We start from the raw sequence: 144,179 nt of genomic DNA on the forward strand, positions 1-144,179 counted from the left end.
CAAGAGCCATGCCTGTCTGTATCAGGAGAAATGCGCATATGTGCACACACAAACACAGTTCTTTAAAAAGTATGGTTTGAAAGAAGCATTTTGCATTAATCGTGCGTGATATTTGTGGTAACACTTCCCAGAACTGTAGTAATGAAAATAAGTATTTATGTAGCCTGCTTTTCTATTTCCATCACAAAGTTGATAACAATTAACTAGAATCTTGCTTTTGCTCTCTCTGGACTTCAGTTCAATAAAAATGACAAAGTGGATTTTTTAAAAAGTGCATTCTTTCCCCCTGAATATAATGAATTCAGCTGTATTGTTCAGAAACTGTCTATTAATCTTTTAATAGAATTCACATTGATTTAAAAAGTTCAGCCAAGCACTTAAACAGAGCACTTAACTCAATGGGTCTAGTAAATGAGACACAGGGAAAAACCCGCATGCCATGGAAGACAATGGGGAAAATTCCATTGATTATAGGCTGTGCTTTTAACTAAATCATAATAAATGTGCTCGAAACCAACTGTCTCCTGCTAGCAGACATCCACACCTCCCCAAGTTCATTACCCAAATGAATTGGGGGCAACAAGCGAGGTGCAAGAATCTCCTGCATGGATTTCAGTTTGATGGGATAATTAAGGAGAAGCTGTTCAACATACTCACACAGCAAGAGTTTCTCCGTTTCTTACCACCAAAGAGACAACTAAGTTCAGGTGAATAATAATGTCATTGCAGTCCTCTGTTTTGATTCCCCTTTGCAGGGTTGGGCCGCAGCCTCTATGCCCTGTTTGTTTAGGGCAACTGTTTGGCTGCTGTGTGAAATATGAGGCTGGACTAGTTGGGTGTATCGGTTAAGAGCAGGGGACTCTAATCTGGAGAACAGGGTTTGATTCCCCACTCCCTCTCTTGAAGCCAGCTGGGTGACCTTGGGTCAGTTGCAGTTTTCTTAGAGGTCTCTCAGCCCCACCCACCTCACAGGGTGATTGTTATGGGGATAATAATAACACACTTTGTAAACCACTCTGAGTGGGTGTTAAGTCATCCTGGAGAGCAGTATATAAATCGAATGTTGTCGTTATATTGTTATTGTTATTTTAAACAAATAAATAAATATAGGGAATGGGACGCCCCGCCCACATAGGGAGAGCTAATTTTAAAGCCTCCTCCCATCCTATAGAGACTTCCTCCAATGTGTTTATTTCAAAGAGTTTAGAGTCCATGCGTATTATGAACTGCACATGCGAACCACTCTCTGCACATGATTTGGAACTCCGTGAGTGTAGAGTTGTGCATTCATTGGCCTGTACTCTACTGCTCCGCTCAGCCGACTGAAGCTTTTCTCCAGCTTAAGGAACTTGCCTCAATGAAAGAGCCACTAAGAAAAGCTCCTTAGGCTGGAGGAAGTAAGGCTGCCATTTTCCTGCCAAGGGCAGGAAATTACCCACCCTGGCTTTTATTTCCTGCTGCTACTCTTACGGCCATAGGGAGAAAATCTTAAAAACATCACCACCTGGCAAAGGCACAACATCACTTTGACAAAAAGCACAGAAGTGGTGCTAGCCCACTCTGGGAATTGCCAGAAACTCTATGTTTTACCATAGAGTTTCCCGGAAATTCCTAAAGAGGTGTGATATCACTACTAAATGTTCCCTGGAACTGATGTCACATCATTGTCTGACAGATCCCCCCATGTCCCTACTGGAGATGGGCAAGAACCAGAAGATGAACTAAAGTTCATTATGAACTGAGCTGGTTCGTGTTTCACGAACTAGTGGTTCGTGGAAGCTCATTTTCCACAAACTTCCATGAACTGTTTTCCCGGTTCATGTTAAACCCCAATGACCCTTTCCGTGGCGCTGCAAAGCGGCACGGAAAGGGGCATTTAAACTCGTGGATCAGCTGCTTGTCAGGGATCTCCCCAACAAGCAGCTGATCATTTAAACTGCGGGGCTTGGCTGCCCAGCCAAGCCCCACCCGCTGTTTAAATGGAAATTTCCCCATTGCTCAGAGCTCAGAGTGGCGTTGAAGTGCCCATTTAAACAGTGGGGCTTGGCTGCCCAGCCAGGAGTTCCCGGCTGGCCATCCAAGCCCCATCCGCAGTTTAAATGGACATTTCCACACTGCTCTGAGCAATCGGGAACACAACCCATTTAAACAGCGCGTGGGACTTGACCGGCCGGCCAGGAACTCCTGGCCAGGCAGCCAAGTCCCACTTTTTAAATCATCAGCTGCTTGTTGGGGAGATCCCTGACAAGCAGCTGATCCATGGGTTTGAATGCCCCTTTCCGCGCTGCTGCAAAGTGGCATGGAAAGGGGCATTCAAACCCCACGAACCATGAACAACGAATCACATTTCATGAACCGGTTTGCGAACTGGGGCAAGTTCATGAAAGTTCTTGGTTCATGGTTCGTGAAACGCCATGAACCATGAACTGCATGGGGTGTTTTTCTGGTTTGTGCACACCTCTAGTCCCTACCCCTCTCAACACCAGGGCTCATGTCAGCACATGGGAAGGTAGGGCAACTGCCAGGACCCCTGGCTTCTAGTGGGGACCGCTGCTACTGATTTATGCGTGTATAAAGTAACACAACTTATACGGCATAGATTTTACAGACCATAATGTCAACTCATACATTTCAACAAGTTGCAGAGGTAGTTCAGTGTCTTGTCTAATGAGAAAACACTTATATATTTTTAAACAACCCAAAAATGTTTATTTTTGTGTATGTTTACAGCTATGTATATGATCACCCTATTCAATTTCGAGAAGAGAAAGGGGGCAGAATTGTGTGCAAAATGTCCTAGAATTGGTTAACAATTTAATTTTTACATATTCACTCAAAGATTACATTTCATTTCATCTGGCTGCTTTCCTAAAAACCACATTTGCTCTAATTTTCCTAGTAGCAAAAGTAAAAAGTGCCATCCTGTTGGAAACGAGGGGATTCACATCTGACAGCATAAATTCTAGTTTGTCAGAATCAGAAAAGGAATATAGGCTCTCTAATGTCTTAGAAATTTATTTCTGAGCTCCAAGTATAAAGGGAAAAACAAAACACAGTGAAGAAGATCTTCCACCAAACTTCCACATATACAAATACATTGTTCCTGAGGTATTATTAAATATCATCCAGTAAGTAGCTCCTTTGTCATGAAATTGAAATAGGGATATTTAGGGGTCATTTCGTAGAAAAAGAGCTGGAGGAACTCATTAGCATAACTTATTAGCATCACTCATTAGTATATGCTATGCCCCTTGACATCACCAGAAGTGTATTATTAGCATAACTGATTTGCATATGTCACACTTTCTGACATCACCTATTCTGGCTGTTTTGGACCCAATCCTGACCATCCAGGGCCCAAATTGGGCCCAAAATGGCAAAAAGGGGCTAAAAATGGCCAAAAAGGAGCCCAAAATGGTCAGGATCAGGCCTCTGCTGAGCGGGAGAGTGATCCACCACCCGTCAGAGGCCCGATCCAGGCTGTTTCAGCCCCAATCTAGGCTGAAAAGGGGCCAAATGGCTGAGAGTCAGGTGGGCGGGGCCACCTGACATGTGACCTCTTTGGGGAATCAGCTCTCAGGTATATATGAATCAGCTCTCAGGTATAAATTCAGTTTCTTCATAGACAACATGCATTTATAGGACAGATGCTTAGTTGGGAGAACTGGTGATATTTGCTTCATTGTACAACATTCCATTTTACAACATTCCATCTTTATTAAGAGAACCAACCAATTCTTCTTTTTTTTATTTTCTGTTTGATTCATAATGAAAGGAAACTGAAAACCTTTGGGTCACTCAATACAGCAGCGGAAAACTCTGTTTGACAGGTATGGTCCAAAAGGGACAAGGGAGGTCTATGTGCATTAGGTTTGGCAGTTTACAAATCAATTACTTCTGTTAGATAGCTTGATGTCCTGGACCGATTGGAAAACAGATTATATCAGATTACGGCACTTTTAATTAGCTGCTTGTGACAGACAGGGCTGGAAGAAAGAAGAGAAAATCAATTGGATTCTGCCAGACTTAGTCAGTAGGATTCACAGTGCCTCTATTGAATTATACGCATCTCTTCAAAGCTGTGCTTAGGCTGTCGGGCGACAGAAAGAGTGACGAGTTTTAGAAAAGTGACCCTTTCAGAACCTCTGAGTCATTCCCTGGCAATCTAATATGTTGGGTTAGTTTTGAAAACTAATCTCTAACTATGTTTGGTCACATTGAATTTTTAATGGAATAGCAACCTATACATCTATTATAAACAAGTAACAACAACAACATTCAATTTATATACTGCCCTTCAGGCCAATTTAATGCCACACTCAGAGCAGTTTACAAAGTATATTATTATTATCCTCACAACAATCACCCTGTGAGGTGGGTAGGATGGAGAGAGCTCTGAGAGAGCTGTGACTGACCAAAGGTCACCCAGCTGGCTTCAAGTGGAGGAGTGGGGATCAAACCTGGCTCTCCAGATTAGAGTCCTGCCGCTCTTAACCACGACACCAAACTGGCTCAAAGGATTCCAGTGTTTAAAGGGTGATGTCTTTGTAATATTTTATCAATACCTGCAAATATCTTATTTCAAGGGGTTCCAAATTCTGGATTAGATCCTACTAGGTTTTTGGCTACTGAAAATGGGGGCACAGGGTCTCTCTCCAGGTTATGCTGGGGAGTATAGGAATGGGGCTGTAGTAAGAACACGGATGGGGTGAGATTGAGTGAAAAAGCTGGCTGGATCCAACCTTCTGCTCAGGAGAACTGTGCAGCTTCCAAAGACATTTCCTCATAAGACTATTGTCTTGCACCCTCCAGGTGCCACCACACATACTGGTCTCCATGTTCAATCTAAATAATGCTTACTAGTTTTGTAACCCCAACAAATATGGCTGTCTGCACTGGTCAGCAGCCTATGCTAGTCCCAGGCTCAAATCTCTTCCATCTTATTTCCTGTTTCCTTTGCTGGCAGACTACATCTCCCAACAAGCAATGCTTATAACCCCATTGTTTACTAACATTCCTAGACATAAGACTGTTACAGTTTGCTAGTTTCCTAGAGAATCACAGGGAATTCAAATGTTTCAAATATGAATCTTTCAAGTGATTTGAAAGAACTGAAGTTTTTATGTTATATTGGATCCAATTTAGATGCAACTTTGATCGTATGCTGATGTTCATCCAGATAATATGGTGATTTTCACACTCCAAACCCATGAGACATGTATGGATCTACTAGGTTTATTTATAGCTGCTCAGCATATTATTAAGCATTCAGTTTTTAATGTGAGTAACTCTAGGGGGTGCCCTGACATGGATAGTCCAGGCAAGCCCAGTCTCATCAGATTTCAGAAATAGGATATCCAGATGTCTGGTTTTCACCTGGACAGTCAGGTATTGGGGGGACTGTCTGGGAAAATTGTTCCTTAAAAACTGGACACCTGGTCCCTCCCCTTTCCTCCTCCGCTGGCTGTGCACAGTGCCACCCAGGAGTGTCACCTGGAAGTGGGTGGTATTGGTGTGATGATGTCACTTCCTGCAGTGATGTCATTATGCTGCCCTGAGAATGCACACTCTCTGCAAATGTGAAAAGTAAGTTCCACTCTGCCTCTCCCCAGCGTCCAGTGTTAGTATTAGTCTGGACCACATCTGGCAACCCTACTTGGAAACTAAGCACGGTCAACCTTGTGTAATAATTGCATGGGAGACTTCTGAAGAAAACCAGGGTTGCGGAGGCAGGCAATGGCAAACCATCGCTTACCTTGAAAACCCCACCAGGGGTCATCATAAGTCAGCTATGACTTTATGGCACTTTCCACCACCACCACACTCTAGGGGGCAGCCAGCCTGACTCTGAATTCTTCCCACTTGGCTTTTGACAATCCTAGCTTGTGTAGAAACCTCTACCAAACGGTGCCAGACCTCTTCTTTTCTCACCACACACCATAGTGGGTTTGGCTGATGCTGTTTAGAATCACAGACGTCCCCTTTCCAACCCCCTGATAATTCAGCCAATGATTGACTGGTTTGGGAAAACTTTCCTTCATTTTAGGATGCCTCAGAGTGTTTGTCAATGGACCTGAATTATATGCTAGTAACTAGGACTATTTCTGCTAAGGACCAGGCTGATTTATTAAGACCTCTCCTATGACAGCAGCAAAGCTCCCTCTCCCAGCCAATCTGAAGGCACTCCCCCATTTGACTGTAAATAGAGTGATCCCCTCTTTGACCATAAATAGGGAAGCTATGGCTGCTTTCACCCATGTTTGATAAGGTACTCTCAATGCACTTTAGCAATGGTTTGCAACTGGATTTTCCTGTTTCATAAAGAGTTGCTATAGTGTATTGAAACGGCATTATCCAATAATGTATTAAAGCAGCCAAGATTTCCTGTTCTCCCTGTTTGTTGCCCCAAAACCCACTAAAGGTGGCAGAAGGTTTTTTTTTAAAAAGATGGTTTTTCACTGGCAGCACAACATTTCTGGAAAATACCTAGAAATGGTGTCATGTCACTGGTGTGACGTTGATGCAATGCTCTAGGGGTTGGACAAAACTCTATGTTTTTACCATAGAGGCAGGACTGAGTGTTTCAGAGTCTCTCTTGCATTTGGAAACTCGTATTGAAGCAATGCAAAAAAATGAAACCTACAATATTTTGTTTAACAGAACATGCAAATGCCCATATGATAAAACTGAAACCATTGAATATGATTATAGTGTCCCATATTTCATGAGTTGAGGGCTAGCTGAATCATCCCTCGACTTAAAAATATGGAACTACCTAATATGAGAGCTCAGGTGACGTGGTTACCATCAGATACAAATAATTCCGTTACTCCTTCTGTGGCAAAATATATAGGGGCAATAATTAAACACCAGAGACATGACATCAAGTAAGGTTCTTCCCATTTTAATTTCTGCTTAAGGCAATAGTCGTATGAGCAGTACCAGGTAGAATCGAATCGAATCGAATCGAATCGAATCGAATCGAATCGAAACGAAACGAAACGAAACGAAACGAAACGAAACGAAACGAAACGAAACGAAACGAAACGAAACGAATCGAATCGAATCGAATCGAATCGAATCGAATCGAATCGAATCGAATATTTGAAGTTGGTTAATAAATATGATATGAAGAGTCTCAGAGATGAATGGAATAAGGAGCTAGAATTCTCAATTTTGCCAAAGCAATGGGATAGGCCTTAAGCTTTAGACTTGTCACTTCTGTGGATCTTAAGCTGTGATTTACTCAGCAAAAAATTATGATTAGATATATTGGATGCCACAGTGCCCTGTTAGTAAAGGATTAAGTACAGTATCTGGTTGCTGGTGTTGTAACCTACATGTTGTGTCTCTTCAGCACATGCTTTGAATGTATCCAGTTATTTGGTCTTTTGGGGTGGAAGTCATTACTCATATTATCCTTGTATTAGAATTGTCACTGCTTTGTGAGGATGTTTATATTACTTCTAAACTATTTGCCTGTCTTCTGAAGCCTAACCAACAGTAAATGAAAACGGACCCTCCATGCCCTTACTGGAGCTAATAGACTTATATTACAGCACTGGAGAGACAAATGCCCATCTCCCATAATTCAATGGTCCGAGGACTTTACAAATTTATCAACATACGAATGCATGACATATAGATCACATTTGTGTATTAATATATTTTTAAATAGCTGGAGACTATCATTACCACCATTCTTGTTGAATAAAATGAATAACAACAAAAAATATGTGTGTATGTACGTGTGTGTTTGCCTGTGCATCCTTCCTTTGCCTACTTACAAGCTCTCCAAGTGCCTGCAGCCACAGCTGCCCACACGGCCTGCACACCCTTTCCTCGATGGTGCTCGGTAGTGGGTGCAGCTAGGACAGCCACTGCCATGGTCACCCGGAAAGCTGATGCAGCACTCACATGCCCTTTCCCAGCAGGGCTAGGCAGCTAGGAACAGAGGTGACAATCTACTCACAAGCAAGCCATGGAAGGGTGTGAGTGCAGATATCAAAGGAGATGCATGAATAGAGAGACGGTGGAAGAAGGTTCACCAGAAGCTACGGCTTTGGCAGCTGTTCTACCTCTCCATATACTAATGTCAGCCCTGCCTCCAGATGCATGCTTTTGTGGGTTGGACTTACACATACACACACACACAAAATCCATGATTGGACTCATATTTGACACACCATCCCAGCAATGTGAGATAGCATTATCTCTTCCAACCAAGAGCTCGTACATGATCCCCCCCTTACATACACCAGAGTTTATCCTCCAAACGTTCCTGTAGACCAGGCTAAATTATGGTGACTGTCCCAATTTTGCCCATGGAGCTTTGTGGCACAGCACAGACTTGAACTCAGGTCTCCCCAGTTTAACACTTGAACTTCTCCCATAAACTTATTTATCAAAAGGAAGTCGTTCCTTCACAGCTGCATAGAGGGGGGGGGGCAAAGCCATTTCCAGTTGTTCCCTCGTTGCTCCCCTATGGGTTTGTTTGCAGACAGCTGGGGATATTTCTTTTCTCCTGAGCTGATAGGATCCTAAAAGGAAAATGAATAGAGGAAGGAATCAGAATGTGTATATTAAATGAAAGTGCTGATTATCACGCTGGTACACATTTCAGGATTGCCACCATCTCTGTGTGTGAATTTATGTTTTGTCTGGTCTTGCTTTGACTTTCATTGATTAGGAGGGTATAGAAGCAGAACTTCTTTGTCACTTCACTGGAAGCTGTCTGGATGGCTACAAAGCGTTCCATAAATCAATCCAACTTGGGGGGAGCATTTGCCACAAAGTCAATGGCAGCGCATGAATGCACATACAGTGGTACAGGAAGAGGGAGATAAAAAAAGGCAATCGTCTTTCTTTCCCACTGTCTCTCAGCATTCCCCCCTCCCCTTGTGTTCCCCAAACATAGTAAAATGGAATCTCAGTTTGTCAAAAATGAAGCAGTTCAAAACTTTGCTGGATGACAAATCCTGTGCTTTTGTATGGGCCCTCGATGTTGTTTTGGGATGGAGTGTTATCCAGCTGATAAAACTGAGCAGAAACTGGAGTAATTGGCTTGTGACTATCTCAATGTATTATTATTATTTTTTATTATTATATTTCAATTTATAAACCACCCATCCTCAGGGGCTTTGCTTATGTACGTGTCGTAGCAAATTGTGTAGTGGTCCGATTGCTGAACTAGGATCTGGGAAACCCACAGTCAAATCTTCACTCTGCCATGGCTTGCTGGATGACCTTGGGCCCAGTCACACACTCAGCAAAGGATAATTGAGATGATGAAATAGAGGCTGGGAGAAGGATGGAAGTCATAATGGGTCCTCGCTGGGTAGAAAAGCAGGGCGTAAATGAAATACATGCATGCATGCATAGTGGTAGTGGAAAGTGCTGTCAGATTGTAGTTCACTTATGGAGGCCCCTGCTGGGGTTTACAAGGCAAGAGAATAAGAGCAGAACTACAAGTGACAAAAGGCACAGATTGGACACTTGTCAGCTTCCCTCAAGTTTTGATGGGAAATGTAGGCAGCTTGGTGGAATGTTGGACAAGTGACAGTTGAAAAGTCCATTGGACAGCAGTCGGAGAACCAAGCTGCAAGACTGGGACGCCTACATTTCCCATCAAAACTTGAGGGAAGCTGACAAGTGTCCAACCTGTGCTTTTTGTCACTTGTAGTTCCGCTCTAACAGAGGTGGTTTGCCATTGCCTCACTGCAACCCTGGTCTTCTTTGGAAGTCTCCCATCCAATTAGTACCAAGACCAATCTGATTTAGCTTCCAAGATCTGAAGAGATCGGGCTTGCCTGGGCTATTCAGATCAGGGCGCATACGTACATTCATATGTGAGTTGACCACACCGTTATTAAGTAAAATCTCTTGTCTCACTGATAAAGTTGGACTCGATTATTTCCTATCTGAGAAGAATGCCAAGATTACCCATCAAGTAGTCAGATATCGTTTGGTAATATTCAAGTCCCGGATATATACTATACTGTAACTAGATCCTAATTTTAAATTGTTTTATTTGCTTCATTGTATGCCTTGAATTTCTTCAGTGTACATGTGTTATATGTCAAATGATCATAAATAAATTGAATGAATGAATCATAGATAGATAGATAGATAGATAGATAGATAGATAGATAGATAGATAGATAGATAGATAGATAGATAGATAGATAGATAGATAGATAGATAGATAGATAGATAGATAGATAGATAGATAGATAGATAGATAGATAGATAGATAGATACCATGTGCAATATCAAAGCCAGTTTGGTGTAGTGGTTAAAAGCAGCAGGACTCTAATCTAAAGAGCTGGGTTTGATTCCCCACTCCTCCACTTGAAGCCAGCTGGGTGACCTTGGATCAGACACAGCTTCTAGGAGCTCTCTCAGCCCCACCCAACTCACAGGGTGCTTTGTTGTGGGGATAATAATGGCATACTCTGTAAACTACTCTGAGTGGGCATTAAGTTGTCCTGAAGGGAGATATATAAATTGAATGTTGCTGTTGTTGTTGTTGTAGTTGTTGTTGTTGTTGTCATGGTTGTTGTTATTATTATTAAAGTGAGGGGAAACATTCTTTCCCATGGGCTATACTAGAAGTCAGATTTAGCCCCTGCTGTCTAGCCATATTATGGTTCCCTTCCCCTCCCCTCTGTTCTTCCTGATCCTTTTGCATCCTACGGGCTATGTGTGGCTTGGGCCCCGTTGAATGATACACAGACACATCTCATTTGGTTGAAATGGCCAGAACTTTATTGATTACAGCCCTTTGGAGCAGCAGATCCCCATGCCTCAAAACCACCAAATCACTTAAAGTTGTGACTAGCACCCCGGCTGCCCCAAAACTGAAGGGTGGGTGTGTGGGAAGGCATCCTGCTCCTGCTATTGCTGATTGGGAATGGTGCTCAGTAGACATGGGCATGAACAGGGAAAAATGAACATGGTGTTCATTGTTCATTGCAATCCACGAACAATGAACAATGAACATTGACAAACATGACCTGTTCATGAACATGTTTGTTGTTCATTGTTTGTGGGGGCCAGCAGGCTCTCCTCCAGCCAACATGATCCCTACCACACCACTCTCAAAAACCCTACCTGAGCAGGCAGCAGGAAATGTATCAATAATACATAATAGCTTGGCCCCAGAGCCTGGCAGCAGCCCTGGAACCTGAAGGGGTAGATCCCTACCGCACCACTCCCAGAAACCCTACCTGAGCAGGCAGCAGGAAAGGTACCAATAATAAATAATAGCTTGGCCCAGAGCCTGACAGCAGCCCTGGAATGAAGGGGTAGATCCCTATCCCACCACACACAAAGAAAATTCAAGCCCCAATGCACTCTCTCTATCAAAATGCCAACAGCAACTGTCTCTCCACTGTTTGCAAAGTCAGAGCTGGGAGCCCCCCTCCCCCCTGGTCTTTGCTCCCTTGTAACAAATTTGGAGCTCCACGCTTGGAAGGAAGACCTGCCTATCAAGCTAAATTGGGCTTAGATTGGGGTTTCCAGGGCAACAGCAGGAGTTCAGGCAGAGTTCAGACAATCCCTGCCTGAGTTGCCAAGGGAATTGATTGCAGGTGCCTGATTGTCTGGCTTGATAGCAACGAACGAGGCTTGCAACGACCACCTGTTCATTTAGAATGGGGCCTCACGAACAGCTTGTTCACGAACAGCAGATTGGGATGTTCGTGGCTTTTTTTTTTGTTCGTATTGCCGTTCGTGCCCATCTCTAGTACTGACCACACGTCTTCCTATGGAAGAAGGTCTCCTGATGGTGGGCTCCTTCTCTTCCGTAGCTGACCTTTGCCTGCCCCCGCCTGGTCCTCGGATGCAACACAGCTCGCAGCTCTCAGCAGCTTCAACCATTCTTAGCAGGAGCATCTTTGTGCAAAGATACAAGTCAATTACAAGCTGAGCTCATCTAAAGATAAAATAACACTTGGAAAAAACGATGAGTAACTGATAAGAGCAAATGCAGTGACAACAACAACAAAGAAAACCAATTGCCACCTGCCTCTTCAGCATTGTGAAAGCAAGCTTCATGCACGCCAGCAGCTGCAGTTTCAGTTTTTTCATTTGCTGTTAAGATGGCCACATTTCTAACTAGTATGTATCGTCCCCGGTTTCTGCTCTGTTGACTTCTCTTTGCTTCATGAGTAACCATGGCAGGCAGGATATGGTCACAATCCACGGGAGACTTCCCTGTGCCAAAAAAGTGGCTCAAATCCTACATTCATTTTAGCAAAGCCACCAGTGTGCTTAGAAACCACAGACTTCCCCTTCCACATGAATGAATGTCTGCTGTAGATTCTCGTTTCTATTTAAAGGAGACAAAGGAATTTAGAGATAGAAAATGCATTTAGAAACAACACCAGGCAGGGTTGCACCCGTTAAGCCTGAGCACCCTCAACATCAGGGTTTTTGTTGTGAGCATACTCTTTTGATTAGAAAGCCCCAGTTTCTAACATAGGTTCTCCCTGCTCAGAAGGAAACGGCAACTGCCTTTCCCTTCAGCCACACTAATAAAATGCAATCATTTAAAAAGATGCCTCTTTTTGCACTGGTTTTGTATAAATATCATCAAAACAAGTATACAAAGAGGGTTGCCATATCTGTTGCTATGCTGAGAAGAAAAAGGGAACAACTACCATTTTAAATTAACTACTACAATTTAATTAACGTTCTCTTGTGAAATTCAGCTGTGTCTATATACTTATTTATGTAAATATACAAAATTGCCTTCTCACAATACACCTGCTAAGATTAACATAACCACTGGCAACCTTTGTGTCCCACTGCTGGTTTGAGCAGTGGTGGAAGAAAGAAAGTTTGCATCCTGTGTGTCAGAAGTGACATTGAATACCTCTACAAATTACTGGGAACTCTATCATTTTACAATAGCTTTACCATAGCTTGGGTAGCTTTAGGAATCACCAGAAACTCTACGGTTTTACCATAGAGCCCCGTGGCGCAGAGTGGTAAGCTGTAGTACTGCAGTTCAAGCTCTGCTCACGACCTGAGTTCGATCCTGGCAGAAGCCAGGTTCAGGTAGCCGGCTCAAGGTTGACTCAACCTTCCATCCTTCCAAGGTCAGTAAAACGAGTACCCAGTTTCCTGGGGGTAAAGTGTAGATGACTGGGGAAGGCAATGGCAAACCACCCCGAAAAAGTCTGCCAAGAAAACATCATGGTACAATGTCCTCCCATGGGTCAGTAATGACTCAGTGTTTGCACAGGGGACTACCTTTACCTTTACCTTACCTATCATTTTACAATAGCTTTACCATAGCTTGGGGAGCTTTAGGAATCACCAGAAACTCTATGGTTTTACCACAGAGTTTCCAACAATTCCTAAACCTAGCCAAAGCATATCCAGGTGTTCTTGGGAATTACTTCATGGCACTTGCTCCTCATCCCCCCCTCAACCCCTACTGGTTGGCAGTCATAAGATCAGAAATTAAAAGATCAGAAAAGAAAGGATTACTGGAGTCAATCGCCAAAAAAAAAAGTGCAGGAAATAGAAGGAAATCAAAAAGAGGTGAATAAATGGGCTGATTTGTAAATCTTTCCCTATAAGATTTTTGCTGTTCATCACATAACTGATTCAACAAGACTCACACACATGGCTGGGTTTCTGAATAGGCATATTCTGCCCAGTAACAAATGCATTGAGTAAAAGTAGTAGATACAACTGCAGATGCAGGATAACCAGTTACTCAGTGAAGCATAACAGCAAATTCACTTAGTCACATTCATATATATGACACTATATCTGTCCCCTGGCTGTATCGTGGGACCAGAGCCTTCAGAAAGGTTCGTTGGCTGAATTATTGCTTCCTTATAGTTTTTTTTAATGCTCCCATCAGGTCATGTAGCCCAGCCACCCATTCATTCGTTCGTTTGTTCGTTCATCCATTCGTTCATCCGTTCATCCGTTCATTCGTTAACCTTAAAGCAATTTCTTATTACTAACAAAAGATTGATCATTTCTCCGTTAGGGATGCCAACATGGAGGCTGGACTTGGAATTCCCCTGGAATTACAACTGATCTACACAGAACAGTTCCCCAGGAGGAAATGGCAGCTTTGCGGGGTGGGCTGTGTGGTATCACAGACCTGCTGAGAGCCACTCTTTCCCAGATGCCATCATCCCCAGGCACAGCTCCCAAATCTTCAGGAATTTCCCCTGCTTAAGTTGGTAACCCTATTATTAACGCAAGCCTGGGGGTAGGAATCCCGAAAACTGGGGAGAAAATATGGAGAAACTGGGTGGGTGGAAAGTGTAAGGATTCTTGAAGTACATCTGGAGTTTTGCCATCTTCTGGGCATGGAGTAAGGATAAGCAGGTGTTATTTATTAATTTAGATCTTTATTTAATATTTATACATTTATTTCATTTGTACCCCACTTTTTTCCTCAGTGAGGACCTCACTACAGCCCTGTGAGGTAGAGATTTTTTGTGACTGGCCCAAAGTTCCCCACTGAGTTTTTATGGTAGCACGAGGATTTGAACCTACGTCCTCCAGGTCTGACACTCTAACCACTACAGAATACTGGCTCTATACATAGGCTATGTATTCATATATATATTCAAGTGTTTAGTGGAATTGGCTGCTTTGGGATGTAGTTGGTTCCCCTTCATTGGTGGTCTTCAAAGAGCAGCTGGACAAATACCTGTTGGGGATGCTTTAGGCTGTTGTTTCATTGGGCCAGGGGTTGGACTAGGTGGACTGTAAGGCCCCTTCCAACTCTAGGATTCTATGTATTCAGACCTACATAGTGAAATATAGAAAGAGGTATCACGTCACAAACAGTAACTTGAAAGGCAGTCTTGGAGGAATCTGTGTTCTTCTCCCAAATGTATCGTATATCCAGAAACAGCAAATCTTTCAGAAGCAACGAAGCACAAAAGTTACCTTCAGTGTCAGATGCAAATGAAATTAATGTACTTTTAGAAGTTGTAGACCCTTTCCTCCTTGGCATCTAGTTCCCCAGCGACCTTTCTTTCCTTGATCATGTTAATTTGAGGTTTGGAAACACTGGAAATCTGTCCATTCTCCTCACTGTATCTGCTATTAGAAGGAAAGCCCAGTGAGAAATTGGACGAAATGGAAGAAAATATATAAAACTCAAGTAGAACAATACCCATCTTTAACATACGTAGTCATGGGACTATCATGGGACCTGCTGCTGTATAAGCCAAGCACATTAAAAGCAATGGGTTTCTTGCAAGCCTGGAGACTACATATATATTGCAATCCCAGGGGCTGGGTAAGCAGGAGGCAAAGGAGAACCAAATTCACCACCACACACAACACGGCCACAGCTTTATCGATGACAGCCATTGGAGCATTGGCATAGCATAGGGCATCAATGCAGGTATAGGATTACCTGTCTCTGGTCCAGGAACATCCCTTCCAGCCCGCCTGCTGGGAGCCCACCATGGGATGGAAGGTGATGGGATCCCACCTTGGCCTGAGCCACTTTGTGGCTTCTCTGCCACCTGGGAATGAAACTGGACAATGGCTTTCAAGCTGAGCACATTGCCAAATGGATCCATCCCAAAGGGACCTCTAAAATGGGCTGAGGCAGCATGACAGCATGATGATACTGTCTTCCCCCCAATTTGGGGTGGGGAGAGAGACTGAAAGAGAGACTGCTGAACTGCAACTGGTAACGAAGCTCGAGACAATGCATCCACCTGGATTGAATCAAGACCTAGGCTTCCTGTCTCATTACCAATGCTGATTTCTCCACACCCACTGCCCCTCTGCATACCCCAACCTATCCAATCACTGACCCTTGTCATTTACCTGCTATTGTCATTGTGCTTCTCTAATCACACCACTCTCCAAGACATAAGGACAGATGGACTCACATTCTAGCTGCATCTGAAGAAGTGAGCTGTGATTCACAAAAGCTCAGACCCTACCACAAATATTGTTAGTCTTATAGGTGCTACTGGACTCTTACTCTTTGCTACTGTCTCCCCAAAAGAGATATGTCCCAGTGGTCCAAACCACCCACCCAAAGTTGTGACAAAACATACAACCAGATAACTGGCAGACTGCTCCGTGCCTGTGTGCTACCACAAATAGAGGGAGGGAAATCCAGAGTGAAGTGCCTTGTGCTCCATGGTGGACCAGTGTATGAAGGCACTAGGAAGGTCTGATGGAAAACTTCTTCCATCCAGTCCTTCTGGATCGACCCACACCTTTGCGCACCAGGGCAGCCCATGATAGGTGTGTTCAACAGGAACCCATCTGGAAGCACCCACCATGCTGCCGGAAGCCAAAGAAATGGGTGGAGGACCCTGTTCCCAAGGGTCCCCATATGCTACTGCAGCACGAGGCTGACCAAGAGAGAGAAGAGGATATGCCCCCCATTCCTTCCTCCATCCTCCACCCCAGACTGCAGATGGGCACTTCGCTAATTCCAGGAGCCCTGCTTGGTCATGCATTGCTGTCTGCCAGGTGCTTTACACACCCATGTCCCTCCTCATTTTTGCAGTGCCAGAGAAGCAACAAAACCAGATTTCTTGAGCCTCTGGCATGTCACCATACATGACCAGAAAGCTGCGTTTGTCACATTGGGAAGTGACCGACAATATGCTGGAACTTGCTCACAGGACCGTCCTTGCAAAAGCTCTGCGAATAACTTTTTCCCAGAGCGCTTCTAAATGTTCGTGCTCAAAGGCTGCCTTCCAAATGCCGTTGTATAATACGTGCCGAACACCACATCAGAATGGCCCTTCATTGTATCTAGCTCCAGTCTTCTTCTGCAGTGCCCATCAAAACAGACATTGATGTTCATGTTTAGTTTAAGTGGGGGGAAAAAAACACAAGCGAGAAAGGAAGTGAGCGAAACCGTGAGCCAATTATAGGGATGGACACTAGAGAGGCAACACTCGATAGCTCAGGCTTTGGAAAAGTGTTGACCTTGAAACCGTCGATATGTGCTTTTCCGTGGTTATTAGCCAAACGCCTCTTCAATAGATTAATTAACTGTGCAAACAATTATTGGTGCTAAGACGTAAAGAGTGAACATCTTCTAAGTGGCTTGTTTTAATTCTTCTGCTACTTTCCAAACGGCTTAAGTGTGGGCATCTTGGCCCAATTTCCCAGTACGAGTCACCTTCCGGCCGGGGAAAAGGTGTCCAAGCCTCACAACGTTTGCGACTTGCTTGAGGAGGGAACTGGAGAAGTGTGCCGCACAATCTGATCCAGTGCTATAAATATCCTCCTCCATCGACTGGAGAGAAACATTAAAGAGATTAACCTTCGGTATTGTTTACTAAGTGAGCAGCTTGGTAGCCATTCCGGAAAAGAAACAGCCATTCCAGCAAAACAAAACGTTCGGTAATATATCCCACAATTTGAATGGCTCATGTGGCCCATTTGTACGGACTGCAGATACTCAGATTGAATAATCGCTCTGTTTAGAGTTTGAAGGACTTTTGTTTCCCTTTTATGTTTACTTATATGGTCCCTCAGGTAGGAAAGCAGAGGGGGTGTCTAATGGGATTCATCTAATGGAATAAATAAGTGAATTAAGTATACTTGAAATAATCACCAGAAAATCCGATGTGGATGTAAAAGAATACCAGTTTCCACATTTCTCGACCTTTCCCGAGCAATCTTGGTAAATTCTATTAATTTCCTTGTTCCTTCAAGCAGTTCAGGAGGTTGTGACGCAGTTGCCCTGTCCACCTATTTTACCATCACTTTCCCATGAGACAGGTTGAGCTGAGGGCCTGCCTGCACACGATACACCTTGTCCCAAACACCCTCCCCAAATGAAGAGGCACGCCCCCAACTCAGCCGCCCAGAGTCCATGTCAATGTTAGGAAGTACATTGTTGTGAGCGAGAAGTTGTTTAAGATTAGGAGGTTTGTCTGGGGGGAAGAAATGTTTGCCTCCCAAGACTTGTGAGCGAAGAGTATCATTGTCCGGCACAGATTGAAAGTAATTGACTTGCTTATCTTCCAGTACTATTGTCGGACATTAGGGGTCTCGGCGCTCAGTTGCCGGCCATCAGCCTTCTTGACAACCCCTCAGGCCTCATATAAGGAGGGCAGAGTTGGGTTATGTCACTTCAAACTTTTGTTGCCTCCCTGGATGGCTGCTTGGACCCCCCCTCTCTCTGGGCCAAGCTACAAGTGACGAATGACACTTGAACGGCAAGTGAACAGACTCACGTGTATTCCTCCCTGTTTACTTGTGCTCCACTTGATCACATAGTGCAAGTGAACAGGGAGGAATACACGTGAGGGCCAAGCTACAAGTGACAAATGACACTTGAACGGCAAGTGTATTTCTCCCTGTTCACTTGCCCTCCACTCAATCCACTTGCTGTTCAAGTGTCATTCATCACTTGTAGCTTGGCCCTCACATGTATTCCTCCCTGTTCACTTGCACTATGTGATCAAGTGGAGCACAAGTAAACAGGGAGGAATACATGTGAGTCTGTTCACTTGCTGTTCAAGTGTCATTCGTCACTTGTAGCTTGTCTCTCTCTCTCCACGCAACTCACCCAGCATTACAGCCCCTCTGGTGTCTTCCCCAGCCTTGAGAGCAGAGCCCTCCTTTTATAGTCACCCTCAGACTTCTAACCCTGCTCCCAAGAGACTGGCCAATTCCAGGGCCAGGGGGTGTATCCCTAGATACGGCAAGCCCTGCCCCTTCCGAGTGCCACCCCCTGTCCTCCACATCTTGCTCAGCTGAGGGAGACCTCACACGAGCTCCTTTCCACCCTGGTGTCTTTGCTCTCTGCTTGACAGCTGAGGAAAGGTGTGTGTGGCTGAGCTCGGCATCCTCGGTCCAGCAGAGCTACACAAAGTTGGCTGGGATGCAGTATGAGCTGCTGGCCCTTTGAGGGGAAGGTCCTCATAGCTCAGTGGCCGTTGCAAGGCCAGGAGGTGTGGTAGCCTCTGACCCAGCTGCCCTGGGCTCTGGTGGCTCAGCTCCACCACCCAGTATGCTCGTGCAAGGGGCCAACTCCCACCACTTAGGGCCAAGCTACAAGTGACAAATGACACTTGAATGGCAAGTGTATTCCTCCCTGTTCACTTGCCCTCCACTTGCGTGCCACTCAATCCACTTGCCGTTCAAGTGTCATTCATCACTTGTAGCTTGGCCCTCAGTCCTAGTTCCTTCTGTACTAGTGGTCTGGCCCGGGCATTGCTTTCTCTTTCTCCTGGATACCTTTGTTGGCAGCTGCCTCCCACTGTTGGCCTGTCCCTCACCTCAACCATCTTAATCCATGGTACTGGATGAGTGCGGTGTGACGGCAAGGCCGTGGATGTCCAAGAGCCCTAGTAGGGTGGCGAGGATGCTGAGTCTGGGGTGCACTGGTCCAGAACAGTTATATAACATTTTACCCCACTGACCTAAAACTGGCAATCCTCAAACAAAGAAGCTTCAAGGGCAGATTACAATGTGAGATTGCTAGACTTGAGTTAATTTACAAGTTCCGAACAATGGAATCTCCACGCTGAATAGAGAAATAGGATTCTTCTCTCCACTAAAGATGCTAATTGCTGCTTTGTTCAAGCTGCATTGTACCTTTACATCCTGACTCCTTTCTTTGCTCCACCCCTCCCACCGCTCAACCGAGATATAAAGGCTCAGGGATCTCCACTCCTTGTATTTGAAGAAGGGAACTTTGGTTCTCAAAAGCTTATACCCCGAAAATCTTGTTGGTTTTTAAGGTGCCGTACGACTCAAATTCTCCTACTATTTGCCCTGTTGCAGAAATTTAATGTGTACATTTACATTGGGCTATGGTAAGCTATCTCCTTTACTATTAGCGTAAATATGAGAGTAACATATTTCATATAACATATGAGAGAATATTTCCAACGATACTCAGTAGATATTTCATGTCTCTTTGAGTGTGTTATGTGCTGTCAAACCACTTCCAACTGGTGGCAGCCCCATGAATGAATGCCCTCTAAAACATCCTATCATTGACAGCCTTGCTCAGGTCTTGCAAACTGAAGGTCGTCCTTTACTGAGTCAACCCATCTCATGTTAGCTCTTCCTTTTTTCCTACTGCTTTCCACCTTTCCTAGCATTATTGCTTTTCCAGCCAGTTTTGTCTTCTCATGACCTAAGTATGATAGCCTCAGTTTTATCACGTTAGCTTCTACAGTGAATTCAGGCTTGATTTGAATCCATGTATTTGTATTTGTCATTTTGGCCATCCAAGGTATCTGTAAAACTCTCCTCCAGCACCACATTTCAAAAGAATAAACTTTCTTCTTGTCAGCTTTCTTCACCGTCCAACTTTCACATCCATACATAGTAATGGAGAATACCATCATTTGGATTATCTTGATCTTGGTTCCCAGAGAGACATCTTTAGCCTTAAGGATTTTTTTCTAGTTCCTTCATGGCTGCCCTTCCAAGTCTCAATCTTCCTCTCATTTCTTGGTTGCAGTCTCTCTTTTGGTTGATGACTGAGCCAAGGAATAAAACATCTTTTTACACTTTCAATTTCTACATTTTCAAACTTAAAATTGGGTCATCCCTTGGTAGTCATTTTGTCTTCTTGTTGTTCAGCTACGATCCTGCTTTGCTTTCTCCTTTAACCTTCATCACTAGTCATTTCTAGTCTTCACTATTTTCTGACAGTAATGTGATGTCTGCTTATCTCAATTTGTTTCACGTTCCTTCCACCAATTTTCACAGCACCTACATCTTAATCTAATCCAGCTTTCCTTATGATACGCTCTGCCCAGAGGTTGAACTGGTAGGGAGATAATATACATCCTTGTCTGACAGCTTTGCCAACTGGAAACCATTCTTTTTCATATTCTGTCTTATTCTGCGTTCTGTCCAAAGTACAGCTTGCACATCAAATATTTAGACTGATTAGCAAACATCAGGAAAAACTCAGAGTCGCTCTACACAAGACTTCTTACACGAAGATGCTCGAGTGTGAGGAGACACAATGTTCGCCGGGAAGTGTAGTTTAAAAAGACAGAGCCAAAGGCTCTGTCAGTTTCACTGTCTATACTAGGATCATTTTAAAAGACAGATCCGGCAGTGATCGCTCCCCAGAGACCAAGATGAAATTAACAAACTCTTTCTCTTTCACCTCCCGCTTTTCTCTCTCTCCCACCCCTTCCCTTCCTTTGCTGTGGCAGGGCGCAGGGCATCAGAAACCTCGATTTGCAACTTTGCATCTTGGCTGGACCTTCGGAGCAGCTCAAAAGAAAGGGGGGGTGCAGAGGGAGAAAGAAAGTGTGTGTGTGTGTGAGAGAGAGCCTTTCTCTGCGCAAAAGAGGGAGGGAGGGGAGAGGAGGGGAAGAAGGAGGAGGGGGAGAAAAGTGCTGCTCACCAGGGTGCCTGCGTAGATCCACTGTACTGGGGAGGTGGCAAAGAGGGGCATGCTTCTACCCATGGGCTTGCCACAGCCTCGCAGCTAGCAAAGCACTCCCTCTTGCTCTCGCTCTCTCTGTGTCTTTTGGACAGAGATGGCAGAGATGGCTTCTCAGAGGGTTTGTTAATTTCATCTTCAGTGTTCAGAAGGGAAGGTGAATTTGACAGAGCCTCTGGGACTGCAAAGATGAAATTAACAAACCTTCTGAGGAGCAATCTCTCCTGGCTCTCTCTTTTAAAACTACCCTTCTGTATTACTACTACTACTACTACTACTACTACTACTACTACTACTACTACTACTACTACTACTACTACTACTACATTTCTAACCCACCCTTCCTGCTCAGGGCGAGGTACAGCAGTTATAAAAATATAATACAAATATTAAAAACAATTCATAACATAACAGTTCATCATAAAATCAACAAACAGGTAATAACTGTCCCAAGATGGGGTTAATTCCAGATTCCTGCCCATCAGCATACAGGGAGAGGGAAGCGGAAAGATAATGTGCTGCAACCCATATGTGGGTCAGCAAATGAATGGGCACTACATAGCCCCGTGCTGTACCCATATGTTGCGCAGCTGGCCGGTGGACACTGTATAACCCCACACTTAGTGGGAGGCTGGTGGGAGGCTCAGTGAGGATCTCATACTGGCCTCAACCATATGCCTGGTGGAACATCTCTATCTTACAGGCCCGCCGAAATGATAGAAGATCCTGATGGGCCCAGGTGTCCTCAGACAGAGAGTTCCACCAGGTTGGGGCCAGGACCGAAAAGGCCAACTGAGCCTCCCTGGGGTCAGGAACCACCAGCAGATGTTTTCCAGCTGATCGGAGCATTCTCCGGGGCACATATGGGGAGAGGCGGTCCCTCAGGTATGCTGGTCCCAGTCCATAGAGAGGTGACACTGACAGAACCTTCAGGAAGGCAAAGATGAAATTAACAAACCCTCTTAGGAGTGATCTCTGCTGGCTCTATGTAGAGAGATAAAACGGCTCAGTCTTTTTGAACTACTCTTCCCGGCTAACATTGTGTCTCCCTTCACTTGAGCATCCTCTTGTAAGAAGTCTCTACATGAGACTCTAAAATTCTCCTAAAATCTTAATCTTAATCTTAAGTGTTTGTTGTAAACATTAGCCTCCAACTTTAACTATGCATATCAGCGTGCCTCCTTGGTGAATAATGAAGACAACGATCAAAGGTAGAAATTAAATCTATGAACAAAAATGTTGCTGCCTTCCTGTACACCATTCCCCTTCCCACAAAGACCTTCCTTAAGATCGCCATGCATATTCAATTATATTCATAGCCACTAATATATATAGAAACAGCAGCCAGAGCAATCAAATGCCGCAAGAGTAAGCAGAGCTCTGATCTCCTTATTCCTCCCTTTTAATCCAATTGTTTTACATAGAGCCACCATCAAAAGATTTATGCAGAAGATGCAACCAGCCTCAACATGCCACACAAGGGCAGGTGGAGACACAAGCTGCCAGAGTCGATCTCAGCAGTCTGAAGTATTTCTTTTTCCCTTTTGGCCCTCTGATAAAATGCTGATAATAAAAGATGGCCCTGGTGGGAGACGGCTCTTCTGCAGTCATCTTGTCACAGCGGAGCAATGCAGCTTGCAGGGCTTCTCGGGAGGACTTGGGAGGCTGAAGTTAGAAAGGTGCGTGACCTTTCAAATTATCACAGCAAGACAAGCAAAAGATGATAGAACGGGCAGCCACGTGAAGCTCTCGGCCCTTGGGCGGTAATGTGTGTGCAGAAAATGGTCTGCCGTGCTTTCAAAATGCCTTTCCATTTCTGAAGGTCAGAAAAGGAATACATTTGTGTCACTGTTTATCTGTATTAAAACAAAAGTGCTCACCGGAAGGAGGGAGGGAAAAAAAAGGCACTCAACTGGCATTTCAGAAGAGCCAGGTACGAATGCTTCAAAGCTAAAAGGAGCTTAGCAAGTTGTTAAATACCATGGGTCATCCATTGAGCATGGACGGAGCTGAGCAGAGATGTCCAGAGCAGAAGAAATGAAGTGCATTAAACCGAGCTTTATATGATTCAACAGAAACTGCAACTAATTAAATTGCTGAACTGGGCAGTGTATTTTTCCAAAAATGCTTCCCTTGAGGAATTTCTGGCATTCGACTCCAAAGTCATCCTTAGCAAAAAAAAAAAAAAATGTTTTCCTACCCTGCGCACATCTTTGTGTTGAGAGATGCTGACCTTTGGTACCATTCCCCCATGGTGGCACCACTGCCCTCCAGTTCCAACACCACTGGTGAAGCACTGTCAAGGACACTCAAACCTCCAGCTTCACTCAGAGAGCACCATAGACAAAAGCAACGAGTGGAACTGCAGGAGAGGCGGCAAAGTGCGCATTTCCTGGCCAGACGCCAGCTGCTTGTGGAGAGTGATGAAGAAGTAAGCACAGGATAGCTCCCACGCAGCTGGCTGCCAGCCCAGCCTGTCTATAAAACCCAGCCACAGAAGACCAGGAGGCGTGGAAGCAACATGTCGGAATCCTGTTCCTGTTGCAACCAGTCCGCTGAATCTGGACTTGCCCTTGCCTTACTATTGTGACCTTTGGACTGTGCCTTGACTCTGCCTTTGCCTAGCCCTTGGGACTTGCTGTTAACTGATCTTTGGACTGCCTGACTTTGCTATCTGGACTCTGGAATGGACTCTGACCTTGCTACTGGACCAGCCCATGACACCAGTATTAAGAATGCTTCTGAAATTCTCCTTGTCTGAATTTCTTCTTAGGGCTCGGTGCCCTGAACTACCTGGTCTGTTTTTTTCTCAAGTGAAATGAATTCATGCAAATTCTCCACTGGTTCCTTGTTTTATTTCCAAAGGGTGTACAGATTGGTGTGAACTCACATTCAGTCAGACCGCTGGACCAGTAAGGGCATTGTTGTCTATGCTGAATGGCAACAGTACTCCAGGGACTCCAGGAGAAGTCTTTCGCACCAGCTACTATGACACCATACCTCTTTCCATAGGGATTATCTCACAAACAGCTTTCAGCTGAATCAGACCCTCAGTCTGTCAAGGTTAGTATTTGTTAAAAAAATTAAGTTTTATTTGAAAGGGGAAAAAACCCAGTAAACAGAAAACAGTAAAGATAGTAAACAATGCATAAAATAGCATAAGCAAAATATAACAGTACACAAAGACAATAGAAACAGAATATATATCAGCATATTATACTACAAACTATTTCTCCTCTCCATCCCCTTATTTGTATACTCACAACATTTTATATTCAAAATTTTATAATCTTAATTTCATGGTTGATCTAATTTAGTAATAGCTATTCTTAATTTTTCTTAATTTTCAATTACATAGTCTAAAAAGTCCACTTTTTTTTGAAATTCTAAGATTGGTCTAACCTACATAAATTATATATAAAAGGATAACCGTGTTCCAGACAACTCACTTCCTACTCCGGTGTGCCTCTAGAGGATGCTGCAGTGTAAGGAAGCCCAGAAGAGGCAGCCCGTCCTTCCAGGAGCACGCTGTGGCGGGAAGGCCAGGCCATGATCAGATGTGGAGCAGGCGGCAAGGCCTACCCCTAGCTTGACTCAGCAGGGATCAGGAGCAGAGCAGGTGGCAATGCCCGCCTCTCAACTTCATCCAGCTGGGTTTAAAAGTGGAGCAGGTGGCAATGCTCACCCCCTGCTTTCACCAAGCTGGGATCAGGAGCAGAGCAGGTAGCAATGCCCACCCCCCACCCCGCCTTCACCCAGATGCAATCAGGAGCAGAGAAGGTGGCAATGCCCGCCCCCGACTTCATCCAGCTAGGATCAGCAGCCCTATGATGAGACAATTCAAATGGGAAGATATTCTGGAAGACAGGATCCCCAAGTTGGATGACACTCAGTTGGCTACTGGGGAAGGGCCAAGGACAAGTACAAATAGTGCTATTCTTAATGATGGAACCGGATTTAAGCTAAAAGGACATCCAGTTGATAGAAGCTAAAATGACAAACCTGAGTGTCAGTTCCTGGCAGGTAGATCCATCAGCCCCTCTCCAGTGAACACGCATTAATTCCAGTAGAAAAACTTTTATTAGGATCTGTACAGTTCAGGTCTGAACTCCATCACGGAGCTTGGTAGAAGTGACAAAGCAAAGCAGATAGGCATTGTTATACTTAATTTTCCTGCTCTAAAATAACTGTCAGTATTTTGGCACGCAACTCTACATGGGTCCTGTGAGAACACTTTATAGTTATGGCTAAACAGTGAGTACACAATAATAGGTTCCCTGCGTCTGAGCAAAGTAGCAGGCATCTGGAATCTCCAAGGTCATCTCTAGCTTGGAGATGAGTAGTTCTGCAAGATAACAGGAGAGGCCCCTCCTGGCTAGAGGGCCTGGAGAAATAGCAGTTATAATATGGAAAGAACATGGCTAAGGAGAGGATACATCAGGTTAGCATTAAACATTCAATATACTGTGGCATCAGTGACATAACAACCAAACAATCATGGCATGGCTGTACACAGACAAGACAGGCTGCTTCCACATGGAAAGTTTTCTCCACCTTTGCTTCCAACTTGGATTTTTTGGGGGGAGGGGGTCATTCATATTGCGAGTCATATTGTGAGCTGTGTGGAACGGGCGCTTTGCAACTCAGCATGACTTGCTTCAGCTGGGTGGCTGGGGAGGAAGCTCCCCTTCCCGTCAGGTGAAGCCAGCCCCGCAGGGGAGCTGTCAGTTCCTGGCAGGTAGATCCCTGAGCCCCTCTCCAGTGAACACACATTGATTCCAGTAGAAAAGCTTTATTAGGATCTTTACAGTTCATGTCTGAACTCCATCACGGAGATTGGTAGAAGTGATAAGGCAAAACAGATAAGCATTGTTATACTTGATTTTCCCGCTCCCAAATACCTGTCAGGATTTTCGGTGCGCAACTCTACACGAGTCCTGTGAGAAATCTTTTAGTTATGGTTAAACAATGAGTACACAATAACAGGTTCCCAGCATCTGAGCAAAGCAGCAGGCATCTGGAGTCTCCAAGATTTGGAAACGCATCGTTCTGTGAGATAACAGAAGAGGCCCCTCCTGGCAAGAGGGCCTGGAGAAATAACAGTTATAATATGGAAAGAACATGGCTAAGGTTAGCATCAAACATATTAAACATTCGATATACTGTGGCATCAGTGACATAACAACCAACCAATCATGGCATGGCTGTACACAGGCATGACACTGAGGCTATCATACTTTGGTCACATCATGAGAAGACAAGACTCTCTGGAAAAGTTAATAATGCTAGGAAAAGTGGGAGGCAGCAGGAAAAGAGGAAGACCTAAAATGAGATGGCTGGACTCAATAAAAGAAGCCATGTTCTCCAGTTTGCAGGATCTGAGCAAGTCTGTTAATGATAGGATGTTTTGGACAACTTTCATTCATAGGATCACCATAGGTCAGAGGCAACTTGACTGTATGTATCTAATACATGCACACACTCCTGGCACACATTTTGAAAGAGAAGGAAGGAAGGAAGGAAGGAAGGAAGGAAGGAAGGAAGGAAGGAAGGAAGGAAGGAAGGAAGGAAGGAAGGAAGGAAGGAAAAAGACCATGATTATGGTAATATAAACATGGGTCACTGTCAGGCATGGTGGTGAGTCAAGAGACCAATAATAATATAATATAATATAATATAATATAATATAATATAATATAATATAATATAATATAATATAATATAATATAATATAATATAATATAATATAATATATCAACAACAACATTCGATTTATATACCACCCTTCAGGATGACTTAACTCAGAGCGGTTTACAAAGTTTACAAAGTATGGCATTATTATCCCCACAACAAAACACCCTGCGAGGTGGATGGGGCTGAGAGAGCTCCAGAGAACAGTGACTCGCCCAAGGTCACCCAGCTGGCTTCAAGTGGAGGAGTGGGGAATCAAACCCGGCTCTCCAGATTAGAGTCCCGTGCTCTTAACCACTACACCAAACTGGATGGTGATGGAAAAATGCAAAGTGAAGTCAAAGGTCATGGATTGGCAGCAAGCTCTGTGTATCTTGGCAGGCATCCAAAAGCACAAGGTCAAAAAGATAGGAGTCACCAACTAGAATCAGCAGGACTAGCTGACTCTCCACACTGTGAACAACTTTTTAAAATCTTGCACTTCACCCAAGAAGACCAGGATGTTATATGTGATAGTTCCCCTTCCCATTTTATCCTCTCAACAACTGAGTGGTAGGTTCTGCTGAGATAATGTATGCTTCATGGCCAAGTGGGGTTTTGAACCTGGTCTCCTCAATCCTGGAGCAACACACACTTAACGGGTACTCAAGGGCCAGCCTGGAGACAGCAGCCCTTATACTTCCATAGCAGATCTTAGTGGTCCCTCCAAGAAGGATGTGCTTCCACTGATGGCCATTTTGAAGATGAAGAGGAGGCTGTGCTGCAGAGGAGAGTGGGCCAGCAACTCTGCCTGAAAGCAAGGTGCTTGAACGGTGCATAGAACAAGGCTCTGCAGTAGCTGGTATACAGGATCTGGGTTTGAGCCCACACAGTGCCAGATAATACCTGATTGTAAGTAATTGACACTTTCCTTGGATCACCAGGATTTAATTACGTCATGTCTGAGCCCCATCCATGCTAATGCTAATGCTAATACTGACCTGTTGTTCTGAACCAATGTTTCATGCTGTAACTCGATGTCATATTGCCAGTGCCATAACGGTTTCTTTCACAGGCTTATTTCAGGTGCTTATCTAATGGACTGTAGAAACTTTCGGTGTTCATGGCCTTGTAGACTGCTCACTCCCATGCATTGCTATGTCTCGACTTGATAGTACAAATATGCGCGCTAAAAGCCCTGTTTACTGTTGGGAGGGGGAAGGAGCAGCCCTGTCTGTTAAGAAGAGGAATCTTCCCACATGTTACTATTCCTGTCAATCTTGCTCTTACTGCTTAGATGCTTTCCTTGCTTCTGAGTAATCCTATGGACATATATATGGAAATGATTTGATTTCTGAATAAAATCATTTAACCAAGAGCCTGGACTTCTTGTTGCAATGGTACAGGGACCTGTCTGCCATATCCTGTCACCCATAGCCTGACAACGTACTTCTCACAATGGCAACATGGTTGCTGCAACAAAGGCCTTTCACAAAGGTGCTTTACTGAGTGGTGAGCCATTTATATGCCAAACTTTTCCTTTTCCGGGAAATTAGCCGAAGCCATTAAAATTGACATGAAGAAGAAATTCTGTGAAGGCTGCTATTTATTTATTTGCTACAAAACATCCAAGGAATTGTTGGAAATGAAACTGCTTAGATGGGATTGATGGGCAGGAAAAGAAAGTTGTTGTCTGAGGATGATTTGTGCAATGAGTTCAAGTGAAATTTGTTTGTGGCAGAATTCTATAAACTCCTTTTGAAGGAGACCACCACCATTCTGCCTTTCGCTTCTCCTCCCCAAGTAAACTGGCAGAGGCCATCCATAATCGAAATACAGTCTCATCATAGAACAAAAGAAACATTTAAAAGGGCTGGTATGGACTGAACTCAGCAATTTTATACTTTTCACTCCAAGTAGAGAACTTAAAGCTTGCAGCTAGCAGTGCTGTAATCCAAATAATCCTTCAGATTGATGGCTGAGGCAATTATTATTATTATTATTATTTTCAGATGTACACAAGCTCCATTTTAGTCAGAAACACCTCTTACCCAGGTGTCCATTTTATCCTTCCCAGATAAAATATCCTATTTCAGAACAACAAAGATCTTCTTTGGCTAGCCGAGATACAATATTTTGATTTTTAAAGCCAATTCCTTCCTTTCTGCTTTTTTTTCAAAAAGCACATTTCTTTTCACTGTGCAAAGTCTGTCATTGGCCCAGAAATAAACTCAGTCATTCAGATAAATCCCATTTCTTGGGATTGTATCAGTTCAGGCTCAAAGAAAAATTACAGTCATTCTCTATGTGTGAAGAACTCACGGATGGTCGTTGGATGGGGAAATAGTTGCATATGCTGGGCTCTGTACGAGACAACAGCTGGCGACTCCCATAGTAGCAGCAGCCATATTGACTATCAAGATCATGGGAATAGATGTGGCTCTTTTCATGTACAATGTGTCATGTTCTCAGATCCATAAACATAGATAAGAGGAATCAAGAGTATATGGAATGCAGAAGAGTCACTAAACAATCTGTTTCTAAGTGCAGCGATCAGAGAGAGGGGAGGGAATAGACAGCTTGGAATAGAGAGCTTGAGTAGCAGGCTGCTCCCTCCTCTCTGATTGGTCAGTTAGAACCTGGCTGAAGGGCTGACAGTTGGTTTCTGTCAGGATTGTTCAGAGAGAATTTGTGAGTGAGTCTGACAGGGAAGGTCAGACAGGTTCCCCTCTGGAGTGAGGAAAGAGGAATATTTGGCCTTAACTATAACATCACTGTCCTGAAGAAGAATTCTATTTCAGAATTCTTAGTATAAGTGTTGCCTTCACCTGGATAACCAAGGTCAAGGTGTTTTTCATTGTTTTTATGTATATGTGTTTTATTTTATTGTATGTGTATTTTATCTTGTTTTTTTAATAGTTTAAATTATGTGGTTTTGTTTGGTTTTAATGGTTTTTAAGATGTGTTTTCATTATATGTTATTAATCTATTAGCTGTCTTGGTGGCCTTGATGAGATAGAAAGGTGAGGTATACATTTTATAGACAGACAGACAGACAGGTCTCCAGATCTCTCTCAAGCTCCCACAGATGCATGTGGCTTTATGGCATGTCTACACTGTTTCCTTCATAAAATCAACAAGTGTCCCACATAAAGGAAAGTATATAAAAAATGGACGTCATCACTACCCAACCTAATCATTTCCTGTTTGGACACCTATGTGGCAGAGAAGGCATTGAAGTTGCTCTCTGGTGGAGGAATCACGTTCTGAGTCAATCTTCTGTGTAAATAAAGGGTGTTGCTGGTAATTATAGTGGAATAGACTAGTCTTGTATGAAGAAAATGGAAGTCCAGAAAATAAATGTCACACACTAAGAAAGGAGGAGGATGGTTGTTGTTTTAACTGAAGAGCTGCCCAATTATTTTCTTGAAATCTAATCAGCTCCAAGCAGGGTCCAAGTCTTCTTGGCAATCATTTGTCAGAATGTCTATCAGATATAAGCCAATTTGGGATTACTCTCCATGTCCCTTTAGCATCCTAGTGAACAGTTCTTCCGTCTGAGCTTTTGTTGTGATGGATGATCCTACCTGACAGCTGCCAGAAAGCATAGCTTGCCTTGTCTGATACCTTGAAGAACTGTACACAGGATGCAGAATGTCCGAGGGAAAGCGTACCAGAGAACACCATTGTGTTTGTTTCAGAGCAGCTGTGAAAATACCAGGAAAATTTTGCTTCCAGGATCACACTTTATCAACGGATGCACAGAGTTTTGCTATCCTGTGCAACCAAAAACAGAATGAACTGCCTAAATAAACCAAATTTTGCTGTCACTAAAGTAATTCTTCAGACTCATTATTAGCACAGTCAGATAATTAAGTGTCCTGTAGTGCAATCTAAAGCAAGTTTACCCATGTTCAACCTACTGAGCTAAATGGGACTTAATTCCTAGTAAACGTGCTTAGGATTGCAGCATTGTGTGAATACATGAATGCTTCTCTAGTTGTCTGGGCAACATTTAAATTACCAGAACCTGCCCAAAATACAATGCTCTGTGAAAGTTGCTGGCACACACATACAATATCAATATAATTTATGGTGGCATGCTGTGTTGGTCATGGTGATACTGTGGCAAGTACCCTCACTGTGGCAAGTACCCTCACTGGAGAAAGCTGCTGTAGCATAGTGGTTAAGTGGTTGGGTTGCAAGTTAGCCCTCTGCTGGTTCGAATCCTGCTACTGCTATGAGCTCAGTAGATGGCCTTGAGTAAACCATTCCTCTCAGCCCCAACTTCCCAGCTGCATTGTGGGGAAAAATAATAACACTGACTTTGTTCACCACTCTGAGCAGGGCACTAATTGGTCTATAAGAGTGGTATATAAGCACTGTACGGGGTCTGAGACTCAGCCCTCAGACTTACTGGGAGAAGGGGATGGGAGGCAGTTGGGGGACAGCCATTCAGCCACCCCAACGGACACCCAGGATCAGAACAGACCAACAACAGAAGGGGGAAGGAGGCATCCCCACCACAGGAAGACAAAGAAGCACCCAAGCCTCAGAGAGTCAGGCAAGGCAGGTGGAAGCCAGCTAGCCCCGCCCTCTGGTGGGAAGGCAAGGGGCTGGGCAGGGAGAGTGAGGACCCCCAGGAGGGGAGTAGACCCGAGGGAGGAGGCACAGGAAGCAAAGGCAGTCAGCCAGCAACCTTACCAGACAGGAAGAAGAGGCAGACAAAGCAGCACAGAGCCACGCCCCAGACCACAGGTCAGCTAGAAGGCAGTAGCCTGGTCCAGGAGAAGTCAGAAGCAAAACAATTCCAGGTAAAGCTGCCTGAGGCAATCTGCAGGAAAAGTTTGGCAGCCAGCCAAAGAGGCACAGGTGTACCTGCCCCAATCAACTAGCAGAGCAAGCCCAGGTGCAACTGCCTGAGTTGGCCAGGGCCGTGGATAGAGTGCAGGAGGGGGGCATGACTGACAGGTGGAGCAGGGAACAGTTGAAGGGATAAAAGGGAAGTCCACCCATAGGGCATGGTGGAGTTTGGAGAGAGTGAAAGAAAGAAGCTGGAAGAAGCAGGAGTGAGAGAGATGAAGAACAGGAGGAAGAGCAAGCCCAGAGGAGGCAAGGAGGGCAGAGGTTTTGAAAGAAGAGGAGACAGGGGAGGCAGCCAGGACTCTGTCAGGTTGAGTAGGCCTGCAAGGGGACTGGGAGGGAGCAAGGGTGATGTATACCCCCTGTCTATCTACAGAGCAAGAACCTGAACTGTCCCTGACGGCTTCCCAGAACCAAGGTCAGGTGTGCCGGCACCCAGCATAGTAGCACTCATGGCAGAAGCTGACAAGCACATTGTTATTATTACCCATGAGAATGTCTAGAAGCACTCGGTTGATAGGGTCCAGGGTTTTATGAGTTTCTTCAACATGACTCAGTTCCTGGTAGAGGGACTCACCAAATTTTCAGAAGCATCTCCATAAGAAGTGCCATTTTCTACATGAATTTGCCTGGCATTTCACATCACCATAAGAGTACTTTCTTCCCATACCCTTGCCTTCAGAAGTGAAACTGGAAAGAGAAGCTTTTTCTGTGATTGTACCACAGTTATGGAACTCTCTCTTGAGGGATGTTTAAGATATGCCATCTTGATTATCTTTGATTTTATATTGTTCTGTATTTTTAAGAAGCCTTGAATGTTCTTTTAGGGCAGAATGGAAATATATACATATCAACATAAATAAATAGTAGTAGTAGTTTATTTTTCACGGTCAATGACCAGCAATTAACAAAGACACCAATAGAAGGTACCACAGAAGGGAATAAAACATCAATAAAATCATTCGCAATACATGGGTAAAATCATTCATAATACAATAGTATAAGCTTTAAAATTCTCGGTGGTACAATAAAACCATTCACTTAGCCACTAAGGATTTCCTGATCCTTGAAGCAATCCAACCAAATCTGGCTACCTGATGCGTGATCTTAGGGTGTCTATCTGAAAAGAAATCCCTCAGAATGCATATCCTTTGGCTACGGGTAAGGGGCAAAGTTGAAAAGAGAGGAAGAGATTTGAGAAGATTACTATACACCTTGCAATCAAATATAATGTGTTCTAATGATTCTATCCCTTCCCCACAGCAGGGACAGATCCTTTCCTCATAAGGGATTTTTTTGAACTCCCCTTCGAGGACAGCTGAGGGAAAACATAAATAAATAAATGTGTACATGCCCTGACCTGGACAGCCCAGGTAAGGCTGATCTTGTCAGATCTCAGAAGCTAAGCAGGGTTGGCCTTGGTTAGTAATTGGATGGGAACCTGCCAACAAAGACCAGGGTTGCAGAGGCAGGCAATGGCAAATGACCTCTGTTAGTCTCATGCCATGAAAATCGCGCCAGTGTTTGCTCTATGTCAGCTATGACTCGAGGGTACTCTCCTCAAATGTGTACCTGAACTCTTAAAACACAAGAGCAATTGGATGCGTTACCTGGGCAGCTTCTATGACTACGTAGCATCCACATTGTTCCATGGTGGGATTGTTTCCTTAAATAAATTTGTTGTCCCCACAAACTTGGAAAAGATAAAGGCTAAAGAAATTCAGCAAAATGAAAAATGGAGAGGGATCTTGTCAGGCACTGGCCAGGAAATAAATCAAATCCAGGAAATAAACCAACTGCAGATACCCAACTGCTCATCTATATTCTGATCTCAAGGCAACCATGCTAATCCTAGCACCAAATAGGATGCTGAAGCAGTGCATTGGGACATGAAGAAAAAAAGTGAACTGCTGCTAAGTAGGGGTATTATGAGGAGCTCTTCATTCCCTTTGAAAGCACCCTCTTAGCCTCCAAAATGATCAAGTCCAATCATTACCTGCAGTGCTAACAACATTCAATTTATATACCGCCCTTCAGGACAACTTATTGCCCACGCCAAGCAGTTTACAAAGTATGTTATTATTACCCCCACAACAAGAATCACCATGAGGTGGGTGGGGCTGAGAGAGCTCTGAAAGATCTGTGACTGACTGAAGGTCACCCAGCTGGCTTCAAGTGGAGAAGTGGGGAATCAAACCCGGTTCTCCAGATTAGAGTCCCGTGCTCTTAACCACTGCACCAAACTGGCTCTCACAAGTGAAAGGGTACTCTGCTAATGATCTGTTGATTCTCTCCTGAAAGCTACCGTTTCAATAGCAATGACAGACATGTATTTGCAAACACTGGCTCAGCTTTCAAAGGTTATCTTCTCCCCGCTCTTGTACCCACATTTCCTGCCACCATCAATGAAAACAGGAGCAGTGTCTGCTTCGCACACACATACCCACAGAAAGGGCTTCCAGCACTTAAAACACGTCTCCAAAAAGCAAATTTCAAATTACCTCCTGAGACAATGTTGTGACAGCTTTGGCTTCCTGCCACTGGAGTGACTGGCATTTTAGAAATGCGTATAATCACCGTTTACAAGAATTTTGCAGACGGAATGTAGGGGATATGAAAATGTATCAATTAAAAGCTAATTTTGTAGCATTCCAGAAAAAAAAGTTAATGAGTTCAGGTAGAGCGGGGAGAAGATACTCCAGTGCCAGACAGACTGGATTCTTTCCATAGGCTTGTACCTCTATGACAGCTATAATTTTACACACGCACGTGCGTACGTTGGAGTGTTGAATGCTTAATTTGCAAGCAGGGAGGAAAAGAAAACAGCTGCAACCGATCTCTACAGTAAGTGTTAATATTGAGGGACAAGCTAAAAGAGAGGAGAGTCCTATGGGAAAGTCATAGTTCAATCCTATGCGGGGATGCTTAGGGTCGAACTAGAGCCAAGCTACAAGTGACGAATGACACTTGAACGGCAAGTGAGCAGACTCAGGGCCAAGCTACACATGACGAAAGACACTTGAACAGCAAGTGGATTGAGAGGAGGGCAAGTGAACAGGGAGAAATACACTTGCTGTTCAAGTGTCATTCGTCATGTGTAGCTTGGCCCTCACATGTATTCCTCCCTGTTCACTTGCGCACCACTTGATCACATAGTACAAGTGAACAGGGAGGAATGCACGTGAGGGCCAAGCTACAAGTGATGAATGACACTTGAACGGCAAGTGAACAGACTCACATGTATTCCTCCCTGTTCACTTGTGCACCACTTGCCCATGTAGAGCGCAAGTGAACAGGGAGGAATGCACGTGAGTCTGTTCACTTGCCATTCGAGTGTCATTTATCACTTGTCGCTTGGCCCCTAGATGTGCAGGTTTTTAACGAGTTGGGTCCAGGTTCCCCAGCTCGGGTTCCCTTCGGCCACATGGCAGCTTTGGGGAATGCCTGTTAAAAAATAAAAGAGAGCCCAAATGGCCTCAGAATGCCTCTCTCAGAGGAGGAACGGCTCCCCATTCTGCCCTCAAGCCATTTCCCCATGTCTGCTCCCTATGGAGAATTCTGTACATATAGTGCAGTAAAAACAGAGGGGGATACTCTCCCTGTGCTATCTGAAACCCAAAGAGTTGGCAAATCCTTTTTAGGCAACACTTGCTTGGTAATACTTATTAGTGTGTGTTTTATTCTGCTGGTCTCTGATCATGATAAAACTTTGAATGAGTTATTAAGACCAAGTAGATGCCACTTTTAGAGACCAACTGGGAAGGGAAGTAAGATTTAAGGCCATTTTGGCACCTGGTACAGAGAAGGGGGAAGAGGTACATTAGCACAATGTGTGATTAACTTGGCTGGAAGGAGGGGCAAATTTCCATCTGCAATTAAAGATAAGTGGATGATCCACCAACGAAGCTGGTTCAAGCCCTCACGACTTTACTGTGAACACCAGCTGAGTTCATGGCACGCAGATGTAGCCACCCAGGTTTCGTGCAACATGCCCCTCTGAAGGCGCACTTCAAGCCATAATAAAACCCAAATCACCTCCTAAGCCTTCTGCAGGATTACACAGTCAGCAGTTCCAGGGTCCCCTACTGGTGTATAATTAGCATCAGCAGAGGTTAATTACGGTCCCCCATAAAGATTCATTACAATCAGGCAGAGTGTAAAACCCATTTCAGCTGTTTAATTATTCCACAAAATATAATTACACAGTCCATGTAGTAGTCACTGTACAAAAGAGAACAAGCTTTGAAATCAGCATTCCAAAAGAAAGAAAGAAAGAAAGAAAGAAAGAAAGAAAGAAAGAAAGAAAGAAAGAAAGAAAGAAAGAAAGAAAGAAAGAAAGAAAGAAAGAAAGAAAGATATCTGTCCTAACTCACATATAGGAAGCAATGTAGGAAGGAAGGAAGGAAGGAAGAGAGAATGAGAAGAAGAATGAATGAATGAGAGAAAGAAAGAACGAACAAGAGAAAGAACGAACAAACGAATAAAAGAACAAACAAAAGAATTAAAGAACAATAGAAAGAATGAAAGAAAGAAAAGGAAATGAGGACAGAGCAAAAGGAAAGCTGGTTAAAGATGGAAAAGTGATAACTTGTTCCAAAACTTGCCCTGAAAACTCTTTCTACTTTTCATCAAGCAGGAAGTTCCAAGATGGCTTAACTGATCTGAGCAGGGATTCCAAGAACTCTTGACGGAAGTACCATTACGGTTCCAGAATCCTGTGATTAGGGATGCCAAGAGTTTCTTCGTGAATCTGTTCAACAGTCGAAATAGCAGTGTTCAAGTGCGACAATCAGACGTGAGTTGATCGCTGGGGGTGCTCACTGAAAAAAATTCACCCCATTAAAAAAAAAAATCAAGCATTGTGAAAATGCAGAGGAAGGGGATGTTCAAACACAAGGCATACCTTTCCTTTTGGAAAGAATAAAAAGATTGTCCAGCCCCATTTTTTTAAAAAAAGTGTAGGTTTTTCGGAAGGAGGCTGGAGAAAGAACAGATTGTTCATGACTCATGAAGGAACTGTCAAGAATGCGAACATCCGTATTGTGGGCCAAGGCAACATCGTTCAACAACCCATGAAATAAACACAACATTTCTATTCCCTTTTCCCACAAAAGTTGTTTACGGTCTTCACATTCATATCTGAACTTCCCCTTTTTCCTTGAAGCATCACATTCTGTAGATCTTACTCGTGGGTAAGCATGCAGCCTTATTTGGAGTTTATAAGTTTCATTCTCATAAATGGAACTTGCTTCCAAGTGAACACAAAACAGGTCAGAAAAAATGACTCATATAAGAGGGGAATCATTTGATTTTTTAGACAGTAGGGAAGAATCAGTTGATTTTTAAGGGCCTAATAAAATTAATTTAAACCATAATAATTTAGGCCCAAATCCAATCTCATTTTAAAGCACGTTAGAATACATTCAATGGGGGAGTTAAGTAGATGTGCAATCCCCAGAAAACCAATGGGGTTTCAAAATGACTGGATCATGATTAGACATGGGCACGAACCAAAAAAATTTAACGAATCCATGGTTCGTGGTTCAGTGCCGCAACCGATCCCGAGGTCGCGAACCGCAACGAACATTTTCCATTGCCGAACCGGTTCACGGTTCGCAGTTCATGGGGCCCAAAATGCCCCCCGTTGCACTTAGAGAGCCCATATTCCTGGAGAGTGTTTTCAGGCTCTCCTACAGCCATCACCCATGTTTGGACAAGATTGCAAAAGGGACCTTGGAGTTATACCCTCTCCAATCCAAGGCCCCCAGGAAACTCCCACAAAAATCCAAGCTCAGTTATACTCTCAGTCTCTCTCCCCAAAGGCTAGCAAGTGGCAAGCAAGAGCTCTGTCCCACTCCACTGCTCGCTGAAATTGAAACCCAGCCTGGGAGACCACGGCTTTTTTTTAAGCACAGGTCCCATTGAGCAACGCAGAAGGTCTGTGTTTGGCTGTCAGAGCTGCCTATCAGAGTTTGCAGGGATGAGATTATAGTGCCCATGGCTACAGAACACCCCCTTTCCCTCCCTCCCCTGTGTGTCTTCTCCCAACTTGTAACTGCTTTGCAGCTCCATGGTTGGAAGGAAGACCTGCCGATCAAGGTAAGCTGGGCTTACATTCGGGTTTTCAGGGTGACAGAAGGAGCACAGACAGAGTTCAGGCATTCCCCTGGCTCCATTTTTAGGGGAATTGATTGCTGGCGCCTGACTGTCTGGCTTTCCGAACCGCAGCTGAACGTGCCGAACCAGGTTTCTTCCGAACATAGGTTCGCTGGATAAGGACAATCATGAACCGCCAGATCGCGATCGCGCGATCGCGCGACCGCCAATTTTGTAGGTTTTTGAAGTTTGTAATGCAGTTTGTGCCCATCTCTAATCATGACCTGCTTCATTATAATTTGTTTTCCTCTTTCTCTCTTCCTTGCCTGATAGAAAATTCATGAGAGCCACATCTCCCAGTGCATTTCTCACACCGATGTAGAACAAAACCATTATTACCTCATGTATAAAGTGTTGGAGTATCTTCATCAGGCCAGAAATAGATGAAGCAGCAGTCAACGTGAGATGGATTTTAAGATGTGCCATCTTTCTGGCACAGCAATTGAATATGTGATCGTTATCATTTGTCAAATAATCTTCCTGACAAGCACAATGGCCTCACCCACCACTGTCTTGGCTGTTAGGTTTCCCAGCCCATTCACAAGATGAAACAGCTTTGGGGGTGGATGGAATCTTCATATTTAATTCTTTTGTACAGTGAGGAAAATCCATCAACTTCTATCATCAGTCACCTCATACTGATGTTCTCTAGTCATAAATTTTCTAAGGGCAAAACTTGCTGGGTAGAAAATCAAGGGCTTCCATAGATTTGTAAAATCTAAAACAAACCCCAGATTGACCCCTATGGTTTAAAACAAATGAGCCACAATGTCATTAATCTTCTTCCCACTGCTTAAGGGGGGAAAATACCCCTTGGGGGACATTTAGATTATACCCAGGGGGTCATTTAGATTATACCCAGCCCCCTAAAAAAAAATCTTCTGCTTTCATTTACATATCACATTTGAGTCAGAATTAGAGATGGGCATGAACAGCAATACAAAAAAAAAAGCCACGAACAACCCAATCTGCTGTTCGCGAACAAGCTGTTTGTGAGGCCTCATTCTGAACGAACAGGTGATCGTTGCAAGCCTCGTTCATTGCTGTTTGTCAAGACAGACGGTCTGGCACCTGCAATCAATTCCCTGGGCAACTTAGGCAGGGATTGTCTGAACTCTGAACTCCTGCTGTTGCCCTGGAAACCCCAATCTAAGCCCAATTTAGGTTGATAGGCAGGTCTTCCTTTCAAGTGTGGAGCTCCAAATTTGTTACAAGAGAGCAAAAACCAGGGGGGAGGGGGGCTCCCAGCTCTGGCTTTGCAGACAGTGGAGAGGGAGAGAGACAGCTGCTGTTGGCATTTTGATAGAGAGAGTGCATGGGAGCCTGAATTTTCTTTGTGTGTGGTGGGATAGGGATCTATCCCTTCAAGTTCCAGGGCTGCTGCCAGGCTCTGGGGCCAAGCTATTATTTATTATTGGTACCTTTCCTGGTGCCTGCTCAGGTCAGGTTTCTGGGAGTGGTGCAGTAGGGATCTTGGCCAAACTTGGATGATGGCTGAGGAGAGCATGCTGGCCCCCATGAACATCCAACCACAAACATGTTCGTGAACAGGGCCATGTTCATGGTTGTTCATGAGTCCCTGTTCATGGATGGCAATGAACAATGAACATCATGTTCATTTTTTTTCTGTTCGTGCCCATCTCTAGTCAGAATGTATGTTTTGAAGAAGACTGGAAGGGCTGGTTACACAAACGTTCACGGGAGTGTTAAGAGGTAATCACTCCGAGAGTTTTGAGCGGTTATTACTCCAAGACTATCTGATTGGGTAGCCTGAGCTGAGAGAGGAGGGTTTTTTCCCCAGTCCTGGCAGAAAGAGAGATTTCTGTGAGGAGAGTTGAGAGATGGAGTCCTCACAAAAAGCCGTTTTCAACACCAGCAGGAGAACTGGGAAAGTTGGCAGAAGGTTTGGGTAGTAACTTAAGTGCAGACTCCCAAACAGACAAAAAGAAAGGGGATAGATCTTCTAAAGGAAAAGTGATCGCCCCTTCCCAGCTGAAGCAGGGAGATAGCTCTGGAGAGAGGAGAAATCCCTAGTGAAGGGTAGCAGATAACTACCTGAGGAGATTTCCAGATAGGATAGGATAGGATAGGATAAGGTAAAAGTAAAAGTAAAAGTAAAAGTAAAAGTAAAAGTAAAAGTAAAAGTAAAAGTAAAAGTAAAAGTAAAAGTAAAAGTAAAAGTAAAAGTAAAAGTAAAAGTAAAAGTAAAAGTAAAAGTAAAAGTAAAAGTAAAAGTAAAAGTAAAAGTTAAGGTAGTCCCCTGTGCAAGCACCGGGTCATTACTGACCCATGGGGGGATGTCGCATCATGACATTTTCTTGGCAGACTTTTTATGGGGTGGTTTGCCATTGCCATCCCCAGTCATCTGCACTTTACCCCCCAGGAAACTGGGTACTCATTTTACCAACCTCGGAAAGATGGAAGGCTGAGTCAACCTTGAGCCGGCTACCTGAACCCAGCTTCCGCCGGGATCGAACTCAGGTCGTGAGCAGAGCTTGGACTGCAGTACTGCAGCTGACCACTCTGCGCCACGGGGATAAACAATGCATTTTCATCTCACAGCAGAACATTCAAACACATGAGTCTCTTCCACCTTGCGATCTTGAGTTTTGCCTCATGATAAACTGTCTAGGCCAGGCTTAAGAAGGAAATGAAGATCCTGTGGTAATGAGTTATAAAGTATGATGCAGTTAAAAAAAAGAATTAAGGTTTGAAGGAAAGGTTATCTACTTTCTGAGGAAGAAGGAGGAGAAATTGTTGTTAAAGAGGGCTGCTGGAGTTGCAGTTAGTGCCTTTGGGCACAAGTTGTGTATAAAATATAAACAAGCCTGTGGGGTTCCCTCACAAGGATCAGTTCTTTGGGGAACCGGGTCCTAAGTTCCCGTTATAAGAAGAGGTAACAAGGCAAGTAAGAACGAATGTGGTCTTCTGGAGTGTTTCTTTGTCCAAGTCTGCAAAGGTTGAAGGCTGACCTACTGCAAAATGGATTCCCTGCTGAGAGGAATGGGTCCAGTCTTTGAAGAAAGCTTTCACACTCCTGTTACACTCAAAGATAGAAGTAATTTTTGTTATCCAGAGGTGCAATAGCTGAATCTAAACAGAGAGCTGTTTCCCTCTCTTCACTGAGGAAGCACTGTTTTGCATCGCTGACTAAAAAATTGGTCTCATCCTTGCCTAGAGACCCCCATTGGATACATTATTTCATACTTGGCAGCAGCATTGTGATCCACAAAAAAGTAAGCTGATCCACAGTTTCCTCTTAGTGTTTATAAAGCACCTAGCAACACTATGGTGGGAAACCTCCCTCCGGTAACTCACTCTTCCCATCACTGTTTTTTCAGGTAGTGGGATTTTTTAAAAAAATCACACATGTTGTTGTGGTGGAATAGCAGTTCCTGGGAAAACCCAGAAGTGATGTCACAGTACTCTAGGAATCACCTGGAACTCTATGGTGACATCACTTCCAGGTTTTTCAGAAGAGATGTCATGCCACGTTGATACCTCCAACCCCATGTCCCCATCAACTGCTGCTTTCTTGCCTGAACATAATTATCAAGAGCTTAATCATTTACTGTTACTACATGACAGCTCAATTAATTGCCCTTGCAAGACTGAGAATGGGACCTTGACTCAGTTGTGTCTTATGAAATGCAAACATGGTATCAGCATTTCATCTTAGGGTGAGGAGTCATGACACAACAGCATGGTATTGAGGCTTGCACACAAGAGGAGATAGAGGTCAAAACCCCGTATTTGTACTTAGCAAGCTCAGAGACTAAGAAAAGTCATGGGGCTGGCTTAATGGCTTCCCCCTTGGAAATCCACGCGATAGTTGAGCAGATAACAGATCAGCGGCAGGCTCATAAGGTCTCAAGATGGGGTATCTGTTTTCTTCCTGTTCGCATTAGCCTTCTGTTTTGAAAGCACCGTTAAATGGCTATATAACTTCATTTGTTCATATAAAGTAAAGCTGCACACTAAATGGTCTGGAACGATCGGAAGAGATGGCCTGATTATACAGCATGCAACTTTGCCTGGGAGACAGAAAGGCCCTCATTGTTTATGGTGACTTAATTAATATTCTGTTAAAAAAAAAACGATGCACCGTGCCTGATGCTTAATGTACTGGAAAGAGGTACAAGACCCTCTAACACTTTGTGTATTATAGAGCAACGATGTTATAAGCTCACATGCCAACATGTCATGGAGAAAACACCCAAGCGGGATGCCATTCTTCGTGCAAGCTTTATTAGGAAGATGGCAATTAATCCCCAAATTAGATCCTGAAGGAAGCCATATTCAAGATTAAGCTTGTCAAAGGCCTCTCTCTATTCAGTGCATGTCAGGGCTTTTTTTCTGGGAAAAGAGGTGGTGGAACTCAGTGGGTTGCCAGCACAGGGGGCAACTCTTGGCAGGAGGTGGTACCCTTGGTACCACATGTGCACACACAAAGTGACCGCATTCTCCCAAGGCCAATGACATCATTTTGGGTCAGCTGGAACAAGGGGGGACTTTTTAAAACTTTAAATTGCCCTCGGCAAAAATGGTCACATGCCTGGTGGCCCCGCCCCTTGATCTCCAGACAGAGGGGAGTTTAGATCGCCTTCCACACCGCTCCAGCGGTGCGAAGGGCAATCTAAACTCCCCTCTGTCTGGAGATGAGGAGGCGGGGCCACCAGCCATGTGACCATTTTCAAGAGGTTCCAGAACTCTTAAAAAAGAACTCCAAAAAAAGCCCTCATGCATGTGATCTACAGCCTTGTATGTCGCTTATTAACAGGCAGTCGGGAGCACTGCTAATCAAAAACTGAAGCCATTGGAAACAACAATTCCTATTTGACGATCCATGATTTTCTTCTTCTTCTTTTCTATTTGGAGTCAGCATGCCAAACAGGCAGCAAGCTTGAGGAATTTTTTATGGAACCCCCCAGGGCTTTTTTTCAGCTGGAATGCAGTGGAACGGAGTTCCGGAACCTTTTGAAAATGGTCACGTGGGCTGGTGGCCCCACCCCCTGATCTCCAGACAGAGGGGAGTTGATATTACCCTCCGTGCCAAGCAGCGTGGAGGGCAATCTAAACTCCCCTCTGTCTGGAGATCAGGGGGTGGGGCCACCAGCCCATGTGACCATTTTCTCCTAGGGCAACCCGTTGAGTTCCACCACCTCTTTCCCCAGAAAAATAGCCCTGGAAGCCCCCAAATAAAGAAAAGAACTAAAGGGGAGGTAGAAGCTGGCATACTATCAAGTCAATTACACATTATAGCACAGTGGCATAGTGTGGGGGGCAAGAGGGGCAGTCACCACAGGTGCATAATTTTTAGGGGGAACCGCTTCGAAGGGAGCCTGCGTTCTGTCTGTGGGAGGCCACCCATGGTGCCCTGGCCACCTGCTGTGCCAACAGGGTGATGGGCTCACTGGACACTGAGCTGGCCATCCTGCAGCCGAGGAGTGCATCAAGCTGGCAGCAGTGCTGCAGGCGGCTGCCGCAGAGGGCTGCCTAGTAAGGGTCGGGGAGGTGAGCCCAAATTAGAGCAGAGCTTCTGAGGGGCGGCAGCCATGCCCTGCACGATGACATCACTTCCCGGAAGTGACATCATCACACAGTCCCAGGAGCACACGCACGCAAAGCATACTCACATGTGGTCCCAGGGCTGCCAAGCCACGCTACGCCACTGTTATAGCATGCAGACCATGTGTAACAAAGCTTTAAAGTTACACTGTGCCCTCGTTTGGTACGATTCAGCCAAGTGAAGATAGCAAACAGTATACCAAGCAGAAAAAAATGGTTTGGATTCAGCATTCAAGAAAGTGTGTATCACTTCCATGGCCACATCCTGTGTGGGATTAATTGATTCCAATCAAAGCAGTTTAAATGACTGACTGGAATGGGCAAGAAAAGGACCAAAACACTTTAAATCAGTGTTTCTTGTCTTGAAATTAATACATTCTTAACAAACGTGCAAACAAACGCATTGTTGTAACAGTTAAACTGGATGTTACCTACGTTCATAGTTCCCAATAGTAAAGATCTGCCAAGCAACTCTCAAAAAGATTCCACTGTAGCAGTAAAAGCACTTTATTGAAAAGATGCCAGTATCAGGATCTTACTCCATCTTTGCCAGGAATGATGTTTATATGCAAGCATCAAACATATATAGGTTTCTAGGATGCAGGAAATCCTAAGAACCTCCCCACCCCTACCCCGCCAATCTAACGGTCAAGTTCGAGGAAAAACATCTAAGTGGGCAACTAGCAAAACAGATGTGTGAACTTCCAAGGTCGTGATGCCTGGGATATCTGGGAACTACAGGGTGCACTTCAAAGAAGGATGAAGATAACAGCAAGTACATTCTTCTCCCCTCACATAAGTTCACATCGTTGGTCTGTATATTCTGTCTATATTAAAACAGGAAGACATGGGAGAATAATATATTGGAGATAAGGAAGAAATGGCTTGGGTATATAAATTGGGTAAGAGAAGTGGGGGGCCAACAAAGATACATTTGACAAAATCCAAAGGGTGTGCTTATGGTTGCAAGTATAAAGTTTTTTTTTTTCCAATTGGTTGCTCACGGGAAGGGGGGGAGGGTAACATAAAGGGGAAAAGATCCAGAGGAGTTAGCCGTGTTAGTCTGTAGTAGCAAAATCAAAAAGAGTCCAGTAGCACCTTTAAGACTAACCAATTTTATTGCAGCATAAGCTTTCGAGAATCAAGTTCTCTTAGTCAGATGCATGATACAAACTGGTCAAATACAGAAGATGAGGGGGGAGAGGGGAGAGAAGGAGAGGAGGGACAAGATGCAATTAGGGGGGAGGCAACCAAAACATTCCTTTGCTAGTAAATGTAAACATCTCCTTTTGACTACACTGACTACACACCAAAAGGAGATGTTTACATTTACTAGCAAAGGAATGTTTTGGTTGCCTCCCCCCTAATCGCATCTTGTCCCTCCTCTCCTTCTCTCCCCTCTCCCCCTTCATCTTCTGTATTTGACCAGTTTGTATCATGCATCTGACGAAGAGAACTTGATTCTCGAAAGCTTATGCTGCAATAAAATTGGTTAGTCTTAAAGGTGCTACTGGACTCTTTTTGATAAAGGGGAAAAGGTTGTATTGAGGTAGGATTATGTTAATGTAATGAAAGTGACTACGTATGGCTATGTAAACAAAGACATCAATACAATAAAAAAGGAAAGAAAAAAAAAACATGGTTGGTCTGTAAAGCAAAGCCATTAACAGGGGCAGACCACGAATGGTTTCAGCACTGAACCCTAAGCATGCCTATAGTCGTAACAGTGTCGCTGGGTATGGCAGGGGCTGCTGAGCACCTCGCACCAGTATGCATCAATGGCAAAATTAACATCTTAGGGCCAAGCTACACATGACGAATGACACTTGAACGGCAAGTGTATTTCTCCCTGTTCACTTGCCCTCCACTCAATCCACTTGCCAGGCAAGTGTCTTTCGTCATGTGTAGCTTGGCCCTTAGAGACCAACAAGATTTCCAGAGTGTAAGCGTTCCAGAGTCAAAGAAGGGAGAAGAAGGGAGTTTTGACTCTCAGAAGCTTAGGGCCAAGCTACACATGACGAATGACACTTGAACGGCAAGTGTATTTCTCCCTGTTCACTTGCCCTCCACTCAATCCACTTGCCGTTCAAGTGTCATTCGTCATGTGTAGCTTGGCCCTCACGTGTATTCCTCCCTGTTCACTTGCACTATGTGATCAAGTGGAGCACAAGTAAACAGGGAGGAATACACGTGAGTCTGTTCAGTTGCCGTTCAAGTGTCATTCGTCACTTGTAGCTTGGCTCTGAGAAGCAAATGGGTAGGTATTTCAACATCCCTAGGCAGGAAGGCCATTTGATTTGAGCTCAGGTTCTAAAGAAGTCTCTGATTTAGATGCGGTTTTTTGGCATTAGATACACAGTAGGCCAAATTTAGAATTTCAGAAAAAAAGGAATTTTTTTATTATGTAGCTGAAAATGAAAAGAAACTAAGAACAATGGCCAGTAAAACGGATTAATGATCAAATCAGTAATTGCAACTGTTGAATATAAAATGTCGAATGGAATGTATTTTAATATAAGTAAGGGGATGGAGGGGAGAAACATCCCGTAGTTCACGGATTCGGTTGTTTATAATTGTCTCTGATATATATGTCATGTAAATCTTTGTTTTCTTCTTGTATCATTTCTTATTACTATTTTGTTTTTTCAGTGTAGACAAAACTTTGTAGACGAAAAATGTAGTGTCCCATACTTAACTGGCGAGATCAGTTGCAGGCCATGTGGGAGGAGGGCAGGATGCGGGGTGGCCGGCACGTGAGGGGTGGTGTGGGCTTTCAGCAGTCTTAATGGTGGCGGAGACTGGGCAGCCCAGATTCAATCTAATCGGGCTGGCCCAGGTGGCGAGGGTTGGGGAAGAGGGCAAAGGACCTGGGAGGCACACTTTCTGCACTGGTCTGCTGCCCCCTCTTAAGAGGGAGGAAGCCCCACCTCTCTACACATGGCTCATGTCCAGACAGCTCCCTCGCTTGCCCTCACTACACCCAAGGCCTGCTTGCTCAGAAAATTAATGATGGAAATTAAAATACCTGATGTATGTTTATTTTCAATCATGATTACAAATATAGCAAACAGTTTCTTCATCCTAAGTATACATGGGCACGAATGAAAAAAAAACCCAAACCATGAGGTTTGTGGTTCATGTACTTTGACGAACCAAAAACCAGGAACTGGCACAGAACTGGGCCCAGTTATGAACCACTTCGTGGTTCATGGGATTTAAATGCCCCTTTCCGGCTGCTTAGCAGTGGCAGGGAAAGGGGTGTTTAAGAGTTTAAAGGGCCCTTTCCTGCCTTGCAAGCAGCTGGTCCCTTTAAACTATCAGATGGCAGGTGGCAGGAGGGATCCCCCCTGCCATCTGCCAGCTGATAGTTTAAAGGGACCTGCCGGTGACAGGGCCCTTTAAACTGCCCAAACCGCAGCCCCCACCTCCCACCCCCACCCCCCCCCCAGCCCCAACCCCTGCCCCAGCCCCACACTTACCTTTCCCTGCGGTGTGGCTCCTCCAGTGAGGGGCAGGAAGGCCATTTTTGGCCTCCTCCATCCCTCTGCAGGCCTGTGCAGGGGTGCAGGAGGCCAAAAATGGCTTTGCCACTCCTCGGAGGAGGAGGGGGAGGATGCCGTGGGCTGCAGGAGTCCTCTAGGTAAGTGTGGGGCTGGGGCTTGGGGGGTGGGGTGGGGGGTCTGGGGCTGGGGTTTGTGGGTCATTTAAAGGGCCCTCCAGCTTGCAAGCGGCAGGTCCCTTTAAACTATCAGCTGGCAGGCAGCAAGGGAGGGGATCCCCCCACTGCCTGCCAGGTGATAGTTCAAAGGGACCTGCCGCTTGCAAGTGGCAGGAAAAGTTTAAATGGCCATTTCCTTGGGGCAATGGCCATTTCAACTGTCCCTTTCCCAATATGACCCAAACGAACCCGAACCAATAACCAGTTCGTGGAAGTTCATAGGAAGGAGCTTCCATGATCTGTGGTTCGTGAACCACGAACTGGCCTGGTTTGTTCGTTTTTTTGGGTCGTGATTGGATTCGTGCCCACCCCTAGTCCTAAGTATGTGAGTGCGGGATACAGGAAGGTAGATATATCTGTAGGAAGCAAGGGACAAGCTTCTCCCATCTCTCACTGAATTTTAACAATAGTTTGATATTCGCTGGCATTTCTATCGTTTTTGCTTTTATCATCCAGTCAGCACTTTCCCCCCAGCTTATAAGGTTGATGGCATCTTTTGGGCCTCCTCTTCAGCTCAAGAAGTCCAGCGGACTAATTGCTTTCAGCTGAGTGTCTTGGATGATGGTGGAGAAGCTAAAACCCAATTTATCCAGTAATTGCTGCGTTCGTGAAAACCGGCATCAAAGCTTTGATACGTTTCGCTGTTGTCTCCTGGGAAGGCTCATGTCTCATTCTTATGCTGATATGGCTCAGAAGAGTCAGAGGACTACATTATATTTGCTCTCGCAATTACAAGGTTTCTTATTGCATTGTGCAGATTCCTCAGAACTCAGATTAGCTTAACTGAGCTCCCTTTGAAAACTCGCCTACCCATCAAACGCATCAGGGCCTAATGCATTCGGTAGCCACGCAAAATCAATGAACAGCCCCATTTTCTGCTTCCTGCAATGATCAATAAGATTCACATAATGGGTGGAAATTTTTTAATCATGACAGCCCAGCATCTAGCAGGCATAAATCTCCCCTGCATTATAACCTCTCCTATTTCCCACTCATGTGTGGACTTGCAGGTACTGAATAATATTTATCTAGCAGATACATTATGAAAAGCAATACAATTGGAACTTCACACTTTGATGATCATAGAATCATAGAGTTGGAAGGGGCCATACAGACCATCTAGTCCAACCCCCTGCCCAGTGCAGCATCAGCCTAAAGCATCTCTGACAAGTATTCATCCAGCCTCTTCTTGAAAACTGTCAGTGAAGGAGAGCTCACCACCTCCCTAGGCAGCTGATTCCACTTTTGAACTATGCTGACCGTGAAAAAGTTCTTCCTAATATCCAGCCGGTACCTTTCTGCATGTAATTTAAGCCCATTGTTTCAAGTCCTACCCTCTGCTGCCAACCGGAACAGCTCCTTGCCCTCCTCCAAATGACAGCCTTTCAAATATTTAAAGAGAGCAATCATGTCCCCCCTCAGTCTCCGCTTCTCCAAACTAAACATTCCCAAGGCCCTCAGCCTTTCCTCATAGGGCTCAGAGCCAAGCTACAAGTCCAACACAGGTTGGACACTTGTCGGCTTCCCTCAAGTTTTGATGGGAAATGTAGGCATTCTGGTCTTGCAGCTGTAATGGAGAGCCAAGCTGTAAAACCAGGACGCCTACATTTCCCATCATAACTTGAAGGAAGCTGACAAGTGTCCAACCTGTGTAAGGCATCACTTGTAGCTTGGCTCTCAGTCTCCAGACCCCTGATCATCCTCGTCTCTCTCCTCTGCACCCTCTCGATTTTGTCCACATCCTTTTTGAAGTGATGATGGGTTGAATTCCCAAGGCATGTTTCCTAGACAATGCCTCGGCTTCCATTAAACCTGTTTGAAAACTTTGCAAACAGGCATGCTGAAAATGTGAAGGGTTTGGAACAGACCCAACTCGAACTCTTTAAATGGAAACTTTGGCGATCGGGATTTTGTTTCAGATATTTCAGCCCACACATAAATAATCAGGCAATGGATGTGTGATCAACTATAATTTCGAAAGGTTAATGTAGCGAGATGCCAGGCTGGGACCACATTCTTCAGTTCTAAATGCCTTACTTAAAGTAATTATGGCTAAAAATTTCAGTTCTGTAATCACTGAAAGTACATTCCAGAAAAAGAAATACATGCTGCAATTCACTGTGCATACCTCATGCCATTCTAGGATAATAGTCTTTCAACCCACAACAACTCAGATTTGCTTACATGTTCTGAAGATGAATTAGAGGTCAAAGGGGGGAAGGGTAGGGAACATCTGGTAAGTTGTATATTCACCTGGATTTTGTGAAGTCCATATTGTCTTATTTCTGGCAAGTGGAGCATAGAGATGTAGACAGGACTGATCAAAGGGCAAGCAAAGACGTATGACGGAACACAGCAATTCCTTGTTTCAGTCAAGAGGGGTACGTTATTATTTAAAGTTTGTAATCAAGGATTGATACACACAAATCAACCACATTATCTCCTTATTGTGCCAAACAGCACAAGGATTCACACATGCAAAATCAACCACATCATAAAGGACTGACACATGCAAAATCGGTCATATTCTCTCCTCATTGTACCAAACAGCACTAAAATGACTACTAATTTTTACTAAATTTCTGGCAGGTTTCTCCAGAACTGACGTTATGGCACACAGCATGCCATGCCCCCACATTGCTGCCCCTGGAGCTCCTACCAGTTGCCTGGCTTGGCCTGGTAACCCTAACTAAGATTAAGTAGGATTTTTGTCCACTGGCACCTTAGAAACTAACAAGATTTTCAGGGTGTAAGCTTTCAAGATTCAAACATGAGTAGAAGGGAGCTCAGAGGGCCAAGCTACAAGTGACGAATGACACTTGAACGGCAAGTGTATTTCTCCCTGTTCACTTGCCCTCCACTCAATCCACTTGCTGTTCAAGTGTCATTCGTCACTTGTAGCTTGGCCCTGAGTCTCAAATACTTACACTCTGAAAATCTTATGGGTCTTTACGGTACCACTGAACAAAAATCTTAAAATTGATTAAGGCTGACTAACTAAGATTGATTAAGGAAGGAGCTGGCAGTCAGCCTGCAAGGCCTGGAAAGATAATAAGTTCATTGACACTGTAATTTAACTTTTACTGTAAAGGTGGCAAGCAGCAAGGACCTGGGCTTGGGGAGGCATCGCTCCTTTTCCCTAATAGATAGGGAAAGGAAAATAGATCGTCACCTCCCATCTTTTATATGATTGCTGCAAACTGCTCTATGGACGGTGATAGGTGAATGTCTAACGTGCTGCTATGCTTTTTATTGTTATAGCTGTATTTATATAGTGGTAGTATGAGTTTTTAAATGAATGATATGCATTATTTATATTTTTAATGGTTACTGTTGATAAGTTGTGTGGTGTGTTTTAAGTTGTTGTGATCCACCCTGAGCCTACTTGTTTGGGGAGGATGGACTATAAATTTAAGAAAATAATAATAATAATAATAATAATAATAATAATAATAATAATAATAATAATAATAATAATAATAATCAGCCACCCCAAATATCATGCATGTGGTTAATTCAGGCTGAAGACAGAAACAGCACCTGGGGTGGGGTGGGAGAATAGAATGGAAGCAACAGCCAGATGAAGAAACCATGTTCCAAAGAGGATGAAAAAAGTATTTGCACAATCTATGTTTTTAGGACAAAATTCAGCCCCGTGGACGGGTATTTTGTTATATACGACTGCCCCACTTTTCAGGGATGCTCACAACAGGTTATGGTGGCATCAAATATAAAATCACAAAGAGAAAATTGCCACAAGCAGTCAAAACAAAAATCAATAACTGGAACACCTAGCAATCTGACAACAAGCATGAAACAAAGCTCAAATAATGCGGTCTCAACTATATCGTTCAGGAAATCCATAAAAAGTTAAAAAAGAGTGTAAGAAAAACAAAATAACATCAAACTTGTCCGTTTCCACTGAAGGGCAACAACAAAAGGATGATGTATCTCCTAGTTCACTTTTGCTAACACAATTGCCATTGGACTAGCAGGAGGAGGGATGGTTGCCAACTCTGGGTTAGGAAACTCCTGGAGAGTTGAGAGTGGAACCTCGGGAGGTGGGGACCCCCCCATAGGTTGGCAACCCTAAGCAGGTTTTTTTTAAAAAAAAAACAGCAAAGTGTTGCACAAAGAAAACCTTATTGTATCTAAACATATATAAGTAACGGAGAGGTAAAGGAAAAGATGAACTACGAGAACATATCGTAATCGCTGCAAATTAAACAAAGGGCAAATACTCCAGAAACATGAATTCAAGGCATGAATGGAATGGATGCATTTATGTAGTGCAGTTATATAAAGCAGTTTGATTGTGTCAAATGATCCATCATTCTGATCCTGCTAAGATCATGTATGGCCTTTTGGAATCAAAGTTTTCCAGCTTAGGGCCAAGCTAGAAGTGATGAATTACAATTGAATGGCAAGTGAACAGACTCAGGGCCAAGCTACAAGTGATGAATGACACTTAAACAGCAAGTGGATTGAGTGGAGCGCAAGTGAACAGGGAGAAATACACTTGCCGGTCAAGTGTCATTCGTCACTTGTAGCTTGGCCTTCACATGTTTTCCTCCCTGTTCACTTGCACTCCACTTGTGCACTCCACGTTGTGATCGAGTGGAGCGCAAGTGGAGTGCAAGCGAATAGGGAGGAATACATGTGAGTCTGTTCACTTGCCATTCAAATGTAATTCGTTACTTCTAGCTTGGCCCTAAGTCAGCAAAGAAGGAAATCTTAAACTAGATTTGATCTAAATCAGAAAACAACTTTTTAAAGGACTTGGACAATCTATAATGTAGGAAAGTAGATAATAGTATCGGGTTGTGTTAAGATTGATAGTGTTTTTGATATGGAATGAGGGATGTCTGTAAATATTTGCTTTGCTAAAATAAAATAATTGAAAGGGGGGAAAGATTGAGGCATGTGTAGTGCTACCACTTGAGTAATAATTCTTGCATGAACAGAATGGAAGAACACTCAAGTCATGGTGGTTTGTCACATTTTATGGATACGCACAAATCTTTTTTGATGTCTTTCTAAGGGGATGGAGTGGGGTATATTGTACAGGTGAGTGAGTTCTATAGTCTTCTTGTTATTGGCAATAGGAACTCGCTATATTTAGCCACCAGCTATACCTCAGATAGAGGGGATGTACGGAGCAATCCTTTCCAAGGACTTAAGGCTAAACAGCTAGACTTGAAGTATCTGGATCCCCAATCACTCGTGGGTTTAAACAATGAAGTTGGAAATGAACTAACAGCCACTGGAGATTGATTAAAGCCAAGGTAATAGGAGCAAAATGGGTCACCCCAAATGGCTATCACGCATTGCAAAGTAGTTGGTGTTTATGGATCATTTTCAAGTTTAGGCACATCGTAAGAGTCCAGTTTGGAAGTCACCTGAGCATGTGGATATGTCAGATCTGTTCAGGAAGGGAAGCAGCTGTTACGTCAGCCGAGCTCATCAAAATAACTCCTGGTTTCAGCTGACACCTGGATATCTATCTATCTATCTATCTATCTATCTATCTATCTATCTATCTATCTATCTATCTATCTATCTATCTATCTATCTATCTATCTATCTATCTATCTATCTATCTATCTATCTATCTATCTATCTATCTATCTGATTTTGAGCCCACCATTCCCACAAACGGGCTCAGGGCAGGTTACAGTAAAATTCTCAATAAGCATTAAAACATATAAATACATTAGAAACCATAAAACACCACAAATACATACAAAACAGCACTTTGGATGGTGGGTCGCCCCCAATTTTCCCAATCATGGAATAAAACAAAGAAGAACAGGAGGGGTGGGGCCACAGTTTATAATAATCTGGAGACTGCACTTATATGGAGGTAGATGATTACGTTGCCCCCCTGGTGGGAGACCAGTAGAGAAGCTCCTAAAACGATCAGAGCACATCCAGACTAAACCTAAGTCGTAAGTGGGAACTTGAAAAAACGGTAAGGTACATGAAAACTGGACTCCACAATGGGCAACACTTCTGTCTTGCCTGGATTGAGCTTCAACTTGATCGTCATTATTCACCCTGTCACTGCCTCAGACACAGCTGTCCAGGGTCTGAGGCACAGCCCCCGGACTTGCCAGGAGGAGGAGACGGGAGGCAGACGGGGGAAAGCCGTCCAGCCGCCCCAGCATATGCCGAGGACAAGAACCTACCTACACAGAACGGAGGGGAAAAAGCAACCAAGCCTCAGAGGGTTAGAATGGGCAAGTGGAGGCCAGCTAGTCCCACCCTCCAGTGGGAGCCTAGGAGGCCAGGCAGGAAGAGTGGAGGCCGGGACAGAGGGAGGGGGCAAAGGCAGTGGGGACAGACAGACAGCAGCTAACCAAACAGAAACTTTACCAGCCAGGGAGGAGAAGCAGCCACAGCAGCTCAGAGCCACATCCCAGCCAGCAGCCCAGCTAGAAGGCAATAGCCTGGTCCAGGGGATGCCAGAAACAAAACAACTCCAGATGGAGCTGCCTGAGGCACTCTGTAGGAGAAGCTGGGCAGCCAGCCAAGGAGACACATCTGTGCCCACCTCCAGCAGTCAGGGGAGGCTCACCAGGAGAGGCTTGGTAGCCAGCCAACGAGACACAGGTGGACCAGCCCAGTACTTCCAGCCAAGCAAACACAGGTGCAACTGCCTGGGTCAGCCAGAGCCATGGTTAGAGGCAGGAGGTGGGCATGATTGACAGGTGGAGCAGGGAAAGGCTGAAAGGATAAAAGGGAAGTCCACCCAGAGGGCAGGGTGGGTTGTTGTGTAGGAGTGTGGTGGAGTGGTGGAAAGAGAATGAGTGAGCAGTAGAGAGGAGGAGGAGGAGGAGGAGGAGGAGGAGGAGTAAGGCCGACAGCTGGATGGGCAGCTGTCATGAAAGGCTGCCAGGACAAGGTCAGGTTGAGGGGAACTGCGAGTGGACTGAGAGGGTGCGAGGGTGAGGTATACCCCCCCTCCTTCCACAGAGCGGGATCCCACATATTCCCTGAAGGTCCTTCAAGGCAGAGGTCAGGCAGGCTGGCGTCTCACAGGTCAGCACCCTTGGCAGAACCTGACATCCCTGAAGGTCCTTTAAGGCGGAAGTCAGGCAGGCCGGCGTCTCACTGGGTGGTGGCCTTAGTAGAACCTGACAACAGCTTCAACAATTCCAGTGCCTCCTTACACCCCTTTTTTAAAAAAGTGCCAAAGAGATTAAGCACACCTAATTCCAGTAATACACATGAAGATATCACCCAAGATAAAAGCTGCATCTGTGAGACAACCTTTAGTCATTTGAAGCAAAGCAAATCATTATTCACAACATTTGCAATTTCGGTTTTATAACTGGTGAATTTGTAACGGCTCGGCATTCCACTTTCACCTTTTCCTGTAGTCTGCTTAATTGGGCAAGGAAGCAAGAGCCAGCCAATCCTAACATGGAAAAAATAAAATAAAAGGTCAGTCCAATAAAGAATAGTATTAAATTACAGAATCTATTAGGCTCTAAACTCGTTGGTGAAAAATATTTAACAACTGTAGAAAGTCGTACGATCTTAGGCAATGCATGTAATAAAAAAGTGAAGTACAATGAGAGAGGAAATTACAGGTGCTGCCTTAGTATTGCAAATATCTGGCAGGAAAGCATGGGTCTTCTTTCTTTTCCAATTTTGTTCTCTTTGTGTGTCTCTCCTAAATTTTTAAAACTTCATAGGGCTTAAGCTGTCTTTCTGTTATGCCTGGGTCTATCTCCAGCTGAGCGTCCTCTCCCTTCTTCCATTCATTCGACCATCAGTGGAAAGAAGACATCATCCAGGCATCATTCCGTTTCAGGCCCCAAGAATTCCAGACCAATCATGCCTTTGTCACAGTTATTGATGATCTCAACCAGTCAGCTAACTGTAGGACTGCCGGTCCCCCGGTGGGGGTGAGGGATCCCCCTCCCTCTGCCCCCCATCACCACTCACCTGGGACTGCTCCCACCGCAGCACAACAACGTCACTTCCAAGAATGACGTTATCGTGCAGGCTGTGGGAGTGCTCCTGTGCTTTGCACCGGGCTGATTTGGGCCCTGAAGGGATGTCATCGTGGCGCACCAGGAGCACACATGCACTTTGCATGCATGCAAAGAGCTTCAAAAGGTGCGTGCCAAGTTTCCCCGTTGGGAGGGTCCTGGCAACTCTAGTATTCCTGCTAGCTCGTTCAGACCTGTTTTTGATACAACTGCTACCATCAAACATAGCATCCTTCTGGACTCCCTAGCCAGAAATGGCCTAGGAAACATGGTTGTGCAGTAACTCCCTTCCTGGAAGTTAAAATTCAGAAGGTGGTGTAGGGGACCTGTTCTGCCCCAAGGCCCTTGGACTGTGAAGAGGCACCCACAGTGCGCTGCAGCTGCTGGTACCCAGGAGCAACCGTATGTGAGATGGTAGCACTTGGGGGCACTTCCTCCATCTCATTTTTTTGCCACCCCCATGCTCTCTTCCTGCCACTCCTTGGAAGAGTTGCTTCAGAGGAAATTGGGGAAGGGTCACCAGTGGTGATCCACTCCTCTAGCTCCTCCAGCCTTCTTTGGGTCCCTGGGGTGAGCTCGTGGACCCACATTCCCCATGTCCACTCTGAAGGACATCTCATGCTGCTCCTTCTCCCGCTGCTGATTCACAACAGCTGGAGGAGAGGGAGCCTCGGCAGCAGATCCCTGCCCAGTTCCAGATCCTGCCACGGGCTAAAGCTCCACCAATGCTACATACCATTGGTCACTCACTCTCTCATTCCTCTCCTTCCTGCCTCAGGGCCAAGCTCCAAGTGACAAATGACACAGGTTGGACACTTGTCAGCTTCCCTCGAGTTTAGATGGGAAATGTAGGCGTCCTGGTCTTGCAGCTTGGCTCTCCAACTGCTGTCCAATGGACTTTTCAACTGTCACTTGTCCAACATTCCACCAAGCTGCCTACATTTCCCATCAAAACTTGAGGGAAGCTGGCAAGTGTCCAACCTGTGTCATTCGTCACTTGTAGTTTGACCCTCAGTCTCCCCTCTCTCTTTTGCCTGCCCTGGGAAAAAAACCCAGGGAAAACAAGCCAGCCAGCTTTAAAATGACTAGTGCAGTAATTCCCAGATAAAATTGAATACTCCTGGATTATTTGGGAATCCAGTATTCGGCATACCCGAATATATCCAACTTATCTGGGTATGCTGGATATACTTGAACAACACTGGTAAGGTAAGATATTTAAGCCTGTCTCTGGGTTCATAATTTGCACGTGGGTACAACCCAGACAATCCAGAGCATCACAAATTAAATGGACGAGTGCCTTCCTTCTGCCTAAGAGGTCCACTGTGGCTGTTATCAGTGCCCATAAAGTAGAAGGTGAGGGCGCCTGGTTCATACAAGTGGCCATTGATGGACCTCTGTTCCCTGAATCTATTTAACCCCCCAGTTAATCTTCATGGCCATTGCTACCCTGTGATCTCAAATACTTCCTTTTCTTGTTCTTACTACAGCAGCTGCACTGGAAAAGGCTCAGAACAGAGCTTCACCTCTGGTTCAAACTAATCGCATCAACCCTTGTACAGAAAATATTGCAACCAGCCTGATCCTTCAGTAACCTCGGCTCAGCACTAATGTCTAGTTCCCAGGGACCATTTTTCCTTCTCCGAAGATACAGGTAACAGAGCACAAACCAGACTACTGTAAGCCTTGGATCAGCAAAAAATGACAAGTACTTGCTTGCGTTTGAAGCAAAAGAACGTGGAAGGATATGCATAAGAATGAAAAGTGTTGTTGAAATGTCTCATTTACCATTATCATTTTTTTTATTACCTCCGTACAGAAAAGTTCTCGCAAAACAGCTCAGCTTTTTATGAACTGCTGTTGAGAGCATGGGCGAAAGAAATCACTCTTGCAATAGGAAGGAGTCAATCCAGGGGATGAGAACTGTGAATGTATCGGCATTTCTCTGGCTATCTCAGCCAGTGGAGGTCCTGGCAGTCAGGTCCCACAAGCCCTCCACAGTTAACACACAGGTGTTCCAGTTGAAATAGCTTTATTGAGATCCATACAGTACAGGTATTCACCCGAAGGCGTCAATTGGCAGAAGTGACAACTCAAACAAAGGCATTGCTATTATAGGAAAACTTCCTGCCCTCCCAGGTCCATTGACATACTGGCAGGAAACCCCAAAGTGGCTGCATGGGAACAGATTAGTTTAGACTACATGAAGTACAACAGAAAATATCCCAGTCTCTGGAAAAGTTACAATGTTTGCTGCTAGCAGCTCTCCTCAAGGACACTTGCTGAAAAAAAGAGAAAGTACATATTTTCAACAGATACTGGAGGGGCCCACTGGCTCGCCTGCAATTAATATCAGAAGTTAAGACACTCTGAGGGCCAAGCTACACGTGACGAATGACACTTGAACAGCAAGTGTATTTCTCCCTGTTCACTTGCCCTCCACTCAATCCACTTGCTGTTCAAGTGTCATTCGTCACTTGTAGCTTGGCCCTCAGATGATCACACAGAGTTACAGCATGTAATTCTGGCAAACAGTACAAAACAGCATGGACCATTATAAAATGTAGAACACAATCATGGCAGGAATGCTGGCGTACATGACAGGCCCTCGGTTGGAAGTCAAGACGGTGGCTACTACCACATCCAGAGATACATGGGTGTAAACTCCAACCACAAATCGAATGGAATGGAAACATTCATGACATATGTTCTCTGTATATTTGTATTTTATTTTATTTCCAAGACACCTTGAGAACCTTTAAAGTTGGAAAGGCGACGGCCATAACAGAAGATTGCCTCTAGTCATGTTTGATGCCATTTTGCTTGGTATTCATTGTCGACTCTAGAAGCATGAACTTGTTCGCTCCAAATGATACTAAGTTCATGTTTATCATAGTGTGACCTATTGGACTGAGCATCGGTCTTCCCTTGCCTTTTGAAGAGCAAAAATACTCTGGTCGTAAAGAAATCTTGAAAACGGGCAAACTGTAGCCTTTCATTCACAACAAATTAATATGTGTTGCTTGTAGGGTGGGGGTCGAAGTGAGCAAGCTTATCCCACCTCCAAAAGTGTCATCGCCTGACACTGCCTGGAGCATGGAGGTGTACAGTTTGCATGCACATTGGTTCCATGACCATCTTGTGGCAAAAACATGAAGGTGAGGACTGGTGTGCAAGGGCAAACCCAATCCCCTGAGTGGGCCGTGTCTTTAAGAGCATGTGGAAACGGCCAATGTTGCTTTTAGTGGTAGGTCCACAAGCCTGTGGTAGACCAAGTTCTACCACAGTTTCCATGGCCCAATCGACAAAATTTCCATTTCAGTTTCAGATCTGGGGGGTTCTGAGCCAACTAAGGCGGCCGGGTCCAGGTTGGGAAATTCCTGGAGATTTTGGAGGTGGAGCCTGGAGAGGGCAGGGTTTGGGGAGGGGAGGAGCCTCAGAATTATATAATACCATAGAGCCCACCCTCCAAAGCAGCCATTTTCTCCAGGGGATCTGATCTCTGTCACCTGGAGATCAGTTGTAATTCCAGGAGATCTCCAGCTACCACCTGGAGGCTGATAACCCTAGAACCATCTATGCACTGTTACTGTTTTTTTTCCAGCTGACACATAGCCGGCTTCTATCTAATCTATTTGGGTTTTCTTTGCTATCGTGAGTTCTCACCCCATTTTTCGCAACGTGGGCTTCCAGGCTCTCTGAGGAGGCAGCTATTTCTGTACTTAACGGAACCGATATCACACAGAACACAGTCCCACCTCTAAACTGTGGGAGTAGTCCCATGGCATGTGCAACGATGTCACTCCTGGAAGTGACATCATTATGCCATACCGGGAAAGCACACGGGCTTTGCCCATGTGCAAAGAGCTTGAAAAGGTGAGTGCCAAGTTCCCCACCCCTCCCATTGGGAGGGTAAACAGGAGCCCCCTCCAGTGAGATGAGTTTTCCCTCAGATATACTACACACAACAACAACAGCAGACCCTAGAGAAGGCACGTGTCAGCAGGTGCACATGACGAGAAACGGACTTCCTAAGGGAAAGCTGGGATCTGGTGTGTCTTGTCAAACCAAACCAGAAGCAAGAGCTGATAATTGTACTTGGGGTCACCCTACACTTTACTTCTTTTACGAGTTCTCCACAGAGCCAACCCATGCCCTGTGCAGACACCCATCACCTCGGGACTAGCTTCTATTTTAAAAAAGCATGCAAATGGGCTCAGAGAGCTGCCACCAGGGGAGGGAAAGCTCCTGCCTTGCTTCCAAGCTTTTTTCCCCATGCAAAAACAGTGTGGAGGGGAGACAGTTCGGTATTTCTGCTGCTCCATGTGGAGGCACTGTATGCACGTGCAGCAGCAGAAAGGAGAAAACTCTCCCACCCCGCACTGTTCTTGCACAGGGAAAAAAGCTTGGGAGAAGGGCAGGAGATCTTCCTTCCCTGGCAACAGCTTTCCAAGTCCATTTGTATGCTCTCATTTTTTAAAATAGAAGCCAATCTCCAATCTGATGTGTGACTGCATGGTTGGCTCTGTGGAGAACTCGTTAAAGCGGTAATGTGTTGAGTGACATTTGGCTTGACACATCAGCCCCAAAGTGATGCCAGTGCCTGAGAGGCCCACTTGGGTTACTTGGAAGGAGAACCAGCCCTGCATGTCAAGAAAAATGGTTTACCACTGTTTAACACATGTGCTGGGGGTTATCTCCCTCCACTACCCCTGGAATGCATCTCCAGGCAAAGAAAAGGCTTTCCCAACAACAGTTATATCCTCCTTTTCTAACTGGAATAACTGGGACCTAATTGGAGGCTTTTGATCTGCAAAGAACTTGGTCTATCACAGGCCGGTTTTCACACGCTCTTAAAGACACGGCCCACTCACTGAACTCTGGCTTTTTTCCCCACTCATTCCATACGTCTCTGATTTCAAAGCGGAAGCAGGCAGTTTGGCTTCCTTTTTTTCAGTGTCTCTTCTGAGAACAGAATTTCCCACACTTTCCTGTGATGGCTAAAAGGCACCAAAAAACCCAGAAGCCAAACTGCCTGCTTCCACTTTGAAATCAGAGATGTATGAAGTGAGTGAAAAAAAATGCCAGAGTTCAGTGAGTGAGCTGTCTCTTTAAGAGCGTGTGGAAATGGCCACTGTCAGGATGTGAAGCCCATGGGCTTCAGATGCCTTCCAGTAGTTCACAGCAATGATTATCTTTCTCCTAGAAGACCAACAAGCTATCCTAGCACCCAGGGCTTTTTTCCTGGGAAAAGAGGTGGTGGAACTCAGTGGGTTGCCCTCGGAGAAAATGGTCACATGGCTGGTGGCCCTGTCCCCTGATCCCCTGACAGAGGGGAGTTTAGATTGCCCTCCGTGCCGCTCAGCGGGCAATCTCAACTCCCCTCTGTCTGGAGATCAGGGGGCGGGGCCACCAGCCATGTGACCATTTTCAAGAGGTTCCGGAACTCCGTTCCACTGCGTTCCAGCTGAAAAAAAACCCTGCTAGCGCCATAAGACAGAAATCCTTTTTTTTTTTCCAGGACATAAAAGCCAATTTCTAACTTACCAAATAAACCATTCATACAAGTCATCACAATGCTACCCCAAAGGTAACTGCCTCCATATAATTAAAGGAAAAAAACCACTCATCAAAGGCATAGAAGTGTGAGAGAAAAGAGCCGGAAAAGGGGGCCGGGACTTACTCATTAGTGATATCTTCTGTTTTCACAGTTCGAACAGAACATCTATAAATAACCTTCGAGGAACATTTTAACATAATGGGATTCATGTTTAATATGGGGAATGACTTTTTCTCCCTCCGGACTTCAATTAAAATATTAAGAAGGAGGGGGAAAAGGGGCTTCTAAGGAAAATCCTGTGAAAAGTACCATGTTCAAATTCCTACCGAGTGAGGCCTTAGCAGAAAGCTTGGCTCATGCAGACACAGTCTCTAAGAAGAAAAGCCCCCCCCCCCGGATCATTCTTAAAATGTCGGGTTATGGAATTACAAATATAGACCATTTAGCCAATGACGCTGATGGTAGAAAGTGCCGTCAAGTTGCAGCCAATTTATGAAGACCCCAGAGGGTTTTCAGGGCAAGAGATGTCGGGAGCTGGTTTGCCATTGACTGCCTTTGTATAGCACCCTAGACTTTCTTGGTGGTCTCCCATTTGAATACTAACCAGGGCGGACCCTGCCTAGCTTCTGAGATCTGAAGCCTGGGTCATCCACGTCTGGGCATTCAACTATGTTAGGTATCGCATCATATCTAAAAGAGACAGGTATCCCCCCTCCCCCTTTTAAAATGAAAACAAGGCTGACTGAGATGGGAGAGATGTTTTCATTAGAAACGGGAGTCGCAGCATTTACAGGCTTGAGTTGTACTGAAAATGACTTCCCAGGATCAAAACAATACCATCCCAGAGTATTATCGTTACAGAAATTGTTCGTAGTTAACTTCATGGTGAGACAATCACCACCGGCACCCACATGCTTATGGGGCTGTCTTGTCCACACAGGAAAATCTACTTCAGAAGGTTTCTTTCTTTCTTTCTTTCTTTCTTTCTTTCTTTCTTTATTTATTTATTTATTTATTTATTTATTTATTTATTTATTTATTTATTTATTTCATGTATAGTTTGCTTTCCCTGCAAGTGGGCTCAGTGCGGATTTACATCATAAACACAAAAAAAAGAATTAAGAACAATTAAAAACATTGGTAGCCATCATGTAGGTACAGCGTTAAACATAAAAGGCATAAAACGAGAGTGGACACATGAATATGCGAAGCTGCCTCATACTGCATCAGGTCAGTTGACTGTCAAGGTCAGTATTATCTACTCCAACTGCTTTCCAAGGTCTTGGGATCGGCTACTTTCTGGATCCTTTTAACAGGAAATGCGGGGGACTGAACCTGCCAGAGCACATTCTATCGAGAAGGCCTTCATTCATTCATTCATTCATTCATTCATTCATTCATTCATTCATAGTCCGCCTTTCTCACTGAGACGCAAGGCAGATTACACCGTATAAGCTTAGTGCAATCAGTATCAAGTACATTTCCATAAACTATGCCATAGGGTAAATATAAAAAAGTTTACAAAGACTTACCATTAGCAAGGATCCAATATAGAGAAGAAGAAATGCTGAAACAGAACATAATAAATTCTAAGACTAACATTTGACAACTTGAAGCACGGCAGTGCATAGGAGTACATATTTAAAGCAACAGATAAGATGTAAGGCAACATAGTGGTGAAGTCTATGGTCCCAAACTCATTCACGAAGCATCTGAGACCCCCTCCCTACAATACTGCCCTCCTATATCAGTAAAAAGCCTTTTTGAATAATCTGGTTTTGCATTGTTTGCAGAAAGCCAAGAGAGTGGGTGTTCTCCTAACCTCCTCAGGCAGGCTGTTCTACAAGGTAGGGGCCACCACAGAGAAAGCCCGTGTACGGGCTGCTGTTGATTTTGCCCATGTGCAGCCTGACACCTGCAGGAGACACTGATCAGATGAGCAAAGCTGCCGTGGAGGAACATACGGAGGGAGGTAGTCCTGTAGGTAAGCTGGGCCAAGGCCATAAAGAGCTTTGTATGTAATAACCAATATCTTGAACTGAGCACAGTAACCAATGGAGCCAATGGAGCGACTGTAGGATGGGAGTGATGTTCATGCTCCTGCTCACTCCTGATAACAGTCGAGCTGCAGCATTTTGCATTAATTGGAGCCTCCTCATTAACTTAGATGGGAGACCTATGCATAGAGCATTACAATAGCCAAACCTTGATGTTACCATAGCATGGATCCCGGTGGCCTTTTTACGATCACAGTGGCGGACTGAAGGACAAGCCTCTGAAATGGCCACATCCCCACAACGTGCAGCAAACATTTGATCTCATACAGGTGTGAACTTCAGCCTTTCTTCCTCCTGCAGCTCCAGCCCAAGTTCATTGTGCCGTTTGCCAGTTCCCAGATTGCCTTTCTACCTCTGGCTCTGCTTTCTGGCATCTTCCTCATCCTCTCATGCATCAATAGCTGTGGTTTGCAGGTCCAGAAAGTCCTGGGTTCAGGTTACGACACTTTGAGCTAGAGTAGGAGACAGGTGCTTGGGAAGGGACCTGGGTTATTCTCAATCAATCTTTCTTTATTACAGTCAGCAACTAGAGAGGAATGAGATAAAAGTGACCAGAATATAGCATATATAAAATACAGCAAGAGTGTAACAGGTCTATATGTGGATACATAATTTCATAACAAACACTAACTTGCAAAATTAAAAGAAGTTCATCAGGACCAATCAAAAACTAAAACATACTAGTACGATGCTGCTAAAAGGCCAGTATGTGCCAACTAACATCTAACAATTTAAATCAGGACTTACTATAAGTGGAGATAAGAATTTGCACAAGTTTTGCTCCCAAGCAATTAAACTTCGATCTTCTCACATCTTGCCTGGCAATGATGATCTGGGTTATTTCCCCCTTCCTTTGGGCATAGAGCAGCAGTCACTTGGGCACGGGGGTGGGGAGTTAGTTGTCAATTCCCTACATTGTGCAGGGGGTAGGACTAAATATCCCTGTGTTTCTAAGACCTTTCCCTGATTGAGATCTTGGAAAGTGGCCATCAGTCAGAAGACAAAATACTGAGCTCAATGGACTAATGGTCGTATGTTGCCATTTTTTATATATTTGGACCACTCACTGTTCCATCCTCTCTTTCCTAGCTAGCCCTGCCTTTTTTGGACTGTCTCTTATCCACCTTCTCTGGACTGTTTAACTCCTTATTTAGGTTCAACTGCTTGACTCGTCCTCCTCTAAAATCCGTAAACCTCCACCAGTGCAGCTGGAGACCGTTTGACTGTCCTATTTTTCTGTGAGTGAATGAGTGATTCCACACACGTTGGATAATGCACTTCCAATCCTCTTTATAGATCATTTGGAACGGATTTTTTTGTGTGCGGAACAAAAAATTCACCTCAAACGATTGATAAAATGCATTGAAAGTGCATTATCCAACGTGTGCGGAATCAGCCAATCTCTTCTAGGTTAGTTTTTTTTCAAATCTGGAATGTCCGCCAGGAAAATAATTAGACATCTCATAGTACTCTGTCTGACTCAAAACTCTTAGAGCTTTCTCACAATTTCTTTGGAAAGGGAATATTTTTTAAAATCTGTGACTTTATGGAGATCGTTTCAGTGCTGTTTAATTTTATGGGCATTATCTAAATTCCTTTGTTTGGAACTGCCCTTTAAAATGACAGCTGTAATGGAGCGCTGCTTTTAACTTCCCACGGAGATAGATGTCATGAATAAAATGCTGAAATGACTTCAGACAGATACATATCATTATATGAAAGCAGAGTTTTACAAGGCTCTAAGAATCTTGATAGAACATACATTCGTTAGCTGAGCAGAGTGGGGGGTCCTAGATACATGTGCAGCTCTATGAACAAAGAAAAGAAGAGCCATTTAATGTGCTGGGGCAGTATAGCCATTCACATCAGAGATGGTGAACTATTGGCACACCAGCCACACCAGGCCTTCACATCAATTCTAGAAGGACTACATTTCCTAAGATCAGTGCTTAGTTCTCGAGGCTCCTTCTTACACGCCCAGGCTAAGGCCGATCACCACCTTGGGGTCAGGTAGCAATTTCCCCCAGCCCATTTTGACTTGGGATCCCGACGGTGTTTTGCCATCTTCTGGGCATGGAGCAGGGGTCACTGGGTGTGTGGGAGGGGAGGTAGTTGTGAATTTCCTGCATTGTGCAGGGGTTGAACTAGATGCCCCGAGAGGTCCCTTCCAACCCTATGATTCCATGATTCTATAAATATACTTTATGGCAGCTTTTCAGCAGTTGTGCACCACAACAAGTCAGCGCCAGACACTTTGTGGTCAGGAGTCAGTTATTGTTTCATTTCAAGAAGTGCACTTCTTTGCTCCACATAATTTTTAAAAAAACAAATCAACTGATCTTACTTAACCGCCTTAGTTATTTTTGGTTTGAGCTGTTCTTACATCACACACATTTGAGCTTTAATTTTAAAAAAAAATCTACGGGCATTGCCTTTTCCAAGCATTTAGACAAAATGGAAAAATCGAGACCAGAGACATGAGCCCATTATTGATTGTTGATTAAATAAACCCATTTCTGAAAAGCTCCCTAAATAACATAGCTGTTTTTAAATTGTCTATGTACATATTTATATTGCAGGCAATTATAGCAGCAAAGGATTCATTATGGTTTGGATAGAAAATACAAATGTTCTTAATCATGTATGCTTACCTCATTTGAAAATGTTGCTGGTGGAAAATACAATAAAAGAATTATCTTCTGGAATGGCAAGTGAGAAATGAGTTGAGATGGATTTTTTTGGGGGGGGGAGTTCTGATTTTCTCTTTGTTGCATGTCTCAGTCTAAGAATCCATCTGATTATGAGTATTCTTATACACCGGTATCCTCTATCAGTTGCCGTACTCCAGTCTTTTTTCAAGTTTCAGAGACAGTATTATTTCACAGATAAAAACTGTTGCTTACTTGGGATAGGACAGTGGGTAGTTATTTATACCCTTTTTCGTCAGTCATATTCCCAACCAATTCCCTGTTGCTTCACTGCTTTCTTGTTTCCTTCCATTCTCTCACAGTGGATAAGTTCATTCCCATAGTTTAGTGACCAAATTTATAATGCAGAGGCATTCCCTAAAATTTTGCACAAATTGGTAATTTGATGACTTGCCCTAAAATCACATGGTTTCAGTTTGTTCCAGATAAGACTTGAGGAATGCTGAATAAGATATTTGGGTTATTCTTTGTATTAAGTTATTTTAAGCCATTCCTCGTTCAGCAGGCCTCGGTTACACCCTTGACCCAAAGTATTAGACATCGTCTTATTTCATTGGGTAGCAGAGCTAACCAATCCGAAGTGTTTTATCTCAACATGCAGTCATTAATTTTCCGGCAATTAATTGTAGAAAAGATAGAACTTAACAGTTTATTGAGGTAGATTATATCCATTGCATTTTCTTGTTGAAAAACTTTCCTAGTCTAAAAGTAAAATTTCCCTATTTGACATGGCCAGCTGTTCCAGCACTGTGATTATATGCAAGTATGTGGATCAGGCCTTCATGGCAGGAGTTCTGAAAAAAGTGCATCTTCCTATACAGAAAACCATGAAGTAAGAGACGGAAACCCTCTCAATAGACACAGGCAGAGAGGAGTCAGGAGGGGAATCCCACCTTAGATAAAGAGAGGCAGCTTGCCAATCAGGAATATAACACATACAGAGAGACATGCAGTACCCCCAAATGTCCAAGGCATGCTGAGTTGCCTAGTCCAACACAAAGGAGCAGGACTGTCAACCCCCCTGCCCCAAACTCCAGGCAGAGACAAGACACTGAAATGAAAATAAACTCCTACAACCTTTTTCTTTCTCTCACAACCGCACCAAGCCACTTCACATCAAGTAAGTGCCTCAGAGAAGCACAGCTGCCATGTTCCTTGAAGACTTTCAGTTTCTCTCACCTCAAGTAGCAACGGCCCTAGGTAAAACCACTCTCAGAGAAGCTGGTCTATGGACTAAGCGCCAAGGATCCTTTGACTGTTCTTCTGGTTTAAATACTTGCAAGAAGTGTAAATACCTGCAAGATGAAGGCAAACAGAAGCTTGGTCCAGATCTTATTTGCTGGCAGATAAGATTTCCCAGCTTTCCCAAGATTCTCCTTTCTGCTCTTACATTTTAACTCACAGGCATATTGCTTGCTTATATCTGGATCTCAGGATTCGAACCAATGGCTGAGCCTAACACATTTGCAAACATGCGTATTTTACAACAGGGAACCAGGGTTGGCTGAAATTCCCCGTTGAGTTTATTTTTAATGACAAATCCAGGTTTGGGTGTTGTGGGTTTTCCGGGCTGTATTGCCGTGGTCTTGGCATTGTAGTTCCTGACGTTTCGCCAGCAGCTGTGGCTGGCATCTTCAGAGTTGTAGCACCTCTGTCTTTCGGTGCTACACCTCTGAAGATGCCAGCCACAGCTGCTGGCGAAACGTCAGGAACTACAATGCCAAGACTACGGCAATACAGCCCGGAAAACCCACAACAACCATCGTTCTCCGGCCGTGAAAGCCTTCGACAATAAATCCAGGTTTATTTAGACTGATGTGTGAAACTTCTGATTTGGTGAGTTTCTCAGCTCTTTAGGAGAGGTAGAATTTCATATAATGTTGTTTCCAGCGTGGTCATATTATTCAGTTCTCCTAAAGATGATTTTGAGCTTTTCTTCCCTGCCGTTTCATCCGGAAAACCCCATTTCAACTTGCCATGGAAGTCAACCCCTTCTATTCTTTATTTTTGGACCATCTGTAGAACTGAAACTGAAATCTTCAAAATTTTTTGTTGTAATTATGCTCACCACAGTATAATAATGCTTGTTTTTTTAAAAAAAAATTACGGCAAGGAACAATGTTAATTAAAAACACACTAAAGCAAGAATAAACCAATAATATCAGTAATACCGTTGAGAAAGACTGAAACTCCTTCTCAGCCTCGATCTAGAAGATCACATTGATCTTAATGCATAGAAATACTATGGCATAACCATTCATAAAAATGTCATAGCATCATGTAACAGTGTGAGTTCTGCTGCAGGACAGGATATTGAGGCCTGTTTTTATTATTGTTGTTGTTGTTATTGTTGTTGTTAACCAGTTTGGTGTGGTGGTTAAGAACACGGGACTCCAATCTGGAGAGCCGGGTTTGATTCCCCACTCCTCCACGAAGCCAGCTGGGTGACCTTGGGCTAGTCACAGTTCACTGGAACTCTCTCAGCCCCACCCACCTCACAGGGTGATTGTTGTGGGGTAATAATAACACTCTGAGTGGGCGTTAAGTTGTCCTGAAGGGCGGTATATAAATCGAATGTTATTATTATTATTACTTCTAGTTCGCTTTCCCTGCAAGCAGGCTCAGAGGGAGTATTTCAAATATTTAAAAATGCTTAAAATTTAAATTTCAGCATATCATAAAAAAAACAGCTACCATAAAACCATAGGACAAAAGTTGGTAGTAAACGAACTCCTGTTCTTTATTGCCAACCAACCAAACTTAGCAACGTTATGTGTTATGTCCTGGGATCTATCCGAGAGCATTTTTGAAAGTAGAAAAGCTCTTTGTCTACCTGGATGGGCAGAAAGTATAGGCCTTATATAAACTTCTCGAAGTTGCATATGTATTTTGCAGTCGAAGATGACATGTTCTAACGATTCTATTTTCCCATCACCACAGGGACACAGGCGTTCTTCCAGTGGCGTTCTTTTGTATCTGCCTTCCAGTACAGCTGATGGGAGAGCGTCCCAACGCATTAACGTAAAGGTTCTCCTGTGTTCGTGATTGGCAAGGTTAAAAAGATAAGGCATAGGGGTTAGCCTAACCATGGGGTCAGGATCAAACAGTAACACCTTGAATCTGTTTAAGTCGTGTTATCTCTCGACCTTTATTATTCTCTGCTTAATGGCCGTTTTGGCTTGATTATAACCCATACTGAGCAATAATTGCTGTGATAAGCCATAGGAGGCTAGATTACTATCTATCTTGCTGGCCCAAGTTGGTGTACAATGATCAGTTAGCATTAAATTTACAAGTCCTTTAGGGGAAAAAGTTAACTTTAACCAATGAAGGACCAATCCATAATCTGGCCTCTACCGTTATCAGGCCTGCGTCCAGTCGGATCCCCCCTTCTTTTCAATTTATATATTAATGATATAGTATCCTATTTAAACAAGCCAGGCTTTCATCTCCCGAAAGTTGGGAACAGGCATATCCCTGTGCTTCTGTATGCTGATGACGCAGTCATACTCTCCAGGACTCCTACAGGTCTGAGGAGAGCTTTGCGCTCACTTATGCAGTATTGCCGGGATAACACTCTAGAGCTCAACTATGCTACAACAAAGATAATGGTCTTTGCCCAGAGACCCAGAACTTATTCATGGAACCTGAACTCAGTCCGCATAGAGCAAGTACGATGCTTTAAGTATCTGGGAGCGGTCTTCCAAGCGACTGGGTCGTGCAACGCACATATTGCCCATGTTGCCTCGAGTGCTCAAAAGTCTGCTGGAGCAATTCAAAAATTCTTTTGGACCAAGGAAGGCAGATGCCTGACAGCTGCGCTCAGGTTATTCTCTGCAAAATCATTAGCCCAATTAACGTACGGAGCTCTGCTTAGTATTAAATCCAACTGTACCCCGATGGAAATAACACAATCAAAATTTCTGAGAGGTATTTTCCAGGTCCCCCCTTGTACTACAAATGCTCAGAGGGAGTACAACAAATATAAAACAGCATAACAATTCAGTTTAAAACCAAATAATAACATTAATAAAAACAGCCATTTCTAAAAAATAGCGGCAGCAGCACACATATTTCTCAGCTCAGCAATAACAACAAAACGTGGGGCTGAGTGGCTAACTGCTAGATGTTAGCAAGACATCTAGCAGTTACTAGATGTTTTACTAACATCCAGGGCTCATTTTGAGGGGGAACGTGCCGGAATGCAGTTCCGGCAGTTCCCCAAAGAGGTCACATGACAGGTGGCCCCGCCCACCGGACTCTCAGCAATTTTGGGCCCATTTTGGCCTGGTTTGGGGCTGAAACGGCCTGGATTGGGCCTCTGACAGGTGGTAGATCACTCTCCTGCTCAGCAGCAGCCCGATCCTGACCATTTCGGGCCCCTTTTTAGCCATTTTCAGCCCCTTTTTGCCATTTTGGGCCCAATTTCGGCCTTGAAGGCCAAGACTGGGTCCAAAACAGCCAGGATAGGTGATGTCGGGGGGTGTGGCATTCGCAAATCAGTTATGCTAATGACACACTTCCGGTGTGGGCAAGGGGCGTGACATATCCTAATGAGTTATGCTAATGAGTTATGCTAATGAGTTCCTCCCGCTCTTTTTCTACAAAATGACCCCTGCTAACATCGCTATACCCTTCTGTTGACACTTGCCCATCAACATGTCCATTTCTACAATCTCCACAGCCTTAATTGATCACTCCTTTAATTACTGGTGCCAATGCTTCTCTTCTGCCTTTGTGTGTCTCTGTGTATGCGACAACTAAAAGGTCCTACAGTAATAGACCTAGAACACTTTGACCTTCCTCTAAAACATTCAATAACAGAATTAAGGTCTCAAATCTTATTCTTTTACCTGTGATTTGAAAAATTATCACAGTAATTTGATTTTGGTACCTTTGGGCACAGGAATGGAATCGCTACGTATGAAAGGAATCATCATGTTCCCATGGCATTTCCAGCACTTAATTGTATTAGTTTTCAAGATCTTATTTAACTTTGCTGGGGTCATATACCATTGAAACATCACCTTAAATTGAGTCTCCCTTAAAGAAGAACATAATGAAAATTGTACAATTGAATAATGAATTCTACTCCACCACCTCTCTGGAATATTAACACCTAAGTATCTTGTCTGTAATATTTTATACGGATCCTTACAGGCTTCTACTATTTTCTTTCATTTCTATCTCATCTTTTTCTTTCAAGAGACTTCTATAAGATGCCAAATAAGTCTGCTATCCATGCATTGAACAAACTCAGATCTTCGTTGGGTGTTGTGTTATTTATCCTCCAACGACGACCTAGGTTTTTGCCCTGTCACTCCAGAACGAAAACAAGTGACACTAAATGATGTTATTGAGAGCTGATCTGCATAATTCTCTTTTAAAGAAACATTTTATTGGATAGGTTGAGAACAAACATAAAAGAAAACATATACACTTCATGATTTCTTTCTCCTACTAAGTACAAATTTATCCCCAGCCCACTCTTCCCCTCCCCCGGTCAGACCTCCAACAGCACTTATACGCTATAATTCATACATTGTTCCCTCTCATTCTATTACTTTCCATAATCTTCAAAGGTAAAGTTACAATCAATACTAAATTCAACAAATTACATGATACTCATCAAAAATTATCCATAGACCACAATTGGTCTTTTACATTCCAGTTCTTTTCCAGATAGTCTTTCAGTTTTCTCCAATTCATCAGAAAATCATTTGAACTTTGTTCTTTTATCTTTCTAGTTAATTTGTCCATTTCCACCATATACAAAAGTTTTTGTATCCACTCATCAACTTCTGGTATCTTGTCTTGCTTCCAATATTGTGCATACAGCAATCTTGCCACTATAATCATATACCATAATAATGTTCTATCCCTCACATCTATAATTTCTATATTAAGTCCTAACAAAAACATTTCAGGATTTTTCTGCAAGTTACATTTCAAAATTTTCAATATTTCAGCGTGAATAGGAGACCAAAATTGTTTTGGTTGTTGTCTTTTGGTGCTACACCTCTGAAGATGCCAGCCACAGCTGCTGGCGAAACATCAGGAACTACAATGCCAAGACCACGGCAATACAGCCCGGAAAACCCACAACAACCATCGTTCTCCGGCCGTGAAAGCCTTCGACAAAATTGTTTTACCTTATCACAAGTCCACCACATATGGTAAAAGGAACCTTTGTGTTCCTGACATTTCCAACAGTTATTTAACATTACATTATTTATGTTTGCTAATTTTTCAGCGTTAAATACCATCTATACATCATTTTATAACAATTTTCTTTCAAATTGATACACGTAGATATTCTCAGGGCATTTTTCCATAAATACTCCCATGATTCCATTGTAATCTCTTTATTAAAATTCAATGCCCATTTCACCATTGATCTGCATAATTCTCAAGTGCTCACTGTTAGGGAATTTTTAATAAAGACCTCTACCATTTTAGTTTTGTGAGCAAGAAACATTACCTGGCATGTGAAAGTTATGGAAAACACCTAGACAGCACATTCCATGTCTATTGTTGTGATGGTTGCTATGCTGTGGGTCAGTATACACTATCCAACTTTGTAACTATGTAACTATAACAATTTTTTATCTAGAATAAGAGTTTCACATTCAACCTTAGACTCTTTATGTTGCAGTTTTATGTCCCAGCCTTACCACAAGGAGCCAGAAAGGATTCTTATTTGTATTAAGCAGGAGTCATTTCGTTGAAAAAGAGCGGGAGGAACTCATTAGCATGACATATTAGCATAACTCATTAGCATATGCCACGCCCCTTGACATTGTTGGAAATGGGCCATTAGCATAACTGATTTGCATATGCCACACCCCCTGACATCACCTATCCTGGCTGCTTTGGACCCAATCCTGGCCATTCAGAGCCGGAATTGGGCCCAAAATGGCAAAAAGGGGCTGGAAATGGCCGAAAAGGGGCCCAAAATGGTCAGGATTGGGCTGCTGCTGAAGAGGAGTGTGATCCACCACCCATCAGAGGCCTGATCTGGGATGTTTTGACCCCAATCCAGGATAAAATGGGCCCAAAATGGCCGAGAGTTAGGTGGCCAGGATCACCTGACATATGACCTCTTTGGAGAACTGCCGGAACTGCGTTCCTGCATGTTCCCCCTCAAAATGAGCCCTGGTATTAAGTATTTTGATTGTATCTTGCCACTCTAAGTAATGGTGCCATCATTCTCTGTAAGAGGAAATCTAAGTGAACTGTTTGTAATAACCTCTTTGATCTTTTGATTCATTTTGTTCTGTAAACAATTCACATTAAAATATTTAGGCATAAGGATAAAGTAGATCAATGCATCAGGCCCCAGGAACCTCATGCATCTGAGTTTTATGTAGCAATAAAACTCACATTTCTCTGTATCATTGTAGTTGGTGTCATGCTAAGAGCAGGGCTTTTTTTCAGCTGGAATGCAGTGGAACGGAGTTCCAGAACCTCTTGAAAATGGTCACATGGCTGGTGGCCCCACCCCCTGATCTCCAGACAGAGGGGAGTTGAGATTGCCCTCTGCGCTGCCGAGTGGTACGGAGGGCAATCTAAACTCTCCTCTGTCTGGAGATCAGGGGGCGGGGCCACCAGCCATGTGACCATTTTCTCTGAGGGCAACCCACTGAGTTCCTCCACCTCTTTTCCCAGAAAAAAAGCCCTGGCTAAGACTCTTCTCATGAGCAACTAAGGGCTAAGCACCAAGAGATTCCCCTCCCCAGGCTCATAACCACGGAGTGAATTATGAGTTAGCTTAGGAAAACTTTCTTGCATTGTTAAATACCTCAAAGTGCTTGCTAATTAGCCCACCCTATGTACTAGTAGCAACTCATCCTACCAGCCCTGCTTAGAGTTTAAACAATTCTATGAATTAGGAGTGTGCATTGCATTCCCAGTCTGAAAATATTCCCCAAATGCATGTTTTTGTCATTTAACAGGTACCCAAAATGGTTAAGCCATTCCCAATTTTTTGAGTCTTCCCCCCACCCCTGCAGTCCAGGCCTAAAGCCTTTCAGAAACCACTTTCCTGTTACCTGCTGCCACAAACCCATGTCCAACTCAGGCTTAGGCTGACCTTCCCCTACCCTGAGGTAAAACTTCTCCTCTTTAAGCCTGTGAAGCTGTATACTGGGCTGGGAAGCCTCTGGTAGCGTGGTTGATGTTAAGCTTCAACTTTCCTTCTTGTCCCAGCCTTAGGAAATATTAAAGATGGTTACCCAGCCAAGTCTTAGTAAGGGACAGATCAGGGGTTTGTGCTTCCCTTTAGCAGAAACTGGCACACAAGGCTTGGGGGGGGGGGTTCAAAAGGTAACTGAAGGTTTATTTATAGAAGATAAAGTCAGAAGGCAGGTAAGCAGATGTTTGAACTGACGTAACAGAAAGGTTTTTATACAGCAACTTCATTGGTGTGAGGCACAAAACACTTGGTATAACACTAGGTTGCTGGCTTCATTCACACTGCTTCCCAGATGTTACACTTTATATACTCAAACACAAACACAGCACAACTTTCCCTCCTCTCCAGACCTTAGGGTGCTCCACAAACCCTTCCTAGGTACTGGGCAGGCATTATAGTTATGAGCTATAACCCTGTTCCTGGCACTGAAGGGGAGACTCCTCTCGACCCACTTCCTTGGCCCTCTATAATTCCCAGATCTCTTGAGTCTAAGCAGGAGTTAGTTCTGGTTTTCCCAACTTTAGTCCTAGGACTAAAAGTGTCTCACAAACATTATTTCCACTCACAGAAGATTCTCTGGCTGACCCTCTCTGGTCTAAAGCTCCGGGGGGGGGGCATGTCAATCATAGCTCACTGACTGGAAATCTCAGCGTCTGAAGCTGAGTCTGTCACACCTGCCTTGTTTTTTTCGTATCCTTCTGGCATGTTCTGGACAACATGAGGGAGGGGGAAAGGGATACAGCTCTTCCACCCAATGGGATCCCAGTCAGGGACCAGGAGATCTATCAGCAGGAGTCATAGAGCCTGGTTCTGCTTTTCCCTTGGTTCTGTTTGGCTTGCTAAGTTGTCACATTTGCTCTTGGTGCTGCTTGGATTCTCTGGTTTGACATTGGTTCTTGGATTCTCTGGTTTGACATTGGTTCCTCTTAATTTTCTGTTCTGCTGGGCTTCTCATATTTGGTAATTGTTGAGTATAGCTTTTGAATTCTTTGCCTTGGAAAAAGCAAAGCTTTTACAGCTTTTAAAGGAACCTTTTTTATTGCAACTAGGCACTGATTTCAGTGTGTAAGCAAGCCCAACACCCTAATGAAAAAGAACCGTATTTAGTTCAGTCACTTTTAAACAGAGTTATTTTCATTTGTTTACCAAATGTCTCTTGCCACTGAAGGCTAATGAACTAGTAATGGATCTGTCAGAAATCTGTGAAGAGACAAAGGCCTCTAAATGTTGCCATTTTAGTCTTATGAAAGCTGCTATTATAGTTTCCAAACACCTGATCTACATAAATATGACAGCCGATAGAGACTTAGTATTCAGTGGAGGCTGAGAGGCAGAAATGTGATTTATATAGCAAGAGAGTCAAAGTGGAAAGAGTGTCATGAATAGGCAACTCGCAGGAGGTTGGAAAAAACAGCAACCCGTTCTTTCTGTATATCAGTCACTATTAACTTCCATTTATTGTTCTTCATTCTTTGATTTTTTTCTGGTTTTCTGATTTTTCTTTTTCTTTCCTTTCCTTTTTTACAATGGCCTGTGTCAAAACTGCACACCCACACAAGCGGCTTTGGATATTACAGAGATTTGGGAGGCTTTAGATATCGTTGTCGTGTACAAAAAATTGAGTGCGTGAGTAACTTGGGCCTAGAATTGCTTGACAATGTTGCCTGAAGTGAAATTTTAAGGAATCTGTGGCATTTCAAGAGAAGCAACACCCAAATTATTTGTGTCTAGTGAAATGTCAAGAGGAGACGGGTGTAAGCATCCACAAATTCCACTCACTCAAAGAGAAAAGTTGAGTTAACTTTGGAGGGTCCTGCCTGTTTGACGCATCTGAGGGCTTTCAAAAGAAGATTTCATACAACTAGATTTCCCCGAGGGGCAACCTGGGATTTTTGACACTTCCTATGTAATGCCTGAAGGGGGAAGTCATTAACTTCCCCCGGAAATACATAAATGTATAACTATATGCCAAAGAAGCAGCCATATTTTTTTTTTGCTTATTTACTGGCTCAGTGCATGGGGTGACTATTTTTATAAACAATTTGATAGCATGTATCTTATGCATGAATCTCTTTCCTTAAAAGTAATGGCTACTTGGCTTGTATCAATAACATTGATATAGTTATTATGAGATAGGAAAAGGAAGTAATAAAAATGCTCTTAATTTTTTGTTTTGCAACGTAATCTCCAATGGGCCTTTGATCCTTGCTAAGATCCATGTCCTACTCCGATATCACTTTACTTTCCCCACTGACAAAAGTCATAAATGGCACCCCAAATTAAGAACAAATCAATTGTGTTCATTGGATTCTTTACTGTTGAAATGCTGTTGTTTAGCTTTACCTATGTGGTTTTGGCAAAAACATTGGGAAGACAGGATAAAAAATCTTTATGTCAGCATGGCTATGATCTGTATGTTCTTTTCAGCAAGATTGATAGCGGACTTTCTTTTGGCATTGGTTCTTGCAGTAAGGCGTTTTTGACAATGCAGAACATCAATTGCAGGTGTTATAGATGTCCACACATTTAATACAATGGGGCAAGTTTTTTGAGCACACCTGGATTGCTGCTTCTTTTTTAAAAAACAAAACAAAAGGGTTTGCTGATAATTGTTCAACAAAGCAGCACTACTTTGAAAAGCGGCAGGAGTTTGTGAAGGAGAAACTCCCTTCGTATACCTCTTACAACCTGTGTAATTAGGAGGGAAGAGCATTCCAAGCCATTCTGAAATGCTGCATTAAGGCTTTTCATATGTGCAATACACAAACGTAAAATCTGTGAACGTGGAAAGCATTTCATCAAGAGCATAGGATTGTTGGAAACCACAAACTAGTACAGGCCTTTGTGGTTAGTTTAGTGGTAGTAGTAGTGTAGAGTGCCCTCAAGTCATAGCTGACTTAGGGCAACCCCTGGTGAGGTTTCCATGGCAAGAGACTACCAGAGGTGGTTTGCCATTGCCTGCCTCTGCAACCCTGGTCTTTGCTGGAGGTCTCCCTTCCAATTACTAACCAAATCTGACCCTGCTTAGCTTCTGAGATCTGATGAGATCAGGCTCACCTGGGCTATTCAGGTCAGGGCAAAGTTAGCTTAACAGTAGATTTTATGACCCACACAAGGAATTCAACTCCTGAGAGCACAGGATCCCATGAATCAGGAAAATGTCCTCTTGTGCAGGACCTCTTTGCTGCCAATCATTCTGAGAATCAGAACTTTATTTTGGGGTTTATTTTAAAGGGAACAAGTCCATAGACATGTGAAGATTCTGCAGAATAAACTAGGAAGAATTGTGGGAGTCAGAAGCCATCAATAAGTGAAAGACTACTTTGTGCGTGCGTGTGTGATTTCTTTTCAGCCCATTGGCCTTAAAATCCACACCAGTTATTGTCCTTGAAGCAGCTTGCAAGAGTTTCTCTGACTGATATAGAAGCAAAGTACTACATTTGAAAAGAAGAGAGTCCTGGCTCGTGTGAGAAAGATGGCATTCTTCGGGAACTGATGTCTTGGGAATGGAGAACACACTATTAAACCTTGCCTCAGAGCTGAAGTCCCCAATTCCAGAGATGCGTAGTCACCTGAACAGTCCCGTTTGCAAGCGTTTCACAAGTGGCCGTTAGTAGAGCGTCTCTCCACATGAGACCTCTTACACAAGGATGCTCAAGGGTAGGAAGATGCAAGGTTAGCCGGGCAGAGTAGTTTAAAAAGACAGAGCCTACAGAGATCAGTCCTCAGAAGGTTTGTTCGTTTCATCTTCACCTCAAGGGGAAGTGTATTTGGCAAAGCCTTCAGGGAGGTGAAGATGAAATGAACAAACCCTTTGAGGACTGATCTCTGTAAGCTCTGTCTTTTTAAACTACCCTCCTGGAGAGAGGTGAAATTGACAGAGCCTCCAGCTCTGCCTTTTTAAACTACACTTCCTGGCGAATGTTGCATCTCACTACACTTGAGCATCCTCACGTAAAATGTCTCCTGTCGAGAGACTCAGAGTTGAACAGTTAAGAAACACACAAAGCTGCCTTACACAGAGTCCGGCCATTGGTCCATCAAGGTTGATACTGTCTACTCAGACTGGCAGGTGCTCTTTCACATCACTTACCTGGAGATTCTGGAGATTGAACCTGTGACCTTCTGCATGCTAAGCAGATGCTCCACTAATGAGCCATCGTCCCTCCCCTACTAAGCTGAATTCAAATAGCTGGCATCAGGGCTTTTTTTCTGGGAAAAGAGGTGGCGGAACTCAGTGGGTTGCCCTCGGAGAAAATGGTCACATGGTTGGTGGCCCTGCCCACCAACTCCCCTCTGTCTGGAGATCAGGGGGCGGGGCCACCAGCCATGTGACCATTTTCAAGAGGTTCCAGAACTCCGTTTCCCCGCGTTCCCCCTGAGAAAAAGCCCTGGTTGGCATATGTTCCTAGAACCGCACTGAGGATGAGCTCCAAAAATGAACCGGCAGCCCTATCTCCTGTCAGACAGTTGCAAGGTAGCTTTGTGGAAATGGTAATGACTTGAGGTCTCTCCCCAGGTCTCCTACTGACGCATCTGCTGTACCTGCTGCTGGTGTTCTTTTCCCAAAGGACATTATTTTACCACAACCCTCGGCAGAAGAGATTTATTTCAGCGAATCAGGTCACAGAAGCAATCCAATAGCATCGTTCCTGTAAATTGAAATGATACAGATGAAACCCAATCAAAACTGACAACCTTAATTTTTGTCTCAAATCATCTGTCCAGGCTACATGATTATACTTTATTCCGTGTGGGTTTGTTATTATCCACTTTGAAACATGAGTAGATGAATACTGATACGGAAAGATGCCGTTAAGCTTGATCAGATGTGTGCTGAATTGGACACCCCGTAAAGAAATGGGTGTGGTACGTCGAGAATCTTCCAGCAGTCTGACAAATCCCAGACCATGTAATGAAAAAAAAACCCCATGTCTTTCCCTTCCAGTATGACAGCATGTTTTATCGCTGACGGAGACGTACGAGCTCAAAAAATCTCACTGCACTAGAAAATTATGTGTCTCAGCCTGGAAGCCGCTTCTTCTTCCTAGCTCTGGAGGGCGGCTGTTGTTTCAGCAAATATATGACAAGGACAAAGATGGACAGAGACAATTAACTGAGTTTCTCATGGGCTTTGTGTAATGTACAAGCCAATGATTTGAAACCAAGCCCCCCAAAGCTGCAAATATATAGCAGGCTAAGTGGGTTGATTTGATTTCTTACCTACGCCAAGACATTAAGCAACTCAAGTCAGTGTTGCCTGCAGCGTAATGTTAGCTCTATTCAATGGTTGCCTGAGTCACAAGGTTTGTATGTTTGTTTTTTAATGGGAGCTGGTTTTAAGAGTGCCGCATTCATGGAGTAAAACACACACACCGAGACACATTAGGAGCCATTTGCTTACTATGGTGTTACATATATGTTAGCCCTGACCTAGAGAGCCCAGGCAAGCCTGATTTTGTCAGATCTCAGAAGCTAGGAGTCTCTGTACATGAGACAACTTACACAAGGAAGCTCAAGTGTAGGGAGACACAATGTTAGCCAGGAAGCATAATTTAAAAAGACAGAGCCTTTCACCTCTCTACACGAGGGTAGTTTAAAAAAACAGAGCCGTGGAGATCGCACCACAGAGGGTTTGTTAATTTCATCAGGGAGGCAAAATTGACAGAGCCTTTGGGGAGGCGAAGATGAAATTATCAAACCCTCTGAGGAGCAACCTTTGCGGCTCTTTTTTTAAAGTACCCTCGTGTAGAGAGGCGAAAGGCTCTGTCTTTTTAAACTATGCTTCCCGGCTAATATTGCATCTCCCTTCACTTAAGAGTCCCAGTGTAAGATGTCTCATGTAGAGAAACTCTAAGCAGGGTTGCTATGTGGAGGCAGGCCATGGCAAACCACCTCTGTTAGTCTCTTGCTTTGAAAAACCCGTCAGGGGTTGCCGTACGTCAGCTATGACTTGATGGCACTTTCCACCGCCACCACATGTACTTGAAGCTCTTCTGTGTTTTTCCAGTTCAGTATTGTTCAAACATGCAGTTGGGTGGGTTGTTCCCAACTCACAGACATGATAACTTGTGCTATGTTCTGTAGTCCAATCCAAGTGTGTCCTAATTAGGACTTATAGAACTGAATATCAGAATTGTTGTAGTGGTTAAGAGCGGCAGGACTCTAATCTGGAGAGCCAGGTTTGATTCCCCACTTCTCTGCTTGAAGCCAGCTGGTTGACCTTGGGTCAGTCTCTGCTCCTCAGAGCTCCCTCAGCCTCACCCACCTCACAGGGTGTTTGTTGTTGTGGGGATAATAATAACACACTTCATAAACTGCTCTGTGTGTGGTATTAAGTTGGCCTGAAGGGCAGTGTATAAATCGAATGTCGTTGTTGCTGTTGTTTGTGATGCCTGTCCCAGGGGCCTCAGAGTGGGCACGGACCCTTTAACAGCAGGCTTCAGCCTTACTGCTCATCACAGGCCTAACTGGGGCTTCCTGGCCTCTAGAGTTTCCCATGCTCCCCTCATCTGTGCTCCTCCGGAACTCAGTGCTGGATCCATTATCTGCTGTAGCATCATTCTGGATGAAGAGCCCTGGGTTGCCTGACTGGTCTCTGCACTGAGCAGCCCTGCTCCCCTCTTACTGGCTCTTTGAGACCGGACATCCACCTCTGCTGCCTCATCTCCGAGCCCCGCTGCTTGCAGCGGTTTCGTCTCTGCACCTCAGCCTCCTTGCTCCTTCCCGTCCCTCTCTCTTGCTCTCCACCTCCACCGCTCCACTCTCCAACACCCACCTCCTCCTGCGCTGCGTGTCCTCCTTTTGAAGCTCCCACCCCGCTGCCTCCACCCTGCCCCTCGGGCGTGGTGTCTCATGACAACCCATCACATTGTTTTTGTTATGACCTGCCTGGAGCTTGACTACCCACCTTTCCCAATATTACATCTGTAGCACTGAAAAAATAACAAAACCTGGCAATTTGTTTGGCCCAAAGAGTCACAAGTTGTATGTTCCAGCTACAGCCAGCAGTCCTGAAATCTGCATAACTGTGATGGTTTTAATTGTGTATTGTAACATATGGTCACAGTCACCGTCCCAGAATGTGGAGCTTGTTAGTTTGGCTTCAGATTGGCTAAACCTGGGTAAAGCCTCCGTCTGTTTCAATGGAAATACCCCGAACCCTTTCTTGGTTTAGATAGAAAACCTTCCTCGTTTTCTGTATGAACTGGACAAAGCTCTGAGAACTTGCAGTACTCCACTAGTACCAGATATCAGAGAAAATAAAGGGCTTCCCCTTTCTGAGGCAATGAAAGGTGCCCCTTTTAACATTAAAGTCTGTGGGACAATTGATAGGAAGAGGAAACAGTAACACATAAAGCAACTTGAAGATCTCACACTGCTTAACTTGAAGAACAGTAGCTTGAGCTTGCAGGAGGGGCTTTCGATGTCAGATAGACTGCTATTGCTGTTGGCTGCTGCTGCTTTTCCAAAATCACCCCTTCCTCTCCGTCTGCCAGATCTGCCCCACCATGCTGCACATTCTTCCCGCCAGAGTCAGAAGATCCTCCAGCAGTCATGATGTGCTGTGTTTGTGCCGATGTCAGATGATACACTGAGATGTGTGTATGGAATGTATGAAATGTTATTACTGGGCTGTGTGATAAATAAAAAAATTAAAGTGTTGAGCTTGGGTGACATTTGGGAGGCCCAGGCATTCAACACAGACTGAGTTACACAAAGATAGACAAAATTTCAAATTAATTGTAATTCCATGCCAAAGCAACTTTAGTGAGGGGGCATAGTTAAAAATCAAAAAGGGTTGGTAGGAGAAGACACTGAGGCAACACACAATCACAGCAAGTCACACATTGAAACAAAGAACTAATGAAGCAGATAAAGCTGGGAGGTGGGGGGAGGGCCGAGGGAATTAAATAAAAAAATCGGACTCCAAAGAGCCAGAAGTGACAGAAGGAAGCCAGAAAGCAAAGCCATAAATCAAATAAGTAAGCAGGGAAGAAGGGGTAGGGAACAAGTAAAAATGAAAACAAAGCTTCAGAATAAACACACACAAAACCTCAGGCTATATTGAAGAAGAAAGCTAAGAATTAAAAAAGGACTAATACAGTATAAAACACTACCCTGTACTTTGGCACAAGAAAACTACAAACAGTCGTTCTCTCTCTGAGTTGGTTCTCTACAAACAGGCACTCTCTAGAATATGAAACCAACTCTTAACTGATTTAAAGTCCCACCCTATATGCTTCAGGATTGGACTACTTCACGCATATATGTAATGTTAGTGGCTACAGTTTGCAATCAATCAAGGAAACCTGGCGGCTCTCTCCACCTCCTCCTAGCTTTGTATGCCCTTATTAGGAAAACATAGCAGAGACAGAGAGAATTTGGCACTCCTGGCTGCAGCAACGCTGCTTGAGCCGGGGGCCATGTTTTGCTGGCTTGCCCGGGAGAGAGATAGACTCCCTTCCCGGGCATCCGGGTATTTGGCCGGGAGGCGGAGTCTCAGCCTTAGAAGGCGGTTCCACTCTCCTGGCCACCAGTTGCCGCCTTTTGCTCGGCCCACCCGCCTCACCCTGTCATAGTGCCGGATTAGCCAGCTGCTGTTTACAGAGCCAGGTAGGAATTTTTTGCCCCTATTACCGTATTGGCTGCTGGTTTGGTTTTTTTTTCACCTACCTTGCACTGCTGGCAGAGGTTGAAGGTTTTGGCCTGGGTGGTGCTGTTTAGGTTTCCCTGGCAGGAGATTCTTGGGGAATAGGGAGCGGGCTGGTGAGCACCCACTGGCATTTCCCCCATACATGGGGGAACAGGGTCAGCCATCAGTGCGGTATGCTTGTGATGGCTACCACAGCACAGGCAGACGCCTGCGGGGATCCCCAGGAACAAGTCCTTTCCTCATGCTGTACGGCTGGGGCATTAGGAGCTTGATGGGGGGATTTGTTAGCCTGGCTGGCTGGGTTGCAGCCATTCCATGGATGGCCTACACCCGGGGCTTTGGGGCTTGCCCAGACAGACCAAGGCGGTGGTCAGGTGACCCCGTGGCTTGACCTGTACCGCATAGTTGGCCCTTGCCGTAGTTACAGTTGTTGTCTTATTGTTATATTAATAAACGGCCATTTATCTCCAAGCCTGTGTCTGTCTCTTATTCCGGCTAAGCTAGCAAACAGAAACTCCTTCCTGCAATAATGAAAGTTGCTGAATAACACAAAAGAAAATCCTGGTTTTCTTTTGTGATACGCTATTTACATAAGGAATATTTTTCATGTTCATACTAATTATTATAATTACTAACTGCCCCAGCAGAAAGTTGTAACCTTTGGGGAGAAAAGCAAGGAATTAGTGAAGCAAATCATGGCCTTATCTCATGGTGTTATGGAAAATCATCTAGGCAAACTCATATAGAACATAGTATGGCAAAAAAGTAATACCACATTATGAAAATATGAATGATGTTCACCTGTAGGTCTTCCAGGTAGCATCTTAAATGCAGAATGGGAGCTTAAAGATACAATTTCTTAACTCCTAGAATCGCTTCTGCTAATCAGTTCTACTGTGACTTTGCATGGCCAATTAAATTGGTAAACAGTCTCTTAAACTGCTATCAGCATACATGCAGTTTGCATGACTGTTTCAAATAAAACCGAGTTGACTTTGGTTGACGCTGCCATTTAAAAATGACTGTGAATAGACCTTTACAAGCCCTTTCCTGTAGGCCCAAATTTATTCTCCATCTTCTCTCCTTGCATGAACATGTTTATCGCTCCCTAATGTGTTTTATTTTCCTCTCCAGACTCAGAGCGTTCCCACACAAAGCTGGACTTACAACCTTGACTCACATAGCAAGGTTGGTTCATTTCATGTCTGTTTTGCATGCCCTTTAAAGGTTTTTGCCTAGGGAACAGAAAAAGGTCTAGGTGAAACAACTTGTTCAGTCAGAACTCATTTCACGGAACATAGCACACAATGTGAGGCAGGTACAACCTGTACAGATTTGGGGCGCCTGCTATACAGAAAGTGTTTAAAAACCACATTGTAGATTCTCATTCATGATTATCATATCTGAATTTATTTCACTGTCAGATCGAATGAGAAGCCATCATGTTATAGAACTAACTAGGGTGAATGGGACTGTCCAAATAAAGAGCAGCAGGACTGTAATCTGGAGAGCCAGGTTTGATTCCCCACTCATCCGCTTGAAGCCAGCTGGGTGACCTTGGATCAGTCACAGCTTCTCGGAGCTCTCTCAGCCCCACCCACCTCATGGAGTGATTGTCATGACAATAATAACTTAGTAAACCACTCTGAGTGGGCAGTAAGTTTTCCTGAAGGGCGGTATATAAATTGAATGTTATTGTTATTATTATTATTGGAGACCATCAAACCAAGATCTGAAACCATGGCTGGAAGCTTGTTTATTAACCACAACTAGTACTACGGTTTCTCATGATGGATGAACAGAGACATCTTGGCTGAAATCTAGCTTGTTCTCCGGTGCGGCTCTTCTGCTCTCCCTGGCAACAGACTAGGGGTGCCAGTTTATATAAATAATCTATGAAGGGTTTTCCTGTTCATCAACAAACATACTAATTTACTTCCCCCCCCCCTTATCAACGAAGTAAGCTTTGCCGCCTTTGCCAGTTCCAGCATCTTTCTCAGACTTTTAGCAGGAGAGACTTCTTTAATGTTCCCCAGATTTGGTTCGGTGTTTCAGAAGCCACTTTAACAATCAGAACCAATGAGTTTTTTGTGTAATTTTGGCTTGTATTTCCATTATGCACACCCCTAGTAACTGTGTTTTCATCTGACCCATGTTTTGGTAATGTTTTGGTTTCATAAATGAAACTTGGCATGGTCGTCATCCTTTTCGAGATGCTCTGTGCTTTTCTCGTCTATAGTTATGGCTCATCAGAAGATGTTTTTCAATTTGATTAAGGACTGTTCCATCTTCCTCCTGCCAGCGTCTTAGTTCATTACATTTCTCTTTTCCAACTCTTAAACACAGCCACCTAACCAGGCAACCTAAAACAATTGTAGAGAACATCACCAGCCTTTCCAATCATATTAGCACACCTTTAATTATTCAGAGCTCTTTGGGATATAATGGTGCTGGAGGACAATGCATGCAAGAGCTAATTCCCAACAGATTAGATTAGATTCCCCCCCTCCAGTTTTCTGTCTGTAATTATTTCTATCAGATAAGTTATTTGCTATGCAAGCTTACCTTCAAACGCATGTTTGTTAAAAAGAGAAAAGGGAAGAAATCCTTTGTAGGCCCTACACATGATTAAACAGCTTTGACAGAGCATAATGAATAATAATGATGAAGACCTGTCAAATGGAATTTTAAATATTTTGGCCTGTGCATCGAAAGAACATCTGGTCTCAAAAACCTATTGCTTCTCTCATGCGGGGAAACAGACAGAGGGAGGAACTAAGAGGGATTTCCAAGCTTGCTTGCAACAGAATCAACATTTGGAAAGCACGCACACACCAATTGAGGGCCAAATCTGAACCCTAATTGCATAATAACCTGCAGAATAAACTGCATCCTCTTGCCTGACATGGTGGGGCTCTAACGGAAAATTGGGCCAATGAAACCTAGTATCTTAAGTATTTATTTTATGCATTATTTTATTTATGTCATTTCTAGTCTGCCTTTCTCTCTGAGACTCAAGGCAAATTAGTACAATCAACGCCAAGGACGTTTCCCTAAACAAGCAATGCCATAGGGTAAATACATGCAAGCTTACAAAGACATAACATTAGCAAGAATCTGTCACAGAGTTGAAGAAATGCTGAAACGGAACATAAGCTATTCTAGGACTGACATTAGACAACATATAACTACCCAGCTGAAACACAGGTAGCACATAGGAGCACATACTTAAAGCAACAGATAGGGTGTAAGGTAACAGTGGTGAAGTCTCTGGTCCCTAACTTGTTAGTGAAGCATCTTTTTGAGACCCCCCTTCCTACAATACAGCCCTCCTATCTGAGTAGTCCTTTAATTCAGGTTTGCATCACTTATGGAAGGCCTGGAGAGTGGGGGCTCTCCTGACCTCCTCAGGCAGGCTGTTCCACAGGGTAGGAGCCACCACAGAGAAAGCCTGTGTATGGGCTACTCTTGATTTTGCTCATGTGCAGAAGGGCACCTGCAGGAGACCGTGTTCAGATGAGCAAAGTTGCTGTGGAGGAACATAGGGAGATAGGCTGTCCCCTAGGTATGCTGGACCAAGGCTGTGAAGAGCCTTGTATGTGATAGCCAATACTTTGAACGTTACAATGTGCTGCGGACCCACATTACTTTAATGCAACAAGAGATTAAGGGGTCACTACTGGAGATAAGCAGGAATCTTTGGCGGCCGCTGCCTGGCTCAACTAGGGGGGGGGTCATGTTTGCTTTGAATATTTCAATATAAAGAATAGAGTTGAGTGTCCAGACAGTTCTCAGATTCATAGTGGACATTCCTTCACCCTTCAATTTTTCTTGAAAAAATAAGTCCAGCAGTGGTTATGATGATTATCTTGCTGAGACCCCAAGAGAGAATCCATCCCCTCTCTGAGCTTCAATTCTTTCCTGGCAATGCATGAGAAAGGAATTGGTTGGGGTATGGGAACAGTTCTGTCCCTGTTAAAACCACTTGAAAATATCTAATTATTTACCACCACTTGAAATCTAATTATTTTCTTTTTTGATACCTCTGATATCTAACCGATCATTTAGTCTAATCTTATCTCCTAAAAGAAGCCAGAATGACAACTAAAGTATTCCCAATGAATGCTTACTTAAACCTTTGACTGAAATTTCCAAAAAAGGATGGACAACCTTAAGAGTATAAGAAGGACCTTGCTGGGTTAGACTGAGGGCCAAGCTACACATGACGAATGACACTTGAACAGCAAGTGTATTTCTCCCTGTTCACTTGCCCTACACTCAATCCACTTGCCGTTCAAGTGTCATTCATCATGTGTAGCTTGGCCCTGAGTGGTCCATCTAGTCAAGCAACTACATGCTCCTGGGAATTTGACAAGAGGGAATAAAGGCAATTTCCTCTGTTATTTCCTTCCTACTACCTTTTAACAGTGCTGAAGTAGAGCCAAGCTACAAGTGACGAATGACACTTGAACGGCAAGTGAACAGACTCACGTGTATTCCTCCCTGTTCACTTGTGTTCCACTTGCGCTCATGTGATCAAGTGGAGCGCAAGTGGAGCGTAAGTCAACAGGGAGAAATACATGTGAGTCTGTTCACTTGCCGTTCAAGTGTCATTTGTCACTTGTAGCTTGGCCTGTAGTCTTCCAGTGAGACACTTTTTTCTTTATGTTTATCATAAACCCACTTCTTGTTTCTTGCCTGAGCCTCAGAGAGAAGGGAGAACAATTGTCACCTCCGATCTGCGAACCTGTATGACTTTGGAAACCGCTGGCATATTCTGCCCTTAATTTTTCTTTTCTCGAGACTAGAGACATCCAATTTCTTCATCCGACCCTCCCGGGATTTCCTTTCAAAACTCCTAATCAGCTGTGTAGATTGCAGCTGAAATAGAATTGGTGAACTCGCCTGTCGGATGTTGACTCTTGGCCAGAAGCAAAGACTGTTGAAATGAAGAACAAGCACAGAGCAACTGTAAGGAATGGGGCAATTTTGAATGCATTATAATTAAAGCTGCCCTGACTTAGACGACCGAGGCAAAACCAATCTCTTCAGGTCTCAGAAGCCAAGCAGGGTCTGCCCTGGTTAGTACTTTGATGGGAGACCACCAAGAAAGACCAAGGGCACTATGCAGAGGTAAGCAACAGCAAACCACATCTGTTAGTCTCTAACCTTAATCCGTGAAAAACCCTGTAGGGGTTGCCGTAAGTCAGCAGTGACTTGATGGCACACTTTATGCACATTCATAATTAAAGCTATATAATTATGTATGAATTCATTCATGGCTGTGGCGCCAGGAATGCTGTTTTCCCACCCCCTTCAAAATCAATGGAGGGACAAAGCGCAGATTGGCTAGGGCTGTTAATTGCTTAGCCTATTGGGAGATGGCAAAGTGAAGAGCTTAAAAGTGACTCTTCACTTTTTCTATTCAGCTATTTGCCCGGGGCATTGCCCACCCACCTTCCCTTAGGGCATTATGGGATTAGCTGGTCAATTTGAAGCTGCACCGGAACTTTGGGGTACCATACAATTGACACCTGGGTGGACCATGTTTTGACCTCTCCATGTTGTTTCAGGAGGGATAATGAGGCCTGTTCTTGGGGACTGGTTAGGCCATGACCAAGTTGGCCGGAATGGGCCAAGCTGCTTATTTTAGGTAGAGCAAATTGGTGAGAACCTTGTGGCCTCCTGTGACGATGAAGGGCCAGTCTGCAACAGCTTAACATTTGGGCTATGGTGGGCTAGGTTTGGGAAAGAACTTTCTGAGCACTCCGTAGCACCAACCAAACCCTTAGATTTCTGTGTGGCACACTGGGGGAGGGAGATGAAACTGGGTGCCTCTTGGCCCATTTAACATGATGGTGAAGGCAAACAGAGCCCGAAAATAAACTGCTGGCTGCCTTTGGTGGTGGTGTCAAAATGGAGGTAGGCGTGAAAGACTATCTATCACATACCACCCTTAAATAATATATAATAACAACAACAGCACCAATGACAACAACAACATTAAATTTCTATACGATTCATCTATTATTCAATTTAACAACTTAACTCTGTCAGGCTATGGATGACAGGATACAGCAGACAGATCCCTGGACCATTGCAGCAAGACACGGGTTCTTGGTTAAATGGTTTTTATTCAGAAATCAGATCATTTCCATACATATGTCCATAGGACTACTCAGAAGCAAGGTAAGCATCTAAGCAGCAAGAGTAAAAGTTGACAGGAATGACATCATGTGAGAGAGACTTCTCTTTTAACATTCAAGTCTGCTCTTTTCCCCCCTCCCAATAATAAACAAGATTTTGGTGCTTTTCTTGTGTCAGAACGTTTCACATATTTGTAATATCAAGTTGAGTCACTAGGAAGCAAGACAGAGCAAAGTCTGAGAGGGAGTACAAGGTCAGAAACACGGGAAGCTGTTACAGTCCACTAGATAAACACCTGTGAAAGCCTGTGAAAGAAATAGTTATGATACTGGTAAAATGACATCGAGTTACAGCAGGATACATTGGTTCAGCACAAAAGGATCATTAAAATTGGCATGGATGGGGCTCAGACATGACAAACACCCACTCAGATTGGTTTACAAAGTGTGTTATTATTATCCTCCTGACAATCTCCCTGTGAGGTGGGTGGGGCTGAGAGAGGTCTGGAAGTGCTGTGACTGACACAAGGTCACCCAGCTGGCTTCAAGAGGAGGAGTGGGGAATCAAACCTGGCTCTCCAGATTAGACTCCTGCTGCTCTTAACCACTACACCAAACTGCCATTTAAATGAACTAGTTCAACCCAAGCTTTGGTTGCCGTGTGTCCCTTATCTGGGAAGGGTGCTGGGGAAGAAAATGAAAACTTGCCCAAATAGTTTTGTCTTTTGCTGTTGACTTGAGGAAGGCAGGAGGAAGCAATCTCAGGCTTGCGGACGAGTCAATGGAATCTTTGATTAGCAACTCGTCGCCAATACAACCCAATCAATATGTTGATTTTGAATCTTTCCGGTTTTATATCCTAAGGTAAAAAAATACGTGGAGAAAATGGTGGCATTGAGTAATAAATGAAAGAATTGGAAGCCACATTTAATTACATGGGAAATGTAAGTGTAAGCTTAATTAATCAGCTGGCATCCTCCACTGTCCTGGAAGATAATGAGATACAAGTCTATTTATGCCCATATTGGCCTGCCTCTGCCACCGTGTCCTCTGCTTGTTGACTCTACAGTTGTCAACAGGATAGCAACGTATTAAAGCTGCACAGGACGATGCTAAAGGTGGAGAACAAAAAGTGCTCTGATCGTTGCAGGGAATTTCAAAGCGGCCATAAAGCTGGCATTCCTTAATTAATATTACATGAAAGGGGTTGAGGAAGGTAGTAATAGACAAGACAAGATTTAAAGCCCATCGGCATCCTAGCAAAAGCTTGCAAAAAAAATCTGGTAGCTGTGCCGTAGCTGATAGAAACTTGTGATGCGGACTCTTTAGTACAAAGGAGGGAAAATGGATGAGAACTACATTTGGCTGTGCTGTCTGTGTTACATAATTCCCTTTAAAAGCCCAGTGAACGACCACCTAGTTAATGCATATTTCAGTTTAAATTTACATTTTTCAATCTGAAGCGTTTCAGTGATGACTACTTGAAATTGTTTATTGCATTCAGCGCTCGGGGTGGGGATCCTTGCTTGGAAAGGCAGCTTCCGAGTCTTTTTAACAGTGCATTCTTCACGCATTTCACTGTGATGGTGGTGTTGAAAGACAAACAAAAAGATATGCCGATATGTCATACCTTGATACATACAGCTTCTCAAGCTGAACTGAATAATGACAGGACTCCAGAGGAGAAAAGGACAGGAGAGAGGGAGGGAGACAGAGAGCTGACGGAATGAAAAGGTGAACTGCATGAAGTTAGCAGCTAGGTTTTTAAATAAAAGCCGTGATTAAATCATTAGTAATAAAAGTTATTCAGACTTTGTACATGCTTACATGTGCTGAGCTCCAATTTTAATCCTTATTTATTTGATCGACTGATTTTTTTTATTTAAAAAAAACAAAACCTTTAACAGTACAATCCTAAGCAGAGTTACTGTAGTCTAAGTCCATTATTTTCAATTGACATAGACTGGAATAACTCTCTTTAGGATTGTGCTGTAAATTGTTTACTTCTCTGCATTCTCATCAATATATTAACAAATCGATTCAATCTGAATATGCTTCCACGATGCCCCCCAACCTGTTTTATTTTAAGGTTCTGAAGAAAGTGTACGGTAACTTTCATTTTAATATACAAAGGTACCACTCACTGCTGGAAGGTAATGTTTTAATATTTCCTTCAACCCTTGTAACATCCCCAAATCAAAATTCTATCAAGCAATAAATAAACGTGCTCCTCCTTCCCAGCCCAACCAATTTGCACTATTATTCAAATTCACTTCCACTGAAATTTCCACTGTCAGTGGAGTCTTGGGGTTGTTCCTTGATATTCCCTGTAGTACCAGTATCCTCTCCTTCTGCACAGGTGTCAGGATTCTATGGTTGCTCAGATCCAAGGGGAAAAAGGGATTCCTGTCAATCTGTAAGGATTTGCCAGGTAACTCTCAAAAGACTTCACTGCATGAGTTAAAGAACTTTACTGATAAGCTACCAGTTCAGTGCTTACTCCATCTTTGATAGGAATGGCATTTCTCTACAAGCACAAATCATATGTAGGATTCTAAGCATGGGCAAATTCCCAAATCTCCACCCCCTTGAGTCAGCTAAGTTCAAGAGGAAGCTTCTAGGTGAGAAAGACAGTCGATGCAGGAAAAGTCTCAAGGTCATGAGTGTCTGTGCCAGCACTTCTTCCCATGCTCAGGCAAGAGGCGTGTTGGAGAACATACAGATAATAGTAGAGACAGCCTGTCCCTTGCATACTTTCATGTCACAGTGAAGCAATACCTTCAGTCTTTAGTTATACTCATACAGTCAGAGCACAGCCAAACATTATACAGGGTAAACACCTGACACATATATACTTTGAATTCCTAAATAGAATTCTTCCTCAGGGTAGTAATGTTACAGTTAGGGCACAAGATTTCACTTTTCTCATTCAAGCGGGAAACCTATCTGACCTTCCCTGTCAGACTCTCTCACACACTCTGAACAATCCTGTCAGAAACCAATGGACTCCCTTCAGCCTGGTTCTAACAGACCAATCAGAGAGGAAGGAGTAGCTTGATACTTGAGCTCTACATTCCAGGCAATAATTCTTTCCCTCCCAGCCCTCTAATGGTGCTGCTCTTAGGAAGCCTGCTTTAAAAAAGCAGTCTGTTACATCAACATTACATTAGTTCTCGTGGTTGGGACTTCTTTCCTTTGTCCCTTGTCACATTGACAAGATGGAGTTCTTAGGTAAAAGCTTAGACCTTCATGTCTTGTAATCCCATATTTGTTACTATAACTAAGAGCTTCAGTGCTCTGTGCTAGGAGCTTGATGACTTCTTTCTTCAACCCCCTCCTTTCAGCCACTTACTAGTCTGCAGCTATGCTCCTGTACTTGGACAGATGCCAGGCAATGGATGACAGGATATGGTAGACAGATCCCTGGACCACTGCAGCAAGACACAGGTTCTTGGTCCAATGGCTTTTATTCAGAAATCAGATCATTTCCATATATATGTCCATAGAAGTACTCAGAAGCAAGGTAGGCATCTAAGCAGCAAGAGTAAAAGTTGACAGGAATGACATCATGTGAGAGAGACTTCTCTTTTAACATTCAAGTCTGCTCCTTTCCCCACTCCCAATCATAAACAAGATTTTGGCACTCTTCTTGTGTGAGAACGTTTCACATATTTGTAGTATCAAGTTGAGTCACTAGAAAACAAGACAGCAAAGTCTGAGAGGGAGTAGTATACAAGGCCAGAAACACTAGAAGCTGTTGCAATTCATCAGATAAACACCTGTGAAAGCCTGTGAAAGAAATAGTTATGGCATTGGTAAAATGACATCGAGTTACAGCAGGATACATTGGTTCAGAACAAAAAGATCATTAAAATTGGCATGGATGGGGCTCAGACATGACATGACATGACATGACATGACATGACCAGACACAAAAATTGAGCTACTGGAATGAATTCTTAGGTGAAGGGCATTTCTCCCCAGCTTATAACTCTGCTTGAAATAGTAACATTAGTGGTAATATTGTTACTATTGTTAGCTGGTTTGATCTAACCAGCTTTAAGTTCTTTTAATTTTAAAGAGAGTTCTTTAAGCACAAATCTTTTCTGCTGGAATCAATGGAAATATAAAGAGCTTTACTTTGTTGGGAATCTACCCAATGTCTGCAATAATATCTCTGTAATTCTTTAAGTTATATGAAGTCAACTTTTTACACACATTTCCCTTAAAGGATTGAGATCATTCTAAAAACATACTGAAAGGGAATCATTATAGTGCATAGAAGGGAGATATACCATTTTCCCCAGTTCAGTCCAATGAGATTAGTAATAAAAGTAATAGAAATAATACCTGTATTAAACGCATAGGAATATTTCACCATTTAAGGTTTCTAGGTTGAGCCAATGGGAATCTAATTGGAAAAAGAATTGAAATATCTCACCAGTGCCAGCTGTCTGATGAAAAGCATTCATTTTAACTGTATCTCTGAGACAAATAAAGGCTAGAGTCAAAACTTTGAAGGCAAAATTATGACAAACTTCCTCAATGAGTAGAAGGATTATGGACTATCTATCAGATCTTGCAGCTCAAGTCCTTTCGACAGGCCTTTGATTTGTATGCTCACCCTACATTCTCATGAGGAATTCTCACACAAACCTGAAATGATCTTCTGGGATTCCAGGCCAAGAAGCTGTCACTATTACTCACTGAGGAAATTCTGGTGGAAGAGTGAGCGTCACCAGAGAAAAGGATTATGTTACAAATGTTCCCACATAACTAAAAGTAACACTTCCATCCATTTTATTCTAATGGTATTGTTCTCATTAACGCTGTAAACCTCTGTCCACTTCAGAAAGCTCACTTAATGCCTGTTTATCCACACAAAAACATTATTTCCACACAGAAAACTAGATATCAGCAAGAAGGAATTTCAGGCCACAGCAGGAGTCTAAGAGTCGAACCACACGATACGAATTACACGAGACCGAACGAGAGTCAGGAGTCCTGTCTTACCCCAAATGCCCGTGTCCAGCATTCTATCGATGAGCATGTGTCCTGGTCCAGGCACACATTCAAAATGTTCTGCTCCAGTGTAGCCGCGATGGCGCGTGTATGCGGTCATGATCAGTAAGTCGGCAATGCAGACCGTCCTTATTTCCTATATTTTCTGCTTCCTATCTGTGCAAAGTGGAGATGCATGATGGGATATCTTGGAGGTAAATGGAGAAAACTCATGCCATCATGAACACAGGTTCGATGGAGGTCCTGCAGTCCTTGCGCGTGTAGTTGAAAACAATGTTGGAACACATGTAAGTAAGCTTTTGTGTCATCCACGTGTAATTCGTATCGTGTGGTTCAGCTCCCAGACTAACAATGCAATCCTAAGAAGAGTTACTCCAGTCTAAGCCCATTAAAATCAGTGAGTTTAGACTGGCGTAACTCTTCTTAGGATTGCTCTGTAAGACAATTTTATTCCTGCATAACCTTTCATGTGCTGAGACCACTCCTTCAAATGCAACAAGTAAATCTTCTCTATGCAGACATTTTAAGCAGTCATGTAAAATATAAATATAAATAAGAAAAAAATGCAGAGGCCACTCACAAATTATTCCAAGCTGGTTTTGCTAACCCAAACCTGGAACTCCCAACCCATGCTAGGTATGAAGTAGCTGAGCAAAACTAGCTTACCCCAGAATAAAATTGGGTAAGTCTTTAAGGTGCCTGTTTATTGTTCCTGCAGACTATCTTTAACTCTGAATGCTGGGCCACTACCCTACCTCAACCTACATACAGTCAGATGTAAACTCTACCAGCATTTCATTTTATATAATGTCACAAAATTCTTTTTTTCCTGTACCTGTGGAATTTCAATAGACTGTGGTCACCTTAAACATTTGGAGGGATGCTTTCAGCAACAATGGGGAATCCTCCCTTCATTTAAATTATATTTGGGATGCTAATAATGCCAAGCTTCTTCCATGATTTTTTTTAAAAATCCCTGGGGTTTTACATTGGCTGAAATTGATCTGACACATGAGCATACTCACAGTGCAGTTTGGAAATTATAATTCACAGCAGGCAGATTTTGACGGGCCACCGCCCTCACACAGGCAGCCATGCTGAACACTCTGAAATGTTTGACAGATCTTTGCAAGTGTTCAACAGGATCTTCACAAAATCTGCACTTGACAATGGTCCGCAGACTGGAAACCCTCAATCTGCCTTCCAGTTCCAAAAAAGATTGCAGCAACTATCAGAGCATAGCATTAATTTCTCACACAAGCAAAACTAGGTTCAAAATTTAACAGCACCGGCTCATACCATATATGGAACGAGAAATGCCAGATGTTCAAGCTGGATTCAGAAAAGGAAGAGGCATCAGAAATTATATTGCAAATTTACTGATGGTTAATGGAGCATGGGGAGGCAACATGGTATAGACCAATCTCATCAGATCGCAGAAGGTAAGCCGGGTCAGTCCCAGTCAGAACATAGATGGGAGATCACCAGGAAATACGGGGATTGCTCTGCAGCGGAAGGCAGTAGCAAACCATCTATGCTCACCTCTTGCCTTGAAAACACCAGAGTCCTGGAATCACCCTGAGTCAGTTGCAATTTGACCTCATGTACATATATACATAACGATTGCCAGTTTGGGTATAGTGGTTAAGAGCGGCAGGATTCTAATCTGGAGAACTGGGTTTGATTCCCCACTCCTCCGCTTAAAGCCAGCTGGCTGACCTTGGGCCAGTCACAACTCTCTCACAGCCCCACCCACCTCACAAGGTGATTGTTATGGGGATAATAATAAAATACTTTGTAAACCACTCCTAGTAGGTGTTATGTTATCCTGAAGGGCGGCATATTGTTGTTGTTGTCGGCGGCGGTGGCACTGCCGTCATTGTCATTGTCATTGTCATTGTCATTGTCATTGTCATTGTCATTGTCATTGTCATTGTCATTGTCATTGTCATTGTCGAGCATACCAGAGAATTTCAGAAGAATTTTTATAGATTACAGCAAAGCTTTCGACTATGAAAATCATGAAAAGCTGTGGATGGAGTTAAAAATGAGGGTGCTGCAACATCTGATAGTTTTGATGTGCAACCTGTATTCTGGACAAGACGTTATTGTTAAGATGGAAACAGAATGGTTTGCAAGGCCAGCCCAAGGGGTGAGGGTGAGGGGCAAGGCAGATGGACATGGAGACCACTGTTGGAGTACCAAAAGTTCACAAATTTATTGATTATAGTTTAAAGTCGCCTTGGATGGGGCATGAATATCCAGCATCAGCTGACCTGCTCACAAGCTGATGACCACCTTGCCCCTTCAGACTGCCAGCTGAGGGGGAGCGCCATGGGATGACAGCAAGTGGGAACCATCTGGGCGGTTGCCTCTATGTGGTTCCCCTGTTACCTGGGAGTAAGCGTACCCCAGCAGCCCCCAAGCTGGACTTGTCACTGCCCTGTGTTGCCTCCAAGATCCCTTAAGGGGTTCCCCACTATGAGAAAACAGTGCAATCAGGCCATGTTTCCCACCATCTCAAATTGTCACAGGAGCCACAAGATGGCTCCCAGCAAAGCTCCTAAAGCTGCAACCCATCCCACAGCCCATCCTGGATGTCCTGCAGCCAAATATCCTGTCCCCAGTGGGGCATGTATCCACCATCAGGATGGTACAACACCTCCAGCCAAAAGGATTATAAATAACATGGCTCCCCATAGAGTCCACAAGGTGTGCCACTGCTTTGACCACTGTCCTCCAGGCCATGTCCAACTGCCTGGGTGAGACAGCCACAAGTGTCTCTCCAAGTCCGACCACAACAAGTGCAGGTCTGAGAAATATTCCAGCAAAGCACCCAAGTCCTTCTCGATTGCCCGCAATAAGTCTAGTCTGTCTACATCAGCCCAAGTCATTCTCCCCTAGCTGAATCACTAAGGCATGTGGAGGTCCATACCATTCAATGTGCTGAAGTACTGTAGGGACAAAGGAGCTCCATTGCATCCCCTTCATGCTGAACCACTTGATGTAAACAGATCCCTGAAGACTGAGGTGCTCCCAAACTGGATCCCAACATGTAATACATGATGCTGTGCCTGCAGATCCACACCGAGCCTCACATTAGTGAGGAGGGAGGGCAGCAGCTGCCGTCTGCCCTGGGTTCCCTAGACAGAAGAAGGATATGCTCCCAAAGCAACAGCCCGACAATGCTGGGCCGTGCCCCAAGCACGTGTGGCCCCTTCCCCACCCCGCACACACAGCAACTGTAAGCTGACAGCCAGATTTTGTTTGATTCCATTTTCTGTGTGCATTTGTGTGTGTCCTTTTGCCGAGAGTCCTGCAGGAGCTGAAGCTCTGGCTGTGCAGCTCCTGCTCCTGCCTCCGCTCTGCCAAAGTCTCTGCTGCCGCGGCACTGCCGCTCAGCTGCTTCTGCAATGCTTCTGCTGCTGCTCTCTCTGCTTCTGCCACCATCAACTGCAACCACATGCGTGTGTGGCCCTGGAGGCTCCTCCTTAAAAGCTCTCCCAGTGGACCTGATAGGGAACTGAGGTGCCCAGGTCCTGAGAATTCCTGAGAATTCCTTTGCCCCACACCCTCAGCTGTGCAGCCCACAAACCAGTGAGTCTGCAGCTGAGGCTTCCAATTAGCACAGGTATCAGACAAGGCTACATATTATCTCCCTACCGTTCCAACCTCTACGCAGAGCATATCATAAGGAAAGCTGGGTTCGATTTAGATGACGATGGAGTAGAAATTGTGGAAGGAGCACATTACTGGCAGAAAATAGTGAAGACTTGAAACAACTACTGATGAAGGTTAAAGGAGAAAGTGCCAAAGCAGGATTACAGCTGAATATCAAGAAGACCAAAGTAACGACTAGTGAAGAATTACACAGTTTTAAAATTGACAATGAGGAAATTGAAATTGTTCGAGATTCTCTATTCCTTGGCTCAATCGTCAACCAAAAGGGAGACTGCAACCAAGAAATCAGAAGAAGATTGAGATTTAAAAGGGCAGTCGTGAAGGAACTAGAAAAGATCCTAAAGGATAAGGAAATGTTTGTGGGGACCAAGATCAAGATTATTCATTCTACGGTATTCCCCATTATTATGTACGGATGTGAAAGTTGGAGAATGAAAAAAGTTGACAAATAAAATTAATTTATTTGAAACGTGGTGCTGGAGAGGAGTTTTATATACAGCCAAAAAGATAAATGAGTTCCAAATCAAGCTTGAATTCTCTTTAGAAGCCAAAATGACGAAATTAAGGCTATCTTACTTTGGTCACATCATGAGAAGACAAGACTCGATGAAAAAGACAATAATGCTAGGAAAGGTAGAAGGTAGGAGGGAAAGAGAAAGACTTCAAGTGACACGCCTTGACTGAATAACAGAAGCCACGGCCTCCAGTTTGCAAGATCTGAGCAAGGCTGTTAATGATAGGAGAACATGAACTGGAAGCGACTTAAAAGTCCACAACACACACACGGTTTTCAGTGCACGAGATGTTCAGAGATGGTTTGCCATTGCCTTTCTCAGCATAACAACCCTGAACTTCTTTGGCGGTCTCCTATCCAAGAACTAATCAGAGCCAACCTGCTTAGATTTCAAGATCTGATGAGATTGGGCTCACTTGAGCCATCTAGGTCAGGGCAAGTTCCATTTATCTGATGGAAAATTTAGTTTGGATCCAACCCAGAGTCCCTTAGCTTTATTGCAAAGCTTAAAAGTCTGTTTACTCTCTACTCTTTCTCACCTGCACATAATTTTCTACTCTCCTGATATTTTCCCTCTCAGCCGCGTGAGTGAGCTTCAGCTTTATAAAGGTCTCATGCCCCGCAGCCACTGTCTTGGAAACCTTTAGGATACTGCTATAATGAGCCATATCTAGGTCTGCCACTAATGACCTTAGAGAATTTAAAGCCAAAACGAGTCAAGTTGGTGTCTACTGTCTTAGCGAATGACAGTGCAATCCTAAACAGAGTTACTTTTAGATCGCAGTAAATCTGTTTAGGATTGTGCTGTGAGTGGCCCAAAGCATATTGCAATAATGTCTCATAGTCTACTCTGGCATCCATAATTTTTATATAATGTTTTTATATAACACCATTTTAAGGGGGAGAGAATTAAGATGATATACGAGCACAGAGCTTAGGTTGTTGATTGTGTGGCCTGAGTCAATTAGCTGTTTTGAATTATGTGTTTAGGATTGTACTTCTATGCATGCTTACTTAACTTACGTAAGCCTGACTGAATTGAGTGCTTTCTTCTGTGTAAGATCAGAAATCAGATCAGACTGCTGGTCTTATTTGGTGACCTGTTGCTAAAATTTCAAATAACGTCCCAGTACTATTATTCCAAATTTTCTGTTTATTAAATGGGATCTCTTTTTTTGTCCAGTCTGTAGTTCACCATGGAACTGGCAGCAGTAAAAGATACAACTCATACATTTACAGTTCTCTTAAGTTTATCTTTGCAGAGTTCATCATTTCCAGATTTTGATTACTTTCAACTGTTTAACTTTTAAAAGGCAAATGGCATGTTATTTGCCCCTTTGCCTGCTGTTGTTGTAACTTGTTATGCAATTACTGTTCTAACTACTGAGTCACCTCAGCTGTTACTTCAGCTGGTAGAAGATCAGGTTCTGATTTTTAAAGTATATTTTGTCTTTGAGGCTTAGGGAGTGTTGAGAAGAGAGTTGTACTGAGAACAGGGCTTTTTTTCTGGGAAAAGAGGTGGTGGAACTCAGTGGTGGAACTCAGGACCGCACAATGACGTCACTTTGGATCAGCTGGAACAAGGGGGGAGTTTTTTAAAGTTTAAATCACCCTTGGTGAAAATCATCACATGGCCGGTGGCCCCGTCCCCTGATCTCCAGACAGAGGGGAGTTGAGATTGCCCTCCGCGCCAGGTGCAGCCATGTGACCATTTTCAAGAGGTGCTGGAACTCTGTTCCACTGCGGTCCAGCTGAAAAAAAGCCCTGGTTGAGAAGAGTAAGCTAGAATTTATTTTTGTAATATTTCTTTAATTGCAAATATACAAGTAGAGCATTGCTCAAAGAAGTCTCTTTGTCTTTGTTCCAAATTAAATCCGTACCCTTCATTCTGGTGGAAAGGGTCACTTTCTCCAAGCTTTCTTAACAAAGTTGTCAGAGGATTATTTCCCAATCAATTAGTGAAGAAACATCGGGTGACATTTCTGAATGATCAATATTCTGTTCATATAGGCAGAGCTGTCTCAGATTAGTTTAATAAATAAATCAGTGTTCACATGTAAGATCAATTAACATGTGAACATGGAGAAAGATCAAAAAAATTATTACAATTATTTTGTATTCCATCAAAAGACATCAGGGTTTTATCCCTCTCAGTTAGAACCTCAAAATTATTTCAAAATTGATCTTTAGGAAAACGGCATTCCCAGTGCGCGCACAGTGCGCACATCTGGGTTCCACCATTTGCCCTCCTGCGTCCGGGTGTCTTGTGGGGGCACGGCCTGGCCTTTATAGGCCAGCCTCGCTCTCACCTTCTGTGCAGTTGCCTTTGAAAGCTCGACCCACCCTCCGCACCCTGTTTTTATGGCAATACAGGAATAGCCAGTCGCTGATTTACAGGGCCAGGTAGGAATTTTTTCACCCCTCGCCTGATTGGCTGTTGGTGGAGGGTGTTTTTTGCCTACCTTGTACTGTTGGTTAGGTTGTTGTTTTTGTGTTGTGTTGTGCAGCTTCATGGCAGGTTAGTTCGGATAGGCAGAGCGGGCCGGTGAGCACCCGGTGGCACCTCCCCATTGGTGGGGAAAGGGGGTCTGTCTCAGATCAGCTGGTGGGCTTTACGGCTGCCAGCTGAGAGGGCAGACTGCCCTTGGGACCTCCTGGAAAGGCCTTCCCTCGGGCTTTACGGCTGGGGTGTATGGCACTTTAAGGGGGGAACCATTTGCCTGGGTGGCCGGGTTACAGCCACGCACTGGATGGCTCGCGCTTGGAGCAGGGGGTGCTCGCCCATGCAGGTCGAGGAGTAGGTCCAGTTGACCCCTTGTCTTGACCTGTACCGCTAGTTACACCCTTTCCATTATTAAGTGCTTAGTTAAGTTTTAGTTATTGTTTGGTCAATAAATGGCCCTGTTTTCACCCAAGCCTTGAGTCCATCTCTTCATTCCGTATAGAGGGGCAAAAATACACTGAGAACTCCAGATGATTTCCAAAGTACAAACTCATAACACAGAAAGAAAGAAAAAATAACCAACCTGTCATCAAATACTTGGGAAGTGTTCAAGTTTCTATTGATGGCTTCTTGCAAAAGTTCAGTTCTTGGCTGTCAAAGGTAATCAAATCCTGCAGTATAAGGGTTCTTCTTGTAGCTCAGACAGCCAGAAATCTCCAAATTGCCAGTGAAAAGGATGTGATAGATGACAAGTTCAGCAATATTAAAGGAATTGTTAGGACATTTTTTAAAGGGTAGAAAGTTGTCAGTTAACACCTAACTCTAATGGGTTCAGGAAGCTGCAGTGTAACTTAAGATATTATCGTGGCAACCCTAAGCAACATTAATCTAGTTGCATTGCACAGGACCACATTGCAACCCCATTTTTCTTCCAAACCGATATATCTATAGGTGTGGAACATAGGCAGATACTCCATTAGTAGTGGTGGAGAGTGCCCTCAAGTCATAGCTGACTTATAGAAACCCCTAGTGGGGTTTTTATGGCAAGAGATTAACAGAGGTGGATTGCCGTTGCCTGCCTCTGCAATCCTGGTCTTCTTTGGAGGTCTGCAATCCAATAACTAACTAAGGTGGACCTTTTGAGATCTGATAAGATCAGGCTCACCTGGGCTATCCAGGTCCAGGCACACCATTAGTAACATGTAAATACCCCATTCTCAAAGAAACTCACCCTTTTTTGGAGAGGTGAGCATCCCTATCAAACAATCATAATGGTTCCATGTGTCAGGGCTTGTCACTGCCACTGCTGGGTGGGGTGCTGGCTGGGCCAGCCCTAACATCAGAGGGGCACCAGGGATGCTGCAGGACCATATTCTGTGGAAGGAGGGGCAGTATACATCACCCTGACTCCCTCTCAATCTACTTGCTGGCCTGCTCAACCTGGCCTGCTTACCCTCTGTGTCCTCTGTCATCTCCTCCTCCCAGAACTCTCCTCCAAGCCTCCACTCTCACATTGCTCAGCTCACACTCTACACCATCACCCCTTACTCACACCCACCACCCCAGAGCTCTTCCCAGCCAGCTTTTATAGGGCCTTCTGTCAGCACCCCGCCCTCTTTGCAGGTCCTGCCTGCCAGGCCACACCCCTTCTGGGCCTCCCAGCATTGGCCTGGGCTGTCTCAAGCTGCTGCAGCTGGGGTAGCTGGCTGGGCTGCCTGGATCAGCAACAGCCGTGTTAAGTTGGCTGGCTGCCAGGCCTCTCTGGCTGAGCTGATTACTGTAAGTAGGCCCAGCTGTGGCCCCTTGGCTGGCTGCCCAGCTCTGCCCACAGGATGCCTTCAGCAGCTCCACCTGGAGGGGCTTGGTTGTGAGCATCTCCTGAGCCAGCCTGCTGTCTTCAAGCTGAGGTGGAGGCTGGGGCGTGGCTCTGAGCTGCTGTGGTTGCTTCTCCCTGCCAGGTAAGAGTTCTGTTTGGGCTGCTGCTGGGTTCCTATTCCCCCTGCCCTTGCCCTTCTCCTCTGGCCTGCTTAGCCCCCTCCCCTCTCCCTGGAGGGTGGGACTAGCTGGTCTCTCCCTGCTCCTTCCAGCCCTCTGAGGCTTTGGCCTTTCACCCCTTCCCCCTGGAGTAGGCAGGCTCTGGACCTGGTTGCTGGCTGGGGTGGCAGGGCCACTGCCTCCCGGTTGCCTCCCCCTGTTCCCTCCTGGCAAGTCTGGGGGCTGGGACTCAGACCCTGGACACCATGGACATTTGATACGTGGCTTCCAAAATATGCACATGTAATCTTTCTCTCACTACCATCTCTCTGCACATGTTTACAGCAAATACTGGGCTGGCTGCCTGTGCAGAAAACATTGCAAGCAACTGCTGAATTTCATATGTGAACCATGCATTTATCAAAGGTTCACCTCAAGAGAACATGTGCATAATGATCACCAGGGCTTTTTTTTCTGGGAAAAGAGGTGGTGGAACTCAGTGGGTTGCCAGCACAGAGGGCAGCTCCTGGTGGGAGGTGGTGCCCCTGGTGCATGCACACTCCCAGGACCACACAATGATGTCACTTTGGGCCAGCTGGAACAAGGGGGGAGTTTTTCAAAGTTTAAATCACACTTGGCAAAAATGGTCACATGGCCGGTGGCTCCGCCCCCCCATCTCCAGACAGAGGGGAGTTTAGATTGCCCCCCACACTGTGCACAGAGGGCAAGCTAAACTCCCCTCTGTCTGGAGATCAGGGGGTGGGGCCACCAGCCATGTGACCATTTTCAAGAGGTGCCGGAACTACATTCCTCTGCGTTCCAGCTGAAAAAAAGCCCTGATGATCACTGTTAAGGTTAATTATGCAGAAACACAGACAGCAGTGTGCACTGAGGGAATCTGCGACTACAGCTACTCAGCTCAAATAACAGTAGCTCAAGAAAGAGGCAGACTGACAAGGCAAGGGCATTTGGTGATGCAAAGGTGGGTAAGGGATCCAGGAAGGCAGGCAGCAAGAGATGTCTTTCAGGACATATATTTAACCCTGGTTTGCAGTCAATCCAGAAAGCTTGTGCCTCTGCCCTTCCCCGTATGTAAAAGAGAACTTGGTACAGTCCAAGAAAACGAAAGAGAACGAAAGAAAAGGAAGCCATGGTGGTTTTCACTAAAGGCTTTGTTTTATTTTCATATTAATGATATTATCATATTAGGATCTTTTCATATTCATGATGATAATTACAAAATGCTCAATTTTGGTAAATATTTTAATTAATGACAAAAGAAACATGCAGCTAGAGTGGTAACCCTCATCAAGTGTGGAGCCAGTGTGGAGAGATCCAAAATGCTCGTAGCTATGTGCAAGCACACAGACAATTTTTATTTATTTATCTATTTAATTAATTGATTGATTGATTTATATTCCACTCTCCCTGCAAGTGGGCTCAGTCACAACGTTTAATGGAGCAGATCTGCCATTAACGTCAGTGTTTCATATTAATATCATATTAATATGTGCCTCATATTAATTATCATTAATATTAATATCATTAATTAATATCAGTGTCTCATATCTTTATTCAGGGGGTGCAGGTACAATGTATGAGCGTTTGCTGCTGGAATAGTTGATTTTTTAAAAAGTCAATATCAATGTACTCTCTATTTTACTAAAAAAAATCCTGTCTTTGATTTTGTACCACAAATGGAATGAAAAGATTTTGGATAAAGGCTGTTCATGGGATGCTTTGTTTTAGATGCAAAATGGAGAAGTATGATGGGAGAAAGGTCTTCATCATACCAGAACAAAATTGAGCTCCATCAATTGTCTATTAGTCCAAACACTGGCATGACCTCATGTCTCTTTCTCTGCTTAGTAGTTATTCCACACACACACACACACCGATCTCTATAGAAAGCTCTGCAGATGCTCAGCTTTACAAATAAAGAGATAATTTGATACAAAAAAATGTCCACAATATTGATCCATGACCTAGTAGCAGATAAAAAAGTAAAGTGATCTAACAATGGGTGATAGAGCACTAATTGATTTCTCGGAGGAGTTGTTTGCAATTTATTTAAGTGTGAAAGAAAGAACAGCAAGCTAAACAGAAGCAGCCAGTCTAGCGCAGCCGGACCAGGAAGTAAGTTGACACCTAGGGCCAAAAGAGATGGGATGAAGATTGTGGGTCTTCAGCAGGTAAATAGCACATGGGTGCAACAGCCAAGTGGATTCCAATAGAGATTGCAGATCTTTGGCAGTCTGTTAAAGGTACATTGCACACAAGGAAGATGCAACGTCTAAATGAGGTTTCTGAGAGTCTCTCTACATGAGACATTTGACACATGAAGGACACATGTCAGGAGATGCAATGTTAGCTGGGAAGGGTAGTTTAAAAAGACAGAGCTGGCAGCAGGATAAAGGCTTTGCTATACACTGGAGCTATGTGAAGGGGCTGTGAAATGCCAGAAGGGCAACTTCAGCCCATTATAACCTCTCCAGTCTAAGCCCAGCTCTGGAAGGCAGCTCCAACCCATTTCCATTCCTTACTGCCCTCTGGTTGCTATCCCACACAGGTTTATACTGGAGAAGTGAAACTGACATCCTTCAGGGAGGCAAAGATGAAATTAACAAACCAACTCTGTGATCTCTGCCTGCTCTGTCTTTTTAAACTACATTTCTTTGCTAACATTGCGTCTCCCTGCACTTGACGAACATGCACCAAGGCGTCTCGTGTAGAGACACTGTGAGTCAAAACATCAGAGATGAGAAATTTGGGTTCATCCCTGTCTATAGGAGTTGTCAAAAGAGGACCCCTTTGTTCCGTATTTTACGCAAATTTATTAACAGCTGAAGTTAGAAAAGGTTGTTTCGAATGGAACCCCCTTGTTCACAATCCCTGCAAAAGTGACACTTCTTTAGGTCACCAAGGCTGCTGCTCCCAAGCTGACCTCCTTAAAAGTCATTTCTTCTTCTAGAGCCTGAAAGAAAATCTAATATGTTTTAAGGGCAGGGGGATGATTCACCTTGCAGAAAGCAAACATCTGTCAGCCTCAGCTTCAGGTATAAGCTTATCACAACCTCAGTGATTTTCTATAAGCACAGGCGCTCTGACAGATAAGGGGCACTGGGTTGTATTCTGTGCAAACTGCCGGCACCATTTCCTTTGCAGTAAAAATAGACACGCACAGCCTAACATTCCGTAGTGGCTACAGGAGCCATTAAGGAGCCACCATTTGAATACACAACACCATTAGCGTTGATCTTGTCTCGGTACAGAGGGTAAATAACTCATCTTTAGAGCAACAGATATATGTTTCCTACACACAATCATTGAAGAGTCAGATAGAATCAGTGTTGACGAATGAAGCAAAGTCATTTCTTTGAGTTACGGGCTCTAGAGATGGGAACAGACAGATCAACCAAACGCCACCTTAAGCAACTTTCTAATTCACTCATTGATGGCGATACCTCAGCCATTACGTCAGCTCCAGCAATGACTGACAGCTCAACAGAATGGTCATTTGTCTCCCCCTCTCATGTGCCAAAAGAAAGATGCTAAATGTCAAGTAAGGGTGAAACTTGGGTTTTATGAAAATTTTCAACTGCACCTAATTAACCGCCCTCCACAAAGGCTAGCCAAAGGGCTGCAAGTTGAGAGAGGTGACTGGTCTTCTCCAAATTGATAATATGTTCAAACCAAACATATCAACATTATTCCCCAATGCAAGGTCCCTGGTTTTATTACCTTTATCTTGCAGATACTTCGAGATGCTTGGTGGTCTAATATGTTTGTGTTTGGTGTAGTGGTTAAGAGCGCGGGACTCTAATCTGGAGAGCTGAGTTTGATTCCCCACCCCTCCACTTGAAGCCAGCTGGGTGACCTTGGGCCAGTCACAGTTCTCTGGAGCTCTCTCAGCCCCACCCACCTCAGAGGGTGATTGTTGTGGGATAATAATGACATAAGTTATAAACCATTCTGAGTGGGCATTAAGTTGTCCTGAAGGGCGGTATATAAATCAAATATAACAACAACAATAACAACAACAACAATATAGTTTTTAGCCTGACTCCCCACAAGCAGGCTCAGGGCAGGTTACAACAATGATAAAATACATACAAAAATATAAAGAGAATAAACATACATAGAATCAAGACTCCATAAATACGCCATATACAATAGAATTCAACAATATCAGTCCAAAATATGGCACCTAAATACAATCAAATAAGGCAGTCAAAGCACTGTGGGGCTGGACACGTAAATAAAAATCTGCCAAGATCGGAACAGCAGAAAAACTACAGACCCAGAACAAAGGAAGCCGATAGGACAATGCACCATGGTCTCAGCCACAGCCATAGGCCTGGTGGAACATCTCCATTTGACAGGCCCAGTGGAATTGCAAGAGATCCCACAGGTCCCAGATCTCAACATGGAGAGAGTTCCACCAGGCTAACACCAGGGCCTGGTGAACATCCTTAGGACTGGGGATCACCAACAGATGTTGATCTGCCGAGTGCAACGCCCTCTGGGGGACATATATAGAGAGGCAGTCCCTAAATTATGTTGGTCCCAGTCTGCTAAGGGCTTTAAACGTCAGCACTAAAACCTTGAACTTGATCCGGAATATAATTGGGAGCAGGGTTTTTTTCCTGGGAAAAGAAATTTCACCCTTGGCGAAAATGGTCACATGGCTGGTGGTCCCGCCCCCTGATCTCTAGACAGAAGGGAGTTTAGATTTCCCTCTGCGCCACTCAGCGGATCAGGGGGCAGGGCCACCGGCCATGTGACCATTTTCAAGAGGTTCCGGAATTCCGTTCCACTTCGTTCCCGCTGAAAAAAGCCCTGATTGGGAGCCAATGCAGGTGGCATAGCATAGGACGAACATAAGCTCTAAACGGTTTACCAATAAAGACTCATGCTGCCGTATTTTGGACCAATTTCAATTTCCAGGTCAGTCTCGAGGATACAGAGAGTTACAGCGAGTTACAGTAATCCTGACAACAGCGGTTTGGCTTTTATATGCGCAAAAATGGAAACACACCGTATTGCCTTTAAGGGATGACTGGATTGTGAAAAGGATGGAGTTAGCGGAGGTGGCTAAACTTACAGCCCTGATTAGAGATAAAATACTGTCTCCTTCCGTGGTTAATTGGAAACCCCTTATTGACTTTCTGCGTGAGATGAGAAAAAATGAATTGATGGTTGTGGATTTGATCACTAAGAAGATAAACTCGGGAAAAATGAATAGAAGGGGGGGCAGCACTGAAAAGGTAAATTTTGGAGTTATCAAAGCTACAAATACAATGTTTTAAAGATGTAATAGGTGTTGTAGAGGAAAATGGGAAATGAAATATGTATTATTTTTCTTTGTTTTTCCTTTAATTTTCTCTCTCTCTCTCTTTCTCTCTTTTTATTCCTTTTTCTTTAATTTCCCTTTTTCTCCGTCCCTTTATTGAACTTTTAATCTTATTAATAAAATAAAAATTATAACAGTAATCCAGTCTGGAGGTGACAGTTACAAGGATCACTGTAGCTAGATCACGGGAGGAGAGAGAGGGGGCAACTTGTCTGACCTGATGAAGATAGAAAAATGCAGATCTGGCAAGCACATGACCTGGGCCTCCATGGAAAGTGAGGCACCCAGAACCACACCAGACTCTGCACCGATGGTACACTTAATACATTTAAGAAATACCTAGGTTCAGCACGTGTTCTCTTACCTCAAGGTTTGCTGGGATCTGTAGGCGTCCTGGAAGCTTAAAGTTTAGCATTTACAGAGCAGCAAAAAGGGAAAGGGAAATACAGGCGCCTGTATTTTAAGCTTTAAGCTTCCAGGACGCCTTTAACCTTCCAGGACGCTTACAGATCCTTTAAGCTTCCAGGACTTTAAGCTTCCAGGACCCCTACAGATCTTTAAGCTTCCAGGACGCCTACTTTAAGCTTCCAGGACTCCTACAGATCCCGGCAAACCTTGAGGTAAGAGAACACGTGCTGAACCTAGGTTTTTCTTAACGTGTGTTTTGGCTCTGAGTCACCAAACCTACTCTAATCCTGCCAATCCTAATTAGGGTGCAATCAGTTTCCTCAGGGCCAAGCTACACGTGACGAATGACACTTGAACGGCAAGTGTACTCCCTGTTCACTTGCCCTCCACTCAATCCACTTGCCAGGCAAGTGTCTTTCGTCATGTGTAGCTTGGCCCTCAGCTACCAGGGGTGTTTAGATCTCTTCCCCTACACTTGGAGTGAGAAGCAAGCGAAAAAGGCTTTTCTGGCCAATTTGAGGAAGACCTCATTATTCCATTATTCCTGTCAGGCCTAAGAACAATCAGCTATGTGAAAGGGGGAGAAAAAAAATTGACAGCAAAAAGTGACAGCTAGGCCACACAAGAAGACTTTAAAAAATCCAGCCATGTTGGCCAGAAAGCTGCAGCCAATAGCTGGTGCTTTTCCTTTTTCAGTCAGAGAAGAAGCAAAATAATGTCTGTGATGAGGTGATGGTGTATGGACGGAGACGCACCATTTTATAGGGTGAATGATTGATATGGTTGCCAATGCCAACCTTTAGGTGGAGCCTGGCCATCTTCTTGAATTACAATTGCTCTCCAGATGACAGAGATCAGTTCCCCTAGATAAACTGGCCACTTTGGAGGGTGGACTCAAAGACATCACATCTCTGCGGAGGTTCCTCCTCTCCCCAAATTCTGTCTTTCTTTCCTTCCCTGATGAACTTACAGTAGGAGTAGTTCTGGGGGTTCTTCCTCTAGGAGACAGGAGGCACAAGGAGAGATTTTATTTATTTATTTATTTATTCATTCATTCATTCATTCAATTTATATACCGCCCATCCCCAGGGGCTCTGGGCGGTGAACAGTTAAAATCGATAAAAACAAAAACTAAAATCAATATACAAATAATAAAACAAATTAACAAGGTGCAGTGGTGGGGAGAACCTTCCCCACCCCAAAGGTGGGAGGCCCCTTGTGGGGTTTCTGAACGAGTCACACATGTGGGTGTGCACTGAGAAAGTTTCCATTTCAGTTTCTTTTCCATTCCATTCCATTCCATTCCATTCCATTCCATTCCATTCCATTCCTGGTTTATTCTGACCGGGGCAGTGCTGGTTTGGAACTGATCCATTTGTTTGTTTGTTTTTAAATGAGCTTTGGGCCATTGCACATGTATTGGCAGTGGACGCAGAAATATACGCTCTTCTTTTGGGGGATTGGTGGGGAAACAAGGCGCTGAGGCAGCACCAAAATTGTCTCCTTTCTCCATGGTTGGGGACAGAGGGTGGCGCTAGGGGAAGAACTGTCATCCTGCCACCCACTGGTCTGTGGTGTGCCACAGGGGGCAGTGCTTTCCCCATTATTGTTTAACATTTATATGCGCCCCCTCGCCCAGTTGGTGCGGAGTTTCGAACTTGGGTGTCATCAGTATGCAGATGATACTCAGTTTTACCTGCTGATGGACGGCTGGCCTGGCTCAGCCTCAGATGTCCTAGAGGATGCTTTTGAGGCCGTGACTGGATGGTTGAAGCAGAGTCAGCTGAAGTTAAATCCCACAAAGACGGAGATCCTGTACGTGAGTCGTGGGATCGTGGATTTGGGACCCCGACTCCCTACTCTTGATGGGGTGGTGCTTACACCAACCCCGAGGGTGAAGAGTCTGGGGGTGATCCTGGATGCCTCCCTGGGAATGGAGGTCCAGGTCACTGCAGTTGCCAGGTCCTTGTTTTTCCATCTTCGTCAGACCAGGCAGCTTGCTCCCTATCTATCAACCCACGATTTAACTACAGTGGTCCAAACAATGGTTGCCTCTAGGTTAGATTACTGTAACATGCTCTATGCAGGGCTTCCCTTGAATCTGATCCGGCAGTTGCAACTGGTCCAAAATGCAGCAGTGCAGGTCATCACTGGAGTGTCGGGAAATGCACATATAACACCAGTATTGCACAAGCTGCATTGGTTACCGGTAGAGTACCAAATCAGGTTCAAGGTTCTGGTTTTAACCTATAAAGCCCTATGTGGACTGGGACCAGTGTATCTGCGGGACTGCCTCTCCCCATATGAGCCCCAGAGGACTCTTCATTCCAGTGAAAAACAGCTTTTAGTGGTCCCTGGTCCCAGGGAGGCCCACCTAGTGTTGACCAGAGCCAGGGCCTTTTCGGTTCTGGCTCCAACCTGGTGGAACGCTCTGTCTGATGAGACCAGGGCCCGGCAGGACTTGCTATCCTTTCACCGGGCCTGTAAGATGGAGCTGTTCCACCAGGCATATGGTTGATGCTGGGCAGGGCCCCCCACTGGTTCAATTGCGACATCATGCAAAACTCACGTGAGAAGACGCTATCTTCCGTGGGTTTTATTGCGATGTTCCGCAGCATTCTGGATGAAGATGAGTAGTGTGGAAATGGCCCATCTTTGTTAGTCTCTTTCCTTGAAAACCTCAGCAGGGATTGCCGTAAGTCAGCTATGACTTGATGTCACTTTCCATCACATATGTTGTACCATGTTTAGATGTGTGTGGGAGAACCAGTGTCAGAAACTGGGATTCTCAAATCAAACCTGTGCATTCATGATCTTTGGTAACATGTCTATGCCTTCTAGGCACGTACTTCTCACAAGCATGACCATCCACTTATATAGGACCTGCACACATGTTGAGTAGCGTTCACATAAGAGAATTGGGGGATATTTTTCCCCCCATCTAAAATATTGTACACTAAAAGCTAACAAAGGAGACTGCAAGTGAAACGTGTCCTGAATTTCCTGGTACTGCCTGGTAAAACCAGTTGCTTACTAACTCATAATTTTTCATACTCTTTTAGCATGTTCCATCTACACGCCACAGAAAATATTATTTATTGACTTTTACCGACAATGGGAGGATAAATAGCTCCTCAGATTTACATAAGAAATATGCAGGCAAGCAATAGAACGATGCTGAATTGATTTCCCCCTTTTCCGGTACAGGATTTCTTTCTGCAAATGGGAATTGGAGCGCTCAAGCAAAAAACAGATAAATCATTGATTACTTCCCCAATTTTGGATTTTTGTGTTCTTGATTGTGTCAAATAAGTCAAACCTTAGAAAAAGAGAAAGGCTATAAGAGTAATTAGGTCTTAATTCTTTTTCATTTTTTTAAAACCCTCTGATTTATATAAATTGTTGACTACTCTGAATGACCACAATGGCCAGTTTGGTGTAGTGGTTAACAGTGGCAGGACTCTAATCTGGAGAGCCAGGTTTGATTCCCTGTTCCTCTGTTTGAAGCCAGCTGGGTGACCTTGGCTCAGTCACAGCTCTCTCAGAGCTCTCTCAGCCCCATCTCTTTGTAAACCACTCTGAGTGGGCGTTAAGTTGTCCTGAAGGGCGGAATATAAATTGAATATTATGTTATTATTGAATTCTGGTACCGATGTAGTATTAACACACTATATATACAGAAATTTCACAGAATATCTATTTTGTGCTTATTTCTTGGCACCTGCAAGAGACCCTGTTTGGATGAACGATGCTGCTGTGGAGGAACATAGGGAGGGAGGTGGACTTGTAGGTATGCTGGGCCAAGGCCATGAAGAGCTTTGTATGTAATAACCAATACCTTGAATTGAGCACAGTAACTAGTAGGTAGCTAATGGAGTGACTGTAGGATGGGAGTGATGTTCATGCTCCTGCTCCCTCTGGCTAATAGTTGAACTGCAGCATTATGCATCGATTGGAGCCTCCTAGTTAACTTAGATGGGAGACCGATTTATAGTGCATTAAAATAGTCAAGTTTTGATGTTAACATAGCATGGATCCAGGTCAGCCATGTCAAAATGAGAAGCCATCTTTCAGGCTAGAGTGAGATTGTAGAAAGCATTTTTGTGGCTGCCTTAACTTGTTTTTCTAGTAGTAGCACTGGATCCAGTATAACTCCTAGGCTCTTAATCGAGTCTTCAAGGGTCAGACAAACTCCATTGAAAGCGGAGAGTAAAAAGTCTTTCAAGATCTCTGCCTTCCCAACAAGCATCGCTTCAGTCTTGTCTGGGTTCAATTTCAATTTGTTATTTTTCAGCCGTTTCACCATGGCTGTCAGTCAGCGATCTAAGATTTCTACTGCATCCTGTGGGGACTTGGATAGTGAGATATAGAGTTGGGTGTCATCAGCATATTGATGACATCATAGCTGCAAATGAGTTCTCCTAAAGGTTTTACACAGAGGTTGAATAACATGGGAGATAAGATTGAACCCTGCGGAACCCCTCAAGGTAGTTCCCATTCTGGAGATAGCTGATTTCCGACGGCAACCCTTTGAATTTGTTTCATGAGAAATGTTTTAAACCAGTCTAGGGCACATCCTTTGATGCCCACTTCTGTTTCTAAACTGTCTTTCAAAGTAATCATCCAGAAGTGATAACTAGAGATGGGCACGAACCAAAATACGAACCAATCAATCAAATTGGTTGAACCAATCAACCAAAATTAAGCATGAACCAAGCCAGTTCGTGGTTCGCGAACCATGGTTCATCAGATCCCATTTCTGGTGAACTGCCATGAACTTTAGGCTGGTTCATTTAGTTCATTTTTTTGGTTCGTCACTACAGACAGCCTGGTGCCAATCAATCAGTTACCTAGTCACAGGGGATGGACTTCCTGCAGACCTTCTGTTGACCTGGAAGTGAACTTCTGCTGGCCCGGAAGTGACCTTCTGCTGACCAGGAAGGATGGTTTTCTGACCTGGATGTGCCATTTTCACAAACAAAACGAATTGGTTCGCGAACCAGGGGAAAGTTCATGAAAGTTCGTGGTTTGTGGTTCATGAAATTTGATTTTTTGTTTTTTCTGGTTTGTGCCCATCTCTAGTGATAACACAACACCCACAGTACTCTCAGAACTCCCCCAATCTCTACAGTAAAGACTATTGAGATAATGACCCAGTTCCTAGAATGTTGTGGATCCTGTGATGTCACTTCCAAGTGAAAATCCAAAAGTAATGTCAAAGCACCCTCAACATCATTCTACACCTCCCCCCGACACACACATGATCAGTTGATCAAGCATGTGTGATTGAGGGTGCGGCAGTTTTTTGTCTGCCACAGGCAGGGAAATGGTAAGCCTACCATACAATATTATCTAAAGTAACCCTTCTAGAGATCATTCCAAAGGTGTAGCTGTGTTAATCTATTCTGTTGTAACAAAATTACAAAATCAAGTAACATCCTATAGACTAACAAAATTTATTTTAACATCCTTGAATCTGAAGTCGTGAGCTCTGACTTACAAGTATTTATACTGAAACAAATGTGGTGCTGGAGAGGGAGTTCCAAAATTTTGGTGCCATGACCGAGAAGGCACCAGACTATCCTGAGATGGTTGGGATATCTGAAGCAAAGCCTCTAAAGATGACTTTGAGTTAAGAGGTAGCTCCACTTGACATGAGCCCCCTGACCCAACCTGAAGTCACACGTGGCTTTGAGCAACTAATATTCTCAAGAACTTTGGGGACCAAATCAGCTCAAAAACATGGCATGTGTGGAAGAGAGCCTCCAGCCTTCTCTTCCCATGCTGTTTTTCCAAGCAAAGAAAGATCATGGAGGGCCCCATATTCCATGGTTCTACTGCCCCAGCAGCCTTAAGACAACCAAGAAAAACTCCTCTTTTGTAAGGTAATTTGGAAGGGGGATCAGGAACATATTGGAAGGAGAGAAGGACAGTCATATGAAAGCAGTATGAGGTCACACATGTTCGGAACATTTGTGATAGCATTTTTAAACCATTTCAAGCATTTCATTTTAAAAACAATACTGCTCACAATTAGAGATGGGCATGAACTGAAATATGAACCAAAATTAAGCACGAACCAGGCCGATTCATGGTTCATGAACCATGGTTCATCAGATCCCATTTCTGATGAAAAGCCATGAACTTTTAGGCTGGTTCATTTGGTTCATTCTTTGGTTCATCACTGCAGACAGCCTGGTGCCAATCAATCAGTTTCCTAGGCAACAGGGGATGGACTTCCTGCAGATCATGTGCTGACCCAGAAGTGAACTTCTGCTGGCCCGGAAGTGACCTTCTGCTGACCCGGAAGTGGTGATTTTCTGACCTGGATGTGACGCTTTCACGAACCAAATGAACTGGTTTGTGAACCAGGGGCAGGTTCATGAAAGTTCACGGTTCGTGAAATTTGATGAACCATGAACCACATGGTTGAGTTTTTTTTCCAGTTCGTGCCCATCTCTACTCACAATTTGCCATCAAGTTGTCATTTTAAGCGTGTGTCTACCTGCTGCCATTTTGAATACCATGGAACTAAATGAAGGGTTCTCCAAAATGGACTGTATCCTCCATTAGGTGGAGTCCTGTAGTAGGTATTCAGTACCATGAAGGAATGGAAAATTGCCAATTGTTTGGAGTGATACCTCAGTTTTAAGAGCAGGGAGGGGAGGTAATGGATTCCCTGCATCTCTGAGACAGTCTGTCCTAAACAAAAGAAAGCAGAGAGGTGAATCAAAGAGCATATAGTCTCCTGTGAATGTATGCAGTGGATCATATGAAGTTGTAGATTGGTTGAACTAGTGGGCTTTGCTTCTTCATTCCCTAGAATTGTGCTTTTACATATTATTAGAAATTCTGAGTGTGGTCTGATAAGCAAATGTTGGTTAACATCTTGATTAGAAGGCATTATGAGGGCTTAACAGTGCAATTTGAATGGAGTTGCGCCTTTCTAAATACAGATCTTCTCAGAAGTAAATCTCAATGGCACCCAATGGGGCTTACTCCCAGGAAGGTGTATTTAGAATTGCATTGCCCTGTAACTTGCTTATTCCCTCCAAGCAGGATCTTTGAATAATGATCAAATTAAGTATGAGTTCCTTCTTTTGCACTTTTTCTACCTGCAGAATGATTTGATTAAAGCAATATAGGAAGAAGGATTAAGAATCATCCTAAGCGGGGCTTTATGAGCTGATCGGATATTAACTTGACTATCCAAGCACATATATATTATCATTTCTTCATTAAATTTGCAGGGAGTGGATTTACTTAGGTGTAACGCCAGGGTCTACTAAATTCAGACTTTAAGAAGGAATGATGAAATCCACTACACTTCTGAAATAAGGGGTATAAGCAAGCTATGCTCCAATGCATGTGTTAACCTGCCAATCAACTAAAAAGTTAGCACTGAAATATATTTGGGGAGTAATAGCCATCAAGGTCCCAGGATTTCTACAAAGTTGTTTTCCTTCTCCCATTCATCACTTATGTAATAGTGTCCACGACTCCTAATTTTTTAAAGAGACAATAATAAACCACCCATTTGCATGCCCAATGTGGAGATTTACTGCCTCCTGGCCCCAATTTCTTGTCCCTGAGAAATTGAGGAGCAGGAGGGGGGGGAGCTTCCACGTAGCGATGCGCTCAAAATTTCTCCTAGTCCCCATGGTAAAAACTACAGAGACTAGAGAAGGCAAAATAGAGTGTCACTTGGAAGTGATGTCATATCCTTCCCAAACTCTTCCCTCTCCAGGCAACATCCACAAATCCAGCATTGGCCAAGGCTGTGTTGGGAATAGAGGTGGGCACGAACTGAAATATGAACCGAAGTTCGTCATGAACCAGGCTGGTTTGTGGTTTGCAAATCGGCATTTCGTGGGAGCTCATTTCTCATGAACCGTGACAAATTTTAGCCCAGTTCATTTGGTTCATATTTCAGCTTGTCACTGCAGACAGCCTGGCACCAATCAATCAGTTTCCTAGGCAACAGAGGATGGGCTCTCTGCAAACCTTCTGCTGACCTGTAAGTGATGTTTTCATGAACCAAATGAACCAGTTCACGAACTGGGGCAAGTTTGTGAAAGTCTGAGGTTCATGAAACATGACAAATGACAAACTGAACGGTTCAGAATTTTCCTGGTTTGTGCCCATCTTCAGTTGGGAACTATCACAGGGTTGTTGTGAGGATAAAATGGAGGAGACTATTGTAAGCTGCTTTCGGTCCCCATTGAGGAGAAAAGGCAGAGTAGAGATAAAGTAAATAAACAAATAAATAACGAATTTAAAAATGTTGTGTGGGCCCAATCTGCCCACAGCACAGCTGTCGTATCTGGGCTCCATCCATGTCAATTTTGTTTCTGTTGTGCTGAACAAAAGGCATCCTGCTGTAACTCAAGATCACTTTGCCAGTATCATAACTATTTCTTTCTCAGGCTTTCTCAGGTGTTTATCTGTTGGACTGTAACAGCTTCCTGTGTTAGTGTGCAGAATCCTAGATAAGTACTGATATCATTTGATAATATAAGGTAATTTGAATTTTAGGTATTTATATTATGTAAATTATAGTAAGCTACAATTTTAATGATTGCTCGGATATTTTAAGTTTATATTGTTGCCAAATAATTATGCTTTTAGGACTGATCAATTTTATAAGTAAATTTCTAAAGGTGGTAATTTGTTGAAATATGTACCTTTTAAATATTTATTTTAAAATGGCGTGTGTCTCGCTGATGTGCAATCATGTAATTTTGAATTGATTTCAAGAATGTGATGGCCTCTGGCTAATAAACTTTGTTGTTGTTGTTGTTGTTGTTGTTGTTGTTGTTGTTGTTGTTGTTGTTGTTGTTGTATTTAACAGAGTTTATGACCTTGTATTCCTTCCCAGACTTTGCTATGCCTTGTTTCCTAGTAGCTCAAGTTGATATCACAAATATCTGGAACGTTCTCACACCAGCAGAGCACCAAAGCTTTGTTTAGGATTGGGAGGGAGAAAAGGAGCAAACTCAAATGTTAAAAGAGAAGTTTTTCTCAGATGATGTCATTCCTGTCAACTTCTACTCTTGCTGCTTAGATGTCTACCTTGCTTCTAAGTAGTCCTATGGACTTGTATATGGAAATGATCTGATTTCTAAATAAAAGCCATGTGACCAAGAGCCTGTGTTTTGCTGCAATGGTCCACAGATCTATCTGCTGTATCCTGTCATCCATAGCCTGACAACCGCAGACACGGAGGGTGGGAAGAAACAAAATCACCTGGCCCTGCTACAATTTCAAATGGCTGAGTTCAGACCTGTGAATGCCATAAAGCTTTGTTTGGTCCTCGATGAATCTTGTGTCCCAAGGCCAGAGCCAGAATAACATAATGCTAGAGACCATTTTCTAGTAATGTGCTGCTAAGTGACCACATTTCTCCAAACCTGTTGAATGTTTTATATATTCCAGTTATTTAATTGAGGGGCTAGCTATTGTGCAGGAAATGGAGATAAAAATTACTAACTAGGGATGTGCGTTTCGGCATTCAGAATGCCGAAAGAATGCCGAAACAAAAGTGTTTCGGCTTCTTTCGGGGAATGCCGAAACGTTTCGGGGAATGCCGAAACGTTTCGGGTAGCCGAAAGAAAAAAGCCGAAACGTTTCGGGATTCTTTCGGCTTTCTTTCGGCTTTTCTATGGGAAAATGCCTCCGTCTTCCAGGACGCCTGGAGGAGGCATTTTCCCACCGAATAAGCCCAAAATTGGTGGGGACCTTCCTCTAACCCTTCTCTAACAACCACCCAAGTTTCAGACAGATTGGACTTTGGGGGGCCATGTTATGGCCCCCCAAAGCAGGTCCCCCCATCCTCCCATAAGAAAGCGAAGGAGCAGCATATTGTTAGCATGCTGCTGCTGATCTTTCTTCATTATTTCCTATGGGGAAAAAATGAAGAGGCAGGCTTCCTTTGCCAGGAGTGGCATTTTGCATGCAAAATGCCCCCCAGCCCTCAGGGGCCCTTCTCCCACCCCTCCCCCCCACCCCCCACCAAGGCTCAGCCTGCTCCCACTTGGGGGGGCCATTTCATGGCCTCCCCAAGTAGGTCCTCTCAGCCCCTAAAGTCCACCCCTTACAAGCCCCACACAAACCCAATTCCCCCCCAGCTGCCACACACAGACCCAAATCCCCACATTAGCCCCTCACAGACCCAAATCCACCCCCACCTGCCCCACACCCATAACCCCCAGGAACAGGCTGGCAAAGGCCAGCCCTCTCCCTTTGTTCCCTATGCTGGGAACTTCTAAACTCTCTTTCCCTGGGCAATTCTGCACAGCCCAGGGGTGCCACAATGGTGGGCACACTTCTGAGTGCCAGCTGGTCCCTGTGAAAGAGCACCTGAACCACAGACACCCTCCCTCAAATTCCCCCACCACCTACAGAGATGGCTGGCCAGCCAGCCCCATTGTTCCCTATGATGGGAACCAACTGCACAACAAAGAATAAAACAAGAACAACACAAAATAAAGTTTTAAAAAAATTATATTCTCCCTTCCAAAGTACAAGTAGGCAAAGCATTATGACACATTACACCAGCAGTCCCCCACACAGAAAAATTAAAACAAAACTCACTTAACATCAGAGAATCACAAAGCATGCATGATTCCTGTCAAAAACACTTTATTTCTTGAACAGCTTTAGGTTACACAGCAGGGGGGAACACCAAAGGGCATGGCAGCACTATCTTACACAAAAATAACACAACTCACTTAACATCAGAGAATCACAAAAACACAATTCCTGTCAAAAACACTTTATTTCTTGAACAGCTTTAGGTTACACAGCAGGGGGGAACACCAAAGGGCATGGCAGCACTATCTTACACAAAAATAACACAACTCACTTAACATCAGAGAATCACAAAAGCACAATTCCTGTCAAAAACACTTTATTTCTTGAACAGCTTTAGGTTACACAGCAGGGGGGAACACCAAAGGGCATGGCAGCACTATCTTACACAAAAATAACACAACTCACTTAACATCAGAGAATCACAAAAGCACAATTCCTGTCAAAAACACTTTATTTCTTGAACAGCTTTAGGCTACACAGCAGGGGGGGGGACACCAAAGGGCATGGAAGCAGTATCTTACACAAAAATAACACAACTCACTTCACATTAAAGAATCACCCCAAAAATAGCTGTCAAAAGCACTTTATTTCTGTAACTGCTTTAGGTTACACAGTAGGAAGGCACCGCAGAGCAGGAAGCAGTGTACTACGCAAAAATAACACAACTCACTTCACATCAGAGAATCACACAAACACAATTGCTGTCAAAAACGGTGAAGTGGGTTGTATTATTTTTTGTAGTACATTGCTATCATGCCCTGTTGTGCCCTCCTACTGTGTAACCTAAAGCTGTTCAAGAAATAAAGTGTTTTTGCCAGGAATTGTGTTTTTGTGATTCTCTGATGTTAAGTGAGTTGTGTTATTTTTGTGTAAGATAGTGCTGCCATGCCCTTTGGTGTTCCCCCCTGCTGTGTAACCTAAAGCTGTTCAAGAAATAAAGTGTTTTTGACAGGAATTGTGTTTTGTGATTCTCTGATGTTAAGTGAGTTGTGTTATTTTTGTGTAAGATAGTGCTGCCATGCCCTTTGGTGTTCCCCCCTGCTGTGTAACCTAAAGCTGTTCAAGAAATAAAGTGTTTTTGACAGGAATCATGCTTTGTGATTCTCTGATGTTAAGTGAGTTGTGTTATTTTTGTGTAAGATAGTGCTGCCATGCCCTTTGGTGTTCCCCCCTGCTGTGTAACCTAAAGCTGTTCAAGAAATAAAGTGTTTTTGACAGGAATCGTGTTTTGTGATTCTCTGATGTTAAGTGAGTTTTGTTTTAATTTTTCTGTGTGGGGGACTGCTGGTGTAATGTGTCATAATGCTTTGCCTACTTGTACTTTGGAAGGGAGAAAATAATTTTTTTAAAACTTTATTTTGTGTTGTTCTTGTTTTATTCTTTGTTGTGCAGTTGGTTCCCATCATAGGGAACAATGGGGCTGGCTGGCCAGCCATCTCTGTAGGTGGTGGGGGAATTTGAGGGAGGGTGTCTGTGGTTCAGGTGCTCTTTCACAGGGACCAGCTGGCACTCAGAAGTGTGCCCACCATTGTGGCACCCCTGGGCTGTGCAGAATTGCCCAGGGAAAGAGAGTTTAGAAGTTCCCAGCATAGGGAACAAAGGGAGAGGGCTGGCCTTTGCCAGCCTGTTCCTGGGGTTATGGGTGTAGGGCAGGTGGGGGTGGATTTGGGTCTGTGAGGGGCTAATGTGGGGATTTGGGTCTGTGTGTGGCAGCTGGGGGGGAATTGGGTTTGTGTGGGGCTGTAAGGGGTGGACTTTAGGGGCTGAGAGGACCTACTTGGGGAGGCCATGAAATGGCCCCCCCCAAGTGGGAGCAGTCTGAGCCTTGGTGGGGGGTGGGAGGAAGGGTGGGAGAAGGGCCCCAGAGGGCTGGGGGGCATTTTGCATGCAAAATGCCACCCCCTGGCAACACAAGCCTCCCCCAGCTGTCAGTGGTAGAGATGAGAGCAGAGCACCTACTTGGGGAGGCCATGAAATGCCCCCCCAAGTGGGAGCAGGCTGAGCCTTGGTGGGGGGTGGGAGGAGGGGTGGGAGAAGGGCCCCAGAGGGTTGGGGGGCATTTTGCATGCAAAATGCCACCCCTGGCAACACAAGCCTCCCCCAGCTGTCAGTGGTAGAGATTAGAGCACCTACTTGGGGAGGCCATGAAATGCCCCCCCCAAGTGGGAGCAGGCTGAGCCTTGGTGGGGGGTGGGGAGGAGGGGTGGGAGAAGGGCCCCTGAGGGTAGGGGGGCATTTTGCATGCAAAATGCCACCCCTGGCAAAGGAAGCCTGCCTCTTCATTTTTTCCCCATAGGAAATAATGAAGAAAGATCAGCAGCAGCATGCTAACAATATGCTGCTCCTTCGCTTTCTTATGGGAGGATGGGGGGACCTGCTTTGGGGGGCCATAACATGGCCCCCCAAAGTCCAATCTGTCTGAAACTTGGGTGGTTGTTAGAGAAGGGTTAGAGGAAGGTCCCCACCAATTTTGGGCTTATTCGGTGGGAAAATGCCTCCTCCAGGCGTCCTGGAAGACGGAGGCATTTTCCCATAGAAAAAAGCCGAAAGAATGCCGAAATAATGCCGAAAGAATCCCGAAAGTCGAAAGCCGAAAGAGATTCTTGTTTCGGCTTTCGGCTTTAACGATAGAGAATCTTCTTTCGGCTTTCTACTTTCGGCTATAGCCGAAAATTTTTGGCTTGCACACCCCTATTACTAACATAATCTCAAAATCCAAACGAGGATCAAAACCTTTCTACTTACCCCGCCTCGCTTCCTTTAAGTCATGGCCAAAGGGAGCAGTTGAAGAAACCTGAGCATTTGTATTGTGTTAGCCTCCTGTGGAGAGATTATAAGAGAAACACAATAGTTATTAACGTTTGCAATATAATATAATTTATTATTGATTTTCCCCTTAGCTTGTTTAGTAACTGAGGCTTGTGGATAATAAAATTCTGAGGAATGAGATGCATTAGTCCAGCAGCTGTCGCTATATTATCTGTATATGCAAGTATATATCAGGGTGGTGTATTGGAGCAAATGTTGGACTAAGAGCTGGGACACCCAGGGCCAAGCTACACATGACGAAGGACACTTGAATGGCAAGTGAATTGAGTGAAGGGCAAGTGAACAGGGAGAAATACACTTGCCGTTCAAGTGTCATTCGTCATGTGTAGCTTGGCCCTCAGTTTCAATACTCAGTGCAGCAGAGAAGCTCATTTGCTGATCTTGGACTAGTCACTGTCCTTCAGTCGAGCCTACCTCAGAGGAATGTTGTTGTGGCTTTCTGGGCAAGATGAAATTCCTCCTGGTGCTCCTTGACCCACTATCTTTGGAGGGCTTAAGGCACAGTGAGCGGCCCTGGCACTATGGCACCTAAGCAAAGGATAGCATAAGAACATAAGAACATAAGAGAAGCCATGTTGGATCAGGCCAATGCCCCATCCAGTCCAATACTCTGTGTCACACAGTGGCCAAAAAACCAGGTGTCCTCGAGAGGTCTGCAGTAGGGAAGGGACACTAGAAGGCCTCTCACTGATTGCCCCCCCCAAACACCAAGAATACAGAGCATCACTGCCCTAGACAGAGAGTTCCAGATATACCTTGTGGCTCATAGCCACTGATGGACCTCTGCTCCATCTGTTTTTCCAATCCCCTCTTGAAGCTGTCTATGCTTGAAGCTGCCACCACCTCCCGAGGCAGTGAATTCCATGTATTAGACACCCTTTGGGTGAAGAAGTACTTCCTTTTATCCATTCTAATCCGACTGCTCAGCAATTTCATTGCGTGCCCACGAGTTCTTGTATTGTGAGAAAGGAAGAAAAATACTTCTTTCTCTACCTGAGCCCATTTGTGGGGAGGGCGGGGTATAAATCAAATAAAATAAATAATAAATACCTTCTCTATCCCATGCATAATCTTGTAAACCTCTATCATGTCTCCCCTCAGTCGTCATTTCTCCACGCTAAAGAGCCCCAAGCGCTTTAACCTTTCTTCATAGGGTAAGTGTTCCATCCCTTTAATCATTCTAGTTGCCCTTTTCTGCACTTTTTCCAGTGCTATATCTTTTTTGAGGTGTGGTGACCAGAATTGTACACAGTATTCCAAATGAGGCCGTACCATTGATATATACAGGGGCATTATGATACTAGCTGGTTTGTTTTCAATTCCCTTCCTAATAATCCCCAGCATAGCATTGGCCTTTTTTATTGCCGTCGCTCACTGTATTGACATTTTCAGTGAGTTATCCACCACGACTCCAAGATCTCTCTCTTGGTCAGTCTCCGCCAGTTTGGACCCCATCATTGTGTATTTTGCAGTAGAGGAAGGCCACTGGATGGGCACGAACCAGCTCCGTATGCCTGGGACCTCCTGGCTCTCCTTTAAGAATTGCCTTTTCTTTCCAATTTTCACCATAATCTGTAAAACCTGAGCCTTTACAGCACCGGGGGGCTCGGAGGATGAAGTATGCACACCCACGTGGATGTTGCCGGGCCAACCTTTCTTGGTGCATAAAAGCACACAGAAAGGGATGATGACGCTGGCACTGATGGCACCATGCCATCTGCTGTTCCCCTAAACAGTGCAAAGCAAACCTTTGGCCCCTATGAGCCACTCAATGCCAATCCCATAATCCCATTATATTCCAACAGAACATGTGGATGCCCGTATGATAAAGTTGAAACCATTGAACATGTGATTATAGAGTGTCCCATATTTAATGAGTTGAGGGCTAGCTTAATCACCCCTCTACTTAAAAACTAAGTAATACAAGAGCTCAGGTGATGTGGTTACTATTGAGTACAAATAATTCCATGACACTTTCTGTGGCAAAAGATAGAGGGGCAATAATTAAATATCAGAGAAATAACATTAAGTAAGGTTTTCCCCATTTTAATTTTCTGCTTAAGGCGATAGCTATGTGAGCAGCACTAGTTAAACAGAGAGAGAGAGACATCCACATTTTTGGAGGCAAATCAGGCTTAAAATCATTTGCAGGAAGAATGCTTGCATCACAATCTATCACTTAAAGCAGTGGACCCCAACTTTTTTGGCACCACAGACTGGTTTTGTGGAAGACAATTTTTCCACGGACTGGTGTGGGTGGGATGGTTTTGGGATGATACAACTGCACCCCTTCCTGCCCCTTCGCTGATGCTGCTGGGCTCCCCGGTGGTGCTGCAGGTGGGGAAGCAGGCTGCCTTGCTGCTCACCTTCCCACCCTTTGCTGGCGCTGCCAGGTGCCCTAGTGGCACGGCAGGCAGGGAAGCAGGGCAGCAAGTGGGGAAGTGGGTGGCCTCACCGATCACCTTCCCATCCCTTCGCCAGCACTGCTGGGATGCCTGGCGGCTCAGCTGCCCGGGAAGTGGGGAGGCAAGTGGGGAAGCAGTCTGCCTCGCTGCTCGCCTTCCCGCCCCTTCACCAGCACTGCTGGACTTCCCAGTGGTGCAGCAGGCAGGGCAGCAGGGAGGCAAGCGGGGAAGCGGGCTGCCTCAATGCTCGCCTTCCCGCCCCTTCACTGGCGCTGGTGCGTGGCCTGGTAGCTAGCAAGCCATGGACTGATACCGGTCCATGGGCCAGGGGCTGGGGACCACTGATTTAAAGTAACCATGGTTTCATGTGAAGGCTGAACCAAGCCAATGATTCATTCTCTTGCTCAAAATGTTTTTGCCTGCAAGATAGCTCTTAAGCAAGGATTATCTGATTAGGGGAGGGGAATATCAAGATATAGCTAATGTGTTAGCCATAGATATGACAGGATTGGTGTCAGCTGATGGCTGAATATCCACAAATGTACAAAACTATGTACATTCTCATGAAGGCCCTCATGGTCAATTGGGAAGTCTACAAATGATGCAGTCAAGGCTGATAATGGACACTAGAGAATATGAATTGATCAGAATTATTTTTCTCATTGATAAAATACTATGTGTATTGGTCAAACATGATCACAATTGGATTTATAGCAATTTTTACACAGGACCCAACAACACTTGGGCTTGGATGCTCCATAAATGGCAGTTCCTTCCCCCCTCTCACTGCAGTCTTCAATTCTCCCCCAAATCTATGCCTCCTGTGGGGCACCAGAGCTCAGGGGGGTCAAAATGGAGTCTGCAGGAAAAAGAAGAGTTCGCCAAAAATCAAACTTTCCCTCTTCCATGAATGAAAGTGCCTACCCTTAATGGACAGGGCACTTTAAGCTTTAAATTCAGCTCCTGGCCTTTGAAGGGGCACCACTTGTGGCTGTTTCATCGGTCAGGAGCCTTGGTGTGACGCTGGACTCCTCCTTGTCAATGGAGGCCCAGGTCAAGGCAGCTGCCAGAACTGCCTTTCTCCATCTTTGGCAGGCCAGGCAGCTTGCCCCCTATCTCTCAACCCATGACCTAACGACAGTGATCCACACAATGGTCACCTCCAGATTAGATTACTGTAACTCGATCTATGCAGGCCTTCCCTTGGGCCTGACCCGGAAACTGCAGCGGGTCCAAAATTCTGCTGCTCGTGTCCTGACAGGAATTTCATTCAGGGCACATGTGACTCCAACTCTGCAGCAGCTGCATCGGCTCCCCGTGGAATTCTGGATCAGGTTCAAGGTTCTGGTTCTGACCTATAAAGCCCTAAATGGACTGGGACCAGCATACCTAAGGGACCACCTCCCCCCATATGTACCTTGGAGAGCTCTTAGATCTGCAAGTAAACACCTACTGGTGGTCCCTGGCCCCAGGGAGGCTCGGCTGGCCTCGACCAGGGCCAGGGCATTTTCTGGCCTGGCGCCAAACTGGTGGAACTCTCTGTCGGAAGACACTCGGGCCCACCAAGATCTTGTATCTTTTTGGCAGGCCTGTAAGACAGAGATGTTCCGCCAGGCATATGGTTGTGGTCAGCACTGGATCCATCTAATTGTCCTCCCTGCCAGTCTCCTGTCGGGGGGGGGGGGTGGAGCATATGGTCCATCTGTCTCCCCATGCTTGAAGAGTCAGAGGTTCACCAACCCACACCTCCACCCTTTTCTTCCCTTGTGTATGGTGGGCAGGAAAAGGGGGAAGGGTGTCCCATTTGGAATGTGGATATCCATGAGATGTTATTTTATTGGTTTTACTTATTGTATCTTATTTATGATTGTGACCCGCCCTGAGCTTGCTTGTAGGCGGGCTAAAAAATCCAATAAATAAATAAATAAATAAATAAATAAATATCACTGAGATTGGCTGGGAAATGTCTGCAGTCCTTTGTTTATATTGTCGGTCAATACACATTCTTCACGCCTTCATTCAAATTTGCATAGTCACTGGTGTGTATGCATCTTCTCTACCAAACCCACCTTAACTTGAGTGCATATAAGTTTCCTGATCTATCTACAAATAGTCAACTGACCTAATGTTTGATATTTAATGAGCAGACATTTGGAAAGCTGCACCCTAAGTGCCACTGAAGTTTGCAATCTCTGAAAGCAGGGGGATCCTCGGCTTATATCATTCTCCTGTCTTCCATTTTATCCCCACAGCAACCCTGTGAGGTAGGTTAGGCTGAGAGTGTTTGTGTAGCCCAAGGTCACCCAGCAAGCTTCTGTAGCAGAGCAAGGATTCGAACCTGGGTCTCCTAGATCTTAGTCCAACACAACCAGCCCCCACCCCCAAAACCCTGAATGATTTGTAGCAGTAGCTGTTCTTTGAATACGTTTGATCTGTTTTGTTTTCCTGATGTACTTTAGCCTCTCAAATGATGAAATATTTCCATTTTTGTCTGTCCTGATTTATTTTCTGGCAGTTATACCTCAGATGGGATGCATGCAAATTAGGTGCATAAGCGCAAGCCAAAATAAAAGAAGACAAGAGCTGTGGAATGAAGTGATTAATGATCTGGCATTCCATTTTACCAGATAAAGCCAGTTAGATTCCTTTCACGTCATTTCTTTCCAGATAGTACATTTTCAGAGCAATCCTAAGAAGAGTTACTCCAGTCTAAGTCCACTGAAATCAATGGGCTTAGACTGGGGTAACTCTTCTTAGGTTTGCAATGCCAATGATATTCATTTGGTGACACAGTTGGAACTCAGCTGTATCCAAATCAAAAGTGCTCCAACCTTGTAGCATTTCTTAAAACGCAAGTATTTCTGATGCACTGGGCTAGCAAAGGCTTCTGAAGATAAACTACGTCAAAGGATCATCTCCTCCCATAAGTCCCCATGTGCCAACTACAATCTTCAAGCTGCCACCTACTGGCTGTTCCCCTGCTCAAGGTGGCCTGCCTTGCATCAACGGACGGACGGACGGACGGACGGACGGACGGACGGACGGACGGACGGACGGACGGACGGACGGACGGACGGACGGACGGACGGACGGACGGACGGACGGACGGACGGACGGACGGACGGACGGACGGACGGACGGACGGACAGACAGACAGACAGACAGATGCATTTTCTTTCAACTGGAAATGAATAGCCTGAATGAGATACTGGGAATTCCATCTCTTGTAGGTGTAAGATTTTAGACTGACTCGTGGCTGAATGAAAGCAAAGTTTTAAGCGGGGGAGTTCCTGGCAGGAAATTTGTAGGGAGAAAAATTAGAGCATGCCTGCACACGACTTAAACTACTTAGCTCCGTTGTCTGTACGGCGAGTGTCATGCTGTCAATTTCTTTTCTCCTTTCCCTTGCCGTCTAGTGAATAATTGAAACCATTAGACGTCCTCGGCGGTGCACTCTGCCTCGTCCTGCACAAACAGATGCCCGATCATCTTTCAAGAGAAAAAGTTCACAACAAGATGAAGGCAAACCCCGAAAGGAAGAAAACCGAGACATGCAGAAACACAAGGGACCGAGCTAAATTGAACTCCCTTCCAACTGTGCAGGATTTTGTGGTCCTTTGCGGTCGGAAACAAGAGGAGAATCACTTGTCTCACTTTGGCAACTCCTCTCTAATGCAAAAAGAAAATGGGAAGGCAATCTGAATGTACAGGAAATATTATGTTTCAATGTGTTTTTGGGCTCCTTTGAGAGTAAGCATAGTGTTCTATTAGACCTTTGGGTGCGATTTCCTTTCCACTCTCTTAAAAGCAGCACACTCCTGTGGGAGATTTGAGGGAAACAGAGAAAGAGCTCGAAGGTAAACACAGATATCCAATGTTCATGTTTAAGTTCAACTTCCATTGACAGTTTTGCCTGAATGAGAATTTCAAGGTCAGGCCCCAGAGCAGCTCACATGCTATAGGGGAAGTTATGACTTTGACTATAACCCTCAAATCACTTACCTAGGTGGAGCTTCACTGAAGTTAATGGTTTTACTTCATGGTAATAAATTGTGGAACATTTCAGGTCCAGTTATAACAGTGGCTTTAGTTTTGTTCATTGCTGTTCTGAGCATTGTTTTTTTTTAAAAAAAAACATTGCTGTAATCTTTTAGGTCTGGCACTTTGATTTAAAACAGGAACAATCTAGTCGCACAGTCACGTATATGTACATTTCGGCTCACAGCCTATCACATTCTTGAGAGTTAGGACAGGTAATAATGTTGAAACACCCACTCATCAAACTTGATAAAAAAGCTGTGCAGTGCCTGACTGAAAAAATCAATAGCTTTTTTGAAACTCTGTAAGTCCTTCAACGTTCCTCACAGAAGCGTTTACATTTGGCTCAGTTTTTGTTTTAGGTAGGGGGGAGAGAGAGAGAGAGAGAGAGAGATTTAATTGTATATGGCCAAAGGCCATCACAATACAAAGTTAAGAACAATAAAAATAGAAATGTATCATACAAGCATAAAATATAGTTCTTAGAATAGCAAAATAAAATACCATTAAAAGAGAACCTTAGTAAATCCAATTGCTCAGACCAGTATTAAAATACAGTATGATTATAAACATCTAAGATGAGACCAGATAGTTATGAAGAAAGTTAATTTTCCTGAAGAAACAATCTTGGCCCTGATCTGGATATCGTCAAATCCTCCACTTTAAAAATTATAGAGGCAATTCTGAGATTTTACTATACCAAGGGTGGATTTCTTGTAGACCCTGCAGTAAAACTGTATTTATGCAAGGCAATCCCCCACCTTCTTGATGTTATAGAGGTCTGGGGCTGGAAAGATATTATAATCCATATAGGCAGGGCTTTTTTCTGGGAAAAGAGGTGGCGGAACTCAGTGGGTTGCCCTCGGAGAAAATGGTAACATGGCTGGTGGCCCCACCCCCTGATCTCCAGACAGAGGGGAGTTTAGATTGCCCTCCGCGCTGCTCCAGCTGCGCAGAGGGCAATCTAAACTCCCTTCTGTCTGGAGATCAGGGGGCGGGGCCACCAGTCATGTGACCATTTTCAAGAGGTTCTGGAACTCCATTCCCCCGTGTTCCCCCTGAAAAAAAGCCCTGCATCTAGGTAGGAAACAATGGTGACTTAGGGCCAAGCTACAAGTGACAAATGACACTTGAACAGCAAGTGGATTGAGTGGAGGGCAAGTGAACAGGGAGAAATACACTTGCCGTTCAAGTGTCATTCGTCACTTGTAGCTTGGCCCTCTGTAATGTAAAACTCTTTCACCAGCTCAGAGAACTTTGTTTGCCATGCAGAATTGTTTTGTTTCCTGTGACATTTCTCTCAACTAAGAGCCAAGCTACAAGTGACGCCTTACACAGGTTAGACACTTGTCAGCTTACCTCAAGTTTTGATGGGAAATGTAGCTGTCCTGGTTTTACAGCTTGGCTCTCCGTTATAGCTGCAAGACCAGGATGCCTACATTTCCCATCAAAACTTGAGGGAAGCTGACAAGTGTCCAACCTGTGTCACTTGCAGCTTGGCTCTAAATCTTCAAACTCACCTCAACATTTTACTTCATATGCTTTTTGATGGCAACTTCATTCCCACACCATCCTATCCCTGTAACCAAAAGAAAACAGAAAACAGAGAGTGAAAAACAACAACCCTGCAAACTGAGGGCAACCAAAGCAGTTGGCACAACAGAAATACACATATATCAAATCATTGAAAAGAACTAAAAATATAAATTAAAAGCACTAGTAGAAAGTTTAATAGGAATGCAAAGATTAGATTAAAAGCATCATATGGTTGTACAGATGCATACTAAAATCTTGTAAAGGCATAAAATAAAATAATTACTATACAGGTATAATAGTACAACTAATAGCCATATGAACAAAGCCAATAAAACCAGGCATGTTGCATCCCAAAGGCCTTCCTCAGTGGTACATAAATATCAAAGATCAGTACAATGCATACATAAAACATACATGGCCTAGCACATACTGAATCTGAAATAGGGGGGAAAGGTAGAGGGGGGGGAATATAATGGTTAGTGGTGGGCACAAACTGGGAAAAAACGAACTGTGTGGTTCATGGTTTGTCATGTTTCACAAACCCTGGTTGGCAGGCAGAGTTGCCTGTCAAGGTTTTGAGGGCTAAGATTGGTGTTTCCATGGCTGAAGAAGGGTCGTAATTGGTCCGTGAAGCCAGACTGCCTGGTGCCAATCCAATAATTTCCTAGGCAACGAAGGGCATGAATGTCTGTAGACCCTTCTTCAGCCATGGAAACACCAATCAATGAACTGGCCAAAAAGTCATGGAAGTTCATGAAAAATGTGGCCCCACAAGCCGCATGTTAACGAACGCCAAACAGCCCAGTTCATGCCGAATTTTGGGTCATAATTCAGTTCGTGCCCATCTGTAATAATGGTTATTATCAGGATGGTGTGTGGAAAATCAGTATCAAACAAATACATTTTAATAAAAAATTATTCGTGCTGAGGTGAAATTAAAATAACGTGAGTGAATTCCTTAGAATTCTACCCCAGAGCAGCGTGAAATGAAGTCGGGCACTGATACATAATAGGAGTAGTGCTAGATAAATAGGTGATGTATTTTCTCAGTAATCCAGAACCTTAAATCCTTTTCAGAGTGGTTCAAGGCCAAGAAATGTTTAACTAGAGGAGACTGCAGTTTTGTTCATTCTGATGCAGCTACTGTAATCCTTATCCATACAGGGAGAGTTGTGATACTTACATATAGAAAATTGCATTGACATTTTTAATCTATAATTTTAGTTATTTTCAACAATTTGATGTATATTTATTTATTTTGTCCCAACCTCCTTAGTTACCACCAAAAGCAACCAACCTTTTTAAAAAAGTCTTAAAACACTTTCAGAAGATGTTTTGTCTTGTTATTCAATGAGATCTCACAGGAAGGGAATTATACATTTAAGTTTGAGATTCCCATCACCTATATATCTAAACCATCATAAACCATGGCTTTTTTGTAATGTGCTGTAAAGCTCTGAGGGCCAAGCTACACATGCCGAATGACACTTGAACAGCAAGTGTATTTCTCCCTGTTCACTTGCCCTCCACTCAATCCACTTGCCGTTCAAGTGTCATTCGTCATGCGTAGCTTGGCCCTGAGCCAAAGAACCACAATTATATACACAGCATGGCATACAATCATAATTAATTGCACTGAAGTGACAGTAGGCACCTACCAGTTTGGCTCGCATCCTGTTCACGAGGAATAAGCAGGAAACCAGTGGCTCAGCAAGCTGCTGGGATGCCTTCAAATGAATTCCGATGTGCCTGTCTGCATGACGACACTGCTTTCTTGCACGGTGCTTTTTTTGCAGCAGGTAGTTTGTCTGCAGCCACCTTTAGTTTTTGACTTTTTTCCCTAAATGGGGGGTGTCACAAACCCTCGTCTCAGGCTTGGGCTGATCTTTTCCTAACCTGAGGTAAAACTTCTCCTCTTTAAGCCTATAAAGCTGAATACTGGGCTGGGAAGCCTTTAGTAGCATGGTTGCAATTTAGCTTCAAGTTTCTTTCTTGTCCCACCCTTCAGTAACATATAAGTAGTATGGCTACCCAGCCAAGTCCAAGGAGGGGAAAGATCAGGGGCTTGCTCCTCCCTTAATCAGAAACTGGCACACGAGGCTTGTGGAGATTCAAAATGAAACACAAGGTTTATTTACAAGAAGGTAGAATAAGTAGGCAGGTGTTTGAAACTGCAAGAACTTAAAGGTTTTAGTACAGAATAATTCACTGGTGTGAGGCACAAAACACTTGGTATGATTCTAAGTTGCTGGCTAGTATGAGAGATGTTGGTGTTATTAGACTTGAAGATTTTAAAGTGAGTTCTTTCAGAGGTTGGCCCTGCTTCACAAATGCTCCACTTTTAACACACAGACCCAACACGAATTCCCCTCTTTTGCAGACCTCAGGGTACTCCACTGAGTCAAACTCTTTCAAGATACTGGACAGGCATTATAGTTATGAGGTATAACCCTGTTCCTGGTGCCAAAGGGGAGACTCCTCTCTACCCACTTCCTTGGTTCTCTATAATTCCCAGATTTCTTGAGTCTATGCAGGAGTTAGTGCTGTCTTTCCTACTTTAGTTCAAGGACTAAAAATGCTTCATGGATGTACTGATTTCTCTTTAAGGGTACACCTTCCCTTCCTTACTCACACAGAGGGCTCTCTGGCTGACCCTCTCTGGTCAGAAGCCAGACTCAAATTCCCTTCACTCATCAGTTTACTCCAACTGTCAACACCTCAACATTCTATCATCAACTGCTAGCCGCAAAGGGGGGGGGATGTCAATCACCCTCTTTACTCTCTGGCAATCTCAGAATTTAAAGCTGAGGGTCAAACTACAAGTGACAAATGACACAGGTTGGACACTTGTCAGCTTCCCTCAAGTTTTGATGGGAAATGTAGGCAGCTTGGAGGAATGTTGGACAAGTGACAGTTGAAAAGTCCATTGGACAGCAGTCGGAGAGCCAAGCTGCAAGACCAGGATGCCTACATTTCCCATCAAAACTTGAGGGAAGCTGACAAGTGTCCAACCTGTGTCAGGCGTCACTTGGAGCTTGGCCCTGAGTCTGTCATAGGGGGTCTCCTTGTGAGCTGGGGAATTAGCATTCAAGGATACACAGTGAGAGAGGTAACTGGGATCTCCACCAATGTAGACCAGGATATTCCTTTAGAGAACTCTCAAGTAAACAGGTGGCTGTACAACAGGAAAGGTTTCTTTATTAACAGAGCATTAAAAGGCAAACACACGGCAAACACACACAGAGCTAATTACGAAAACAGGAATGAAAATGGAAGAAACTAGCTGGGATTGGGTGATATTTACCTGTCCTGTGGAGAAGGAGGAGAGGGTTCGTGGAGCAGCAGCAATGTGACCTGTGCTTCATGGCGAGAAGGAGACTCAAGTGAATTGAGAGTGCATGAATGAGTACCAAGACACACACACTGAGCATATATCTAGTTATAGTGCAAAATGTGCCTGGAAGCAAGAATTGAGTCTTCCCTTCAAAACAATGGCTTAATTGGTTGTCTGGAGGTAGGGCAATAAATTGGGAAAGGCATGATATGATTATCTTGGGTTGGGCTATAGGTAAAAATATTGCCTGATGACCTGGTAACTACTGGATAGGGAGGCTCTCAGATAGAGATTGGCACGATCCAAAAAAAAATTGATGATCCAGCTGATTGTGGATCGGCGCCGGCGATGATCCCAAATTAACGATCCACACCGAGCATCTCCCATTCCCGATCTGTGGATCATGGATAATGGATCATGGAGGCCAAAGCGGGCTGCGCTGCTATTCCCAGCTATGTGGGAAGGTGGGTGGTGGCGGCGGCCGCCGGGCCTGGAGAGCACGGGGAGGCGGTGACGAGCCGCCTCCCCTCAGGTCCCATTCAGCAACACAGGAGGTCTGTGTTTGGCCATCAGAGCTGCCTATCAGGGTTTGCAGGGATGAGATTGGAGTGCCCATGGCTACAGAACACCCCCTTCCCCCTCCCTCCCCTGGGTGTCTTCTCCCAACTGGTGACTGCTTTGCTGCTACTGATCAAGGAAAGCTGGGCTTCCATTCGGGTTTCCAGGGCGACAGAAGGAGGGCAAACAGAGCTCAGGCTTTCCCCTGGCGCCGTTGCCAGGGGAATAGATTGCTGGCGCCTGAGTGTCTGGATCCCCAATCCGAGCCCGAAAACAACAATCCAGGCCTCTCCCGATCGCTGGATCGTTTGCCATGGACGATCACAATCTGCCGGGTCATGATCACGTGATCGCCATTATCGTGAGGTTTTTTTTTTATCGTAATGCAGATCATGCCCATCTCGACTCTCAGATGTGTTGAATAGCCTTGATTAGGTAAGTGGGAAAGGAAAGGTGGAGGGAAGTACTGATGGGATTAGGCAAGGAAGTATCTCAGGAAACCTCGTTATCTTTGCTGCTGCCATCCCATGGGACTCATGTCTTGGTAATTTTCCAGTCTCCAGGAAACCTGTTATGTGTGCTACCTTGCTTGGCAGTGTCTGGAACTGCTGGCAAAAGGGATTTATGATATTCCATATCCATAAAGTGCCCTTCTAGTATGAGAGAGGGGTCTGACTTATAACAGACTGTATTGTATTTCTACTCATTGAGATTTTAGTTTGTTTAAAAATAAACACACCCACAAACATATAATGCAAGGAAGATGCACCATAAGATTTTTTTTCATTGAGACATTATTAGTGCGTCATTGGGTACGTTGGCCCATGAGCCCAGCTAATCTTACAACTATTGACTTCTTGGACAGTTGCCTGAGCAGGTGCAAAAATCAGGCCAACCTATCTAGCTAATATTGGTCATGTGAAGCTTGCATCTGACTATGCAGGGGCAAAGAAAGGCAAAGGGGCCAGGAAAGGATGAACGGCAAGCAAATCCCTGATTTGCCATAAAGGCAAGTGCTTAATCATGCTCTTGTCAAAGTTTGCCGCATGCCCATTTAACACCCCAAGTTAAAGCATGAGTAGGAAACATGGTACCCCTGGAGACAGATGGGCTCCCCCATGCCATCAGTGCGCTGCATCTTCAGATAAAGCAGGGGTCATTTCACAGAAAAAGAGCTGGAGGAACTCATTATATTAACTCATTAGCACAACTTATTAGCATATGTCACGCCCCTTGACATTACCAGGAGTGTGTCATTAGCATAACTGATTTGCGTATGCCCACCCCCTGACGTTACCTATCCTGGCTGTTTTGGACCCAATCTTGTCCATTCAGGGCTGAAATTGGGCCCAAAATGGCAAAAAGGGGCTGAAAATGTTTGAAAAGGGGCCCAAAATGGTCAGGATTGGGCCACTGCTGAGTTGGAAAGTGATCCAGAGGCCCGATCCGGGCTGTTTCAGCCCCATTCCAGGCTGAAATGGGCCCAAAATGGCCGAGAGTCAGGTGGGCGGGGCCACCAGACATGTGACCTCTTTGGGGAACTGCCGGAACTGCTTTCCTGCATGTTCCCCCTCAAAATGAGCCCTGAGATATAGCATTGCACAAGCTTGCTATGCAGCACAAACATGATCAGAGATGAAGCATGGAATTTATCCGGGCACTTCACTACAGGCCTTTTATGTTGGAGAAGCCTGCTAAGAGTCCAGTTGCTGTAAATAATGCTGTAAGAGTAGTTTAATCCACTTGTACACTAGGGGGAGCTGTTGAAAACTCTCTAGTGGTTAGGGTTTATTGAATGTTTTCTCTTGCAGTTCAACCTACCTCTTCTTGTTTTTCTCTCTCTGCTGTGTGTTAGCATATGTTTGTGCTTGTGGTTTGAAGGCCTCTCTTTGGCATGAATGACCTGCAGTCAGTTATGCAAAAATCCTGTTGCAGTAAATTCATTGAAAGCAAACCTCAAAGCGTGAACTGGATTGTTTCCTGAACTTTGTCAACATTTTAGCAATGGGAAGCCATTTCTTTTGGTATAGCTGTGTTCATCAAATCCACTCAGCTTACTTTGTGCAGGACAAGATGCAGCCAAGTGATACCAACCCACAATAATGTTTGCACATTAGGAGGTATGCCTGTGTGTGTTGTGCCCTCAAGTCATAGCTGGCTTATGGTGATCCGCTCACATCCAATTACTAACCAAAGCCAACCCTGTTGAGCTTTTTATGCCTAGTGGTTTGTTTTTTCCCCACTTAACAGTTATGAAGCCATGGTATTTTTTTAAAGGAACTCCCTGTTTGGTTGTTGTGGATTTTCCGGGCTGTATTGCCATGGTCTTGGCATTGTAGTTCCTGATGTTTCACCAGCAGCTGTGACTGGCATCTTCAGAGGTGTAGCACCGAAAGACAGAGATCTCTCAGTGTCAAACATAGCCTAACTCAAACAGGACACAGTATCCTATTCCAGGACACTAAAATACTGGACAACACTTCCAACTACTTTGTCAGATTTCACAGGGAAGCCATTGAAATTCATAAGCATAAGCACAATTTCAACAGGAAAGAAGAGAATTTAAGAATGAATAGAGCATGGTTTCCAGTCCTGAAAAACACCAGGCTAACAAAATACTCTATGCCCTACAATAGCCTTGCAGAGAAGATTAGCATATCAAGCACTAATCCATATGCAAAAGAACCTCCTCAGGATACAGTGAAGCCTCCCTTCACTAGCATTCCACACCCTGGGAAACTCTTACAGGATGACTCAGCCCAAACCCACCTTCCTGAGTAGATATAAATGACCTGCCAACATCTTTTCCACACTGTGACACTGAGAGATCTCTGTCTTTTGGTGCTACACCTCTGAAGATGCCAGTCACAGCTGCTGGCGAAACATCAGGAACTACAATGTCAAGACCACAGCGATACAGCCTGGAAAATCCACAACAACCATCGTTCTCTGGCCGTGAAAGCCTTCGACAGCTCCCTGTTTATTTTCAACTTTTCTTCTTCCCTTCTATTTTTGTTCCATTAATGTTTGCAGAAAGATCATATCTGCTGTAATACACAAGCTGCTGGCTGCAAAAGGCAGCATGGTGTTTGTCCATATGTGCAAACAAGAAGAAGAATATGCTGGTATTATGAGAACAAGAGTGGAAGATAGAAAGGATTGTGGATCAGGATTTAGACATGGGGGTTGGATCCAGCAATATGGGAGTGAAAAGGAAAATGTGCAATTTTCCACGTTCAGGCAAGTAGTATGGCTGCCGCAACACATAGCACATCAATATAATTTTTAATGAAATGCTAATTTGCCAAATGCATTACCTGGTTTCATCTAATTTTGTTTTAAAATTTTATCAGAAGACACAGCAAGGACTGTGCGAGCAGACATAATAATAATGCATATGGGATCTGTGGAGTCCAACCCATAGATATGATTACACTGTCAGAAGAAGGGGGAAATCACCCAATTTTAAAGGTATGCATAATGGACTGTATTGCCCTGACCTGGATAGCCCAGGTGAGCCTGATCTCATCTGATCTCAGAAGCTAAGCATGGCCAGCATTGGTTGGTGGATGGGAGACCTTCAACAAAGAGCAAAGTTGCAGAGACGGGCAATGACAAATGACCTCTGTTAGTTTCTTGCTATGAAAACCCCACCGGGGTCGCCATACGTCAGCTATGACTTGAGGGCACTCTCCACCACCAATGGACTGTACACTAACATTTCTTTCTGTCAACACCAAAGCATCTTGCATCTGTGGAAACTTGTGCTGGAGGACAGCATGAATGGTGAGGAAACAAATGTGTAAGCTCCAACCTAGAATGTGAAACTAACTTCAATCTAAAAACATTAGCTTAGTGTTTCATGGACAGCCCTGTTAGGAAAAGATATAGAGGCGCCCATTATAAATCTATTAGGGTTAGCCTAGGTAAGCTTGATCTTGTCAGATCTCTGAAAGCTAAGCAGGATCGGCCTAGATTAGTAATTGCTATTATTATTCCCACAACAATCACCCTGTGAAGTAGGTGGGGCTGAGAGAGCTCTGGAGAGCTGTGACTGACCCAAGGTCACACAGCTGGCTTCAAGCGGAAGAGCGGGGAATCAAACCCGGCTCTCCAGATTAGTCCCGCCACTATTAAATAGATATGGGCACGAACAGAAAAAAAACATGAACATGGTGTTCGTTATTCGTTGCCATCCATGAACAATGAACAACGAACATTGACAAACACGATCCTGTTCATGAACATGTTTGTTGTTCATTGTTCATGGGGGCCAGCAGGCTCTCCTCCAGAAATCAAGATTCCTACTGCACCACTCCCAGAAACCCTACCTGAGAAGGCAGCAGGAAATGTACCAATAATAAATAATAGCTTGGCCCCAAAGCCTGGCAGCAGCCCTGGAACCTAAAGGGGTAGATCCCTATCCCACCACACACAAAGAAAATTCAAGCTCCAATTCACTCACCCTGTCTCTCTAACAGCAGCTGTCTCTCCCTGAAAGCCAGAGCTGGGAGCCCCCTCCCCCCATGTCTTTTCCTCTTGTAACAAATTTGGAGCTCCAGTCCACACTTGGAAGGAAGGCCTGCCTATCAAGCTAAATTGGGCTTAGATTGGGGTTTCCCGGGCAACAGCAGGAGTTCAGACAGAGTTCAGACAATCCCTGCCTAAGTTGCCAAGGAAATTGATTGCAGCCCTGTACAATTTTTGTCCATGAATCTCCCCCAACACTGTGTACCAGCTGTTTGGGGTCACAATGCACCGGGCCTTCCTCAGACAGCTTCTCCATCTAAATCTGGCCCATTTAGATTCGTTATCAAGAACCTGAATGCAGATGCGGTGAAGTACATCCTGTGTCCAGAAATATTTGAACAGAACAGCATGTTCCTCTTCCTTAGGCACCCGCTATATTTTTAGGCTGTTATAGATGTTTCTAAATAATCGATGGCTACTTATTGATCATGGTGTGCAGAAAATAATGCAGCCTCTTCCAGGAAGAGCGCTTGGGACACAGTTTACAGAAATTGAAAATCTGTTCTTGGCATAAGCTTAAATTTTAATCTGATATGATTCTTAATCTCCTCCACACTTGCCACTGCTTTTCTCTGCCTCTGGCTTTGGATGGTGCCTCGATTTGAAAAAGACCAGAGTCCTAAACCTGTCAACTTGCAAGTAAGCGACGTCGCTTTCTTCCATAGATGTGTGGTTAGCAGGGCTTTTTTTCTGGGAAAGAGGTGGTGGAACTCAGTGGGTTGTCCTTGGGAAAAATGGTCACATGGCTGGTGGCCCCGCCCCCTGATCTCCAGGCAGAGGGGAGTTTAGATTGCCCTCCGCACCGCTGGAGGGGCACGGAGGGCAATCTAAACTCCCCTCTGTCTGGAGATCAGGAGGCGGGGCCACCAGCCATGTGACCATTTTTAAGAGGTGCCGGAACTCCGTTCCACCACGTTCCCACTGAAAAAAAGTCCTGGTGGTTAGGATCATTATGGCCTCTCAAAATGCTTGCAATGGCTGTGTCACATAACCTAACCCCTATGGCTTCTCTTAATAACATTCCTACAGAGGCACTTCTTACAGCTTCTCCAAGCATCCTGTACCCAGCTGTGAATCACTCCACTCAAGGGGCAGTTTAAGAATGACCGGCACGTTGGCAGGAGTGCCAGTTTTCAATTGCATTCCAAATGCTGCCATAGATTGAAAACATGGATTCTCCGGACAAACGGCTCAAAGCTAATTTGTTAAAAATAGATTCCCCCCCCCCCACAATACTATTTTAATGCCCCTTAGCTATTTAGTGTTTCATAATGAGCTGGATCACACCACTGGGGCACTTTTAAAATACATTTTCTCTAAAGCAGATCAATAACAGTCTTCTTAAAAATTCAATAAACACCACCCATGACTTATGAAGGTGACTGATCCAATCCAGCGCAGCACTTTCAACCGTCAGGTATTTCTGTTTTAATGGAGAACGTAATAATTCCAAGCTATCATTCTTTTTTTAATATCATTTTTGTTGTTTTTGTTTGCAACCTCTCAGAGTATTCTTTTAACATTTAGTGAACAGCTACAAATTATTGCTTAAAAATAAAATTGAGTTCCACTTCCAAATCTAAGCTTAATTATGACTATAAATAGCATTTGGTCTCAATTTAGGTGTACAAAATGTCTTGGACTAATTGGCAAATTTTAGCACATCACAAAAGCAACAGAAAGGGAGGGTTGCCAAGTCTGTCTTAGGAGATTCCAGGAGACTTGGGGATAATGCATGAGTGGAGTGATGTTGAAGAAAACAGGAAGTTCTGAGGGAATATGCTGTCACTCTAGGCCTTCTGTTTGTCCTAGATTCTATGGTAAACCATAGTGTCCATGCTCCAAAGTTGCTATTTTCTCCATGGTAAGTAGTCTCTGTAATCTGGAGATCACTTGAAATTCCAGGAGAATGCCAGGACCCAATTTTAGATTGTTACCCTAGGAAAAAGGAATCTGTGTAGTAAACCAATCAGAAATTTCTAACAGGCAATTCACATGACACTAAAAGCATGTCTTTTGGCATTCCCTACAGTAAAATAGAGATATGGTTGTATTTCTCTGATTTCCAATCAAGGATCTCATTGCCTGAGGCTCCTGCTTCTCCATTGTTATGGAAACAACCATTACTTCACCATTGCTGAAAGCAAGTTGCTACCATAGTCTTTACTACATATTGTATGTACTTTAAGGTTGCTACGTACTTTACTACGTACTTTTTGTACTTTAAGTTTGCCCATTGACAACTGGGGCCTGAAGATCTCCTAGAAATTAAAACCGATTAGTTCCCCTGCAGGAAACGGCAGCTTTGGACGGTAGCATTATACCCCACTGAGGTCCTTTCTTTCCCCAAACCCCAACCTCATAAGACCTCAACTACAAATCTACAGGAATTTCCCAACCCGGAACTGGCAACCCTGGTGTGCTTTGTAATAGCTCGTATTGCATATCATTTTTTGAATCGGGGTGGTCATAATAGCTTCCTTTGCAATACTTAAGAATTTTTAATCTCATAATGAATCTGGATGGCTTTCCCTCAGAATAGCTGTGATTCAGAAACATCTGGCATTTGGGCAGGGAGGGAAATGCAACGAGAGCTAGTGTATAGTATTATATAGAGATACATGATGAGCATTTTTTAAAAGAACAAAGAGCATCCCCCAAACAATCCTGTACACCAAAAGGGCCACTTAAATAGGTATAGTGACTTATTAGGGTAGGAAACAGAGAACAGGGATTGTCTCAGTTGGATCATATGGAAAAATAAGCTGTAAGTTGAGGAAATTCACATTATGTGAATTTGGGTGGATCTAGCCAAGGACCTTACCTCCAATTTCAATGGTCCTTCCACCAACGGAAGCACAAGTTGGAGGAAGTTTCCTTAGATTTGAAGGAAGGCTTCAAAGTTTGCTCAGCATAATGGTAGGATAGAAGTAGGATCTGCCTCCCTGTAAAAGCTATGGTATAAACATTTTTTTTTCTTGGTGGGGTAAGAAAAGCTTGTGAGGAAAGTCTAGCTCCCACACTGGGTGCCAAATAAAGTTTATTAGTTAATCCACGGCACACCATGTTATAGCAGTCAATGTTCATGGATTTTTTAAAGAAAAAACTTTAAATTTATTTGTGCAAAGCAAAAAAAAAAGGTGGCACAAAAAACTAAAACAGTGGCAACTCTACAGATAAGCTTTTAGTCAACTCAAGTTTTTTTACTACAGTCCAAGATTGTAATAAAATAGATCAGAATCTATTTCAGTAATATGCAATAATATATTCAAGATGAGTTCAAGAGGAAATCATTGTTATCAGAAGATAAGTAGTTAGAACAATATATCTAACAGTTGGAGCGTGGAGTTACCAGCTGGTTGTGACGGTCGCCATCTTGAAGAGAGTTGTGATTAGCATACCTAGAGATTGAATATAACAATCTACTTAAATAAATAAAATTGCCTTCAACAATATAAAATTGTTAAAATACTGTTAACATTTCTTGAAATAAGTGATTGCCACCCCAGTCAGAATAAGAGACGGACACCAAGTTGGATCTAAGGGCCACTTTATTAACTATTTACAAGCAACAAGCCAAACAGCGGCAAGGACCTAAAAGCGGTACAGGTCAAGCCACGGTGTCCCCCTGGACCACCGCCTTGACCTGTCTGGGCGAGCCCCGAAGCCCCAGGTGGGACCCATCCAATGGATGGGGCGGACCCAGCCGGCCAGGCAATTTTGGTCACCCCCCTTTGAGCTCCTGAACACCTCAGCCGTATAGCAGTGAGGGAAGGACTCGCAGGCTGGGGTTCCCGAAGGCAGCCTGCCTCTGCCTCTGGCAGCCGTCACAGCAGTACCAGACCTTTAGGCAGGCCCCTCTTCCCCACAATAGGGAAGCGCCAAGGGTGCTCACCGGCCCGCATCCTACTCCTACTCAAACCCGCCAACGCCAGAACCAAGCCTCTGCTTAGGTCCTGGCGCCCCACTGATGGCCTAGGGCCAACTGAAGTCCTTGCCGCAGGTCGTCTATGAATATCTGATTGCCAGTTTGGGACAAGTGCACCCCATCACCCCTGTAGAGATTGGCAATTTCGGCCCTGATCCTAGGGTGAGGCAGATATACGCCTAACCCCTCCCCCAAACCTTTCTGGATAGCCCTATTGGCCTTCATCCTTGCCCTCTCGATGGCCGGACGACTTTCAGCCTCCCTCCAAACCCGACGAGGGATCATGGCCGACCACATGATCAGCACTTCCGGCCATCGCGTCGCAATAAGACGCATATCAGACAGCGCCTGGGAAGACAGCGCCTTACCCTGTTGTAAGCCGAGGTCGTTTCCCCCCAAATGAATAACGAGGATGTGGGGAGGCGGGCCCCCCCCAATCCAAACAACAATGGCAACAGGCCCAGCCACCGAAGGCCACGTCGACCCTGCCACTCGACCGTAGCCTGAGCACTAAGGCCAAGCTGAGACCCGACTGGCGTCCTGCGGGCTTGATGGGCTGCCCAGAAGACAAAGCTGTGCCCACATATCAGGATGCGTTGTCGTCCTACCCCCGGCATGGGACCTAAGAAAAAACACGAATTAGTACAATCAAAAGCGAGAAAGGGGGCGTACATAGGTGCGGAAGGCCGAAGACCGCCACCTGCCTACCCCCTGGATGACTTGTCCAGAATAGCCCATGGCAGCGGCCGTCGAAGCCGCTCCAATCCGAAACGAATGCGTTCCAAAACTCACTCCCTGCAACCCCAGCTCAGCCAGGGCCCGCTTAGTCACGGCCCAAAACTGGTAACGGGTTAATGGGGAACCATCCATGTGCCTAAAGAGGCAGCCTTGCTCGGTACCCCGTGCCCGCCAATACTGTCTCAATGCCCTAACTGGGCACAAGTCCCCGTCAGAGCAAGCCCCTAACCTAACGGTTGCCCCCTTACGCATCTGGTCAGTTTTGGACCAACGAATCTGCAACACCGCTGCCTCACCATCAAAAGTCAGGTCGCTTGCCATAAGGGCCCTACCAGAAGAATCCTTGGCAGATGCCACCACAAGCTCCCCAACCCGAAGGGCGCCAAAGAAAGCGGTTAAAGCAGCCGCATGAAAAAGCCTGGCTTCATAGCCCGACTTGCACACTACCTTCCAGACTGCCCCAAGGCCTTTAAGCACTAAAGGAGATATAGGCTCACGCGGATCCTTGCGTACCACGCTCTCCCTAGACCATCCCTCGAGCATTTTCCGTACCCGGAAATCCCCCGTGGCCTCAGGAAATCCCCGGGCTTTACTAACAAAAGCCAGGGCGGCAAGCAGCCCCTTAATGGACTTCACTGCCAACCCGCGGCCCTTCTGCCAAACACAAAACTGCAGAATATGCTCCACCGGGACAGGCCAACACCGACCAATCCCGGCCCCCCGCCGGAACTCCTCCAACTGGCCTACCGCTCTCCAATATGCCCTCCTCGTACTGGGTGCAATGGCCAGCTGGATGGCACGACATGCCTCGGCCTCCCAAGCAGCCAAAGGTCTGGGGGCATCACCGCCGGGCGAGGATCTGCCTCCGGTGCAAGTTGCCAGAAACGCTCCATCTGTTGGCAAGACAAAGCGTCCGCCACACCGTTGCTAACACCAGGAACGTGTCTGACCTTAAACAATATATTATTCTGCAAGCACAGCAACGTAAACTCCCTAACCAAACGCATAACCCTGGGGGACTTGGACGTTAAGGAATTGACTACATGCACCACCGCCAGGTTGTCGCACCAAAAGTGGACAGTGTGGTTGGCCAATTCCTCACTCCATAATCGGACTGCCACTAACATAGGAAAAAATTCTAAAAAGGTCAAATCCCTAACCAAGTCCGACGCCAGCCAGTCTGCCGGCCACTGTTCCGCACACCAATGCTTTCGGAAATAGACTCCGAATCCTGTGGAGCCTGAGGCGTCAGATGTAACTTGCAACTCCGCCTCAAGCAGCAATTCGTCCCGCCACAGGGTAATACCATTATACCCTTCCAAGAACTCAAACCATACCTCCACATCTGCACGCATACCCTTCGTCACTCGCAAACGGTGATGGGGGGCACGCAATGGAGCCATAGCGTCGCACAATCGACGCAGAAAGGGGCGTCCTGGAGCCACCGCCTTACATGCGAAATTAAGGTGCCCCACGAGCTGCTGTAGCTCGACCAGGGATGCCTTCCGTTTACCTAAGAATTCCCGAAGACGAACCCTAAGGTCCTGAACCTTGTCCTCAGGCAATCGCATGGATTGCTGAACCGTGTCCAACTCAATCCCTAAG

This window comes from Eublepharis macularius, chromosome 2 (assembly GCF_028583425.1).
Source record: "Eublepharis macularius isolate TG4126 chromosome 2, MPM_Emac_v1.0, whole genome shotgun sequence".
NCBI lineage: Eukaryota > Metazoa > Chordata > Lepidosauria > Squamata > Eublepharidae > Eublepharis > Eublepharis macularius.